At 42.0% G+C, this 144,179-nt stretch overlaps 4 protein-coding genes across 4 annotated transcripts; 1 reads left to right on the top strand and 3 right to left on the bottom strand.

Moving 5' to 3' along the window:
• Positions 1-7,382: 7,382 nt before the first annotated feature.
• Positions 7,383-8,456, bottom strand: tpbgl (trophoblast glycoprotein like; the record flags this gene model as incomplete). The annotated part of the gene is made up of 1 exon (XM_083986120.1): positions 7,383-8,456. The coding sequence occupies one exon, from the start codon at positions 8,454-8,456 to the stop codon at positions 7,383-7,385; it is 1,074 nt and encodes a 357-aa protein (XP_083842246.1).
• A 14,101-nt stretch (positions 8,457-22,557) lies between these two features.
• On the bottom strand, positions 22,558-29,823 carry smyd4 (SET and MYND domain containing 4). The gene is made up of 10 exons (XM_083986115.1): positions 29,626-29,823; positions 29,215-29,359; positions 28,776-28,865; positions 26,188-27,178; positions 24,927-25,184; positions 24,599-24,813; positions 24,349-24,496; positions 24,138-24,254; positions 22,882-23,005; positions 22,558-22,698 (listed from the first exon to the last, which is right to left on the bottom strand). The coding sequence occupies exons 1-10, from the start codon at positions 29,760-29,762 to the stop codon at positions 22,575-22,577; spliced, it is 2,349 nt and encodes a 782-aa protein (XP_083842241.1). The 5' UTR covers positions 29,763-29,823; the 3' UTR covers positions 22,558-22,574.
• Positions 29,824-30,606: 783 nt separating this feature from the next.
• LOC310996672 (replication protein A 70 kDa DNA-binding subunit-like) lies at positions 30,607-67,844 on the top strand. Its single transcript, XM_083986116.1, has 18 exons — positions 30,607-30,729; positions 31,244-31,291; positions 31,842-31,920; positions 32,140-32,248; positions 32,349-32,440; positions 32,530-32,625; positions 40,295-40,604; positions 42,386-42,488; positions 42,613-42,681; positions 45,847-46,039; positions 51,156-51,292; positions 52,534-52,682; positions 54,649-54,778; positions 61,603-61,779; positions 62,038-62,145; positions 62,337-62,423; positions 67,055-67,187; positions 67,507-67,844. Exons 1-17 carry the CDS (start codon positions 30,697-30,699, stop codon positions 67,154-67,156), a joined length of 2,022 nt encoding a protein of 673 aa, XP_083842242.1. The 5' UTR covers positions 30,607-30,696; the 3' UTR covers positions 67,157-67,187; positions 67,507-67,844.
• Positions 67,845-113,345: 45,501 nt separating this feature from the next.
• Positions 113,346-117,674, bottom strand: rtn4rl1a (reticulon 4 receptor-like 1a; the record flags this gene model as incomplete). The annotated part of the gene is made up of 3 exons (XM_083985969.1): positions 113,346-114,248; positions 115,090-115,544; positions 117,662-117,674. 3 exons carry the CDS (start codon positions 117,672-117,674, stop codon positions 113,346-113,348), a joined length of 1,371 nt encoding a protein of 456 aa, XP_083842095.1.
• Between the last annotated feature and the right edge of the window lie 26,505 nt (positions 117,675-144,179).

Consider the following 144,179-nt stretch of genomic DNA (forward strand, 5'->3'; position numbering starts at 1 on the left):
CAAGAGATTCACTCATGCCTTCTTGACTCCTGGGAGTCTTTCTAATGAGCTCAGTTTGTGATTACTTTGTCACTAAAAGCTGGTGACCTTTCCTATGACAAACAAACCTTTTAGTATTCAAATTTGAAAATAATTAATCGCATAAGAACCTATTAAGAGCCTCCACGCTAACTCTAATTTGTGTGGGTGCACATTAAGAATGAGTCATTACTGTATGACTGTTGTTGAAAGATGGTGTTTAATTTAAAGTAAATATGGTAATTGTCAAATGGCTAACCATTTTTGGACTCACCTTGTGCTGTGTGTGTGTGTTTCAGCTGTGGGTCTTCCTCTTGTGAGAATTCCACCTTGTAACACTTGTGTACGTCCAATACTGGACACTAGAGGAGCGTATTAAACCCTGCATGCATCTTGATCTTTCATTATTTAACTGAAGAATGGAAGAGTAGAATACTTTATACAGCTGTGCAGAGGGTATGGTTTGAGAAATACAATATGAGTGGCAGTAGAGAGAGAGAGAGAGGGACAATCTCACAAGGTGAAAATAATACCAGAATTTCTGTTGTGGCCTTTGGGTAGAGAAACATCTGTCAGCACCCACAGAGTATTGCAACATCTATTCCTGACATCTCAGACTGCTTCAAACTGTTCTCAAGGTGATTGAGGGAAAATACATTTAATGTTCAAACGTCTCTTCTCATTAGGCGCCGCTCCTTCACTCTGTAAGTGGTCGCTTGTGTGACATACAGTGCTACAGTATGTACCGCAACACCCAGTGGCGAGGTAAAGGGGAATGTCAAATGGGTCTTTGTGCACTATGAAGTGCCCTCAATTGAGCCCTTCTCGTTCCAATTAACAGCTGCTTTCTCCTTGTCTCCATAACTATTTCTGTTAACAGTTAATCAGAGCTGCTATATATTTCTCATTGTTGTGGCAGTGTGGTAAGGACTTTTTTCCCTCTTGCTGGCTCTGTATATGACATTGGTAGCAAAGACAAATTGCTTCCTTCCACTCAGTTCCTTCTAATAGGTCATTTTTACATTTTATATTGCAGTTGAGCTCACATTTAATGTAAAGTTTTACTGATGAAATTGTGCTCTGAATCATTAAACCGGCCCTCTGTCCTTGAAAATTACAAAGAGTTTAACTCAAGCAACTTCTAAAAAGACAGGTTTGACTTTAAAACTCCTCTCTCTCCTCTCTTATAATGCCAAGCCCTTTGTCTTGCCTTCAGACATCAGCAGAGGCACATCCAGTAATCAATAACCAGTAATCAGCCAGCTACAAACCAGCGTACTTATCTTCATTTGTCAGGTACCTCAGGACACCACTTTCACCTGGGAGGCTGTGAACAGTTCTTCCCAACTTAAGAAATATTAGGATTTCTTTTTTCTTTTTTTTTTTATTGACAGCTAAGAAAAATATGCAATGTAGAGGAAAAATCTATTTTAAACACCCCTGAAATCTTCAGTGTAAATGCATTAACACAATGACAAAATCCAGTGAAAAAGCAGATTGGACTTCCTCAATATGCTGTCTCAAACTTCTCAAATGATTAGCTTTTCTTGCGAAGGGATTGATTTATGCTCCAAAATACCTCCTACAGTAACTCAGAGGTTCCCAACTTTTTTTGGCTCACAAATTTCTGACGACCCCGCGACCATGTGACTGCGGCCGTCAATCAATATGCGCCAGCTCAGACATTTCTATATGCTGCATTTTATTTGAACTCGATTTATATTTGAGAAAGTGAAAGTATAGAATACAGTTGTTTAAAATTGTGTGTGGGGTTTTTAATCACAACAATAATTCGTTTTTAAAAAATGTATCAGTAATTTTCTTTATCATATCAATTACGAGACGTTTCAGGCGACCCCTTTTGAATTCCAGCGACCCCACATGGGGTCCCGACCCCAAGGTTGAAAAACACTGACTTCTTGTTGTCATTCATGCTGACCAAAAGTAATTTGAGGTGATAAATCACTGTGTAACTTACTTGTTGACTTGCTGCTGCTTCCTCTCTAATGTTTCAGAACAATAGGCCATTGAAGTGATTTTCTAATGCACAAGTACTGTACACTTTCCACATGAATCTGTGCATGTTTGTACTGTATGTATGAAAGTGAACAGTCACACTCTGGCATCACACTCTTGTGTAAAGCTACAGTAGCTATAGTGAACAACCCACAAAGAGCGGGGTTATCCTCAACGTGAATGACATCTATTTTTTTAGCTTCATGGTCGAGCACTGCTTTCCTTGCTTGTCCTGGCAGCTCAGCTTCTGCCTGCATCACCTAATGGTCTACATGTAAAGGTTGCCATAGTATTCAGTCAGTGTTTAGTGGGCTGTGAGACACAGGACACGTCATGATGAAAGAGTTCCTTTGTAGGAAAGATGCAGGCCATTTAAAGTTCAGATGCTCTTATATGATTGAACTCTGTGATAGCAGCCACTGTTCAGCGTCACATTTTCACATTCATTCCAGACAAGCCCACTAGTTCAGAGTTGGCATTTGGGTTCCCAGACATTCATATATAGAGCAAGACGATGAGTCATCACTTTGCATAAGGCAAGGACATTTGGCGCCTGGGCTAAAGAACTCTAATGAATCTTTTCTCTACTCCCCTTTTCTTTATCTTTCCTTTCCCGTTCTTCCCTTTTGCTGGGCTCAGCTTAAACCCTGTCCCCACGTCCTTACAAAGTCACTCAGCTGGATAAAGTCATTTACCTGGATGAAGAGGAGTGAGAGAGGGGAATTGACAGAGGGAGGGAGGGAGGGAGGGAGGGAGGGAGTAGGGCAGAGAAGAAGTCTTTGACAAATGCTGTATTTGTAAGGAGAATGTAGCTGAATGGAAGAAGAACAAAGAATTGGAGCAGTGACCAGCGAAGTGCACAGAGAGTACAGGGTTGAAGCCTGGCTGCTTTGAAAGATAAAGTTGGCCTTTTGGACCCACAACAGAATATTGTGTTGTTTCTACTCCATTATTTATATCCCACAATCACAAAAGTAGAAAAGGCTGATGGTTGAAAAGTTTAATACCACCCAGAGGACATGTAGAAGTAGTGAGATGATTCAAAAGACTAAATATTCAACAGTGTTTGTGTGCAGTTGTATCCAGGTCATCATGCGCATGATGCAGGGCTGCATGTATATTTTGAGACTTTTATGTTTCTACAGTACACACCTGTAAACCTGTATAGAAATACAGCACTTTTCCAATACTGCTTAACTTCACTCAGTTCATTGTCAGATGATCTCAACAAGAAGTCACATTTCAGTGTTAGAAGGAAGTTGCACATCAACATTTGAGTGTTTAAATAAAGCCTAAAAAATTAATTTCTGGTCAGAATAGTGGAGATGCTTGTTGCCTATTGGTCCACTACTTTTAGACTGAAATATCCCAGACACTATTGCTTAGATTGCCATGAAACATTCATGCCTTCTAATCACTTTGATCATCCCTCAGATTATACTTTGTTCACTATTGTTGTTTATGACCCACTGCAAAACTCATCTTTACTTGATGTTTAGTGCTGACACATGCTGTGGCGTATTAGCATGCTAACACTTTACAGTTCAACGCACTGCTATTATTCTAAAGCTGTGATCTGGGGAAATATGTGCAATGCATAAATGCATACATACACAAACACTCCTCCAATTGAGCTGTTTCCTTTGTTCCTTGGTTAGTGTCTCTCTCAGCAGCCATCAGGCACCATCCTGGAAGTGTATGGCATTGGCTCCCTGCTGAAAATCTCTCAGTCTGTACATTAAGCGCCTGATGTCACACTGAGTCAAGTCATCACACCCTTATTCTGGGATGCCGCTGTCCATGTGATTGGATTTATCTCCTCTCCCTCCATATACAACATGACAGTTTATGGTACACTGTCATGTCACCTGACAGGAGAAGAGATGCCTTACTTTTTGATGACATCATTATATAAAGGCTGATCCTTCACTGCTGACATAGTGAAATACTCACATCATGACTGTCTATCTATCTACTACTACTATGAGTTCACATAACCCCCCCCCCCCCACACACACACACACACACACACACACACACACACACACACACACACAGACCAGCCGACTCTCCCGTTTTTCCCCTGTGGTGTTCATGTTAGATTTTCCTTCCCAAATCCTTGCGATCATTATATAGAGCCTGAGTTAACCCTGTAAAACCCAAATATAGAAAAACGCAAAAAAAAAAAATTTCAACAATTCAGATGTTGTTGTAGGAGGCCTTTGGGGCTGAAAATGGAGTGTTTTCAAAATGTTTATGTTTTAGTAAGGTTTTACGGAAATGTTGTAATATTGCAACGTTGGGCTTAATGGGGAGCAGAATCTCCTGTATTTCCACTCATTGTCTGAACAGCAATACAGAACTAAGGATTCATTTGCAGGGTTTAGCTTTTCCCAAGCCAGTATATAACATGAATAATAATCTCAGTCATGTTGTTATGAAGAGTCATTTATTCCAACAAGAAGAACTTTGACATTTATTTATATTATTTACAGTGATAGTCCCATAAGCAGTTCTTGTCCTCTGAAAAACAGAGGCAGACATCTAACCCAGTCTCACAGCATCACACTTGCTTTGGGTATTAGTATACCTTTTTGAATGATGTACTCATTCATATTTGTTGCCACAGCTTCAACCATGTCTTCTGACACAAACTTTTGGAAGTAGTTGCAGTGGTGTGAGGAGGGAGTTGACATCATCAGTGAGAGCTGGACCAGAAAAATCAGTATTGGGACTGATAAAATCTTTTTTTTTTGCCTGCGACATCTGTCACGGGGCATGATGTGTTTGTTTGATTGGGGCTCAATGTCCACATTGGCTGGGCAATCAGGTTCTTGGTTTTCTTTGTCCACACAGGCATTGCTATCGGATTCTTCGTCACTTGCATCAGTGTCGTCGAAATCCATGTCCACATGTCCCATGTCCTCTCTCCGTTTTGGACGATGGCAATTACTGTACATCCTGCACGCTGTACCGATGATCTCTCCTTGCTGGTGGCATTCTGAAATGGAAAAAATAAAAATGAAACAAATGTATATACAAATAGCACACATGCTTACTAGATGCTAGATGGCCAACAGGAAAGATGGGGTGGTGGGGAGACTGATTTCATTATGAAGTGTTTACAAATTGCACTGAAGTAGCCTATTCACACATTTCACTGGTCACACAATACTGACCTATTGACCTATTGGAGACTGTGATTATCATCGTAATAGGAAATGCATGTAGCCTCCAGCTTACAACCACACCTTACATCCATGAACATTAACACCTGTTCCAGGACAATGCCACAGATGCACCAGGAGCATCCCTGCTTTGACTATGAATTGCTAGGAACATTTTCTTATCAATAGAGACTAAAACAAAGGGCAGACATGCACAAACTGAATTTCTTTGTAAGAAAGTCCTGCATTCTGTGATAAGGAGAAAATACTGAGTGTTGAAGGTGGTTAGAAATTAAGTAAATTAAAATGTTTAAATATGGCAATATATCTTTGCTCTTTAGTTTCTAATACAATAAAAATGTGTAAACATGTAATCCAATATAAGGCTGAAGGCTAGAATGTGTAAATCATGTGTAGTTTAAAGTTATATTGTGAAAATTTCAATTGAAGTTCCTCTCAAAAACAGGATGTTTTGGCTACCACTCTGACCCAGTGTTGTAATATTGCAACAATTATAAAACAAGCTCTAAATAAAATGTAGGGCATATTTTCCACAAAAACTATATATGTTCATGTTCTAGACATTGTAATAAACACAAAAAAAAATATTCAAAGCATTTTACTTACTTGAATTAGATTAATCCAGTCCAGTGAATCAAAGGGATGTTGCTCGATCAAAAAATTGGAGGTTGTGTGACTTCTTGACCTGAGGGCGGGCACTTATATACAAATGTTGGATCCAATCGCAATGTGAGAACAAACTATAGGACCCAATGATCATGTTAATATGGTTGAACCAAAAAAAAAAATAATAATTAGACGTTTTTTTGGGATAACCAAAATTGTTGTAATTCTGCAACACTGGGTCTTACAGGGTTAACACTGCTCGGGGCCAGGGAGCGGCACTGACTTCCCAGGTCAATCGTCATTCTTCACGGTTTATTAGTCTCAGTCGTGGTGGTGAGATTAACGCTGCCTGCTGCCTCGGGTGCTTCAGAGAGGAGCCGATGAGATAGTCTAAACCTTTTCTGGCGAGCCCATGGTGTGTGACATCTTACTGTAGTTCAGAGTATGAGTCATAGGGAGCAGAAGCATTCACTCACACCTGCTGCTAGCAAATGTACAATTTTATTTTATTTTTTATTTTTTTACAAAATACAACAGGGAAACATTTCCTCTGTTTTATATCTGGCACAGTGCTGCATGAAGTCAACATTTCCTGACAGTGATGGTAAAATGCACTGACGTAAAGAACACTGCTAACTCACTGTTTCTATTTGACCTTTTATTAATGTTTCGGTTGGTCTTCGGTGCCTACAACAATCACATGCATGGTTAGATTTTTGTTTCTTCCTCTGTTGCCCCATCACTGATAGACTGACCGGGTGTGAAACGATACACATGTGTTATTTTTAGAGCTCAAAGACTGTTCTTAAGGACAGGCCTGTAAACCTATCCCATGTGGCAGATGATGAAATGTGATGGTTTACTCCTCCAACGCACATGTCAGTTGTCAGTTTCCTTGCCTCACCTTACCTGAGCCGGCCTCCTACAGTACCATATCATCTTTCTCTCTCAGTAGGTTACAGGCAGAACTATCTCTGTCCTCCCTGCAGGGTTTCCTGAATGCAGAGTAGTAAACAGATTGCAAGGGCTGCAGTTATTGTGGTAATATCAACGATACACCTTTTCATTCAAGCTTTTAAAATCAGAATTTCTGTACAATGTTTGTGTATTTTTCTCTCTTGATTAATAAGATAAATAATACTAAGTCAGACTGTTTAAGTTAACATGATGCATTCAAAGCCTCCCTCTCTTGAAGAGATATTCTATGCTATACAATATTATATATACACATATCATATCTACACAATATATACAATACTGCTCAGAGGTTTAAGTATTCAGTTGTGCAAGGGGAACACTTATAAGTCTTTTAGAGTCATTTCATTGTCTTTGGCTCAGTGCATATCCCAGAGTGAGAGGGATAGCCCACCACTTGTAGTCCATGGCCCAGCTGCTGGAAAAGTGATGAAGCTGCTTTTAAAAACTATTGATTTTGATTGTGTCAGGACACTGCCGGGGGATGCTCCCAGTCTTTTGACAAAGTAGGACTTCTCCAGCCTGCCATCCGCCCTGTGTCCCCTCAGCACACAGCAACCGGCCTGGTGGCTCAGTGGGTTAAACAGCCACATTAGCCAGTCTCGGGTCCGAGTCCTGCTCGTAGCGGTAATGGTACACCTCCATCTGGTCCCGGCACGCTTCTCTGATGTTGTTGAGCCACCGTTTGATGCCTCCCCGGTTGAGGTAGAGCACCATTAGAAACACCACCCCGATCAGAGCCAGCACTAGACCGAGGAACACGTATGAAACCGCCTCAAGGTTCTCGTTCATACAATCCACGTCCTCCCCCCGGAGCTTCTCCACAGGGACCCCCCTCTTGGCCTCCGGCTCGCTGCACACAAGACTCCCCGCATCCGGGCACTGGGACGCGTTCTTCAGCCAGTGGTAAAACGCCTCCAGTTCACAGTTGCACCTAAACGGGTTTAATGACAGGTAGACGCGTAGGCGCCTTTCCTCGTAGAGACTGGACACGTTTTCCCACCCGATGCTCTCTATGGAGTTGTTGACCAGCACTAACGCGTGGAGGTTGTAGATGTCTAACCTCATCAGGGGTATAAACTTGAGTCTGTTTCCCGCCAACTCCAGCCGGTGGAGGTTGTGCAAACTTTGCGTGCTGAGCGCATTAGAGAGCTGCAGTGTGGCCGGAGGCAGCATGGAGTCATTCAGGTAAAGAGAGCGCAGCTCAGGTAATCCGTGGAAAGCCCTGGCTGAGATAGACTCCAGCTGATTGTGGCTCAGGTCCAGCACGTGCAGTCGGGGGAGCCCCAGGAACGCGTACGGTTCAATCACCTGTATCCCGTTGTAGGACAGCGACAGTGTTGTCATTTCCAACTCTGTGCCGTTGGCCATGAACGCACCGCGCTGTAAAGTTGAGATGTTTCTCCCCTTGAGTATCAAGGTGGACGTCCACTCCGGTATGTCCCCCGGTACCTCATCGTCCTCCCCGTCACGGCACGTCACCGTCCCCGAGTCTCTGGCACAGACGCAGGACGGCGGACAAGCATCATCCGTCCTGACCGGCAAGAACAACAAACACAGCACCGCAGCGTAACACAAGCACCACTGGTCCCAAGTAGAGAGGAGACGCTTTGAACTGTTGGCACTGGAAAATATCCACATCTTCTCTCTCATTTTCATCTCATATAAGTACCTGTGTGCCGGTGTGTCTTTCAAAGAAGAAGGTGACCGACTACAATCCTCTGAAGCAGGCAACGGAAAGTCTCAGTCGGGCATCGGTTACTTTGAACCGTCACAACACAAAAAACGCAGCATCCATTATCACCTCGGTGCTGCGTCTGTCTGTTTGAAGAGAGGATGAGTTTTCTTTGGGATATTTACGCATCGGAGCAGGAGCCGAATGGAGGCTGCGTGGAAAGCCGCTGATCCGCGCTCCCTTGGTGGTATTTTTTGACGCCTGTCACACAGAGAGAGAGAGGGAGGGAGGGAGAAAGAGAGAGAGAGAGAAGGAGAGAGAGAGTGTGTATAAGAGAGAGAGAGAGCTACACGCAGCAATGCAAGTACTTTTCATTCATCTTAATTTACAGTTTTGTTGTTTATTATGAGAAATGGAGAAATGTGTATTTTTCAGGGGGAGATGTAATGATATTGTAAAGTGATTCATTCTAAAATGATTGTAATGGTTACCTACAGTGTTCCTGGGGAGATGCTCATGAGTTTATAGTGACATCATTCTGCCTTTGGACAAACTTCAGCATCACAGACTGAGAAAAGATGCTTTTCTCAATAATCAGGTGCATTGTGTTACAGTAAATGTAATTGTGAAATCCGTTTCCACCAGTCTGAACACAAATGATGCCATTCCTCACAACCCGATTGCTGTTGGATAATTTAACTCCATAAGACTTTCCACCATAATGTTTCCATTATACAGCCTTAATTTACAGCTCTGTATGTTTGCTGTAATTACACCAGGCTAGTGGAGCCTATGTAATGGGGCTTTGGTCAGTTCTTCCCCGTTGATCCCTTTTCTAAAGAAAGAAAACTCTCTCTCAGAGCGTTGCTCACGCTCTCCACGTCTACACTATATAGAGCTGGCAAACAGGTCAATAAGCCTGAATACATAAACCGCTTCCAAACCCCGAGATTTGCATCGAGATGTGGAGCTGGACGACCACGTGTGACTGATCTGTCATTTTGTCTCTGTTCATAAGTCAACTGGAAACAAGGAGCTTAAACATTTACATTTTCGTCTGGAAGTAATGAGGGTGAAGTGAATCATGCTTTAATGAGGCAATAAGGTGGCTTGAAGTTTTATATGCAAGCTCCATGCCCTAAAGTTCAATGCATATTTGATCTAAAATGGAAATTGTGACAATATTTCAACTATTTCTGTACCACCAGCCCAGCCCTGTGCTGAACAAAGCTGTTTGTGGAGGACATGGGAATAAGGAAGAACCAATGACAATGTATCAGTTTAATAAAACATTTTTTAGTTGGCAAGAAAGAATGAGAGAGAGCTGGAGAGCACAAAGGTCAGCAGTTCAGTCCAATACTTTGCTTTGCAGCTTTCTTTGTTCTGTGCTCAAAAGAAAGGAAAGAAGAGTGCTACAAATGGAGAGATGAAAGGAAGGCAGGAAGAAAACAGGGAGAGGATGTTGTTCAACTGACAACAAACACAACACGAGTTGAGGAGAAAGAAAGATTTAAAGAAAGGTGCAGGGTGAAAGTCAAGGCCAGAGAGAGATTCAGCACCACGGACAGCTCCACGTGGCAGCGCACTGCAGTTTGTTCTGGGAGCAGAGAGAAGGAGGGAGAAGAAAGGAAAGGAAATACACAAGTGGAATAAGAAAGAAAGTAATTAAGACAAAGACAGGGAGATGTAGGACCATGGATAGCTCAGAGGAGTGAAGCACGGCAGAAAATAGTTGAATGAAAGAATGCCAAATCCAAATCGAACATCCTTACTGACACCTACACACACACATAATGAGCACAACTATGAGAGTAATCCTCTCTCTTTGTCTCTGCCTGTGTGTGACTGGAGCCACGGCAGCACTAGAGAGGCTGGAAACTGATTTTGTGGAACAACCTCTCTCGGTCTCAATTCATCCCGACCCTTCAACACCACACTGGGTGAAAACATTAGCTAGAAGCACCGTGGTGACCAGACTAGAAGTGTATGCCTCCCATAATTGGAGCTTCTCTTGTCACTGTAGTGCATATACACTTTATTAATTCTTCACATCTTACTCAATAACACTTTGATTAAAAAATGCCAATATGAATGTAGTGCCTGTGGGTAGGAGAATGATATCGAAATTCTAATCTAACTTTCAGCAGTAAAGTAAACAAGTATATTTCCCTAAATGACAAACTATCCCTCAAAAGGTCAGCTGTAACCATAGAAGATATTTAGGCCTGGTGTTTTTGCAGCTCCCCATGTGGAACGGACGGACATAAATGGCTGGGGAAGGGATGTAAATATAGACACTGGGGGGAGAGAGAGAGAGAAGGAGAGGCCGAGACAGAGACAACGAGACGGAGAGAGATAGGGAGTGATGGAGAACAACCCCACTGCTGGTGCTCCCGATAAGCACAAAGGGCCATATCAACGTCAGGTTGGTTTCACTATTAAGGCATATGGGATAGTATTTCTTCCTCCAAAACAAACAAGGACATCTGTTCAGTCCTCTCCTCCACTCAGGACCCCCGCTCCTGCTCCACGGGCGTCTGCTCTATCTGCCGGTGCAGGGAGCTGATTTAGTGGCGGCAGCTATTCACAGGCTGCTGCTGGGGTATTGTTATGGTGCCCTCCTCGTGGCCTTCAACTTGACTCTGAACCTCGTAATTGATTTACTCAAGGCTGCCCATCCCTATCTCTCGTCTACAGTATATATATGTGTGTGTGTGTGTGTGTGTGTGTGTGTGTGTGTGTGTGTGTGTGTGTGTGTGTGTGTGTGTGTGTGTGTGTGTGTGTGTGTGTGTGTGTGTGTGTGTGTGTGTGTGTGTGTGTGTGTGTGTGTGTGTGTGAGAGAGACCAGTTGCCAGTAACCTTGGCAGTGGAGTTTACCTCCCATCCTCAGGTGTGTCGTTATTTCTGACAGCTCTGGTGCACATGCTAAACTTTCAGTGGCACACTGTTTTTGTGTGTGTAATGTCCTGTGTGTAGTAAGCAATTGTATGCATGGTCACATTGTGCGTGTTGTGTATATTACGTCCACTGCACACTAGTCCTTGTAGCAACCCAAAACGTAATAACGGCCAATAATGTAATAATTTGGGCCATTTTAAATGTAATAAATAAATTGGCTTTTAAGGCAATTATAACTTTTCACCAATAATGTAATACATTATCAGTAATAACATTTGGCCAATAATGTAATACATTATTAGTAATAACATTTAGCCAATAATGTAATACATTATTGGTAATAACATTTAGATGTCCTTGTTTGTTTTGGAGGAAGAAACTTTTAGCCAATAATGTAATATATTATTGGTAATAACTTTTAGCCAATAATGTAATACATGAATGTACATTATTATATAGTATTAAGTTATTACGTTATTGGCTCATAAGTTTTGTTGCATTATTGGCAAGTTTTTACATTTTTCGCTTTATTACATACTGTATAAAATGGCCAAAATTATTACGTTATTGGCCATTTTTACGTTTTGGGTTGCTACAGTCCTGGATTCAGATTTTGGTGCCATCCTTTGTCCTTGCTCTGTCATTCATCATTCATTAACCTTGTTTGAGCAGCCAACCTGTTCTTTACTTTATCCTCTCATCAGCTAGCGCATGACTGACACATGCTGAATTTAGTCATAATTTAATGATATTCAATTTGACCCAAAGTGCATGAGTGGGTATAGGAAACAGACTGTAGAAACAATATTCAAAGCTTTGGGGGATATCACAATGCACAGAGTAGTCATCATAGGAGATATAAGCTTAGATCTCCTTGCATCCGTCAGAGCAGTGTCTTTGTACATCAGAAACACTAACTCTACCTTGATAATCTCTCCGGCACAAAGTCCCACTGAGATAATACTGTGTGAAGATGCAACACACACACACAAAAAAAAACCTCAGAAATGTACTACTGCTTTTATTTACCTCTTTAGCTGATTTTGTCTGTGCTAATGTGTCATCTTGGTTGTGACAGTGTGAAAGAGATGTTCGACTTCTAAAGTAATATTAATTCATCTCTCCAAATTTCCAAGTCCAACTTCTATTAATGCTTTCAGGGACCCATATGAATACAGAATAACAAGCCAGTCTCTCTAACTATTCTGTGAAAACACGATTTGCCTCCCACAGTTTGCCGTATTATGTCTTCACTGAATTCTGCCCTTCTTACCTTTGACGGATTAGCAATATTCATTTAGGTTTTGCATGAAAAGGAGTTAAAGTTGAGGGCAAACTTTAATAAAAGTGAAAATTTCTTTCCTTCCCTGCACAGACTGCATGTCAGGGGACGTAGTGTTGTACACTGGGGTGCTTATGAGCAGCAGTAAGTCCATCTAAAATCTTACTTAATCTTTCTCCTGGAACTACGTGTGTGTGTGTGTGTGTGTGTGTGTGTGTGTTTGGTAGTGTCCATCACTTAAAAAAGGGGGTGAGAAGTTGAAGGACTCAGCAACTGTGAATGATGTGGTTTATACACACACGCACACACAAGCTCTCAGATTTGCAGTGTCTAGTGCTATCTATCTGACCCAGCATAAACCTCTTCAGAGAGGAGTGTGTGTGTGCTGTGCTGTGCTTGCAGGCAGGTGGAGATCAGGGTTCATTTATCTCTCCTCCAGATAAACTACTGCAAAAGACCAGCAAAGATAGTAACACATCACCCACCTCGCTCTTTTTATTTCGCTCTCTCTCCCAGTCCACACGCAGCCTTGCACCTCTATTTGTCCACCCGTCTCTCAATCTGTCCACCTGTCTATCCGCAGACCTGCTCCTTAAACAGTACTCCGCTGGCGCATGAATAAGAGATGAAGGGATGAGGGAGGAGAGGATGGAGGTGGATGAGAGGTGAAGAAGTGCAGCAGTGTCCAGTCAGAGCCGTGTGGGGATCAGGGTGTAAATGGATCTTGAGGAGCTGGTGTCACCTGTCCCAGGACCATTAATTAGTCATTTAGACTTGTAATGGAGTGAGCCACAGCCAGACGGACACAAGCGGCCAAACAAAGCCAAGTCACTCGGTCAGAGGAGTTAGCTGTGGCTGCTGATCACTCTTTGTGCCCAGAGTGGAAAACTATCACTGTGTCCGCTCTATAGCATAACCTATGATTAAACACAAGCAGGTGCAGGTAAGAGTGTGATATACTCTCTTCTGTGGATTTCAGAGACACATGGAGCAGCATGTGAAGAAGATTTTTGTAAGAAAAAAAAAAGATTGTGTGTGAGTAACATTTTATTGGTCTGTGGTAAAATGAAAATTTCAAAAACAAGATATAGGATACTATTAAAACATCAGTAAATGATAATGTGACAGATTGTAAACAGCAGATAAAAGATTTGATATGAGATCTTAAAAATAGGGCAAAATCAGCACAAGCCAGAAAAAGTTGGCTCAACAAACAACATAAAAGAGAACATTAAAAACAAACTAAAGAGCTTAATAAAGGTTGTATAAGTTCCAAACTTTTCCTAGGTCACTCACACTCTTTATGTTATGTGATATAAAATAATTTATTTAAATCATATAATATTCCATTAACCATCTTCCTCACCCTCCAAATATCCAGCATATAATAAAAACTTAATATTCAATTTCAAGGTTGCGAATGAAGGATGTTTTCAAACCTAACAGTGATGCATAAATTTGTAATTTTTCTCTTTTCATGTGATGAATCACATTCACTGTCATTAGTAATCTGTAGTCCTGCAACTCTCCTTCTTTAGGTTTTAGAGATCTGAATGTAACACAATCTGGAAATCAATAGGTCAGCTGAGTGGTGAAGATCATGTTCACACACTTTCCTCTCTCAATAGATATATGGCTCTTTGGATTCATTGTGTCTGCGGGTGATTCAACTTCACACGCACAAGTCATACATTAATTAAAACCCAAGAGATCTTTGTTTTCTTTCAAAACAGTGTCTCTCCCCCATTGAGTTTTTGTAGAACAGTGATTTTGATTATGTCAATGCTCATGTAACAGTGGTCAGGGGTTGTGGATACTTGACCTGCTGAGAGGATTGAATTACAAAGTACAATAGTGTCACACAAGAATCCGTCAGGGTTATTATGACATTACTTTGGCCAATATTTTATTCACCCTAATATCAACTTAGAGTAACTAACTACCATGTTGTGTGTTTGTGTTGTTAATTTAGTCATAAATATGGCGCTGGGTTTGAGGACTTGAATCCAAACGAATATGATAAAAGATAATGAGTGTGATAATACACATAACATAAACACGTATTCATGATTTCTCTATGGTTTTAAACTCCCAGAAGCCCGTGCAGTCTTACACAGTTAGTATCGACTCCAGCCAGCAGCCAGTTGGATCGGTTTACGTCTCTTCCTGCTCCGTAAAGAACATTAAGTTACTAACGATCACCTAACAAACTAAATGATTGAATTACAAAACGGTTGATATCTGATGTGCAGGTGACCGCTGTTTGTCCTTCTGGCTGTCATTGACTGGCGATACCGAGGCCTCCATGGCAGCTGAGACACTCCTGCTGAGGGGTGAAGTGTATCAGTGACACCTTGGAAAGTGAACCAACCGCCTGAGTCAGGGGAACACACCGGCTCACGCCAGTCCTGTTAGGGGGGGTTAATCAGTCCCAGTGCTGGCCGATCCTGTTTCAATCATCAATACCACTATAAAAAGGTTTTGGTAATGGGATTTACTTTCAGTATAGATGCTGTTTTTATGTCGTCTGTCCTTTTTTTCATTCAACCATTGTTATATTTTACCCAACATTACAGATTAAACAAAAAGTAGCTGTATATTTTTGGTCACACATAAGTTTAATACAGAAGTGTGTTGCTGATACTGATCTTTCAAAGGCCACAGGGTGTCATCACAGTCTGTCTGCTTTAAGAGGATATAACACTGTGACAAGTGTTCCACAGTAATTTGATGTCTATCTTGAGTTGAAGACCAGGGTCAGGGCCTGGATTAGGGTCCGGTTAAAGTCAAGAGTTTGAGTTTCCTGTGTTTGTTGGGGTCATCAGATAATCAAGTGAGGTGGTGTTTAAACTTTGGTTACGCAATTGTTAAATAGCTGCAGTTTATCCAAATATAGTTAGACAAAGCAATACGGAGGGCAAATAAAGGACAGGGGCGTTATTTCAGAGGAGACAGGGGCATGTATGTACATTTACATGCTGATTGTGGCCTTGCCCGCCTGACACCACTTTCTCAACACCTCTCAGTAAACTTTGGCAGAGGCAGGCTGTTCTGAACGGGAAAAGTAAGAGACTTTATTTATGTTTGACAGGGCGAGGACAATCATATCCATCCATCAGCAGCTAGATTGCTCATCACTTCCTCCCCCAGTCAGGGTGAACTTTCCTGGGGCAAGCAGCTACATGGCGATCTGCTCTGCACCCAGGCCAGCAGGATGCTGCGGAGATAGATGACAGGTGACCACAGTCCAGGGCTCTCGCCTCGCATTTATTCAATAATTAATGAATTTGTAGCTGCTGAGAGACGTGAGATGTGAGAACTGCAACCGTGTGTGATGAAAGAGTGAGGTTAGGAAAAGTTAACAGCCATAGTGGTGGAGTACATTCACTCAAGTTCTGTTTGGGCTATTCTGTACTTCATTTCAGAGGAGTTATTTTAGTTTTTACTCCATGACATTAACTTGACAGCTGCAGTTACTACTTACATCACATTGCGGACTCACACATGATAATCCTGGTGGTTCATGTCTCTTGTTAGCAAATCCAGCAAACACACATTTCCCCCTCTTTTATTACATAACTTTGAATCCCAGAGAGGTTAAACTATCCAAGAGCAAGACAAAGACAAGAAAAAGATCCCTGAAATTGATGTAAATTTATGTGGCAGAAGATTCCTCGTTTCCGCTTTTCCTCCCACGCCTCCAACGACCTCTCAGCTTCATCTTGTGACCTACATATAAAGTAGTTAAAACCACCATGAACAGTAGTTAAACTTTCTCACACATTGATACATCAGTGGGAATAATCTTATAATGTCAAATACTGAAAGTCATATCAGTCACAGGAGGCACAACCCCTAATTTTTATTTTGAGACTTGCGCTTCATTTTGCCAATACTAATTTTCGGATTTAAAATGAAGGGCCTGTACTTGTTAGTGGTTATTCATTACACTGGTGCTCATAGAGTACTTGTAGGAATTATTAAAGTTTTTTTTTAATGGACAGGATAGTGGCAAGAGACAGGAAATTCGGCACAGTCAGGAATCAATCTAGCGATCACTGCATTGGGCATCGCCAACATGGGACATGCTCTTAACCACTCTGACTGACTTTTGTAAAACAGCAAACATAAATATGTGTTTGTCTGGTGTTGATGTGAGTTGGTGGGAACACAGCAGTATAGAGACCACTCACCAACAGGAGGAACAACAAGCCATTACCTCAACTTATGTTCTTGGACACAAAACCAGATCCCCCACCTGTTCTCCAGCTGGCCCTGCACTCCTGTTTTGCAGAGAAAGTTAAAAGGAAATTTCCCCACAGAGGGCAATAAAGGATCACGTTACATTACAGGGAGAGATAACTGATGAATGAGTAGCATGAGCAATCATAGGAGTAAATGTCTTCACCATCCATCCACGTTTCAGCACCGTGCTGAAAATACTCGAGCCATTATGGCCGAGAACAGAGGGGGGACATTTGCTGAGAAAAGGAGGTGGGGATAGATGGGCGAGGAGGAGGAGGAGATTATCTTACATTTATTATGGTGGAGCAAATTAAACAGGGGAGGTCATTATTTTTATCTGGAGAGAAGAGAGAGAGGGACCTATTCTTAGCTTTTACCCCCATGGCTGGTCCACAAGATCCACAGTTTTACGCGAGCCTGTTTTAGAACCCCACTCCCCAGCTCTGCCAAAATCACTGCTTCATCAAACACTCACAGAGGAGAAGAAAATATCCACTTCTATTTAGATTATTATGGGATTGTCAGATGAGAGCTCTTTTATGGCAGTTATGAAAAAACACAACAAAAGAGCTGAAGGCCTTTTATTCATCACGCAACATATTTAGTTCCCCACAAGGCGGTGGGGATTGCTGATGCCTCCGAATAGCAACTAAGTAAGTAAATAAATAAATTTCCCCGAGGGCAACTTTCTCCTCAATATTTTTTATTTGCTTTTTTGAGGTTGGAAGTATGTCACCTTTGTTATTGTTCCCTGGAGTGGGATGAATAATGTCAGCAATATTCAGCTTTCATATCTGGGAACATCACAACAAGAGAGCAGACACTAGTCAGGAGATGGGAGAACGCATCCCTCTATAGAGCTCGACAACAACACCTCCTCTCACTGTGGAAGATAATGTGATGACAATGGGACCAAAATTAGATAATTATTAAATAAAAAACTGCACTCGTGCAAATAAGAGCCACTGAAACTGAAAATGAGAAGAAGCAGCTGATTTGAGAAAAGCCTAAATACACTTCCTAAAGAGGAAAATCAGGGGATCACCAGAGAGAGTGGGGTTCATTGTTGAATAGGCACTTACAGTAATGTCATGACAATGCATTCGACAGCAAAGTGGTGGATCAGCCCAGCAGCCCACCAGTTGACGGCCCCGCATCGTCACCCTCGGAGCTAAAAATGGCTAGCCTAAAACTGCAGGAGACTGGACTGCCAGTCTTTCTTGTGTATTTTGAGCTGCTTAGTCATAGGTGTGTGACCGTGTTCCAGCAAGGTGAACCGGCTGTTTTAGGAGAGTGATTGCCAGTGGCTCTGTCGGCCAGCTGACCCTCACCTTGTCCCATAGTGGTGGTACACGCCTCTTACGCACACATGCCAAATTTAGCAAGGCCCTCTCGTCTCAGATGCAATTTGCACCGGGCCCTCAAACACATATATCGTGATTCCCATTCAACCTATGAGCCCTTTTCTCCCTCTTTCTAATAATGATTTGGATGTTTAAATCGTAGTCTACAAGTGCAGGCAAAAAATACTAATGAGTGTTTCTATTTTTGCCCCGCCACAAATTGAGAGCAACTGAGGCTTTCCAAACTGTTTTAAATTCATCACTGTACTTTTAACATTCAGTCGTGCACGACTATGATTTACTGTCAGCCATTTCCATAATAGTTGGTAATAACCTTGCCTGTGTAAGAGAGCGATGGGGATTTTATTTTTACATGAGCACCAGCCACATTACCGTCATTTGCATCATGTATCAGATGTCCTCCGCCGTGAAGAGAGGGGCTGAAAGACAGAAAGAGCATGGGAGGAGGACTAAAGGAACAAACCCACTTCAAGGCAGATGCAGACACCGGAGAGTTTGAGGGGGTCGGGGCTCTCAGGGTGAGGAGAGAGGGGCTCAGGTAATCAGGGGGGCGGGCGGTGCTAAGTGGGTATATTTTGTGTGATAAGAGCCTACAAAGGGGCCTGCAGGGAGGAGGTAGATGGTTGAGTGATGACAGAGCAGTCAGTGGGATGATGGGATCATTACTGTGCGTTATGCAAAGACATGATGAAACAACTACAGTGACAAACTAGAAACTCAAAACTACAAAGGCAGATGTAATAAATGTGACATCAAATGCTCTGCTTGCCTCTTTATGTGTTTAGCTTTTGTGCTTTGGTATCTATTTTTTGTACTGAAAAACACAAATTCCCAAAAGTTAGAAATAATAATGATTGACAGTGTGTCAATCACGATGACCTGGGAAAATTAAAGTCTATGCAGGATTTCATGACATTTTCCACAGTTGCTTTTAAGATATTTAAGACTCCACCGACCAACCAACCAATTAATTGACCTTTCCTTTTAACATTTGCCCAAAATTAATGAAAGAGCAGAACTGAATTGCTGTAACTGATCCAGTTTGTTTTCCACTCATTTGCTGTCTAAGTTTAGTTTTTTTATTTGTTCAATAATTTGGTTCATGCTCTCTGAGTTATCAAAGGTGTGTAGTAGTAACCTGTTAACTGTGCAGATTTATCTTGTTGATTTGTTTGCTTCTTCCCGAGTAGTGACACAAATAACCAAGTACCATTTTAGGTACTTGTACTATAGTTATTTATTTAACAGCTAGTTTATTGTAACCTTTCAGATTTAGATTATAAAAAGATAGTCGGACCCTTAATGACAATGTGTGTTTTTCAACCTTGGGGTCGGGACCTCACGTGGGGTCGTCTGGAATTCAAATGGGGTCATGTGAAATGTCTAGTAATTGATAATAATAAGTAATTGATGAAAATATGTATTTAACTAATTATTATTATTTTTTAAAAACGATGATTAAAAACACCACACACAATATTAAACAACTATATTTGTTACTTTCACTTCCTCGAATATAAATCAAATTCAAATAAAATACAGCATATAAAAATATCTGAGCCTGCGCATCTTGATTGACTTCACTCACATGATTCAGGGTCACCAGACATTTGTGATGTCAAAATGAGGTCATGAGCCAAAAAAGGTGATCAAGCACCCACCTGTGTATAAATTATCCCCATTTTACCAGCTGCATCATTTAACTGTAAACCAGTGATATATATTGTAACTAATGGGTCGCTCTGCATCAGCACTATCTGCCTTTAGCTAGTGACTGAAATGTGTACCAGGTGTGGACTTCACAGTCAGAGTGTCGGTCTTTTCTTTCACTTTACCATTCCAGCCACACCCTCAGACTGAAGGTCAGGGTTCATTGCTGTGGTAACGGCTGTGTATATAATTCATGCAGGGGCGGTCGTCATGTTGATGACCAGCAGCTTATGGGATACAGGCTGAGTCTGTGACACAGATATGGACGCAGACCTTGTTACAGAATACACACACGCGGCAGCTTTTTGTTTGCGGTCTGGCCAGTTTTGATTGCATTATGTATAGCAGGACATCTGATAAGACTGAGATCACGTCCACTGGAAATGGCCTCAAATGGCACCGGCAGTCAAATAAGTAATTTGTGATCTGATACTGGAGCAGCAGACTTATTTGTACTGACTGTGTTCCTCTTTGTCGTCCTCCCTGGCCCTCCCTTCATCAAGGTCTTACTTTACTCGTCTGACTCCTTTTCATTGAGAGCTCAAATTTTCTCTCCGTTCCTGACCGACACACACACATGAATAAGCTCATAAATACAAGACGGAGAAGCAAACACACAAATACATACTGTATAGAGTAAAAGATGTACAGGATTTGAGAGGTGAAAAGTACAACAATGGAGACCTAAGTTGGCCGATGATTACAACTTTGTTTGAAATGTTTCCATTTTAGTTTATATGTCACAGAGGCATATCAGTGGATTTTGACATTCAGATTCTGTATCATTATCATGTGTAGTTAGCTGGACAAGTATGTCATCATTAGCTCTGCATGTGGAGATGTCAAGATGAATTAGTGAACATCTATGTTGTGAGCAGTGGCGCTATCTGTCGTGTCATGTTAACATTATATTAATATACAGTGGCTCATTAGGACAAACTGTAAAAGGGGGTAAATTACTTTGTCAAGTTCATTTGGATTTAAATATTAATTGTTGATGGAGCGGCCACAGACTGTAGGCTACAACAGTGATTCATACCAGGAGAAAGTGACTTGCTATAAAAAAAAAAAAAATTGACTTTACAAAACTTCACTTTTTACACAGCATCACTTCAACTTTATAACACAACGTTCTGAAGTATGTTTTTACAGTTGGTGTAGTTTTGTTTGTCAAAACGACATTAGTGACATGGAGTAGTTTAATGTTAATTCGTTAACAATTTGGACATAACAAAAGGTAGAAAAAGTTAGAAACAATTAATATGTTTATAGACACAAAATAAGGTAAACTAATCTGTGGTCATAGGAAACTGATTTTGAGGGTATACAAGTCTTTGCCAGAGATATTTTTCTTCCATTTTTAATGTCACATTTTTTAAGAAGGTGTTGCCAACTCTGGACAGTTTTCCTTTAAATGAAGACTTAATGAGAGAGCAACATCCCAGTGGAGTATTTGCTGTGATATGTCCCTGTTTGAACCCACAGTTGACCTCCGTTCACTTTTACATGTTTTGGCCCCGAACTTGTGACGACCTCATCACAGTGGCAGTCAGCTGCAACCTGCCCTGTGAAGCCTTTTGGGTTAACTCCTCCTTGGTACCACTCCTCAGCTGATTTCACCAGCTGCCTCCAAGTTTCTTCATCTTGACCTTGACTTTCCGTACGCACGTCTGTCAGACTGGCCGGCCTCCAGATACTGGTGACGTTCAACCGAGCTCCAGCTGTGACTGAGATTTTATTTTGTCCCTGTTGGATATGACCTTCCCCTCCTCTCTGAAAACCAGTGAGCCTCCACAGCAGAACTTTACAGTCATTTAACCCATTATTATCGAACTGTTTGCAGAGTATGTATGCACAGTAGCTTTTATTCCTCATCACCCAGCGACCTTAACAAAATGCTGTAATGTAACCGGCTCATTAAGTCTTTTCAAAATAAAGGTCTAGAGGTCTTGGAGGACACGGGGTGGCTACTGTAAGTTCAAGAGTCACAGCTACATCTTCCTTTCCAGCCATCCAAGCATGAAATTGAATTTGTCAGAGGATAACTGCTGCCACCTAAAGGTCAGAGGGCTCTCCATACTGTATGTACGTAGCTGAGAGGTATTTGCAGATTGTATGGACTGATTAAGTCGCTTGACAGGCTACAAACAAAGAAGCGGATAGCAATCATGAAAACACACACAGACACACCGACTTCAGTTTCATTCAGAGAAATACATTTAGCCTGGAAGCACCTGTGCGGATAAGTTGACTCACACTGAGAGACCACCAGTGGAGCATGAAATTGAAATTATTGATGGATACATTGTGACACCAAGGGGTCAGAGAGCCACAATGAACTGCATGTGTACCAGTGGTCATTTGGTGGCTGTGTGTGCACCTACACACTGCTTCAAACAGTATACCTACACAGTGTAAGCCTACTAATCTACATACACCGTAATAAATGCGTACTCTTGTTAACACATTGAGCAGAAATAAAAAGAACAAGAACAAAGTAAAAGGGCACAATCAGATTATTTCAGTGTTTTATTCAGTTTCCGTGAATACAAAACTAATTATATTGTAAAACTATTCGCTCTTGGGATTATGTAAGACTATCCTCGCAGACAGTCCTCCATGGCTTGCAGCTCCTGTAATTCATGGTTCCGAGGGCCACAGTGAAGGCGGAGGAGTCGTCTGACCTTGGGGATGACGGAGAGGGCCGGGCCTCTGGCACCACTGGGGGGAGACAGGGAAGACATAGAGCTGTTGTTTCTACTGATAGAACAGTCAAAACAATGAGACACCGGCACTTCTGAGATTGTTCTGTTGACTCAGCTATAACTTTTCATCCCATTTAACTTCCTGTCTCCAGTTTAGGGATTTACTGCTGCGTTTTTCCTTCGCATCTGCACAACTTACCCGTTGAAGTGTAGCTGAGCTAATTTGAAGAGTTGTTGACCCAGTTCGATACTGTCCTCTCCGTACTGGGAGCAAATAGCTACGGCACTTCGCTCCAGATGGGAGGCTGCGTTATTCCAGTCACCTAGAAAGAGCAGATACTGCAAAATCAGAATTGCCCTCAGCTCTGGTCGCGACCGAAGCTCGAGGTCATTGGACAGCCCCGGGGAGTCTGACAGTTTCTTGACTTTAACTTCTATATCTGAAAATTTAACATGGCACTATTAAGATTTTTTTTTGCTGATTATCAGAGCACCGTGTGTCCCTGTGCATGTTCAGCAGCTGTCAGGATTACACCTCTATTTAAGTCTCTACCTGGTTTTGGAAAAAAAAAGTGTCAAGGTGGTTATTTCTAACCTAAAAATAAGTCGTCCCCTGCTCCTCTGCTGCCACAGCCAGTAATGTCTCTTTATCTGCTGAAAAGGCACATTAACTTAATGGTGTTGCTTCATACTTTTCACTTCCCATCAGTTCATTTTTAATGATCTTCTCTAGTGTTTTCCAGAGCATATATATATAGATATATCTGGTTAAGAAAATGACATGAACTCCACCTGATTGAACCATCTCTAACACTCAAAGCTTTAAAAACCTTCCTTACATTCAATTACTATTAACATTACAGTGGCGATACCCATTGATGGTACAAGTCCATCTTTATCAGTCATTTGAAACTCTGATTCATGGTGAATGTATTTAAAATTAAAGGTGGATATTCCTTTATACAGTCTGTAATATAATTATATTATATTCCCAATGTTCTTATTCTAAATGGCTAAAACTAAGGGTAATTATAACTATATTTTTTTATTCACTGAACTGCATACTATGAGTAAAGATTGAAATTTCTTGCTCTATTATACATTTTAATCTTTACAATATATCAAGTTTCTGGTTTATGTAATATTTTATATCTTGAGTTGTACATGTTGTCCATAAAAAAAAAGAGGTGAGAGGTTGAAAACAGCCTTTTTGCATTAAAACTGGAGACTTGCCCTTCAGTCCGTTCAGACTGGACATCCCTGTTGTTTGGTAGAGAAGTCCATTTTCAGTTAATGGACAAGTCAAACCTTTTTGTGACCTTTAGAGCATTAACTCAGTCTGCAAGAAAGTACTTGTGCATCTCCTGCAGAGCAAAAACATAACCCCCAGCTCTGGAAGTGCAAGAGGTGAACCACACAGCTCTCAGCCACATACTCAAGCATCAATTTTCTCACCCATTGTAGCATACGCTCTGGCCATTGCATCAGCCAGCTCCCCTCCTACGGGGTGCGTCTCTGCAAAGGTGAGTCCAGACTGACACTGAGCCTTCTTCAACAGACTCAGAGCCTCGTCTGAGGGAAAGAAGAGCAGAAGAACAACATGGAGATGTAACAAAGACCTTCTGAACAAACAATTACACACACAGCATCAGCAGCTGCTTCTCACCTGGCCTGTCTCTCTCCATCAGGTCCACAGCCTTGTCCAGGTCCAGTCTGACCTCCTGCAGCCTGCGGCTCACCTCGGATGGAGATATACGGTGACCGCAGGACGACCGCAGACATCTGAATTCTGTTGCTTTGCCAACACTGCATTTCTGAAAATCATATAAACTCTCAAATGTCAGGTAGGTGAGAGTAAAAAAAGAAAGAAAAAGTAAACGTAAAGAAAACCCACAATAGTACAAATTGACACGCACTTTGACTGATGCTTTGCACTTGCCGCACAGCAGTCCAGACTCACGACCACCTCCAACACCTGACTGCTGCTGTCTGCCCTCTGTGCCTTCCTCCTCCTCCTCCTCCTCCTCCTCCTCCTGGGTCAGGGTGCAGGCCTCACACTGACACAGGAAGTAGTACTGCTCCTGCAGGAGACGCTGGCGTTCTCTGGTCACCATCCTACTGCTGTGAGGACCTGAAGCACAGACAGCAAACATGGTAATGGAAGCACACAGCAAACTGCAAACAGGAGCAATGATTCTGATTCATAAAAATGTTCATTATCATGTTTTTTTTAAATTTATTTACCATAGCAGTGCAGGATGTCTTGTCCTGCAGTGATGTCTGTGGCTGCTCTCACAGTCACAGTGACCCCTCTGTGTTCGGCCGCACTCTCACCGAGGTCCGCTGCAGACACGTGTAATCCGGGTGGATCAACACCGGTTCCTGTGCTGAACACCAAGCTGGTGTTAGGACGGCAGGAGTGATTCAGAAGACTCAGTGTTGGGAACGCTGCTGTGGCGATGCGGATTTCCCTGCTGGACTGCACCGGTGAGTTTGCTGCCCCTGTAACACGCAAACACCAGAGTGTAGAGGTCACAGTGTCAGAGCAGGAGATACTGTACAACAGTGGATTGACCACACAATAAGCGCAGATACAGTTACAGCAGAACTGATCCAATGTATCATTTAGTTGATCACCAGAAAATGAAGCAACAACAATTTAGATAAAGGATTTTAAATGCCCCGATTTCACAGTTTCTAACTTCTCAGGTGTCAAGGTCTGTGGTTTCTTTAGTTTTCTATGAAAAGAGGAAACTGAACTTTTTACTCTGGACTATTACAGTAGGTCAAACATTTACTGTTCTTAAAAGAAATATAGGACAAATGTTATCAGTGATGAATGATTCATAAAAGGTGATAAAAGATACCTGCAGATCTACATTACCAGAAAATTCTAATTATTTATTTTCTTCATTGTCACTAATAAAAAAGAACAGGTATTGTCTACCTACAAACATGTTCAGGGGGTAGATGAGAATATGATTTACAACTTCACACCACCAGCAGCTACGCCCGCCGTCGCCCCTCCCTCTGACCATGATGCCACGAAAGTAATCGTACGCCCTGCAGCTTCTATGTCCTCTGTGCCCATGCTCCTGTCAAAATCGGGAGGTTGATTTAAAAGGGGTCACTGCAATAAGTCCTTGCAGCCTGAATTGCTTGTGCACATATACTACACTGCTAAGCTCTAAATTAGAGGCCCCAGATACCAGGCCATGGTATAGTCTGTACCAGGCAGCAGGGAAGGACAAACCCATTAAAATGTTTTAAAATCTGCAAAATACAACAGTTACTTGATGCTGTTTAAAAGGCTGGTGATCTGTCAACTTGCTGCCAGCAACTGCTTTATATTTATTTGCTTTAACTAAATTGATTCATATAATTCATTTAATTTGAATCGTTAGGACCTTGTAACAGAAGTGGCCACTACCACTACAGTTGTTTGTTGTGACAAAACTAAGTTTGAGGTGAGGTAGATATTAGATAAGACTGTGTGAGGAGTTACCTGTGTCCTGCAGCCTGAGGATTGCCTGAGCGTTACACCTCAGCTGCAGCAGGTGCCTCAGAACTGCACTTCCCAGCAGCCACTGCTCCGTGCTCCACTCTGCATCTGCATCACCTCCTTTCTCGTCCGGTGATTGCCCGTTCGTCCCCGAGGGCCCGCCGAGGGTCCAGGGTGAAGGTGGAGGTCCCGTTGCACTGAGCCTCAAGTAGAGTGTTGCTACGGTAACAGCGCTCAGGAAACGCAGGGAAAGACTATGGTGGTTCAGGTGGTGCAGCAAGTGAAACACGCTCAGGTAGGAGTCACCAGAGTACGGAGCAGAAGGAGCGGGTTGATTTGTGTGACGTGGGTAGGACTCGCTGGAGTCTGTGTGCTCGTCTCTGATTGGTTCCCTGGCCGTCTGGATGTTTTTTAATCCCGCCTTTAGCGTTACCCTCAGAGCGAGCTGTGACATCACGCCCATCACCGTCAGCTCTGCCCCCAGCGGGCATTCCCAGCAGTGATGTTCCTCCCAGGCGCCCCGCTGACAGCTGGCTGAACAGTAGCGGCTGTAGCTGCATCCCTCACACGGCACAGCACACAGAGTCTCAGCCAAACACCTGTGACAGCACCTGTGCTCGACTCCAAACGCTCCTCTCTGTGGGTCCAGCCTCTCACTCTTCCCTCCCACTTCCTCCATCCCCGGTATGAGGACGCAGCTGTACGGCCTGTCGTTAAGGATCACCTCCCCCGCTGCTATTCTCTCTGCGGCCACCAAGTGTCGACCTTTCTCCAGGCTGAAGCCAACAGTAGCTTTGGGACTAATCCCACATGTGGGGTGTTCAAGAGATTGGGCTTTGACCCCATCTGGACCTTTAGGATTGTGATGATCATCTTTTCCCTTCTGACCTCCAGAGAGATGTTTGAGACACTGCGTGCGACGGTCCTCCAGTTTGTGTAAAAGATGAGAGGGGTAACCATACTGCAGGGCTCTGTCAATGTCATCGAGGCATTCCTGAGGGAAACAGAATGACTTTAAAAACTCCTACAAGTCAGTATTTTAGTTAGACTATACATTCTTTAAAGGCTAAGACTGTATTAATCTAACATGATGTCAGTTAGGCCGAGAGAGGAGCAGTAAAGTCTCCTCTGCCTACAGCACAGGGCTGATCAGCCAGAACAAGAAAACTTAAAGGGATAGTTCAATATTTTGGCAAATTAGCCCATTGCCATAATCCCTATAGTTTTAGGATAAGGTTAGTTATCTTTAATTGTCGGTGCAAGCTACTTTTAGAGCGGTAGAGCAGAGCCGCGAGCTGCTCAGAGCTACGCTACGGAGGATAATGGGATTTCTTGGTTTCTCTCATCAAATACACAATCCAACAACTCCAAAGCGGTTTTGCATGAATTTACCTCGAAATTTAATGTGTTAGGTTTGCATAAGACATAAGAAATTAGTTCATATTCCTTCTCAAATTTCACCCGCTTCATAAGAGGTTTTGAGGTTTCACACAAGACGTAGGCTTCTCTGTCATTTATCTTACACATCACTCAGTGATGTTTGGGTAAAAATGAGTAACAGCAGGGGAGGAGGTTTTCTTGGCTTGGCTACAGTCAGAGTAGGTTGAGCTGAGGATGAGCAGCAGTCCAATTCTTGTTGTAAATACTTGGCAGATTGACGTTCTCCCAACAACAGACCCAAACTACAGAGGCTTCCTACGCTTTGGATAACAAAGTTATAACGCTAAACACCCCAGTGTGTTGTAAAACTCAAATGATTAGATGAGTGATCAGTGCGGTGGTGTATCAGGAATCTGAGCTTTATCCTTGGACTATTTATTGGGCCACTGAGTGTGAGTTGCCTTGTAAGAGTTGAAAAAGAAATTATATAATTTGTGAAACAAGGTTGAGTCAAGTATTCAATCGTGAAACTGGTCTCAACATAATGAGGCATTTTAAAAGAAGATGAGCAACTGGTTTCAGAGGCAGTTTGATATTTACAGTGATTTTGAAAAGATATTCCTTTGGAAATGAGCTAAATCACATGAATAACAGTTGTTCTCAGGGTGAAACTGAGCTTGTCTGCAGATCAGGGCTAGAGCTAAATGTTTGTCCTCTAATCGTGCTCTCAGTCAGCAGTTTATGAAGTATGTCTTCCTCAAACTATTGCAGCCCTGCAATGAATCCTCCTCTGAGAAGTTATATAATTCAGCTTTTATTGAAACTGCTGTGTTGTAAGAATATATTTATATATACAGTTCAACAGTGGCACAAACTACAGCCTTTAAATGACCAGAAAGTTGAATCAACACCTCTAAAGTGGTTCCAACACAAACTGAATACAGTTGAGGTCATGATGGTGGAATCTATGACACGACTATGGTCCATGTGTTTTAACCTGTGTGCCTAATAAACTGGTGACCTTGTTGGGTAAACGTCAGTGAAAAAGTAGAAATCCTGACATTATTATAAAATTGTTTATTTCTGTGCTTTTGCAATTACTCTCCCAAAAACAACAAGCTTGTTGTGGTCTACATGGGTATAAATGATAATACAGGTACTATACACTGCTTTGTGCTTTTATAGTGGAAGGTGGTGCTGTCTTGTCTCACCTGGTAGTGCTGCAGATGGTGGAGTGCAGCTGAGCGGTTGGCATAACACAGAGACAGCTGCTCCGAACTTCGGGGAGCAAAACATATACCCTGTCATGACAGGAGACAGAGAAGCTGAGTGTTGACAGGCATTAATTAGGACTGAGAGGCTTGTCAACCTTAATGAATACTAATCCCGCATGTATCTTTAGACTACTACTCTGAAAATACAAACATCTAATAAATCATAGCTATCAAATGATACAGTTCTCTTACTTCTGTATCAAACCATAACTAACCTGCAATGCCACAAATGACATGTAAGATAACAGAGAAACAGAAATGTAAACACTAATGTAATAAGAAAAAAAAAAAATCTGTGCCATGTGAACATAAACAGAAGGTATAAGTGCTGTTTGAAATGCCCCTGACATGTTTGAGGTTGTTTTTTCCGCCTCACCTGTGAGTAGTGCAGGGCAGCTGCAGTGTAGTCTCTGCTCTTGAAGCTGGAGTTGCCCCTCTCCCTGCATTTGGCTGCTTGCTCTGTGTCCTTCTGCACTGAGTGTCCTGCAGAGACTGACTGCAGAAAATCAAGGTCATCTCGGCTGAAAAAAGAGATGCACAGTCTAAAGTTAAATAATACACAGAGGACACACTGTGTGATCAACAGCTGAACCTGTAGCTTGTATAAAACTTTCCCCAGCAGCACTGGAGTTCACTGATAGGCTACATTTGACTGAATGAATGAAATGTATTCATTTTGGACAACGATTGGTCTTTTTTATACAGTCTATGGTCTTGACTAGTGAGTAACAGAAGATAGATGCTTTATCCACTAGTACTTGACCACAGTTGTTAGCTAGCTACTCACGTTGTCAGAGTTAAGGCACATTTAAACACATCATCTATTTCAGCCAGGGATGTGAAATGTTCCTTTAACTCGGGGTCGAGTCCGGTCCACTTCTGTGCAACGTGATCCTGCCACTGGACACACGGGAGATCCATCATGAAGGAGGAGGACGCCTCATGGGCACCGGACGGCAGCTTTGGGTTTATTTTCAGTTCGTTTCATGCCACTTTTACACAGCTATAAGGCTTTGTTAAGTTAGATTTGAGTTGAAAGTAGTTTCCGTTAAATCCTTCAAAATAAAGCCTTTGCTGTCAAAGTCGTGGGGTGATTGTGGAAAATGTAACTCATTCACTACTAAACCTCTTTTATATACAGTCTATGTACTAAACCCATACACATTGGGTTGTCTTTATATTATGTTTTCTGTTAGCCTAAGTCTTTTATGTCATTCCTAAGTACAGATTTAAATACATGCATTGAGTCATGTTGCTCCAGTTTTGACACTTGTAGCCTACCAATAAACCTGCCTACCAGTAGGCTTAAATGTTGCCTGTTGTACACTCTCCCATTAAGCAATATCCTACACTATAAAAGGATCACTACATTTCAAAACATAAATGATCACTGGAAGTTAATTGTATTAGTTAAAACTTTGCTCACCCAATATTGTATGTTAGATTTAAGAAAGCTCGAGGGCCAATCCACAAAGGGTAGTTAGGCCTACAGTAGTCTATCACATTAGTGTAGCCTATAATAATTTAGATTTGATTCTGAGGTTTTAAGATCCTACCCGTATTGCTGCACTGGGTATTTATGTCCCAATTCCTCCCAATAAGATACAACAGCTTGTAATGGGCCTAATGCTATGCCATCAATGTCAGTTTAGACTAGGGCGCTATATGACCAAATAGTAGCTCTTATTTTGAAGGTGGGAATGTGCCATATCCGGTGTAGTTCGCACACGTTGGTTTTTGTTGTCGTTCAAGTCTCGTTTGCCTCGCTCCTCTCGCGATAGTTTCCGGACCTTTACCTGGTCTTTGCATGAAAGTAGCTGCAGTTTTCTGGATTTGAGAGCAACTCTACCCGGGAGAGATGAGTGCAACTCTCACACAGGGGGCGATTCAAGTACGTGTTAATATTATAATAAATTGGTTCCCTTGTTGTTTCTTGACTCGAAGTTGCCAGGCTGATATGTAGGCAGTAGCGCTACTAGCTCGAGCCTGTTAGCACAGTCAGCTAGTCTGCTTTTCTATCTTAAATTGTTTAGACTTGTGTTTGAAAACATGTCAAAAGGTGAGTTTCTCCGCATGTGTGGTGATTAAGTGTTGCTATGTTTCATTTATTTAAACACTGACACGTGACTGTGTTATTATTAAATAGACAGAATAAAATCTTACCCCTTGCCCGTGTTTTCCTTGTAACTTGGCGTCGAGAGAGACAATGAAAGTTCGTTCAGTTTACAAACTTATTTGATGGGAGCAGTATAAATTAATTGCCAGGCATTAGTCTCTTACAATATGAGACTTTGACTTTTGACACTGTCACTGTGGTACTTGAATGATGAGACGAGGGGAGGTGGGCTGAACCTGCAGGAACCTGTCATACCGTATAATATGTAATCAGTGTTTTTGTTGTGTAGGCCCTGCTCGCAGGCTCAGATGTGGACAACCCTGTGCTGCAGCTGCTGGTAAGTTAGTTTGAGGGGTCCACTTGATTAGCCAGGCCAGCTGTATTTAATTTCAATCATCTATGACAGTATGCATAACTCTGTGTAACACGATTAATGGGATATTGTACATTTAAAGTTGAGAAACAAGTTATAGATAAAAAAAAAAAAAAATACGTTAATGGATGTTTCTGTTTTTGAGCCAACCAAAAAATGGCAAATGAGGTACAGTAGTTCATTACATTGATGCAAATATCATATACAAGGTCACTTTACAAGACAGAGTTAAAAAAAACAATATAGCATACAATTTGAAAAAAATAACATTATAATTAGAATACAATTTAATTATATCTAATAACATTAACAATAATAACAAAAAATCAATAAAACAAATATAACATGTTTACAGTGAAGTCAACATCAAATCATTTTTAATCCTTGATGCCAATGTTTTAGGCCATCTAAAGACATTTAAGGGGATAGCTCACTTTGTATGTTATGTATCTGTACTCAAACTGTCAAATAGTTAAAGGCAATGTGATAACAGATTGTTCTTCATGTTTGTCAGAACATACGTGAGATCAAGAATGAGACTGGCCCAACCAGGTTCCGGCTTATGCTGAGTGACGGCCAGTACGCTTGGGGTGGTGAGTATTAAGCAGTAAATTTCATACTGTGGGTTCAGTTTACCAAGGCAATGATAGGTCACTTGACCAGACCGCAAACAAACCTGGGGTTCAACTAAGGCAATTTTATCAATTAGTAGAGCATTAGTACAGCAGTAGTGCCAAGGAAAATGTTCAGCTCAGAGACTGTCTGAGAATGTGTCTTTAATAGATTTGGTTTGTATGTGTTTGTGTATGTAGCCTTCCTGTTGGCCACCCAGTTAAACCATCTGGCTGAAGAGGACCTCCTGTCACCAAACTGTGTGTGTAAGCTGAAGAAGATCATCACTAACAAATTAAAAGATGGCAGGTGTGTGTTCCCACATTTTTTCCCTTCTTCCTCTCCTTTTTTTCCTGCATGTAATCCCTGTTTGCTTTATCTTTACTTTCTCCCACTTACTGTGTTCCAGGGCTGTGACGGTTGTGTTGGACATGGACGTACTGCAGTCTGCTGAGGAAACGGGAGGGAGGATTGGAGATCCCATTAAGCTTACGAAAGATAGTATGTTCCTTTTAAAATGTACATGCATTATGTTAAACACTAATTAAAAAGCATCTGTAGGTCTCATATTCTCTTCATTCAATTTACAGGTCAGATGTCATCTCCACAGAAGCTCCCCCCAAGCCCAGCTTCACCCAGACCTTCATCAGCTGCTGTACCTGGGCCGTCCTATGCAAACAACAGCAGTGAGTGCCATTTCTATTTGATGTCATCCTTCTGATCTTCCCTTCAAGGGATACATTTTGGCAAATTGGCCCATTTCCATAATCCCTATAGTTTTAGGAGTAGGTTTGTTACCTTTAATTGTCGGTGCAAGCTGTTTTTAGAGCTCAGAGCTACGCTACAGAGGCTAATGGGATTTCTTGGTTCCCCTCATCAAACTCATCAAATACACAATCCAACAACTCCAAAACGCTCTTGTTGTGACCTGAGACTGCTTGCCGAAAAACTGCCCCCGACGGGAACACACATCAGCTGTTTTGCATGAATTTATCTCGAAAACAACGCTGTCTGGTAACATTCTGTTATTATCTCATAGCGTGGTGAATGTGCAGGTCACAGCTTGTCCACCAGAGCGTTTTGGAGTTGTTGGATTGTGTATTTGATGAGTTTGATGAGGGAAACCAAGAAATCCCATTAGCCTCCATAGCGTAGCTCTGAGCAGCTCGCGGCTCTGCTCCACCGTTTTAAAAATAGCTTGCACCGACAATTAAAGATAATGAACCTACTCCTAAAACTATAGGGATTATGGCAATGGGCCAATTTGCCAAAATATTGAACTATCCCTTTAAATATGTCTTTATGATAGATTCTTGCATTGCGAAGTACCCTCTCATGTCACTGACTCTTTTGACAGCAGCAGGTATTCCAGTGAAATCTGATCGGTGTTATACGATCATCACTATCTTATTTGGTGAATCCTCAGGAGCAGGACTCCACCTGTTTCAGGAACATTTTCTCCAGCCAACAAATAGGATGAATTTCAATTGTATCCCAAAAGTTATTGATTAGCATGATATTACCAGATATTCTAAGAATATAACTTACAACCTTCTTTTTCCATGCGCGAGTGAGCAACATGAGGCGGCTACAGATTAGATACAATTTATTTTTGTTTCTGTGGTGTTGTTTTTTTTTTTTTTAAACCAGTAGCACACAATAATATGAGCGGTAGTACACAAATATATCTGTGTGTGTGTGTGTGTTTTCCATGCCACTGAATACAAGGCAGAGATTTGTGAATAAATCAATTTTAAACATAACAAAGCAATAACCGCAGAGGCCGTAGAGCTCTCTGTTTGTGGGTATTACATGCCATATAGATTAATACTACTTATTTGCTGAGCAGATTACAGTAATTAAATACCCCGCTAATGTAAACCCGTTGTTTTAAATGGGGTTTTCTCAGCCTCAAGAGAGTTTTGTCACCCAGAAGTCACAGACTTTATTCTTTTTCTGTTGAAATGTGCTTGTAGAGGACCAAAGTATGTTTATGAGTCTGATTATGAAGCAAATAGGGGTCATTTTCAAGTAATAGCTAACTGAACACCATTTTGGATTTAGTAAAATATTAGCCTCTTTGTTGCATGAGGAATTATTGTCTTTTCATTTCAAATAATCCTGCTTATAGTTCATTCTCTGGTGTCAGATCCTCATGAGCACGAGTATTTAGTTGGGTATTAACACCAGCCCATGTTCCATATGGTGAAAACTGAGTAGCACCTTCAGAATGACAGTAAATCTTATGAGCTGGTTAACTTCTTGAGCTTTGGCCCAGTTATTTTAGAGAAAATTTGAATAGTTTGACAGACTCCAACTCCACCAACAGAGGGAGCCATGTACCCTCTGAAGGAAGGCTGCTGATGAATGATTTGCAGATCCCTCACTGGTGTTTCACCTCAGTGCAGTTGTCTGTTTATAATTTGGGACCAACAGAGTCTTTGTCGCTCGGTTTTCAATCTCGTGAACCGTACCACAGTTTGACCGCTCTAACTAAAAAGTTTCTGCTCCTTTAAAATGCATAAAGCTTAAGTGTTCAAAGGCTGCAGTCTGAGAGTGGGTGAGGAGCGAGATAAAACAGGATCATAAGACACAGCATGGTTTTAACCAGTCAAAGGTAGCCACAGGAAATGCAGCTTTTATACATTACAGTCTGCACTTTTATCATATTTATTGCTCAGCCATGAGAGCAGGAAACTACAGTATCATGTTGCCCACCGGCCACAGCTGCTGGTGGAGTCCATAACTCACCCTTCACTGTTTTAATACTAACCAGAATTTTATAACAAAATAGGAGCCCCAAATGATGGTTGGTCGCCTGCCAAAAAGACTGCAGCCATGTATCATGCCTAAAGTAGCCAGTGTTTTATTGGATCTTCTTTTATTAGCTTAGCCTTTGTTTCACTCACTTGTTTTATACCAGCAACCGCTCGCAGCATCGGCATTGATTTTGTTATGTGGCAGAAACATACCCAATAGCCCTCCTCAGTGGAGGATGTGGGCATGTGGGTGGATAATGAGTGCTTGGTATACATTGTGTGTTTGTCCATGTGTAGGTGTGTGTCCGTATGTGTGTGTTGTGACTGAGGGAGCTTGTGTGGGCCGGTGGCTCCTCCAGTTCACGGCTTCATGAATATTGTGTTGTGGACTGAATCCCCATGTAGCGACGGGGGAGAGAGAGAGAGAGAGAGAAAGAGAGAGAGAGAGAAAGTCAACTCATTTGACTCAGCAGAGATGAGGCTCTGCATTAAGTAGTTCATCAGACTCTTTCCTCGTTATATCCTTTGATCCATGTTACTTCAGAGATCCCAGCAGATACAGAAAACCTGCTGCTCTGTTTAATTGTTGGGTTGATGAAATGGTCCTGTGTCCCCCTTTAGAGACAAAAGCAAACCTTATGCGTTAAGTCTCAAAGTGTTTTCTCTAACTCAGTGCGGCTAAGTGGTTGATTACTTTCCAATATTTTTGTAAATTGCATTTGCAGTAAGTCAATAAATTTGCGTGCGTTCAGAAAACTGCCAATTGGCACAAATGAAGTGATTCCAACGGGTTGTGGGCAACGTAATGACTGGGGAAGCTGCGGCTTTATCAGGGCTGGGTTAAAGCCTTTGTAGAGACTTCAATCTTTTAGCAGCACACCGAATCTCTGGGTGTTTTCGCTTGGCTCATGCGGCTCTCTGCTTCCTTCGCTTGCGTCTCTTCTTTGTGTGTTAGTAGCTGCTGCCAGTGGCGATGCTACAGCGAGCTCACATGTGAGGAGGAGGTGCAAAAGCAGAGGAGATGTGTTTACCAATCGGGACTTCCTTCCTCACTCCAGCGTCGTTTTCCAAAACTCATGCTACCCACGATGCACAGCGTCTCAGCTGCCTCATAATGTGTGGAAATAATTTGATACAAATTTCAAAAGAAATCACCTGACGCTTGATGACTGCTGCTCCTGTACCAATTATAGATCTATTGCTGTGTCAGAGCGTGATATAAATAACACCCACAGACAAACACATTAGTTTATTCTCGAAATAAAAGGATGGACAAGAGGGAGTCATAAAATAAAATCAATCATTTTGCCATGAAATGCTACAGGTATATTAACTCCATGTTATAGAGGCTCAGGCTGGATTTTATAGGACAAATACTTCTTTGACTGATCAGAACAAACATTTCCCACAAATAAGCCAAGATACACTAGGACCAAAATAAGAGAAGATGAAGAAAGTATTTGACTGATTAAATAAACACAGTTTTTTGATTCATTCATCCTTGAAAATAAACCCATCTGATCATTTTTACTCCCTAGATACAAGAAAATGTGCTGCACTGCAATCAGACAATAATAATAACATTTCATTATTGCTGTTTCAACAACCAACCATCAGTCTGCTCCCTCTGATTGAAATGTTGTTGCTATGTGGTTAAAATCACAGGATACACCTGTGACTTCTCCCTCTCCTGCCTTCACGCTCCTTGTCCTCTCCAAGGTGTAGTTAAGGTTGGACTCTTGACTTAAATTCAGGTCGAGGGCTGGAGGACGGAGGAGTGAGGACGGACAGAAGGATACTCCCTGAATAGGAAACGCCCCCCGTTTACTCTAGGTGTTCCATCCTGTAGTGACCTCTGACCTCTGTTTACAGTCACAGGATGTGATCAGATGATTTTCTTAGAGGAGTTTGAAGAACAAATTCAAAAATATTTGGATTTTTTGATGTTTCGTCCTGTTTGAAGATGTCGGTCATCAGTGACGTTGAACTCTCTCCATTCAGAGCACATCACGATATTAATATTCTGTAGTAATAGACAAAAAAACAGTCTTTAACAGTGGGTGTGGAGTCAGAGGTCGTGACATAGTAGCCACTGACAGTTTTGTGTTACCATTTTAAATATTCATCAGCAGCCATCACTTAAAATACACTACCTTCAAACTGCTTCGCCGATGATATTTAAATTCCAGTGAGATCTGCGCTCGCCGAAGTGCAGCTAAAAAAAATATTCATTATTCATCAGTAACCATTCTCTGCAGGTTTCCTTTGTCCTCACAACTCCTTCTCTCCTCTACACTCGCAGTCCCTCATAAACACACACACACACACACACACATGCGCTTCACACACTCTTTCAATATTCACCGTCCCTATTTATTGCTTTTTTCTCACCTATACGTTTCTCTCCTCCAACACCAAGCAGACTTTACAAACACTGTTGGCATACACATTAGCAGCATGTTCTGATCTTAATCACAAAAAATGAGGATCCCTGATACAGCTCGGTGCCACTCTCTGCTCTGGTCTTCACCCTCCCTCCCTCCACCCATTCCCACAACCTATCATTTCCCCTTCTCCTCTTACACCACCAGCTCCTTTCCTCTAACTCTCTATACAGATAGCGTGTGTATGAATATTGATGTTAATTACCCCTTGCCTGAAAATAGCTGTTCAACCTGTGATTTCCCCAAGGAATTTGCTCCACACACACACACACACACACACACACACACACACACACACACACACACACACACACACACACACACACACACACACACACACACACACACACACACACACACACACACACACACACACACACACAGAAGTACGCAGAAGGTATCATGGAGGTGAATATTTGTTGTTCTCCAGCATTGGAGCTTAAATCAGTCAAGTGGTCTCTGTGTAATTGCATCTTTTTTTTCCCAGACAATTCTTCCCCCAAATTGCTGTTGCCCAATATGGCAGATCATTCATGCCAAGATGAGGCATTACATGAATACATTCTGACAGCAGCTGTCTATCTGGCCTGCTGATGGGGCTGAAGCACATGGCTGATGCTACGTGCTTTTATATTGTGGGAGGTGGGGATAAGACCCCGTGAGTCTGTGGACTCGTCCAAACTGCTCAAGTTCTCCGGCAAATAAGGAAATAAGAAAAAAAAAAAGGAAATTATGTTTTTGGGTCATCCACCCATCACAAAAACACATTTTTGGTCATAACTCAAGAATTCTTATAATTAAGTTTGACTGGACTGGTTGGCAGATGCAGCCGACCACATTGCAGTTACTCTTAACTTTCTTTAGTTGTGTTGATTTATTTGTTCATGAGGTTTTTTTTAATTAGATCTGAGTTGAATGAATGTGTGCATATTAAGGCCAGACCCAGCTTGATTAATTAGACATCAGGGCCAAGTATTATTCTGTCAGAGCTACTTTGTACAACATGCTGCGCAGAAGTGACGCAACAGCCTTTATAAATAGGTATAATGGCACATGTTTCAGTCTCTGAACACATGTCAGCATTCATAATGCTGCATTCAGGCTTTCATATGAATGGTGCCAAATATACAGTGGTTGTATTGTATAGCAAATGAAAAAGAAAAAGACAGTGTGTGAGAAGTGTGGACCCAGCATGTATTCTGTGGGGAAGGAGTGAGGGCTTTTTCCATCCATTCATCAAGCACTTTGGACAGAGTGTAGTTGCATGTCACAGAGGAACATTCAGGATATGTAGAGCTGCTGTTGAGTACTAAACAATACAATCCATGTTTAGGAATGGATTATTAGAAGCAGCTGTGGGAAGCAGCATATGTCCATAGTCTTCATCATTTGTGCTCTTCTGTCTCATTTTGCTGTTTTAAAAGTGCGACAGCCACTGAACTTTCTGTGTTTCTTGTCTTTCACTCAAACTAAATACAAAATCCTCATTATGCATGAAAGTAGTTAAAGGAGAATTACGGTCATTTTCTAAATAACACTCTGAAGCTTTAGGTCCCTGAGTGCTACCATAGGAAAAGACGTGCAGACCGGACCTAGCTCTCCTCCTGCTAGCTGCGCTACACTGCAGTTAGACACTGAAGTAATGGGAGCAGAACTTTAAAACCGTGACCTGGCCTTTATTATGCTCAAATATCTAAATAAATAAATACATCCACCAGTTCCTAAACTCCATTAGTATGAGAGAGCAGTGTTAACATGTGTGTTTGTGTCACGTAGCTCTGTTCATGCTGGCTTCCTTGGTAGACCTTGCTAGTCGACTGTTGAGCGCATGCCCAGTCTGCATCGGTGCAGAAAGTGGAAGGAGAATATGTCCAGATCCGATGTTGAAGAGATGGAGGAACATTCTGTATTTGATGGTAGTGCGTGTTTATTAGAACCAGAATATACAGATGAGGAGCAGTCTTCATTGATATGGAAACAGTCCCGAGCTCGACAGTCGACTAGTAAAGTCTACCAAGGAAGCCAGCATGAACAGAGCTATGTGACAAAAACACACATGTTAACACACTGCTCTCTCATATTAATGGAGTTTATGCACACTGTTACATAAACTGTTGTGTGGTAAGGAACTGGTGGATGTTGCAAAGCATGTGTAGTGATATTTTGAACATTATATAGAGCCCAAAGTCATGGTTTTAAAGTTCTGCCCCCATTACTTAAGTGTTTAACTGCAGTGTAGCGCAGCTAGCAGGAGGAGAGCTAGGTCCTGGCTGCACATATTTTTCTCAGGTCTTTTCCTATGGTAGCACTTGGGGACCTAGAGCTGTAGAGTGTTATTTAGAAAATGACCGTAATTCTCCTTTAAGACTACTATTTACAGATTTCTATCTGGTGTCTTGGCCACAAGACTGATATTCTGATATGAAATTGTAATACTAATTATTATTATTTTTGCTCTGACTGAAAGGCATAAGTATGGTAATTATGAAATTAATAATTGTTTGGCAGCTTTACCCATGAGGAAAAGCAATTTAAATCATTGGCACAAACTCCAGTCACTCTGTGGAGATCTGCAGGGGGGGCTCAACTTTCTCAGCTATTTTATTATTTTGGCAGCTGCGCTCATCATCAGATAACAGTGGTACCACTAATACTATAACTGTTGAAATGTTTTTGTCAATTTGTTTTAATTAGGTTTTTAAATCTGGTGCGTGCTCCCTATCAGTACCTGTAAATACATTTGTCAACGTGGGATACTGTTATTGATACCTTTGACTTGTACTTTGAGATTATAACCATCTCACAATGTATTGAACGTCTTTACAGTCAATAAGGAAAATAATGAAAAAGCTACCTTTGCCATATTTCTGCATAAACAAGCATAATTGATCCAGGCCATTGATTAGTTGTTCAGTCAGAAAGAAATGAGCTTGCTAGACCTTTGTAGCCCACTGTTCATCTGCCCGCCTTAGTAATTATGCTTTAGGAGAATCCATTGGAGACATTGCAGAATCTAGAGCCAGAATATATTTGATCGGTTTCCTTGATAAATCAGATGATCTTTTTTAATTACTAATCTTGTAACGCTAATAAATTAAAAAAATAATATAAAATGAGTTCTCCTTAAGGTTTTCAACTGTGTTTCTCCGCAGCATATTCTCCTCCCCGAGGTTGTGGAAAGTCGTCCATGATGGCTTCGCCGATGAAAGCTTCACCCATGAAAGCTTCACCCATGATGGCTTCACCCTCAAAATTTTCACCCATGAAGGCTTCGCCCATGAAGGCCCCAACCACCGAGTTTTCACCCATGAAGGCCTCACCATCAAAGTTTTCACCATCAAAGTTTTCACCATCAAAGTTTTCACCCTCAAAGTTTTCACCCAAGAAGGATTCACCCGGCTCTTCTCCAGGTTCTTCAACCAGAGTGATACCGATTTCCTCCCTCAACCCTTACCAAAGCAAGTAAGTTGAAGTGTGTGTCCATGTCACATACATGTATCTTGTTGGAAAGAGAGAGAACCTGACTGGCCTTTACCCAAGAAATGAATACATTCATTTATGATATGATTAATCTTTGAACCCCCCCCCCCCCCCCCCCCCCCCCTATTCTTCTCATTCATAAGCTTAACTATTTCCTCTCATTCTCTACCTCTACATCGCTGTTTGCTAAGTGGCACTTTGGGGCATGTTTGGATGTGTTTTATATAAATGTTTCTGCATGCATGTGTGACCAAACTGACCATTCTTTTTTTTTTTTTTATGTCATTGCACCTGGCTTTGGTGAGATGTGCATGTGCATGTTAGTCAGCCCATTTGCATGGAAATGAAATGAAATGACCAATCTCGCCTCAGAAGCGGACACTTTAATGGCAGGTACTGCCAGGTCTTTATGATCCGCTGCTGAGGTTTTGATTCTGTTATTTAGCCCGGTGGGGATTTGACCAGCCTCGTTTTTTCCCCCCACCCTTCCTTCCCTCTCACAATTTCTTCTCCTCCTCCAGGGCTCCATTTTACAGCTTTTCTCCCCCCTCTCGGTTCTTATCATTTCATTAAGCTTAAATCTCTGTCTCTGACCTTAAAGTTGGCCACAAAAAGACAAGAGGGCAGTATAGTGAGATGTAGTTGTCCGGATTGGACTAAAAGTACCCTGTCAACTCTGCCTCCATGTTTGGGCTCTGATAATGTAGCTCTGTTTGAAATTGCAAGCTGTAAAGATAACTGTGCCTGTAGGAGTTGTAATAAACTGATGACTGTTCTAACTTTGAAGTTGGGGAGTACCTACAGTGAGTTAAACAGATGACTTCAGCAGCTCTGCTTCCTCCACGTATGTTTGCATGAGATGAAAAGTGCAGGTGTGTGTCTGTGTGTGGCATCAAGCGTTTGATACGGTTGATTAAATGTGCATGGTCTTTTATGGTCGTATGTATGGCTTTTTCATCCCATTCTACTGGTTTTAAGTAATAGCATCTAGAGCAGACTATAATTGACTTTTGGCTGCCATAAAACCTCAGTGTAGCAGTCTTATCCATACTGAGCAGGGAACGGGGTTCACTCTGGGCCGGCAGCTGCTCTCATGATAGGGGATTTAATTGCAGGCAAAGTTATGGTATGAATATCCTCCACTGCACAATTATCAGCCCAGTCAAAAAGCTCACTGCTGCATAAACCGCAGAGCTCGGCTGGCTGTTGTTAAAAACAGAATGAGAGGCACATTTTAAATGCATCCAGGAGTTGGCAGATGTACAACACCTAGTTCACTCTTTGAAAAGAAAGTTGTTGGATGCCTGTTTTTTTTTTTTTTTCTTTCCTTTCATGGAACTTTAAAAAAAAAACTGACGAGACACTGGTGGTGTTTCCTTGGGAGTTGTTCTCTTGCTCACTTGTGTTTGACGTTGGTAACTGATGCGAGCTGGGTTGGGATGCTCATTAACAAAAGAAGGAAGTGTCTCTGCAGCATTTTCTCAGAGTGTGCTGACCTTTAGACTGCAGCTTTAGTTAAGTGTGTTGGTCAAAGAAAACTTTTGTAAATCATTTTTTGAGAAGTAGATGCTGGTCAGCACAGTAGGTATCCTGAACACTTGTGCTTAAAGTGTTTCACTTAAAGTATTTTCTGCGCTTCAATTTTAGTCAGTTGGCCTTTGGAGGACCTTTCTCTGTCAGCAATAAGTTCACTCATGTACCACTTTGATATTTTTGATTTACAGTAGTCTTACCACTGCTGCCTTCTCTTTGTTTATCCTTAGATGGACCATCAGAGCCCGAGTGACCAACAAGTGCAGCATCCGCACCTGGAGCAACTCCAAAGGAGAGGGCAAGCTCTTCTCCTTTGAGATAGTGGACGAGAGCGTGAGTAGAGAAGCAGAGAGGACGTGATATCTGTGTGTTGCATGTCAACACACGTCACACATGGCTGTTTTTTGTTTTATCCCCTGGACACGATGTCGCTTAATGGAAATGTTCTGGTCCGCAGGGAGAAATCAAGATCACAGCCTTCAACAAGGAGGTGGACAGGTTTTTCTCTCTAGTGGAGCAAGGCAAGGTGAGCAGGTCCCACTCACCCATATCCATCCACACTAAAGGTGATAAGAGCTTGTTGGAAATTTCACCCAAAAACGATAACTTGTGCGTGTGTTGCACATTGAGAAGGCCCCACGCTGTACAGTAAGTCAGTGTTTGCACCGACATCGTTTCCAACAGAGCTGTCATGTCGTCATAGTAGTCATTAACGCAAGACTCATTTTGAGAACAGCAATATCTACAGGCTATAACGAATGTGCAAGCTACATGCCGACTAAGCCTCAGTGACAGGTATCCATTCTGTATGCACACAGCGCCCCAGACAAGTGTATCATCTGTAAAATAGTGCCTAATAAACCCCTTCTGCAAAATCCTCCCATGCCTGCAGGACTTCTGGCCAATGAATGAGCCAGAGGCAAGTATTAGAGGATTTTGTTGAAGGGATTTATTAAGTCATATTTTACTGAAATATATATGTTTGAGACACAGACACCGAGAAGTTGAGTGGATGTACAAGGTGGGTAATAAGAGACCAGCTCCAATCAAATAAGACATTTAAAATCTAATGTTATTGTTTTATGGTGTTGCTGTTGTTTAAGTGTCGGCTTATAGTCACTGCCTTGCGGGCTGCTCCACGCAGGATTCATGGGTAAAGTTTTTCTTTCAGACTACAGGGCGTCAGTTATGATACAGTGATTATAACTCCTGAGTCAAGTATTCCTGTTAGATATCAAAGTATTGATTTAGAGTTGTATCTGACTTTATACAATACAAACATGTCCATATGTCAGTGTTTTTCAACCTTGGGGTTGGGACCACACGTGGGGTTGCCTGGAATTAATTGATTAAAAGAATTCCTGATAATAATATTTTTTAACTAATTATTATTCTTTTTTAAATTATGATTAAAAACACCACACACATCTCAAACAACTGTATTCTATACTTTCACTTTCTTGAATATAAATCAAGTTCAAATAAGATGCAGCATATAAAAATATCTGAGCTGGCGCATCTTGATTGATGGGGTCGCCAGAAATTTGTGATGTGAAAATGGCGTCACAAGCCAAAAAAGGTTGGGAACCACTGCCATATGTGTTTGACTAATGGTCAGTGTCATCATTGCTCCTCTCTGTACTAGCAGTGAACCAACCTCTGTAGAATGAGACTGCATTGTAAGTCCACATTAGCATCTTATTTCTAGTAGTCCTGTAAGTTGTGTCCTGGTAATGTAACACCCAGGGGTTTATCGTGTAGTCATGGCTCAGTCAGAGCATGTCCACACAGAAAGAGTGTCAGTCTGATGGAGCAGATATGTAAGTGAACATGATCCAAAGCGTGTTTCAGGCTCCAGTTTGATTTCTGTGCTGTATGCATGCAGGCAACTATAGGGATTTAGGCAACGATATGGATTGGCTCTGACCACTTCCACACACGGTTGCTACTGTGCTGCATGGCTGCATGTTCATCTGCAGTAATAATAGTGCAATAGTGTCACGAGACACTGACACTACCCAGAGAAACATGAAGAGTTAACATATTTTAAAGAAGGTGTGTGTGTGTGTGTGAGAGATCAACATCACAGTGAAATAACAGACACACACACAGAGTGGAGTTCCTCCTCACAAATGGTCAAACATTCTGTGGTGGGAAACAACTCACTCAGACTTCTAGAGGCCACTTTGCATTAGTTTCAGTTTCCTGATGTCAGACCACAAGGAGAATGGTTAGTGACCAATAGCTCTCTCCACATTTATGGGCATGTGAATATTGTATTCAGTCTTACTGGAATAATAGGGCTCCTCTCCTTTACTTGAGCTCAAATCCGTCTTGCACTAGCACATCTGAATCTTGTGCCAAACCAGTTGGTCTAAGAGTCTTGGAGGCAGTGCCCGTTAATAGGATCATCTTTCAACCAGGGGGCCCTGGTTCGAGACCTTATGTCAGCCAGCATCTGCTTCACTGTCCGTTAGTAGGAAAAGAAATATGGTGCCCACCAGCTGAAACTCCGGTTACATAACTGACAGTGACACTGACCTCTGACCCTGCTGGAGGGCTGCAAACCAAACACTATCCTATACAAGAAATGGAAAGTGTAGTCGGTCGTATCCTCAAATAACCGTGCTTTTCATTTTTATTCATACAAATGGGAGAGGCTCAGTGTGTGTGGATGTTTATCATTTAAGTCTTCTAATGATAAAATCTCCATTAACAGATAAGTGGTAAAAAGTTCAATGTGAGATGAGGTATCTAGATTGAAGATGACATCCTGGGAGAGATCAACGTTTCATCCTAGAAAGAGAGCTGCTACCAGTTGGCATCAGTCTCTGGGACCAGCTGGAAGAATCAACGTGCTGTTGTTTATACAGGAGAGGAGACGGTGTGTTGCTCAGCCTCCACCCTGATGAACGTGCCCTTTGCATGTTTCCCTATACCTCTGCAGTCCCAGTCAGGTAGAACACATGCCAAAGCTCCCGCTCAACTCGGCCCAGCACACGGAGCTTAATAACTCAATTAACCCCGGCCATCATTTTAGCTAGTCACACTGGCTCAGGTATCAGCCACAGGCAGTGACTCCCAACACAGCCCCAGATCCAATTTGTGCCCTCTGCCCCCCGAAGATAAATAAAGGAATGAATCCGTCTTCCCTCCGTGATCTGAGTATTGACAGAACAGTGAGTGGGTTTGACTGGCTCTGAGCGGCCAGAATGCTTATCACATTAGTCTCATGCTCCTATCTCTGTGTGGGGTAAATCAGAGAGAGAGAGAGAGAGAGAGGGGAAGGGAAGGGAAGGAAAGGAGAGTAAGCCGTGGAACCAAACTCAGGCAGAAAGAGAGTGAGTATTGGATGCAGAGCTGGGGGAGTAAATGAAAGGAGTGTGTCCCGCAGATGGAGTTTAAATTGTACTGTTTAGCGGGCTCACTCTCAGCTGCTTCTCATTTTCTGGTGAATTAGAGAAGCGATGGGGCCGATATGACACCACATCTTAGTCGGACCTTAAGGTTTTGCATTCTTTGTTAGAATTTTTCTGGAACAGGAGCTTTATCACAATAATAATTTCCTCGGCAGGATCAATAAAGTCGAAGCTCAATCCAATCAGTCATAGTTGCCTCAGCTCCGCAGGAAATGACCAGTTTGATTAGGTCTAATTTTCTAATACCAGAACACCTCACCTGTTCTCTGTAGGTGTACTACATCTCCAAGGCTACGCTGAAGGCGGCCAACAAGCAGTACACCACTGTGAAGAACGACTTCGAGATGACCCTCCACGCACACTCATCCATCGTGCCGTGCGATGACACCGAAGGCATCCCCACAATGAGCTGTGACTTTGTGCCCATCGCAGAGCTGGAGAATATAGACAAGGACGCCATCATCGGTAAGAGGAGTTCATCAGTGAGAATTTATTTGCACCTTTCTACCTTTTTAATCAATACAAGAACAAAGGAAGAGCGAGAGAGCAAGGTGAGCCTCAGTGCCAAGGAGAGTCGGGATAAAAGCCGCAGACGTGGCACTTCAACTTTTTCAGTCTCACAAAGACAGGCTACATCACACAGCCTCAATTTATGCAATCAAGGCTCGAAAACATTGATAATCAACCGATCCAGATAGGTATGTGTCAAACCAATCAGCTCTCTGTGGTGAGTGTTGGGATAATGATGTGACTCACTGCCTCTCCAAACTTTGTGATCAACTACTGAAATAAGACGTCAGAGACGGAAAATTAAGTGCGATTCAGCAACTGTGGGGCTTTTCTTTCTTTTCTTGTGCCACAAAGTTCTTCAGATTTTGAGTTGTTTGGATATTTAAGGAGATATTTTTCTACATTCCTGAATGGGTTTTGAACATAATTCCTTTTTTTTCCCCTTAAAATCAGAAGTAAACATCAACAGCCCAGCAAGTGGTGCATTAGTCTAGTGAAAAATGAATGAAGAAAAGATTTCATGGTGAGAACAATCTTTGACGAGGTCTGTGGACTGACGTCAAAGCCAGACATTAGGACGCTTGCAAGAATAAAAAAAAAAACCTTTTATCCGAGACCTTTCTGGGACATTTGTTTACACAAGTTATAGTCATCAAACTCTCTTGACAGGACAAACAAATTGCTCGTTTCAGCGTGAATGTCAGAATGCTGCTCATGAGGAGATGTTCATTCATTAGATTTCATCATTAAATTGCAGTTTAAGTTAAGTACTCATTTAATTTAATCACCAAGTTTCATTAAAAATATCACTTACATGTCACAGATCCTGAAGTCCTGCTATCAGAAGCAAAATATCATCACTGTCAGGACAGTAATGGCAAATCTGAAACAATTACACCACAATAAATAGTGCAGCTGTCTGTGACGTCTCCAGAGCAGCACCGTGCTGTGACAGAAATAAATAGTGACTGCTCTGACATGAAGTTAGTTGCTTAAAGATGTATTTCCAAAGCAAGGCGATCCATGACTAACGTGGGAGACGGTCAGGAAGGGGATGTGACAGTCATGTAGCTATTAGATGAGAGAATATTACAACCCACAGTAGGTGATGTTACACTGTTGGGTGCAACAGAGGAATATATTCGACAGCAACCTGCAAAAAGACCCCGAGGCAACTGTCCGGCTGAGAGAACTCTCCAACAAGCTTGAAGTTTGTCTGCTGGTATACACCAGTAAAATTAACCAAATAAGTAAAAAGTAAAAAAACATAAGAAGCGAAAACATCCGGTAAACACCATTTGATGAATTTGTTTGCCCTTTGTACAAGAAACGTGACATATTCTCTGTCATCACTTGCGTGTGCCACTTCAGAACAAATCAGTTTGCACAACATATTAGTTGGTGCCAGTATTTGAACATGTGTAATCAACCAGACCAGCTCTCTAACCGCTCAGTCAACCCAGGCAATCAAAAGTCCTTGATATAAATGGAAAAAAGAAACCCTGAGCTAATAGGAGGACACGTGCCAGCCGGTTGTGAGCCAGATGTCACAGAAGAATATGTTATGACAGGGTGAGAGGGAAGGTTAATTCAGGCATTCAGTTAAGAGGAGGGCTAAAACAGGATAAGACTGGTTCCTCTGTTTTTATGAAGGTGAGCCGCGGTGCCTGACAGGAATGTCTTATCTCTGCCACAGGTAAATTGGGATGGTCCACATGTAGATTGGGGTTGAAATGAGTGATTCAACAGTGTGTTGTTAGAAGTCTGTTCCATGCTGGGACTGAGCTGATGATGGTGATGATGTGTCTCTAGTTGTGGCAGTGAAGATTTATTTTTTAGAAATTGCATTCAGTGTATTTGCTGAAAAGCAAGAACATGATATTGTATGTGACAGTATCGTCTATTTGTAGGTGATTTTTGACAGTTGTTTTGTCAACTATAAATAGGGATGAGTTTTATAAAAAGGTTTTCATTAAGATAAGATATTCCTTTATTTGTCCCATGATGGGTACATTTCCACTATTGCTGCAACACAGTGGACATAGAAAAATGGAAGAGCAATAAATACAAAGTACAAAAGTAAAAATAAAAAGGCACATTTTGGGTTTGCTATTGTTATCGCACATTAATGCAGTATCAATTCAAAACCTTGTGAACGTTCTGCTATTGATAGAAGAGGACTCACATTTGAGGAATACAAACAAGCTTTTCTGCAAAAAGAAAGCACCCTGAAGATGGCCTGAATGACAAACTGAAACAAGATAAAGGTTAAAACCGCCACAAATAATGAGTTAAATCGGAGACTATGTGATCACAGATCACAGACTACAAATCAGATATCTGATTTGGTACCCGGCAGCTTTTATAGTTGGCGTTCAAACACATTTCAGTCTTTCAGATGTTAACAGGTTTTCAAAGTAAGATGAGCCTCTTTTATGCAAGAGTAATTAGGGAGTAATTAGCTTGTTGGTGGAATTTACAAAACCTTTTTTGGATGAAAATCATTGCTTCACTGCTTTCTGAGGATTTAGCAGTTCACGCCTGTTTTCCACCGCACTCATCAGCACAGGTCTGTGTGGTCAAAAGGCCAGATATGATTTTGCACTGAACAGTAGTGTAATGCTCCGCTGCATAGGATCGAACTAGACAACAACTACTGGAAGGTGGCACAAGCGGGGCCGTTAATTCTTTGAAGTGTCGGACACGCCATAATGGAGAACAACTTAATGGTCGTAAAGTAAACACCATGCTGTAGCCTGCTGAGTGAAAGATTAATGTGGGTTTACATTTAGAGCATCAACATTACATGATTACATTAGTGTAAGCCGTGAGCAATACGTGCCACAGCAACACACTGCTGAGTGATCCGCTGAGCAGTTTACCTGGAGGAGCGCGTGTTTGCGTTGGTCGCTGAGGGGCAGCGTTACATGTCCTGTGCATCATCTGTTGTCTTTCCATTCACTCTCCCTCCGCTCCCTCTCTCTCAGCTTCTTTGTTAAATAGGGGATTATAACATGGTAATGAGAACTGTCAGCCTGTTCCTGCGGTGATAATGGAGTTCAGAGGTGGATGACATCGTCTCAATCATAATGGAATTAAGGAGAGCTGAGAGAGCGCAGACAGAGAGCAAGGGAGGAACAGGGGGTGGGGGGGGGGTTTAGAGAAAGGTTAGCAGAGGTAGCAGACAGGCGGATGAAGTTCACAGAGTGACTGGTTTGAAAAGTCTTTGTAATAATTCTGTGCAGTGATTTTATTTTAACACATGGGCTTCAGTCATGACAGTGTGAGATGACTGACAGAAAATGAGCCACCACAGTTGTGATAGTTGTTAAACCATTTAAAGGTGCCCTGTGGAGTTTTTGAAGGAAGATCTCTTGAAAACCTTCAAATACAAAATACATGATTTAGAGGAATTTGAAAAAAAAATGGCTTTGCAATTATTTCATGGATGAATTTAAAGGTGTGAGCTGCAAGTTTAATTCCTCCCACCCAGTAGGTGTCACATTCACACTCGCCTGCTCTCGCGCCAACCTTCAATTGTACTGGTTGCCAGGCATAGGGAGTGGCTAAGCTAAAGCTAACCGTATTTAACAAACAGCAATTGACAGTGGACTGGAAACACATCTGAATCATTTCACACTAACTCACAGATGAACCCGATAAACCTGCAGCATCATGCACCGGAAACGTTGCAGTACCGGCCGCGATATTTTTTTCCCCAGCATGGCCACGCCAAGACCCGCCTTACTCCGCCTCTGATTGGCTGACCTCTGCAAGGCTAGCCTACCTGCATCTTACCATAACCTTAACCACTCCCTTCTTCATACCTAAACCCAACCGGCAGAGTAGAGGGCATCGTGATAAGCCAATCAGAGGCCTAGTAAGGCGGGTCTTGGCGTGGAATTCTGCGTACCGGCTGTTAGTTAGCATTAGCACGATGCCATTTTCTCCACAGAGCTATCATGATATGGCTCATCAACGTTCTAATGCTGTTGGCGCAGAGATCATTTCATGCTGACGTTGCCAATGTAACCAGATGTAAATATTTATATATTTTGGACCCATCAAAATTTATAAAACAATTTCTATACTATACTTTTTTTTCAGTAAAATTAATACTTTTATTCTGCACCCCTCTAGACGTTTGGTGGATGTATTATTTTTGAAAAATTAATCGTTTTGATGAAAAAGTTGTAGCTATAACCTAGATATAACTATAGCCATCCCTAAGGAAACCTGCAGCCCCCTGTGAATGTGAACATGGCATTGTTTGTAGGAAAACTCCACAAGGCTCCTTACAGTAAGTTATTAATTACAATGACAAACCTCAGTTTGTAGCTCTTAAGAATGGCCGATTGTCCTTTGTTTCACATGAATGAAATGGATTATGGAAAAGAAATTCAGTCATTAGTGCTCGTCACATGATGGTATTTGTCATTGTTTAAAAGTTCAATTCATTTAATTAAAATTGTACTCACAGTCTTTCTAACCCAGTGTCACAGCATTAAAATGCATCCATTCTTTTGTTTTCAGTTTACATCCTCTGTGCTTTTATTATTATTATTATTATTATTATCTATTATCTTTTATTATATATATTGAATTGACTTGTTATGATTTGGTTTTTGATGAGTCATGGTAGGCTGGGGTCTTCACCTTCTTAGAGCTGAGCAGCGACTTCTCCTTAGTGCAGTAATCCTCAATGAAGTGTTTAGGCCTGGAGCATGACAGGAAACATGAATGAGGAATGAGTGTGTTTGTTGTGATTTGGGATGTGGGCCTGGGTGATAGCCAGACTGTCCTGACATTTATGTCAGACTGCTGTGACTTGGCAGTATCAGAGGGGAGTGTCAACTCTCCTCTGGGCTGGATCTTTACTGCTTATCAAGTGATAACACTTCACAGTATGCAGATCATGTCTGCAGGGCATTTTAACACTCACTAGCAAGTTAAGACCTAAGTTCACACGACACACTGTTGTTTTGTGTTTCTCATGTCTGTCTAAACTTTCATACTGTCTGTACCAATGACTATCTATAGATGGAGATAAAACTGTTCTCTCTTCCCGTAGACGTTATTGGAGTGTGTAAGAGTGTGGAGGATGTATCCCGTATCACCACTAAGACCAGCAGAGAAGTCTCCAAGAGGGCCCTCAACCTAATAGACACAACTGGCAAAGTTGTGACAGTCACACTGTGGGGAGAGGAGGTAATAACTATAATCCTTCTCCCTCTCTCCACGCTGTCTCTCTCTCTCTCTCTCTCTCTCTCTCTCTCTCTCTCTCTCTCTCTCTCTCACTCTCACTCTCTCTCTTGCTGTGTCTCAATTCAAATACTTCCATACTTAAACTAAGTATTTTGAGTATGCAGTGCATCTCAATTCTCAAGTGTCAAAATGCAGCGTAGTCTAAGAACCCGGATGGTGCACTCAAAACAGTCCATAAGTTGAGTGTGGAACGATGCACACTTGACACCCTCAATGATCTGTCTGAGCTACGTAGCGGAGTAAATCAACATACCGGCAGGCCACTGTTTTCCGCCAGTAAGAGGGAGCAGGCTAACAAGGCGGCACTGGTGTAATCTCCACCTCGCATTAAACAGGTGATGCACACAAGCAGAAAAAAAGAGAGCAAGAAAAAAAGGACAAGTAAGGCGTTCATAATCGCTAAATGAAACAACTAACTAAACAAGCCGGTAGATGTGTTGATGGGCGATAATAGCGGTCCAAAAAAAAGAAAACATTGGCAACCGTTGCGATCATTAGTTCCGGTGAGTGCAGAACGACAGTGTTTGAGGATTTGAGACAACACTAACCGTCGAAATTTGTGCACTACATAAGTATGGGATAGTATACTACATTACAGTGTACTCATGGAAGTATTTTAATTGAGACACAGCATCTCTCTGTCTCTCTCTGTATCCAGGGATGAATTTACAGTTAAACAGAAAGACACGTTGAGCAGACTGTAATTAATCACATGTTTATGAAGATGTCTGTGTGTGTGTCTGTGTGAGAATAACATAGCTGTGTGTGTTGTGTGTGTGCTCCTGCGTGCAGAGCAGTTTGATGGAGTTCTCAGGGCTGTAAAATACGGATCGGTCAAATCACTCCTGTGACCTTCAGGAGTGTTTTGGACCAGAGTCCCTGATTTGAGACGGAAGGCTAAATAACTCTCCAATGTGCATGAAATGGCACTATTCTTCTCTAAGCTCATTCAATCTGCAAGAGCTAATCCTCCTCTTTGCCAAAATCCAGAAATGACTTTCAAATTAACTTGTAGGTTGTCCAATTATTAAAGCAAACTACACCACATATTACTTTCTGGTCTTTCCAGGCTGCAGACACAGATTGACCATAGAAGGTACAATTAAAAAGTGCATTAGCTGTTTCTTGTTTTCTGTCTCTCTGTCCTCAATTAGTATCTTTGACACACTTCTCTCTGTCTCCAGGCGGAGAAGTTTGACGGCTCCGGGCAGCCCGTGGTCGCCATCAAAGGAGCTCGCTTGTCTGATTTTGGGGGCAGATCTCTCTCTGCTTTGTTCAGCTCCACAGTCATGGTCAACCCAGACATACCGGAGGCCTTCAGATTGAGGGGCTGGTGAGTCACACTGATGTGCAGAGCTCTCACACACACATTCAAAACGCATATAGAAGCCATACAATGTGGTCACGTTGCACTGACTCTTAATGCAAGCGCCACACAAGACGCAGCGTATTTAAACAGACTGATCACTCTACAAATAAAGATCTGAGCCTCTTTTTTCATAAGTACTTATATATGAAGAAATCCTATGATAAATACTAAACAGGGGGCATGCTCACACACACACACACACACACACACTGAATCAGATGAATAAACTTGAATGCAAAGCCCTCCTAATCACGTGTCAAGAGACTGGTGGCATGTGCCGCCTCAGTCCCAGCGGGACTCTAGACAGGATGTAGACAGGATTGGATGGAGGGAATAACAGAAAAGCAGAACAGGGATATTTCTGGATTCCTGCTCTGAACTGCGACTGTACGTGTGCCGAGAGATGGGCGCAGGGCGAGCCGCATCGAACTGGATTCCAGTTCCTGTGGAGGGATTTTGAATTATGACTCATTCACTCATTAAGGCTGTTTCCAAGTCTGGCCACCGCTGAAATATAAACGTGCTCTTATTTTTCCCCCTAGTTTTTTTTAATTCTGTGTATATACATGATGCTGTGGTGTGCATATAATTGTTACACTGAAAGCTATTCTTAGGTATAGAATAGCATCAAACAGCATGATCACAAGCTTCACAGCATGAATACAGTAAATAAAGGAGCATGTTTGTTGGTACCTGTGGGCATTGTTCTGTTCTCTCTTTCAGTCCTTAATGTCTGCTTTATAAATTTAGCTAATTGCTCCGTGAACAATAACGTTGGCCATTTTTGTGTGTGCCTTTTATTAGTTACAGCAGTGACACGTGTGTGTAAGTGTTTGTGTGTCAGAGGGAGAGGAGGGGAAGGCTCCATTGCTCCGGCTTTAATCTTGCTCTTATTAGTCTCTGGTCAATACACCATCTCATCCTGACATTCAAAGGGCTAAATAACTAAAAGGCAGGGACCCTCCTTCCTTTCATACCTTCTTCCATTCTTCTCTAATCCCTGGCTTTTCCCTGATCTCTGCTCTGTTTCGTCTTCTCCCCAGTTTACATGCGGACGGTGGCGAACGAATGGCAATGAAAGTGATTCAAGGAGCAGACAGAGTGTTTTTCACTCCTTTTTAACATTTAGGTCTGCGCTTTACCAAGACAAAGGTTGTCTGTCTGACTGGAGTTCCTGTGGCGTTGTGGTGCTTTGCGGGATCGTTTTGACTAGGCTGGCTTGCATAATTGAAGGAAACTGATGAATTTGGATGATGCCTTGATTAGATTGTTCTGCTCGACTCGAATACAGAGCAGGAGTCACACTGATGCATTAAGATTTTAAAGGGAATATTAAAAAGGTAGATAAATGAATAGATGGAGGGGGCAGACAAGAGCACAGAGTTTTTATTCCTCTTTGTTCCTCAGTGAAGAAACTGTATATGTGAAGATATAAATGTGAATGTATTTGTCCATAATTAACAGCTGTTTGTCAGATAACACAGATGGCAGGACACAGATGCAGTTCAATCAGGGATTATGGATGAAATGGAAGTCATGGCTGAAGATCGTGTCTTTAGATTGAAGCAAATACATTGCAGTGTGCAGTACAGCCTCAGCTTTAATGTACCGTATATGTAAACACACATGCTTGGTTTCACAATCTCCTTTTCATTAAAGGATAGGCTCCATCCTGGGCATGTTTTCATAGGTCTGATATTAATGGTGTATTATCAGTAATATAGTCACCCCAGCATCATGGACCAGTGGACTAGCTCTCAGGTCTCACCTACTCTTTATATTCCCCACTTTAATCAACAAGCCCTCCTACTTTGTTCTCCCTCATGTCCCTACCCTCTAAATAACATGCGTCATATTTCACCTGAAGGACGTTACAGCAATGTTTGCTCCCAACTTTATTCATACATGTGTTCTGTGTTTCGATGTCCAGGTACGACCAGACAGGCCACATGGTCGCCAGCCAATCCATGACGGAGACAAGGTCAATGGGCAGCGGGGGAAAGGCGAACTGGAAAACACTGAGCAATGTTAAGGATGGCCACATGGGACACGGAGAGAAGGTGCAGTACACACACGCTTACATGCATCCACACAGCAGGAAACCCAGCTGCAGGAAAGAGCTCATTATTAAAGGCACTTACAGTCAATGGTGACGCTTTAAAGGGTTGGTTCACCCAAATCTGACAGCCAAGGCAGATGAAACCGACACTACTGTCATGGTTACACACAATTGGAGGTAATAAGGAAATCAGGGTGTTATTTGTAACATGAATTAATCGCCCTTTAAAGAAAAATCCATACCATAAAATAGGTTATTGTAGGGTCCTGGTAATTATTCACCCAGTTAATTAATTAGTCCGACTATAAACTGTCAGGAAATAATTTCCCCAAGCCCAAAGTGTCGCCTTCTGATGTCTGGTTTTGTCTGACCAGCTGCCCAAAAACGGTCACGTCACCATGATATTAGAGCCAAAAAAACCCAACAATATGTCCTCAAAGAGTGGAAAGCAGAGTTTGGAATTTTAACTTGAAAGTATCTTAGTAGTGTAATTTGAGGATAATCAACTAATAGATTTGTCCCAGTGATACTGTAGCAAAATGTGTCCATAAGTCAGACTTCATTTTTATTCATGAGACCCATACTTTATTGATGAAGCGTGAGCGGACCATTTACTGTACTTAGCCTCCAAACCTAAAGACCAATTAACTGGTGGAAATTTCCAGCCATGTCTTCATTTCACTGAATGTGTTGCATCTATAGTATCCCTGTTTCTCTGGCTTTGACTGTAGAATGAATCAGACACTTGGATTATTCAGTCCAGTCCACAACAAAGGGCCAGGATGTAAGAAGCATTATGAGAACTACAAGCAACTGTGGCACTAATCATTTTACTTGTTTTTATTGGGCTGTGTAATTTCAGGTTTGGTTTGTGGGCTTCATATTGATCCATCCTCTTGGATTTGAGTCTCAGAGAAGAGGGGGTATTGAATAGATGAAATAAAATGAAGCCTCCAGGTGTATAACAGCAAAAATGAAATCTTGTTATTCGTGTTGCAGTTTTAGTTGAAGCTCTGAGATGCTTCTTTTTTTTTTCTTCATGAAAAGTTTGGCTGTGAGCAGATTGATGTGCGAGTCAGTAAAGTCTTCTCAGCCAGACAGCTGGCTACTGTTTGAAGAGGAATGAAAGAAACCCCTAAAGATGACGTAACATCAGCATCGCTACAGTACACGCGAGTTAGATCGCAGAAAATCTTCTAATGTTGTTCGACGTGCATGGTAAACACCAGGTTTTGGTGTCACTCCCTCAGAATCAAAGGCTTGGAGCTGCACTGTTTTGCACCAAAGTTTCACAGTCACACCAGGACAGATCCATCATGTTGACGATCTTTGACGTCTGGAGTCCCTTGTACCCCATCGCACTGGCTCGTGTTTCATCTACCTACTGATACAGCGTAAACCACAGCTGCTTTCAGCTCAGTCATCTCTATTGTCAAAATACATTTTCAGAAATTTCACATGTGATATGTTTAAAAAAAAAACATTTCTTGTAAGTACACACAGGAGAAGGTTGATAATGGTGATTTTCCTTTTTATTCACACTGAAAGCCTCTTAACTCTATCAAAGATCATTTCCTGTGAGCAGACATGAGGTAAGTGATGTTTAAAACAGACTGCTTCACAGTCGTGTGGATGTGAGCGCTTAGTCAAACACAAACCCACAGTCAGTCTTCCATTCATTGTAAATAGAGCAGCCGTAGGCCGCACCTTGCTTTGACTTCATGGATTAGAGTCATGGTTCCCTTGTTTTAGCTGTGGGAGGGAGATAGTGGCGTTCACATATTAGCATTAGTCTGCCTTCAGAAGAGCATGTGAGAACTCTCAAATTGAACTGTGCCGTTTCAAGAAGTGTCATTGCACACAATTATCATGCTTTCAGCTAAAAGTAGAGTGCACATAAGTGGGTGTGCGCCTCTCATAAACTTTCTATCTAATTAGGTTTATCTTCAACTAGTCTCCCTCCTTCCTCACGTTTAATTAGAAGCCACTCACGAGCAGCTCCAACATCAGTGTCGTTTCTAATAAAAAATTCTAATTAGTTGGAGGTGGAGGAAGCCTATAGGGCATAACATTACCAGAAGGGAAGCAGCACGGACTCAGAGCATGGGCAGAGTGAGAGGGGCTAGAAAAGCCAGACTGAATCACACCAACTTCTTGTCACTTGTCACAAAGCTGCGTTGAAGGATGGAGGGAAACAAGGCCACAGAAAGAAATGGGGTAAAAAGAAAGGAGTGAAAAGTGGTGACTAAGAGAGAAGTGACGATATTAAGAAAAGGAAACATGTGAATGTTTAACTGGCAGATGTGGAGAAAGAAATTGAAAGGTGAGAATGTGTAAACGATTCAAACTCATACTCTTCCTCTCAATTTTTCTGTATTCTCTACCTTCTCTTTTTTCCTCTTTTACCCTCAAACCCTCTCTGTAATTGAACACCTTTGAGGACGTTGTCTATAATAATGAAATCCCAGTCACTGCTTTACAGTTTGAAGGAATCTAATTTGACATTCTACCTGTTTGCCTGCATGTATGTGTGAGACTGTGAGGAAACAAGTGTACAAGCCATTTCTAATTAGTGTAGCAGTGTGTCTGTCTGTCGGTGTTGGGGTTTTGGGACGAGCATTAAAGTTGGCATGTGCAGACACGTCAATAATGTGAAGTAGATTTTCACTTGGTTGCCCTTCCACATACAAATTTTAATTGCATTTAGGTGCCAGAAGGTGACACAGGGATTTGCTGTGATAAGAATGAAAACTATTTTCAGAATGTGTGTGTGTTTAAATCTTTAGGTAAGTCTGTGCACGCATTCCCGTGTTTGTGTGCCTGAGCGTTTTTGTGTGTCTGTTTTTGTGTGCAGCGTTAGTCATGCTGCTCTTCTAGGTTCTCCACAGTATGCTTAAGGTTAAGACTTTGCCCCAAGGCTTCTGTGTACACACTGGAATACAGAGGCAGAGGAGAGGGAGAGAGAGAGAAAACCAGAAGGAGACGAGGAGACATGATGGCAAATACAGGGGGATTTATTTAGAGTGAGCTTGTTGTGATGGAGGTGCTGTGGTCCAGATCCCGCTGACCTCCCTCTTCAGGTTCTCGGCAGCATCTGCCAACACCACAAGCCCCTCCAACATGCCCCCCTGAAGAAAAAGCATCCTGTTCTTTTCTTCCTGCCATGTCCACCCTCCCACCACCTTCCCCACCCATCGCCTTCCCACCTCTCCAGCCTTCCAGCGCTCTAATCTGCACAAGTCTGCGAAATGTGATGAGGCAGGCACGCGGGCGGATACATGGGGAGTGGGGTGTGTAGATGGAGAGAGGGAGAGGAGGGGGGGGGAGTTGGGTTTGCTTACGGGAGAAATGCCCCCTAATTAATAAACCTTCTTAGTAAGTGTTTTGGAGGGGAGCTTGGGTACTGGGTAGATGGATGGGTGGACAGATTATGAGGCTGTGAGTCAGTGTTCGCTGGCGGGAAGAAAGTGTCAGAGAGAGCTCTGAGTCTGACTGACAGTATCTGTGGAGGTCATGGGGACACAGGACAGCGTCAACCATCTCACAAGGGAGGCAGAGAACACTGTGGCCTTTTCACATTCAGCACTCTCACCGAGCACTTTACACAAAGTGTGGGTTGTAGAACGAAATGCTCAGCGTGCACGCGGGCCTGTGCGTGTGTGATTTTGGCCCGTATCCTAAAGAGAGCCTTTGATAGACTCATTTAGGCCAACATTAGTATTGAGTCTGGCCCAGCTCTAGCTTGTAGTTGTTGTTTAGGATGCATTTTAAAGCATTTCATTTTAATTTCTGGCTGCATTTCCAACATCTTGTTTAAGGCCTGCTCTCCTGGTAGATGGAATACCCTCTGGTGCAGCTAGGAAACAGGATTTCTCTCTGCTTTCTTACACGCGCATGTATATCGTATTTATCGGTTTGTTGCTTGCGTCTGTTTCTACCCCTACAGTATGCGTGTGTTTGTGTGTGTTCGAATGAAGGCGTGCACACGTATGTGCCAGATGAGACACAGTTCATCTGCCGTGTGCATTCTTTGTATTTATATTTATGGAAATCAAACGCTGTGCTTCTCCACAGGATGAGAGAATAGCCCCTTTCCCCCCAGAGTGTGCGTTTCTTTCCTTTTTAGCTGTTGATTTTACCAGTGCGAGTTCTGCAGCCTAGGGTGCTAATATCTGTTTAAATTACCACAACACATCGTCGCATTTTAATTTGATTCTGTTTGACTGTGTACACTTTAATTTAAATTCATAACTGAGAGAAGTTTAGCACTCATTGTATCTGTATTGCAAATGTGTAAGTTGGGCTCTTTGCATATAACCTTGTATGTTAGTCGTGTGTATGTGTGCGCGTACGTGTGCATTAGCACAATTTATGAATTCGAGAGGGAGAGAGAGCTTCGTCTCATCTCGCATCTATTATGCATAGAATTCTCAAACTCCCTCTGCTCTCTTTTCAAACTGTTCCAAGATTGTTTGGAAGTCAAATAGAGATGTGTAAACAGCGTGCATCTACCAGCTGGACCCACTCGTTGGCAACCATCTTACGTATGACTCCAAGTTTGATCTGAGTTTTTTATTTTTTATTTTATGTTTCCCCACTCATTTTCTAAAAAAATTTAAAGGGGTGTCCTTCCTCCACTAGAAGGAGCACTTTGGCTCCTCTCCTACTCTGTTACATGTTTTTTCTTTATTCTCTTCAGTTTGATGGGCTTCAGTTTCTGCTTTATGCTGCAAAGTTATGATTTAAGGTACCAATAATGATAACACAAGAAAATAATACATGTACTGTATCATCTGGGATGAGAACAGAGAATCTATTCAAAAATATTCACCCAGAGGTTTGATGAGTCAGTGTTTGTAATGTTGCTGTGTTTGACTTAAAGGGATAGTTCAGGTTTTTGATGTGGGGTTGTTAGTTAGTGGTAAACAGTCGGTACGTTACCTGCAGTAGATTCTGATCAGCGCTCCCGGTCAGGAGAGACAGCCAGGAGAATGAGCTGCTGAGCATGAGGCCAAGAGAGAAAATATGTTTTGAAACATGTAATATTCATTTAAATATTCTCTTCATGTAGAATATTTTCGGGGGTTTGTTTTTGTTCTTTAGCACACTGTTTTTTTCAACCACCGTATTCCCACACCGACCTGCAGCTCCGGTGTTACACAGCAACACGTATCCCTGCTAGTCTGCTGCTACTCCCAGTTGCACCCCGGCTGGGAGCACACTGATCAGGATCTAATGCAGGTAATGTCCTGCGTCCGACTGAATATGACTCACACCAACAAAAACACTCAACTATCTATGAAAGACTTGTTTAATGGGTCTGTCACAAAGCCATTCATGCACGCCTCCTGAACTGACAACAGCATTACCTTGTTCACGGTAGCATTCACCAGAGACTTCATGGTGGTCATTAATTATTGAACATAGCCTGGAACAGTGGTCACAATAGATGCCAGGAGTCCCCTCATGTGGTTGACAACACACTCTGCTGACCGCTAGTTGTCAAACTGGGATTGATCAGACTCAGACCGTGTTCTTTAAGTTATCAACAGTCTTTCTCTGATGTTTTTATCCCACCTGACTAATGGGTTTTAGGAGAGCAGTCGTACCTCAACAGCCAACAGTTTGAATCATTGTGTTGTGAATGTGATTTTAACTCATTTTGTTCTTATGGTTGGAGCCACCTGGTGTCTTGTTCATCTACCAAGATGCAACCTCCTACATAACAAACACTTTGAAAAGGTGTCTCTCTTTTCGAAGTTCTCATTGTACATCTTTTTAAGATACCTGCTTTTGAAAAGTGTAGCGACAGCATTCGCAATGTTCAGACTTTCTCTCCTGGCACACACAAATGTGCTTTTTTTAATGTCTGTAAAAAATCACACCTCTTATCTCCTGGTAATGTACTGAAGTACAGAGGATCCACTTCTTCAGCAGGGGCGTGATTTCCTTTTGTAACATTTAAACTCAAAATAATGAGATAAAGATGGGAACTCAACCAGGACCAACTGAATCTTTATTTGTTTTTAATGGGAGAACAAGTTTTAAAACTTTGCCACATACACTCAATATGAAACATGTTTTTGTCAGGCACAACTGTCTTCATGAATATTATATTACTAATAAGACGTCCATAATTACCTGTTGGTGTATATATTTGGAGAGAGCCTTGTAGAAGGAGCTTTTTCATGTCTATACAGTGATTGTAAGCTTGGATTTCTGTAGAATTTAATTTTGCCTCGTTGAATGTGTGACTGAAAATGTCTTGCTTACACAGTTTTACTTAAGACTCCAAAAAACAAACGGCTATCAGGCGGTAACAAAGACAGCTGCAATCATCTTGGCGTTTGCAACATCTGCCAGCTCCACATGCAGCCACCAACACATTTGTGTGAGCGAGCCTCCTGTCAAACAAGGAAACTGGATGATCACCAAGTGTCACATAAAATATACAAAATGCAACACAAACATTTTCTGCAATTAAATGATAGTGCTTAAGCTTCATTTGTTTTGGAAGATTTTGCCTGTATGTAACTTGGTTTCCAGGTTTTCTATATAAGGTGACGAGGCATTTTCTGTCCGTGCTCCCCAACTCTGTAATTTGAATTTCGATAAGTGCTATAGAAATAAAGTTATTATTAATATCATTATATTTCTCCTCAGTACAATATTGTGTAGTGGGGCAGCACCTGCAGATTAACTCCAGCCTCTTAGACGTTGAAATTGCGGCAGTTTGATGTGATTAGGTGGTTTTTATTGATCATGCAGCTCCGTCCCCCATAATTAGATTTCTTCCTCTCTTTTTTTCTTCTTCTCTGTGTTCAGGCAGAATATTTCAGCTGTGTGGCGACGGTGGTGTACAGTCGGAGGGAGAATTGTCTGTACCAGGCCTGTCCATCCCCAGACTGCAACAAGAAGGTCATAGACCAACAGAACGGACTGTACCGCTGTGAAAAGTGTGACCGAGAGTTCCCCAACTTCAAATACAGACTTATACTTTCTGTAAGTGCCAAGTGTATGCAGTGCACATTGTTAATGCCTGTTTGACACACACACACACACACACACACACACACACACACACACACACACACACACACACACACACACACACACACACACACACACACACACACATACACACACACTGCTGCTGACTGAAGAGAAATCTTGTATCTCCTACATATGCACACACTCTAACTCACATAAATAATCTCTCGCCCCTTCATCATCATCGTCTCATGTCTGTCTGACTCTCAGGCCAACTTGGCAGACTACGGGGACAACCAATGGGTGACGTGCTTCCAGGAGACAGCTGAGGCCCTGTTGGGTCACAGTGCAGAAAGCCTGGGAGAGCTGAGAGAGACAGTGAGACTCATGCACGCACACAAGCACATGCACTCCTACACAAAATTCTGCTGAAGCTACTTTGTTCACATGTGACAAGAAAAGAGCTTTTACAGTTATTTCCAGGAGGTCTAACGTCAACAGACTGACTGTACCTCCTGATAACCACCAACCACTAACCCCAAACCTCTGTGTGTGTGTTTCTTCTGAAGGACGAGAATGCGTTTAACCAAGTCTTCCAAAGAACCAACTTCTCAACATACATCTTTAAAAACAGAGTCAAGCTGGAGACGTACAACGTAAGTAGCTCTAAAGGGCTGTACAGTTGGACTTAATGCAGTTTAGTCTCCCACGATAAAAAGAGCAAGAATATAATGGCGTAATAAAGTGGTGCTCATCATTGTGAGAATCTTTTCGATGATGTGCGCCTTGCAGGAGCACTCAACCCCGATTGACCGGTTCATATCTGCTGCAAACAGCTGCTTTATTGCAGCTCTGAACAACTGCTGGCGGTAAATGGTCCTATTTAGGCGCAGTTTCATAACCAGCTGCAGTTTGGAGCTCTAAGCTCTGTGCCCCTGTTAAAACTGTTTACTTCATATGACACTTAGCATTCTTCAGATATGAAATTGAACCTGGAAATTGCAGCATTTAATATTCATCAACTACACAGGATCCTGTTTTCGTCAGCACCAAAGAGCACTCACAGGTTTTCTGGTTACAAAGTGAGATGTGTGTTTACAGATTTACTGTTTTGATTAGTATCAAGTGCTTGTAGGACGAACTGGTTGCAGGCAAAATACCACTGTGTAAGAGCGAAAATTCAGTGTTAATGTTAAGCATCCTGTGGTGCTGAAGTGCGTTAGATGCAGTGTGGCGTTAATTAGCTCCGTTCCATCCATCAGCTTGTATCAACCAGACTCATCGTTGGTGATTATCTTCACCTGAACTTCGGCCCCTGAGCCGTAAAGCCACAAAACAAGATGCGTAAAATGCTATATAATCACAACACCCTGTCAGTCACACAACATGAATCCAAAATCATTTCAATTAGCAGCACAGTGACGAGGGAGCTGTTATGTAGCCAGTGCACTTTGGATAACAGAAAACAAATACAGCTGCGGATTCATTTCTCTTAATTAGGCACTAATTAGCATTTAGCTATTGTCTGTCTAAGCCTAATTAACTTAATTATTCAGAGACTAATTTGCTGCAGAGGGCACATACCAAGAGTCTGAGGGGGGAAGATTGAGATGTCGGACGAGCTCTGAACGGTCTGTGTCCTGACCGCGGGAAAACCTACGAGGAATGTTACGCAGAGTTCACGAGACACATCTCCACAGTCCAGAGAATAAACGTTGGACATTTTCAACAAAGAATTCACATTTCCTCTAGCTGCAGTCTAATTTTACATGTGGTGATAAACATTGAAGGGGAGAGGAGCATCCACATTGAAGCTAAATTGACTGTCACCACTACTGACCAGCTAATGAGGAACAGACTGAAGCCCCACTGACAGATGCTGGAGGCTGCATTCTTTAAATACAGAGCAAACGACACACAGATGATTCTTCTTTTATTCTGGTCTTAGCAGCGGCGGAGCTCAACAAACAGTTTGTCGGCAGGGGTTGCATTAGAGGAAGAAGTCATGGTGTCAGAGAAAACAAATATTTGGGAGCGTGTTCTCTGTAAATCGTCCTCCGAGGACCACGGGCGTCCACAGACAGTGTGAGACAGGCAGTCTGATCATCATCATCAGTCCAGAGGCTCCACCTGGCAGAAACGTGAAAATGGAAACGGTAAACATGTCGACAGTGTTACCTCCTGATTACATACGCACATGTCTACTGAGAGTTCAGCTGGTTCAAGCAGACAGGTTGTAGGAGTTTGAGTGATTCCTGAGGACAATCAAAGAGAAAAACAATTCAGGAGATGAAAATATTTGTAATCTTTTCTTTTTCAACAAAGCTTCGCTGCCTTTGTGTCACATTTGCAAATTGACTCTTATTATCTGGAGATGTTTAAAAAAAAAAATCAGGACCATATTTGTGGCTGATGTTAGGCTGAATGGAAAAAATCTGTTTATGATTTTGTTAGAAGACAAACATTGCCGCAGTGGTCAAAACAAAGACTATGTTGTTACTGTTTTGTTGTATTAATAATATCTGAAACATACAGTACATGCCGGTCGGTACTTGAACTGTCGGTCTCAGAAGGGAGTATATAACTCAGACTGTTTAAAAAGTCTGAATGTAAATAAATACTAAGAATTTAAACTGATGACATCAGGCAAGCGTTGGCTTTGCATTAAACACTTCTAATGGAGTATAATAAAGGGCATTTAGGGATGTATATTACACTGGCACACTTCTACAGCTAAAAGGTCAACAATGCAGTCGTATGCAAATGTTGGGGCACCCACGGGCAAATTACATATTTTGTTGATTTTGATTAGATTTGATTTCAAAGAGGTAAATGCATCCCCTGCAGCAAAAAGACATAAAAAGTCAAACACATGTGGCATGTACAACAGTGTGGGCAGCCTCCTGCTTCTGAAACACTCAGAGCTTCATTAACTCATCAGGTGTTATGAGGAAGGTCTAGAGTTGTCGGCAGATGACGTTTCCATAGCTGATTAATTGTCTAACTCTTAGTGGTGACACACGGCTACCACAGGCCCCTCTAAGCAGCCGACTGAGGGTCTGAAAATGAGGCTAATTGATGGCGACAAAGCAGAGGAGGCTATAAAAAGTTATCAAAGCACCAGCAGCTTGAAAACTCCACTGTCTAAAATGTCAAGGAGAAACAGCCGTCAAGGGGAAGGGTGAACCTATGAGACAAGATCTGGATCATCACTTCAGATATCAACAACTCATCAAATATGTACCCAAACTTCTTCATACAAATATCAGTTGCTTAATTCCCTATAAAAGTTTAGTCAATAATAGCTGACTAGACTTTTATTGTGGAAAAAAAACCATCAATCACACATGAAGGAAATCACACCTTTTATGAACAGGCACTGCAGAGATGTCAAACACTTTCTAAGGATGTCAGGTTTCTTGTGCTTTTTAATTAATTTGTGTTCAGAATTAAAACTCTTAACAGGAACGATTTAGTAGAAAGGAAGTAGAGATGATTAGCTGTGAACAGACACATCTTCATTTTCAGTTGTTAGTCAAAGTTTACTGTTTTTATTTCAAAGTTTCTGGATCAGAAAGCTGAGCAGGGAACAGAGAGAGTCTGTGATTCACTGCATCTCTCCACCTCAGCCCGTTCTCTCTCAGAGATTACACAAGTGTGACACAAGACAAAAGCATCTGGCGTCTACCAAAGAGTTGTCATAAAAATAGAACAATGTAATGAAATGTCAGAGCTGTACAAGACTAATCAAGTTACATCATTTGTACATTTTTCATAATGGACACAGAGCAAATGAAAACTGCTCTGTGGATCATGTTACTGTATAAACCTTTGTGGATAAACTCAGATGGACAGAAGACTGATTCAGTCACCAGTGTGACAAGAAAGACAAAGTGTGTTGTTATTAATTCTGTTGAGTGTCATTTATAGCTTCATCGTCCAAATTTCTCTGCAGGAATCTTTTATTTTCTCAAATTTGATTGTGCATCTTTTTTTTTTATTGTGTCATCAGTGTGTGCACATGTTCAGTCAATGTGCCAACACCCAGAGGTTGTGTTGTTAAATTAATCCGTGAGGAACCTCACCTCAGCCAAGTGAGACAGCAGGAGTGAACGTTTGGCCCCGGAGTGATTGTTTTCTCCTGATGTGATGTGGTGTGGATTATTAGTCCATCACATTATAGAGTTAACACTCTCCTTTTGAAAATAATTTGTTTTTAACAACTTGCGACCTTTTGTTAAGTGCAGCCATGAAAACCACACACATAGTCCAGTTTTTCTGCCATCCTCAGGTTGATGCAAATTGAAAATACAAGCAGAGGCGTTAAATCACATATGAGATAATGGGAAAGCAAATGCTCTTTTTACTGGCTAAATTGCTAATTGGTTAATGAATTGTCTGCCACTTTGAGTAAGTGTGGTTGTAATGAAAATTAGTTTTTGGCTGTAACATGTCCAAGGAGCTGTTTGTTTGCTATTGCAACATGAATTCAGCCCCTGTTGTATCAACAAGACAAGAGGTTTTAACACGTCGTCTGAGCAGTGATGCTTCTTTAGGGCAGACCGGATGCTACAGGGAGTCGGTGCTGGAAAGTAGCAAGACAGACTGGATGGGTCAGGGTTAGCTTGTCAGTAATCCAGCCAGGATGGATAGATCTGTTGAATGACGACTTACTACCAGGGGGACATCTTCCTCCATTTGTCAACATTTATTTGATGATAAGTGTCAATGTTGTTTCTTTATTTTAAATTTCTATGGCTCTCCACCAGTGACAGCCATGACTAGACACATTGTGTTGTGGGTCTATGCGTTCATACATCCCATATTAAACATGACGTGATAAAAACAGAAAACATTCAAAGGTCACGGTCATGTGCCATAGAATGGCACCCTGGGACTCCATGACCTTGAAATCTACAAGATAGCACAGCTGTCAGCTTCTTCTAGGAAGTGTGTCTGTATGTGTGTGTTTATACTTCTCACTTTGGGTATTGTTACCAATATAATATTTCTATAGTTGTTACGTTTGTAATTGTAAAGCCTGTGTTGTGTCATCTTTGTGCTCTGGCTTTCTTATCCATTGTACAATTGAAAAACAAAACAAGACATTGCTTCTTTGTGGAGTTTGACTTAAGAGTTTGTTAGGTAGAAAAATATTTGAGAGCACTGATCTCAGAGTTTGGTTATGATGGTTGATTCCTTATAGAAGTAATAATTAGCTTTATCCACTTTGATCAGATGTTGCTGCTGCACTCAATCTAAGACTGTGGTGTCCCTTCCTCCTCAGGACGAAAGTCGAGTTAAGGTAACCGTGATGGAGGTGCAGCCTGTCGACCACAGGGAATACAGCAGGAGACTCCTCAGTCAAATCCGGAAACTGGCCAGATGAACACGATCCCAGTCGTCCAAATGGCTGCGTGGTAATTAAACATGTCTTTCACTGGTCTCTGACCAGTTTGACTTTTTCCGCCAGCGAGATAACAGCGTATCTGTCAAAGGCAGCAGGGGGGCGGCTGGTGAATCATCGGAATGAAGTGGCAGCCAAACAAAAGACTGATATTTAGTTGTTCAGTTCAGTTCAGCAGAACAGCTGTGAAAAGGGTGGATGTGACTTTTTCGTTTAATTTAATGACATTTAAAAAGAGGTTTGTCATTGTACGTTAGTGTGTTTTATGCTGACGTACATTTACCGTATGTCTCCTGTATACATCACCATACTTTACCCCTCTTTTCTTTTAGGTGATCTCCGGTGTGTTCTTGATGCTCTGTTCGCTGAGTGAGATGGAGATGAGTCAGAGCCATTGAATTTTCATTGTTTCATTTTAGAAATGCAAGTGTGGAAAAAGTTTGTGTGTGTTATTTGCATGTGTTTGGGTTTTCTTGTTTTATTTCTTAAACTGTATTTATAGTGTTAATGTTCTTAAAGGTCTTAATTTTGTTCTGCTCGAAAACATCCAAGAAGAAAAGAATGATTAAAAGGATGTTGATACAAAAGCAGTGTGTGTCTTTATCACTGGTGCTTAGAGGGTTTTACAGGGCTTTAACAACCTGAAGATGCATTGATTAAAAAAGCAGAGAAAGCCAAGTCACAATCAAATATAATTTACACATTACACAAAAGTAATTAAAATACTTACTTTACTGTTGTTTTTTATCTGTCGACTCCTGTTCTCTTCCACAGCCTCATGTTGCACCTCTCATTGAACACATGTAGACTCAGACACATTTTACTGCTCGTAGCTTAACAGTTGTTCTACATTGAACCACTTTCAAATTAAATGTCTCTATCAATGTTTCAGAGTGCTGCTGTGAGTGCACATTCAGACACTGGAAAGCAAGGACAGTGCTTCAGTGGTGTGCCTCTACTAAGGTGTGGCTCAAGGGCATGACACTGATTTATGTTGGCAGCGAGCCGCCCGCTCCCCTCACACTGAGCACCATCAGTACCATCTCCTGCCTGCTGTCTGCCATGCTGTGTGCAGAGGTTTGGGAGATTAAACACGCACACACTGATCTTTTCATCCCAGTGTCACCTTTCCCTCAGGTTTTTCCATTATCTCTCTGTTTGGGATGTGTCAAGGCTAGTGTCTATATGTTTCTTTTTTTTAATTTAATGATGATATGATTTAAAGTAGTGATCAAACATTTATTAATGAAGATGCCGTTTTAAACCCAAAGTGAGAGACATAAAAGGACTTAAATCCTTGAGTAAATGTTACTTTTCTTTGACTGATTCACACAAATGGTCCCATACTATTAAAACAGCTGATATTTTCAGCTCCACCTGGTTTCCAGGATCTCTTTCCTGTGTTCTCTTGTAGGGTCAAAGATCAAACAGGACATTTATTATGTGGTACAAGGAGATGAGTGAGTGTAACTGTGTTCGGTTCAGTAAATCTACAAAGGCAGTACAGTGAGATCCGAAAGTCATTTCCAACTTAAATCCTCACTGGTGATTGAGACTTAAGATGGAGACACGTCAATCTGCAGCCCCGGCCAGCCCCAAGGCATTGTGGGACAGAGGAGGACACAGTGAAGAGATTAAGAGAAATACTTTTTTTTTTTTCCCCTGTATTATCCTTCGAGAACTTTATCTGAATGTGATGTGCCGAGCAGTAGTGGACTGAATTGCTGCTAAGGTTGTCATATCTTCTCTCTGTGAATGTGGGACCTTCTGTCTGGTGAATATGCAGTTGGTCTCTATCTCCAGAATGTGTCTGAGGCAACAAGGACAGCAAATGGAAATGAGCTGTGGTTATCGCAGAGGTCGTAGTCCCGATCACAGTCTATCTTTCCACGCTCTTATCTTTAGACGCACTGTAGTTCAGTCAAGCGCTCCTCCTCTGTGTGTGTATGTAGTCCAGGCAAAATAGCGTTTTACGACAGACTAATTGTCACAGAATGTTTTTCACCATACATCATTTCTATGAGGTGTCTAGAACAACATACTAAAAGTCCTAAGAAATCCTAGTTGGGGAAATATGTTTAATTCGCATCATTATTTACTGTATAAAGTCTATGGTGCCGACAACAATACACCCCAATGGGGCTATTTTTTTCCTTTACTCCTATCACAATGAAACTTTACACAATGAAAGTATCCATGAAATGTAACATTTTTTGTATTACAAGTTTCTTTGAAAATGAATTTGAATATGCAAATGAGCCTTACACTAATCAAATATGCCCAAAATACACCCGAATAGGCTTCTTTTTTTCCTTTACTCCGACCACAATGAAACTTTACACAAAAGTATACATGAAAAGTAACATTTCTGTATTTCAAGTTTCTTGGAAAATTAATTTTAAATATGTAAATGAGCTCAACACTAATTGACTTATGGTCAAGAAGTCATAAAGCCACAAGCAGCAACAGGGGCCAAATAACTAACACATTCATGTCCATTCAATAAGTTAACCTATGCCTATGCACTGAGTGCTGTCACTTGCCAAACTTGACTTATGCATACACACATGTCACTTGCCACACTTAAAAGACCTATATTGACCTTAAGAATTAATTGCACAGTCTTGTCTCCAGTTGCTTTCTAAATTCTTTTTTATTATTATTAGCGAACAAGCCTTACCTAATGACTTTCCTCCCAGTTTGCAGAGAACATCAGAAGAAAGTCAGAATTCATCAAAGTCGTTTCAACAACTGTGTGTAAATATGCTGTTATGTTCAACAACATATGAGCGGAACTAAGAACTAAGTTATTTGGCCCCTGTTTTTGCTGCTTGCGGCTTTATGACTTCTTGACCATAAGTCAATTAGTGTTGAGCTCATTTACATATTAAAAATACATTTTCCAAGAAACTTGAAATCCAGAAATGTTACTTTTCATGTATACTTTCATTGTGTAAAGTTTCATTGTGGTAGGAGTAAAGGAAAAAAAGAAGCCTATTCGGGTGTATTTTGGGCATATTTGATTAGTGTAAGGCTCATTTGCATATTCAAATTCATTTTCAAAGAAACTAGTAATACAAAAAATGTTACATTTCATGGATACTTTCATCATGTAAAGTTTCATTGTGATAGAAGTAAAGGAAAAAAATAGCCCAATTGGGGTGTATTGTTGTTGGCACCATAGACTTTATACAGTAAATAATGATGCAAATTAAACATATTTCCCCAACTAGGATTTCTTAGGACTTTTAGTATGTTGTTCTAGACACCTCATAGAAATGATGTATGGTGAAAAACCTTCTGTGACAATTAGTTCTATTTTTGGGTCCAAAATGAGCTAAATTGCCTGGACTAATGTGTGAAGAACTGAACTTGCCAGCAGACCAACATTCAGACATGCAGTGCCTTTCGTGTTACACAGAGACCTGCAATCATCAGTTTATTGTTCTATTGGGAACATGTTGCATTCAAGTGACATTTGTTTTTACAGTGTAAAAACTCCCTGGCCCTCCACACCACACAGGTGTTTTCACTCTGGCTGATTGACACACCCACACAGCTTCCTTAAAAGGATCTAATCAGAGCTGAATTAAGCACATTGTGAGCTTTGTGGGGAGGTAGAGTCCGTGGAACATGTATTAATTTGGTGTCCAGCATATGAAGAAGAGAGGAAGAAAATGGAAGAGTCTGTGAGACAAGAAAAGATACACTTCTCCTTAGAGAGTATCCTCAGTGAGGCATCAAATGTATATGGAAAGGTCTTGTCATTTTTAAAAGAGACAGGTTTGGAACATAGGATTTGAGTGCCCTTTCCTTTTTTTTTTTTTTCTTTATTAATATGTTTTGTTTCCTGACACTCTCCTGCTCACACTCCAGCTCAGAGGGTGGCGGTAATGCGCCGGTAAGCTGGTTGCCAACCGCCGTTAAACAAAAAAGAAGAAGAAGAAGAAGAAGAAGAAGAAGAAGAAGAAGAAGAAGAAGATGAATTAAGCACACCTGTGCAAGTGGCCCACAGAAAGACACCACGTTTACCTCTAGTCTTCTCTCTCTCTTCTGTAACTCCTTGCAGTTGCTCATAACAGTGGCAGTAGCATTTGGACAGCAAAAACAGAATTTGGCATTGAAAAGAAAACCTGAGCTGAATAAGGAAACAATGGCATTGAAAAAGTTATGTTGGGAAAAGTTGTGGTTGGCGCTGACACAAGTATCGGCTCTGAAAAAGGCTTCAAGAGGAGAGAAAGGAGCGCTTGATTTACTTCCACCCAGGCATCTGACAGGACTGCACACCGATGACTACAGGTTCACCTGCAACTCCCAGGCCACAGGTAAGTCTGTTCCTGCTGCTGTGTTTCTTTTTCCTTGGTTGGAACATACTGTACACTATGGACGTAGCCTCCATGATGTTGCCCATAGACTTCCTCTACCAGGTGGCAGTCCTATCATGGCTAACACTCCGTTTCATGCTAGTTTGTAGCAAACACAGGCTAACCTGCCTGTTACTCAAAGCCTCATTCAGTTATGCAGCCTTCATATTAATTAGACATTCACCCATGTGCAGTCGTCATGAAGTAGAAATAAACAAACAAACAAATATTACCAAACTGTAAACATGTTTATTTCTACTGTAAAGTTTGACATTGTAACATGGGAGTCCATGGGGACTGACTCGCTTTTGAAGCCTCAAGTGCAGCTTTGGTACAATTGTGTTAGCTTAAAATTTTAAGCCTTGGAAAAAAAAATACAAAAAATGTCTGAGGCACTTCTGATGTTTGATACACTTTGACTTGACAGGTAAAACATCAAAGTCTGCACTTGTAGACAAAGACATATTTAGTCACTGGGACATGTAGCAGAATAGGAAAAAGAAAACCATGAGGATGGGAAAATGGATAATTAGATGCAAAACAGCAAGTGACTGGTACCGAGCCAAGACCGATGGAGGGAAAGCCACAAGTGAAATGATCTTGACCTGCTCTTAGTGCTTGCTAACAATGTAAACATGGTATTTGAAAAAAACAACACACTCAGAACACACAGACACAGAATGACAGCTGACATTGTCACAGGACAGACACTAAAGACACCACATCCCATTTGACTTCATATCAGTGTAAGGTCTAATTTAGCCATGTGCTCATTGTGTGTGAGAAAAATCCAGTGCTTTACTGTGGTAATTACACGGAACAAAAATATAAACATAAAATGTTTTCTACACAAAAGGTCTATTTCTCTCAATTGATCACAAATTTAACCAAACCCGTGTTAGTGAGCACTTCTCCTTTGCCGAAACAATCCATCCACCTCACAGGTGTGGCATATTAAGATGCTGATTAGACAGCGTGATTATTGATACACACACTGACGACAATTCCCTGTGAATTGAATGTTCATTTCTCTAACATAAGCCGTCTCCAAAGGCCTTTCAGAGAATTTGGCAGTACATCCAACCGGCCTCACAACCGCAGACCACGTGTAACCACACCAGCCCAAGACCTGCACATCCAGCATGTTCACCTCTGAGACCAGCCGCCCAGACAGATGCTACAACAATCGGTTTGCACAACCAAAGAATTTCAGAAAGGAGTCTGGCACTTTGGATCGAGTGGCCCATGGTGGCGGTGGGGTGGGGTTGGTATGGGCAGGCGTATGTTATGGACAACGAACACAGGTGTATTTTATTGATGGCATTTTGAATGAGATACCGTGACTGACGAGATCCTGAGGCCTATTTCTGCCATTCATCCACAACCCTCACCTCATGTTGCAGCATGATAATGCACAGCCCCATGTTACAAGGATTAGTAGGCTACACAATTCCTGGAAGCTGAAAACATCCCAGTTTTGCATGGCCAGCATACTCACCGGACATGTCACCCATTGAACATCCCAAACAACGTGTTTCAGTTCCTGCCAATATCCAGCAACTTCGCACAGCCATTGAAGAGTGGATCACCACTCCACAGGCCACAATCATGATGAACTCGAGTCGCGAATGTGTTGCACTGCGTGAGGCAAATGGTGGTCACCAGATACTGACTGGTTTTCTGACCCCCCTGGACCCCCTAAATACAGTAAAACTGCACATTTTAGAGTGGCCTTTTATTGTGACTAGCCTAGGAACAACTGTGCAATATCATGCTGTCTAATCAGCATCTTGATATCCCACACTTGTGAGGTGGATGGATTTCAGCAAAGGAGAAGTGCTCACTAACACAAGTTTAGCCAGATTTGTGAACAATATCTGAGAGAAATAGACCTTTTGTGTACTTGGAAAAAGTTCTAGATATTTGAGTTCAGCTCATGAAAAATGAGAGCAAAAACAAAAGTGTTGCTTTATATTTTTATTCAGTGTAATTTATTTTACATTGCTGAAAGAGTAAGCCTGCTCAGTCAGCTTGTGGGTAATGAAAGTTTAAAATGTAAAGATTCCCCTCACATGTTTTTATAATCTATTTTGCCTTGACTACCTTGCACATGAATCTAAAGCAATCATTATTACAGAGATGACTGTGGATCCCTTCCCACCCCCATGCCACTGTTACTCTGAGAGAAGCCTGATGAAACCACAGGAGGGTCACTTCTGGATACTTGTCTATAATGTTGGCATCTACAGCAGCTGTGTAAGTAAAATGTAATTTGAATGAACATGTGAACGTTGTTCCCCTGTTTGAGCCACTGAAGATACATTTAGTAATTTTTCACTTGACTATTTGCTAAATTAATGAGCACAACACTGACACACTTTATAACTTATTTACATGCTGAGCAGTTACAGACCACCTCATATGGATTTGTGTTTCTGTCAATCTGGCAAATTGAAGTCCAGTATTTACTATTGAAGCTCATTTTTTGGTCTCCACCAACTGCCATCCTTTGTGTGTGTTGTATCTCTGTTCTTTGTTTTGTTGGCCTGTCCAGACATGGGTCCTTTCTGTGAAAACCACTGACTGATGAGTGTTGTTGTTGTTGTTGTTGTTGTTTTTTTTAGCTTAAGGGCCCCAGACAAAGACATAAATAAAAGTAGACCATACATGGATGGGCTTAAATGGGCCTGGTGACCTGGCAAGACATAAATCAATTACAAAATACATAACATTTTGTATAATCAACTCCGTCAGTATCACTCACGTGGCTTATTCCAGCAAATCAGTCTGAGGTTGAATTTCTTTCTCAGTCTGTCCGCTTTTCTGATCCTCCATATGTGAATAATTGGATGTGTACTTGTTGTTACATGTCTGTTGTTTCATTGGAGACTGGATGAAGTAGGTGTGATAATAGCTGGTCGCTCTGTTACTGATGTTATGATGAAGTATATTTTTGGGGCATTTTTGCCTTTATTTGATAGGATAGTTGAGAGAGACAGGAAATGGGGAGGCAGAGAAAGGGGGAAGGACATGCAGTAAAGGGCCGCCCGATGCGGGATTCGAATCGGGGCTGACTGCAGCGAGGACTGTAGCCTCTACATACAGTATGCTCTACTCTGCGCCACACGATGCCCCCTGATGTTATGGTTTTTTACAGCAAACGTTGTAACTGTAGCTAACTGCTAGATTACTGTGGAGCCTATCACAGCCATATTAGCCTGGGCTAGTGGTCGTATAGCTGAGTTATGTTTTTGCTGCCAGTGTAGTTTTGCACAGCTGTGCCTCTTGTTGTGAGCACAGGAACACCTCACTGACAACATTAAGAGACGGGTGAAGGTTTGTTTTGATCTGAGATGGTCTGGTGAGCCAAGCAGCATCTAGTGGCAGAAACACGCTGTCATAAAAATATTGATTGTAGCCATTTGAAATGAAACATTTACACTCTGAGCAGCATTTACAAAGCACAGCCATCACACAAGATCAGTTTTGGTAAAGTTCAAGTCAATAATCAAGACATTTGAATCCCTACAAGTCTCAAAGCTTGTTCGGGCCGGGGTTTATTACAGAACTCATGGGCTGTCTGAAAGTCCGCCTGAAACAAAAGAAAAACTTTTTCATCATCTCTCATATCTGTAAAGACTATGTGAATAAGTGCTGAGGGTCAGACTCCATAACACCCCATCAACTATCTGCATGTTGTGCTTTGATGTGCAAAACTCAAAGATTCTTGCTTGAATCCACAACATGCATCGACTGGCAGGAAGAAGAAAGTGTTTTCCCTCCACAGTCATTTAGCCAACTCCATCTCTGCTCTTAGTCAACATTAAATTGCTGTTTTTTTTCAAATGCCTGTTCCCACTCAAGAATTTCAGTTATCAAGGTCACATCACTCTCACAAGGTTAGGCTCCATTTACTGTGGTGTGTGTGTTAGTGCGTTAATGTATGTATATTCAGAGTTATCTCAGTTGGGTCCTGCAGAGGCAGCAGCACAGGTATATTGTGCAGCTTTCTGCTCTTTCATGATGCACGTTCTCAGCAGGGAGCTGTAGGTGCAGATTTCTTCCTCTGACTCTCTTAACTTTAGGAGGTCATTCTTTCTTTACTCCTTGCCTCCTACCTCTCTTTACATAAATTACCCAGTCCCCCTTCAACACTCCACTTGCTCCGTTATTCCCTTCATCTGTCTTTCCTGCTGTCTTCATGTCCACCTACTGTATCAGTTTCTTCAGCATCCTTATCATTTCTCTTAGCTCCTCATCGATTTCTTTTTCCACCCCATGCTGCCTCTCATCGTCTTCTGTCTTTGTTTCTCTCCAACCCACCACCAGTTAAATAAACCTTCCCTTTTGCCGACTCTCTCTCCATCATAAACAGATTTGGCCTGAGGGCATTCATGTATGTTTTCTTCTCCCTGCTCCACTTGGAGAGCCAGAGGCCATGCCGAAACCAAGGCCGGCATGCACAGCACACGCTGACTGCCTGCACTTATACATGTTAACTCTTCAGAGATAGAAAGATTTAGAATTGCCAGTGCAGCGAGTTTATAAAGCTGAAGAACATGTATACGTGATGGATCGTTACTTAAATGATGAGTTTATTGGCTGCAGGAACGACATTATGCAATGTTCTACAGTCATTAGTGGTACCATACCGCCTTTCCTGGAAACTACAGTATACCTGGTAGATTCAATTGACATTGGCGTGGTTATATGGGATGCATACCTGATAAGTGATTGATTAAATTATAGAGCGCTCTCAGGAAGGCTATGAGTGGCAACAAGGAGATGGAGCACTGCATTAGATGTAGTGGTGGCAATCTACAGTATTGCTATTAGATGTGTCAAACATTATGTGTTCATAAGATGTTGTACCACACATGTACTACAAAGGATACTCACTAGCGATGATTGTACCAAAAACAGCAGCAGCAAGATTCAAACGGTGATAAACAACACAGAAGCAGAAAAAAAAACAGGATGTGAAGCTAGAGTGGATGGTACAGGAGGCTGATATGAAGTCATGCTTAAAAGATAGAGAAATTATTACATGAATGATGCACACAATCTGAGAGCAAATTAAAGCATCTGCACAGCATGTGAATTCAGTATGGCTACTACTAAACTGAGCCCTTGGTGTTGTGAGAGGAAGAAAATGTCATAGAATTTAAGTCATAAAGATGATAGAAAAGCACTTTGTTTACCCCGTTTCATCATCAGACTGTAGTGCATTTATATCAGTTTACCTTTGTTTGAGCAGTTGATGAAAGAATAGTCCAGTGGCCCTGAGAGCTCAGTGCACTTCAACCTAAAACGCACACAAACACACTGCAGGTTCAGAAAACAATTTAATCAATTTCACAACAGATTAGCTACAAAAAGGACAGCGACACACAAATTGCTGAGCAAGCAGTACATATCTGCATATAGGCCTACATCTGAATCATGTGATACTCACGTTACACACTAACTAGTAATGTAGACATGTTGAACAAAAGGGCACCACATAGTCTGTCACCCCGGAAACACTGTCAAATCGCTGGAGTTGTTAAGAGCATTTGTGTTATTTTATGTTGCAGTGTGTTGAGCTGTGAAGCCGCTGTGCAAAAGTGCATTAAAATAAGTACAGAAGAAACATTACAGACGAGTCATGAAATACAAACGTGCAGGAGACTGGAGTCTGCTGTAGAGGAGCATAGATTCATGTTCTGAGGAGAACGTTCACTCCGTTAGAAAATAGTCTCTCACTGAAGATGAAGAACACAAGGATAAAGAATTATATTACTTCATACTTTTGAGCTAAAAGCAGAATTTGATGATTCCAATCCTGAAGTATTAAAATCATGCTTTCAAACAAAAAAGCTCCACTCTTTATTTGAGTCCTGCAGCCAGACTCCCCGTCACCTCATACAGTATTGTATCGTATACCAGTGGCTCCTAACCCTTCCAGTTAGTAACAGTATGTAACATGTGAAATGTATATGAAACTGTAAATGTGTTTTGACATGATCTTTAAAACAAGTTAGGTTTAAAATCCCATTGCACACATTGTCGACTTGTTTGGTATCTATTTTGGTGTGATTGCAGGGGCAGCTGCTTAGTAACGGGGAGAGTCAGGAGAATGGACAAGTGATTTTTCTCCATCAAACAAGAGAAAATTTGAGTTTTCCCTGCCTCCAGCTTAGTCCTGACTGTTAAGTTGTCATTCTGGATTCAGATGTGGGCTTTTTTCGACAATATGTTTTATATAGCATCAACATTACAGCATGTCCAAAGAATGGAGACAAGTAAAAGACATAAAACAGTGCTCATTTTTTGTTTTGTTTGTTGAAAAAACCCCATCCCTCCCCAACATGTCACTCCCTAACCCTCCAGTTTCTGGGTAGCAAACATAACCCAAAACACTTGACACTAAACACAAAGTGCCATACTGGGCTACCAACACTTTTCACATGGACCATGAGTTGGAAAACGTCTGGAACCACTGGTAAAGACAGTATATCTGAGGTCTCAGGCTCCACACATACAAGCTGCACAACAGATTAATGTAAAACAGCCGTCTAATGTCAGTGTCTGCAGTGCACATACATCATCCTGCAAAGGGAAGCTCAAACATCTAAGTGACAATAAGTAAAACATATTTTTATAAAGTGCTCGTCAGTTTGACCAGTGTCCTCAGTCCAGACAGCTTCTCAAAGCTTCTCAAGACGGGACATGCCAGTGGATGGCAGAGCTTTATGATGCTGTTCTCCCAGAATAAGAGCAAAAAACAACACTGAGTGTGTTTATGTTCAAGTGACATGGTCCTCTGCTGCAAAACAACCCAATAAAGTTTATTTGTACTTTTCCCAGACACCACTCACAAAGTGCTTCACAATCAAAATGAATGAAATTAAATGAAAGAATTTACAGCAAAAGTAAAAACAGATAAAACACACAAGGGGGGGGGGGGAAGGAGACAGAGGTGAAAATGCCATGTTACCTAAAAGCAACAGAGAACAGAGAGTTTTCAAGTGCCAATCACAGGATCTAAAGTACAGGACACCTTGGTCTCAATTTACATGATCACACTTTACTTCCAGGTGGTGAAAGGATTTTCACCTCTTTTATTCATGCTTAATGTTTTTGTACAGTTGTTTATTCTCTCTTTACACTCTTTTTGATTTTCCTAGTTCTTTTGTCTCCTGCCACTTTTATGTAAACGCACCATTGTTGTTTCTTGTGTCTAGGACCTTTTTCACTTATCTTTAGTTCAGCTGCACTATCGATGAGTTCTCTAGCTTAATCTATTTCTGAGTTAACGTAAAGGTTGAATGAATGAAAATAGTTGAGTACTCAAAAGTACTTTGTAACACTCTGTAACTGAAGTAAAACTGGTCTCAGGTCAGAACTCGCATCTGTGGAAATGCGGACCAATCAACCACGTATTTCATCGTTAATTTGGAGGATTTGATTTGACTGTACATAGTATGATTTCTTCTTCTCTTCATCTTATTAGTACATATACAGTATATTCTGCAGTATGTTTATAGGACTGAATTGGGACATGCACTACTTCCTCTTTTGATTAATGATTTATCAGAGCATCTTCCAGCTCCTCTCAATTATAGCATAAGAACTTGTTGAACTTGCTGTGTGTGGTAGAAGGAGGAATCAACCAACAAGCGAGCAGAAGACATAAATTTAAGTGAAAAATGTGTGAATAGCAGGCATTACTCAAAAAAACTGTATTATATTTTTGTCTATTGTGCCTGCTGTCGACCAACAAATTGGTGTCTCTGGGCTCTGTTCTGAGGAGTCAGTGGTGCAGAGTGCAGCACTCACGCTGTGGCAGCCGACTTTTGGATATTTCATAGCTATGGGGATATGTGGCACTATTGAAGTGCAGTTGGAAACAGGGTCTGATTATAAGAAATATATTATGAGCATGTGGTTTATGAGGATGTGGTCGGGGCCTGTGTCAGTCATCATCAATCAAATCAGCTTTTCTTTCTTTCTTTCTTTTAAAGATTCGGTACAATGCCGCTCAGTCTGAGGTGTAGAGGGTATAAAAAGAGTGTGTGTGTGTGTGCTTCTGAAATATATTTCTATTATTAAAAGTACAAATACCAGTACTGTTTTTCCCCGAGTGAAAAACAGCAAACCTAGCAGCATGCTGTGCTTCAGCATACCTGTGGTGGGTGGGAGGCATAAGCATAAATACCTGTAATGCATGGCTTCCAAATTGCACTGGCTCTTATGATTGCTCCTGCCACCAGCCATTCATCCACCTCTCGTCACTCCAGCTGCAGGTTCACTGTAATTTGATGAAAAATCAGTGGGTGGGAAAACAGCCCGTGTCTGGTCAAACTAAATGTTACTTTACTGCCTCAAAGTGCATGCTGCCTTCTATCTGGATGTTTCCTTTTCATAGTTGTGACGCGTTTGTGCAGAAATGTGACACTACAAAGACAACCCTGACAGACTGTATTGTTAAAGAGCTAATCTAAACGGTCAACAAGTTAAGTGACTGTATGGTACTGTATGATGCACAGTAATACGCTTAACTCTTTCGCGACCATTGACGAGTTTACTCGTCACAGCCTGCCGAACGTTCACGACCATCGACGAGTTAACTCGTCAAAACCGTTTTTATACAGATTATGATAATAGACACTCTGAGGTACCCTGTGTGTGAATATGGTAGTCCTCTGATATGTAAAACTGTTTTAAACTAAAATCAAAACATAATGTTTTTTATAAACTGTGTGATCTTGGTTTTGTTTGAGTAATCGTTCTCCTTGAATACCGCTCTGTGGACAGCATGCAGCGCTGTGCGGCTGTCGGCTACAGTGTTGCGACTTTCTTGCTGAATCTGGCGACTTTCCAAACATTCTTGACGACTTTTTTTTGTCAAGCGACTAGGGACAAATCTGGCGACTTTCTCCGGTGCTGTTACAAACGTTTCTGGTTTGGAGATTCGGACCTGAAAGCCCGTTATCTCTGCTGTTTTCACCATGCAGCGGAGCGGGTGCTGTGCAGCGGGTGCTGTGAGCCGCCGCCCCCGCCCCAGAGCACTCATCGCCGGCCAGTCACACAGCAGTGTCACGGAGCTGCTCCGCTGTGGCCAGAGACCCGCACCGCTGCACCGCTGCACTCCACGCTGCCACACCCCCCAGATTTGCCTCTGAAAATATTTATTTAGCCGTAGAAATGATTTGGGAGACATGCCACACTGCAGATTACCGGTAAAATGAGCAGATTGCCACTTGACACAAAAGTGCATTTTTCTCTGAAACTAGAGCGGGAGCTCCGTTTTTGGAGAAACCCAGCTCTCTTCCTCCTTCGTACTCACGAACGAAACGGCGGAAAAACTCGCCGTTTTTTCGAGGAGCACGTTGGAAAGTCACTCTTACACCACATGAAAACCGTTTGTTAGGTGATGTACAGAGTTCGGTTCGACGTGAGAAAAAAGGTAAAAAATAGCCAAAAACATGTGGTCCTGAGCGGATGTGCTGAGGAATTAGTGTGGTCGCGAAAGAACTTAATGAACTTAATACGTCAAATTTATATAAAAAAATAATAATAATGAGCTTCTGTTTTTGGTTGAACTAAAGCAAAGAGGGGAAAAGTACATCATTTTGACAATATTAATTTCTTTCTAGAAATGGTTATTCAAACACAACACACACTGCAGACTGTTTTAATAAGAACTTCACTAGAAATTATTACCTATGAAGAGTGTTCAGAGTGGTCGTATTTTTTCCTGTGTGCATAATGATGATTAAAAAAAAAAAAAAAATTGTAAATCCTATTGTGACCAATATTTAATTTTCAAGGAAAGCTCAGTTATTGTACAGCTGTGCTAGAAGCTGGATGATACTGTTCTTTAACTTAAAGGGATACTTCACCCAAAATCAATAATTAACCAATTTTCTACTCACCGTCATGCCAAGGAAGGGTTTGGAGAACTTTCAGAAGTTATCAAAATGCTTTTGGAGTTCCAGCAACGGATTTACATATAATGGTGGTGGATAGAGTTCACTTTTGAATCGTCCAGAACACACACTATGAAACATCCAATACCTCCACACTGCTCGTCCTACTGACCCAAATGTCCTGAAGCCACGACATGAAAAAGGTGTTCGTAAAAAAAAAAAAAAGATCTCTGTTTTTTATCCTTGTTGTTGTTGTTGTAGTAGCTCCCAGTGGCTCTGTTGATGTTTGAGCATGCGCGAGATTTGCTGTGAGATGTTCATTCGTCGTTGTAAACCATTGGATGTATGATGTAAACACGGAAGAACATCTTGAGCAGCCACTCGGAGCTACTGCTACAACAAGGCGCTGCCATTATATGAAAACCCGTTGCCAGCCGGACCCCCCCTGGAACTCCAAAAGCGTTTTGATAACTCGGAAAGTTTTCCAAACCTTTCCTTGGCATGACAGTGAGTAGAAAATTGGTAAATTATTGATTTTGGGTGAAGTATCCCTTTAATGTTATTGTCATGGTACTAATGATGATTCATGTGGTTCATGTTTATAGGTATAGATGTGTCTGTTGTATTGTTCCAACAGCACCTGAAGAAACAACAGGTCGAAAATGTTAGTGTGCAATAAAAATCACTGTTACTATCAGTGTGCGGACATACCCTCTCTTTTTTTCCATTGTACTAATGTCAATTTCAACATGATATTCAACAAATATAATTTGATAAATACCAATCTATGATACTCTAAGTATAAATGCTAGAAGTTCATCCTCCTCTGTTAAAGATACAGTAATGATAATATGAAAACTTGGTCAAATAAAGCCTCACCATCTTGTTGACCAGAGTAAACAAGGTGTGTGTGTTTTTTTTTTAGGAGTGTACTGTTGACAAATGACTGAGTGACGTGTCATACCTCACCTGTCCACCAGGCTGCCACCTCTGCTCACCTGTCGCTGTTTCCCTCATCAGCTCGGTGACCTGCTGTCTGCTTCACCTCGTTTCACCATTAGTGTCTCTGTGGATCTGTAGCTGACATGTGCTTGCTGGTGTTTGTCAGACTGGCCGGGCTGCCTCGTCTTTTCTTCTCTTTATGTTCCTCTGGCCACCCACCCATCTGTTTTCTGCATGTTTCTGTCTGCTCTGCTAGACTGTGCTCAAGTCCTGGTTCCTGGGTTTAGGTCCTACTTAGAAACAGTCCACAAAGTCCAAAAGTTTTATTCAAACCTCACTTCCCTCAAAACAGAGGGAGTGTGACAACAGTGCAAGATGTTGGTATGAAAGAATTTCTGAAAATATATTTTTAGTGTGTTTATGCTCAACCTTTTTCGGTCAGTCCACGTGATCACCACGTGCACCTGTAGCATCTTCAGCATGAGCCAGAACCGTCTTAAGCCTCTATCTTCATAACCTCTAATCTGATCACAGAGGGAGATGACTGTGATAACTTCCCCTTGTTTGTTTAGCTGATCTGCAGGATTAGATGCACCTACTGGGATGGCTCTACTTATTCTACTTCCTCAATGCCAGGTGGAGAGAGTGAGAGGGGTGTGGACTTGGCACAGACGCCAGTGATTTAGCTAATTATACATTCATGAGTGAAGTGTTTCTACCCTCACATTGTCTCAGTCAGGCCTCAGCTCGTGGCACAACTCACAGTTTCAGCTGCCTCTGTATCTGTATTCTCAATTTCATTTTAACAATTGATCCAATCTCTACAACGTCTGAAATCATTAACTAAACAGGCAGCCCAGTGATGAGTTTAGCACTGTCGCCTCTCACTAGGAAGGTTCTTCGTGTGGTTCCCAAGCCTGCGTCCTTTCTGTGTGAGTTCTCTACAGGTTTTCCAGATGCACAGTAGGTTGATTGGAGACTTTAAACGGCTCCAAAAGAGTGAATGTGTGCATATGTCTCTGTGTTGACCCCATGATGAACTGTTGGACCTGTCCAGGGTGAACCCCACCCTCGCCCTGTGTCAACTGGGATCGTCCCCAGGCCCTCCATGACTCTGCATGTATAAGCAACACAGACAATGGATGGAACCAAGTGAAGACAGCCCCTCACCTGTCTGCAGCTTCATAGAGAACTTAAATGTCCTTTAGCTTGTTTTGGTTTTATAGTTCACAACCTTGATATCTGAATGTTTGCTCTGTTTTCACAGCATCATCTCCAGATGCAGCTGCCTCCAGAGTCCACTGTAAACAACCTGCCCATCACCAAATGACAAGAGTCTCACATTTTTCCTCGAAACATGTCAAGACTGAGGCGAAGGGAGTGTAAGTATCGCTTCATTCCTATTGGACTATCTAAATGCATGCTTCAGTTGCCTGGGATTAGATTTGGGATGTTTTCCACCATCAATTATATACAGTATGTACTACCCAAAGTGGTCATAAAGTCAGCACATTGTAATGCTGTGTTCAAGGTTCACAAGTCAAAACTGTACCACCTCCTACTTGAGGAAATGTGATGACATCCTTCATACAACAGTATCTGCAGAAACTGGTTACATATATACAATTCTCAAAATGAAAACTATCTACTAAGGCCATAACAAGTAAATAACATTTGAAATTACTTTTGTGCATAATATTCAGACTTTAAATTGCTGTAAAATATTATGTGCGACAGCCTGTGTCCTTAGCCATCGTTTATCCTCCTTCATTTCATCTGCGTATACAATTAAGCTCTACTGGCAAATATTCATATGCTGCCTGCCATAAGAAGACTGAGAGATTCTCTCAGTCAGCCATGCGTGGTTCACGTTGGAAATTACCATCCTCTGACGTGAACTGGATGTAGCATAAGTCAAGAAGAAAGGGAACATAGAAACAGAAAACATGCATAACAAAAGCAAGTGAAAGCAGCAAGACTCAAAATAACTTTACTTACTTTAACTTAATCTGTTTGGCACTTCATTTGTGTAAAAGCATTGGTGGATACACAAAAGACGGTAGAATGAGTACGACAAGCAAGTAGCTAATGTAGTAACAGTGTGCAGTGTGGTCAGTGAGGTCAGTGAGGTCATGCTACAGGCTGACTCGGCATTAATGAGCCTGATTGATGTTGGCACAGGGACTGACATGGACACCTTGGTCCTGAATATGAGTGACTTATATCTGCGCGGCCTGAGGGTAGATGCCTGTGGCGGGTGTGTGTGTGTGTGTGTGTGTGTTAGTTATTTGAAATTGATCGCTCTTCTGTCTCTTAGAACCTTTAAGCAGCATCTACAGCAGATGGACTAACTCTAGTCCAGTGATTTTGCTGATGAAGATGTTGTGAAGAGGATTACAGTAAATTCTCTGAGTTGTAACAAGGAGAAGAAAACTGAAGTGGTACTCAAACTGAGTTCACATCTAATGGTCAAGGCTGTGCATGCTTCATGTCTTTATTCACACCACATATCATGGTCTCTCTTCATCAGCATTCAGATTGGTACTGAGAGGCATCTCGGTGTGTGTGATAGCTGCCAATAATTGGATCAACATGATCAAATGACTCAGCTGTGGATATTGTCTAAAAAGAGTCTAAAGTGTGAAAATTGAAATACCAGGACACTGTCAATCTTCACAGACCTGTGGGTGTAGACACACGAGCGTTTGTTCTCTCAAGAGGCCTCTTCAGGAGCGAGGGCTCGACATGAAAGGAAGAAGGGGAGATGATGACTGTACATTAAGCATATGGATCGTTGTCACTGTGCTAGCATGCGTTCTGTAATGATTTGAGCAGGGATTTCATTATCCTGCTATGGAATCGCAGTCAGCAGATGTGGTGATGTTTCTGTCTGCCGCAGTGCTCGCTCCTCTCCACGACTCCGGCTGAGAGCTAAGTGGAGACACGGCTAATTACCCAGTTTACACCACAAACGTAATTACGCCCCTGTGAGAAGCTACACATTGAGTGCGCAGCATGTACTAGAGGTTGTAGAGACTCTTTCTTCTGTCTGCGTGGAATCATCTCAGGTACATCAGTGAAATGTTATTGGGAGGATCTTCTCTGTGTGTACATGAATTAAACTTTCACACAGCCTTTAAATCTTTCAGTTCAAGCAGAATTAATAAGGAAAATTAGAGAAGGCCAACATAATTGAACATGTCTGTTGCGCTTTTGAAACCTGGTATCTGACTTGGAATAAAACAATGTGGTTAAATCTGTCTCCCACAGGGACGTGGCTAATCACAGATGCAGCACATGTCTGAAGCTCAGTCATTTAACCAGATTATCAGTGCAGGAGGTGCAAGCAACAATGCTGCAGACCTCATTCCTAGACACACAACCTCGGGTGGTGGTAGTGATTGCTGCGAATTTTACAACCGTGTATTAAATTACATTTTAAGGGGGGTGGGGGGTATCTTATATTAAATGGGGGATTGGAGAGTAAAGGCTGTCAGAATAGAGTTAATGTGTAAAAATGATCTTTCCTTCCCTCTTCTATTACATCAACTCCGCTCAAAGACTCTGTTTGTCGTGACCGTTATCCTCACCCACATGAAGCATGTGAGCAGACACACCAAATCCATCCACCAATCAATCACACTCGTAACACGCTGCGATGATTTCACCTCATTTACTGTCTTCCTTACCGTCGCAGCCTTGAGCCTCCTTCTCACACAAACACACAGGAAACGATGAAAAACACTGAAATAGACAGTGGAATAACAATAATAACCCCAATCAAAAACATATCACCATTTCTCATAAACTGTAAAATCTAAAATCTGTGTGTGAGGGCGCTGAACTGCAGCGACACCTTGTTTTAAATGTCCCTGTTGGGAAATGAACCTCAGACTCCATGTTGTGTGTTGGTACAGATACGGCTGCAGCTCTCCTGCAACAGACACAACCGACGTGTTATTAGAGACGGTCTCCACTAGATACTGCAGCACCCAGCACAGTACAGAGAAGAAAAAGACAGATGGGACGTGTCTTGTCACGGTACAAATGTCTCCTTCTCTCTGCACTCCCTACTTCTCTTCTTTGTTCTCTGTAAAAATTGATGCGTGCCCCTCCACCCTGACTGTCCCAGTATTGTCAGAAGATGAAAAAAGCAGCTTAGTTGGAGGACACTCTGAGTATCCTTTTTAGGAAGAGGCAACTAAAGGCTAAATTACACTGGACCTTTTCCACCACTAACAGCGCTGTTGACCAGTAGTTTTAGGAACAGTTCCCCAAATTGTTTGTGTCATACGCAAGAACGCACTGTGGCCTAATGTCATAGTGGCATGTTACAGAGATGCATATTCAGCCTTAATGCAGTGTAAAAGGTATCGATGCGTCGGTAAAGGAGCCAGGAAGAGCCATGTGTCAAATATGAGTTTAGAGTTTCACACAAGGCATAAAATCAGTCGGTAAGGAAACACAGATGCATATAAAATGTTTCTGTTGAACATTATGAAAGCTGTTTGTAATGAACTCAACAGAGCACCTTTTAGTTTTTACTACACAAACTTCTGTATGTCCTGGTGGCTTTTTTAAAAATTAAATCACTCAGAAGGACTTCAAAGATTAAGAACAGATAACGTTTGTCCAATGCTTAACTTTTATGGATCAGCATCACAGGCTGTCACACTCTACCAGAAATGGACACGCAAAGCCTGGTCAACATGTCGGTCCATCTTCAGACTTTTTTCAAATTTGTTACAAATGTTCACTCGGACTCATGAACTGTGACAATGAGCTGATCAGATTTTGGTGGATGAGGATCAAAGGTCAAGGTCACTGTGACATTTTATATCCAAATGGTCAGCTTCACTGTGACATCACAATGTCCTGCACAGACTCTTGTGGTCGTTGTCCAGCTGCTCTGTTATCATGGTACATTGTGACCATTTTTCCTCCAGCTTGGCTGGATGGTGGAGGTAAACAACTTTGCTGAGCAAACTCTGATTTTTCTGGCTGATGATTAGATGCTCTGAGCACTGAAACCAACTATAAACTTCAGAATGCCCATTTGGACAGACTCTTGTCCACTGTGATTTTCCTGTGCTACACCCTGGTTTACAATCACTCTTCTCCACCCAGCTCCATTTTAAGATGACTTTTTGAAGCAGCAATAGCCAACAATGTGGTTATTTGCTTGAACACAAAGTACAAATGCTATTTCTGTGATAAATTTCAGGGATGTGGCTTTGAAACATCTATCCATTGTCTATTATTTTCCAGGCTTAATCCTAAATTCCATGAAATGTCTGTAGCCTGTAAAAGTAGATTACACCTACATAATCCTCATTTAGTGCATGTCTAGTGATGGCGTGTTGATTGGACATCATTGTAATGTCCAGACTGAACAATGAAACAATTCACACCATCGTCTGAGTCCTTTTTTTAAAAAGAATCTATAAACTATTTAATAGCTGACAGTCTCAGAAGAGACAAGAATCAAGGACAAAGAGAGAGAGAATGAGAGTTATTGGCAGCAAAAATCTCTTAACCATGAGGACGCCCTAACATATACACTTCTCAACTCCACCACCACGTTACTTCCATTAGACTGTGGCCTCTTTGCTCTTTGTTGATGCTTTATAAAACTGCACTCCTTGGTCATCACTCTTAAAATATGCTGTCAGTTTATATAAAGTGTAGAATAGAAGAAAACAGCAGTGTAATCCTCCCTAGACTCCAGGCTCTTGTAGCTTTTCATTCTTTTGGGTTTAGGCTTCTTGTAAGTAAAAACTGCAACACATGAGACTGAAAGTTGCATCAGTTTTTCCTTGTGTAACTCTTACAAGACATGAGTCACACACAAATGGACATGAATGGGATGTGATGAGTCAGCCGAAAGGCACTATTTTCTGTCAACACAATTGGTTTGAACACAATTTATTTTTGCACTTTGTGTTTATTCTAACATGCTGTAGGACTGTGATCTGCTCTGAGAAAACACTTTTCAGTGATTGTGAGCTTTTCACACGGCATCAAGAATGGAGCCTCGGGCGGTTATGGAGGTCACGCAACACCCACATGCTCTATACATCCTGCCATTATGTATGTCCATGGGCTGGCTCAGCAGGTGGTCAGTATGAACATGCTGGCCTCATTCACTCAAATACAACAGTCAGCTCTGTAGCTGCACTCTAGACTCGACATGAACATTGTGACCGAAATGTTCCTCAATCATTTATCAGACGTTTCACTTTAACTCTTACAAACTCGATTTAGGGCAAATTCTTGTTTATTTTTCTACTGAAAAGAATTCATCCGTAAAAAAAGATTTCAGGGTTTTTATTGGAGGCATTTACCCTTTAATAGTACCACGCTTCTTAATCTCCTAAAGAGAGCATCTTTTCCCCTTCTTTTTAAATGTAGCCCTCTTTGTAAGAACACAACAGAGATCCTCTCTGGTCGTTTTGTCTTCAGTCTAATTAGAGCCGCTCTCTCCTCACTTCTTTGCCTTCCCATTTATCCTGCACCTTCTGCTAATGAGTTGGGCTTAATCAGGCATTCCATTTCACTTAGAAACTAATGAAATGTTGAGATCATTCATGAGAAGTTTTCATTAAAATAAAAAAAGGATTTCTTGCTCAGTCTGTCTTTTTTTTTTTTTTTTTTTGAAAAAATGAAGCTGATCTCTTTTGCGCCCATTCAAGAGTCACAGTAGATTACTTTAACACAAAGAGCCCCCCTTCTCACTGTGTGTTTCTGGAGCGCGGACATAATTGGAAGCAAAGTTATCGTACTGTGGAAGGCAAACTGAAAGAGGTGTTTCACAGAGGAATAATAACATATTTCATTACAGATAGTCTTGTAGTGAGGGTGTTCAGGGGAACACCGACTTATTGGATTGATATTGTGCCTCTCTTCAATCCCTAAGCCCGCAGATCTGAGACATGAGAGCGAGAGAGCTAAAGGAAACACTGTACACACTGTACATGCTGCCTATGTTGTTTGCTAGATTCAGGAGCAGGCTCACACAGTGCAAGGTAATGATTGCTCAGTGTGGCTATTAAATGATAGTCTAATTTATGATTTTGCTATGTTTCCAAGGCACTGACTCAGAAGGCAACATGTTGTGAGTGGGCTGATTCAATCAGTGACACTCCTCCTTCTGCTAAGTGTGTGTTTGTAAGAGAGAGAGAAAGAAAGTGAGAGCTGCAGCAGAAGTGTAATGGCAGTCAGAGTAAGTGTTACAGTGCTGCAGTGAAACTGCTTCACAATTCCATAATTTTGTATTTATACATGAGACATCTGTCAACTGTTAAGTTTTACTGATGTGTAAAAGTTAAAGCGCTCGTCTGTAACTGCCTGCACAGGACTAGAATAATAACTGAAATCTAAGATGAACCAATTCATGATTTTAAAGTGGCAGATATTTTTTTCTTTAACATATCATTCTTTGACTTTGCACTGAGTATGAAATCTCCTGGGAAAATGAAGCCTTGATTTACAGCACAAAGGAAGTGCATCTGCCACTGTGCAACCAAAACAGGAAGAGCACAGTTGTTTTTGTTTTCCCTGGTAGCTATCAGCCCGAGTAACTGTTGAAAGTCAGCAAAAAAAAAAAGTGCACAGCTGTCAAAGGACAGAGAGCGATTAAGGTAAAACAAGAGTGAAACAATATAACCAAGTGTTTCTCTTTGCCTTTATTGTAGCAGTGAGACTTTAAATTGGGAATCTTGTGGTTGTTACTTTGGACAGTGGCTGATGGTGGTAGCTATGGTACTAACACAGTTATGACAAGTTAACTTTACTTCTGTGAAAATGCTTCCTTTTACAAATACAAATTCTAATAATTACATAAAGTTTTCAGTCAGAGGCTACATTTTCATAAAGTATATGCACTAGGTATGGCAGAAAATACATCACTTACAATTGAAAATACTTTACACATCCTTTGTTATATATCTCACCCATTTCTCCCATCTTTTTTTCAAAAACACAAACTTGATGTCTAATTCTCATTGTTTTCTCCATTACATATATCTCATTAACCAGATCCTTCCATTTAGAATTGTTTAAATTATCATCTTTTAACCAATTTCTTGTAATTTGTTGAATAAGTGCTACTCTTATTATTAAAAACAAATATATATCATTCTTCTTGATGTTTTCTGGTAGTTTTCCAAGTAATAAAACTAAAGGGTTATGATTCACAGAGATGCCAAAAATATTTGATAATTCTGTAACAGAATCTAACCAAAAACCATCTAAAACTTTACAGGACCAAAATATATGACTGTGGTGTGCTATTTGCTGCCCACATTTCCTCCAACAACTTGAGTTTACATTAGTTTTATTTACTTTGGATTTGGGGTGTCCTAAAATATCAGTTTATGATCTTCCATGCAAATTCTTTCCAGTAGTTTGAGTTAGTTGTTTCATGTATGTTTTTGCACATTTGTTCCCAATCTACTGGTCAGATATTGCAAGGAATTTCATTTTCCCATTTGTTTTTTACTTTGAGATCCATTTGTTTATCTTGATATTCAGCTTGTATTATTTTAACTAATTTAGTTAGAAGTTTTATTTCAGTACCACAGTCATATATTTTAAGCATACATTTTACGAGAGGATTTATTTCATGAATAGATTTCTTATTCACAACATCAAAAAGATAGCTTCTCACTTGGAAGAATCGAAATAAATGAGATTTCGGTAAACCATATTGCACCGATAGCTGTTCAAAGGATTTCATTTCTTTATCCCCAAACATTTGTCCAAATTTACATAAACCTTTAGATGCCCTACGTGCTTGTCAAATGATCAACCCAGTTCAAGTTCTCCCTTGAGATCGATGTGCTGATGGAATCAATTAAAGGGACAACGAGGAGTTTTGGAAAGCGAGGTGTTTTCACACTACATTTACCATGAGCCTCCGCGCGCATGGTGAAATTCTTGGACCGGCGCAAGATGAACGTCTTGCCAAGAATGTTTTCATTCATCAAGAATTAAAGTCAGAGGTTTGAAGACGATCACCGTCGTAGTTCCGACCATAAACAGCGATTCGGCGGCGTTATTCCCATGACCCCGCCGGGCAGTGTCCGCGAAACCGAAAGTAAAGAAATGCTTGTCGGCTCGCCCAGCATTTCCACCATTAATTAAAGCAGAACTATGCAGGATTTCGGCTGTAATTATTGTGGCTCAGAGACACTGTGATGGTTGATGGGGTCTAGGCCAATGCGCCAACCCCCCCCACTGGCTGAAAACCGCACTTGCAAGATCAGTCCTCCGTCTCAGTTTTACAAATCTCGTCAATGGATACTCTATCGCGAGAAACTGCCTTACGGCAGTACGAGATAAGAACGCAGATGACGTCATGCATGTCACGAATCGTGATTGGTTTGAGTTGGGAAAGTCGGAGGAAACCATGGAAACACGGAATGTTTGTAGTAGTGATGCGCGGGCTGACCCGTAGCCCGCAGGTCCCGCGGGTCAGCCCGGGTCAAGAAATCTTTACTTTATTTGCGGTGCCGGTCGGGGCGGGTCATTAAAAAAACTGACGATGAAGTCCAGAGTGTGTTATCAGGGCCGCGCTGATGTTGACGGGAAAGCCGGTGGAGGTGTGAGAGAACCGGATGAGACGGCGGCTGGGCGCATCAGCAGAGCGGGGTTGGTTTCACTGAGAGCAGGGACTGGGGAGGACGAGAGGGGGAGCATACGTCAGTCCGACTGCCCACAAGTCCGACGGCTCATTTCTCCGACTAGCCATTCTACAGTGTTGAGGTTAGGTTTAGGGTAAGGTTAAGGGTTAGGGCTACTTAAGTCGGAGAAGTGGGAGGTCGGACTGATGACGCAAAAATAAAGAAATGTATGGTCGGAGTCGGAGAAATGGGTGGTCGGAGAAATGGGTAGTCGGACAGACGTCATGCGCCCGGACGAGAGGCGGCGGCCACCGCGGCTGCTACACGCTGCACTGTGACTCTCCCGCTCCTCATGAGCTCCACAGTCCACACTGACTAGCTACCGGCAACACAGCACCTCTGTCTGCCCTTTCAAAGTAAAAAAAGGCCGCTGTCTGACGTTTAATAGCAGCGGGGCGGGGCGGGGCGGGTTGTGAAAATAGATGCGGTGGTGCGGGGCGGGCTGGGGCGGGTCAAAATACTTCATAGATGCGGGACCCGCGGGTTGGAAAACAACCCGGCCCGCGCATCACTAGTTTGTAGCCTACTGTACTAAGTTCGACTTGTGGCTACACGGAGCTAATGCTAACACAGACACACACACACCATGGATCTTTTATAAGATAATGTAATGCATCATGACACACACACACACCTCCGCGTTTTGGAACCTTTATTCATGTGTGTGTATGTCTGTGTCTTTGTGTCTGTGTGTGGCTGTGTTAGCGTTAGCTCCGTGTTAGCATAGCTCTGTGTTAGCGTTAGCTCCGTGTTAGCATTAGCTCCATGTTAGCAGGGCTTAGCAAACACCGCTCTCTACCTTCAGCAGTAAATACAAGCATGTGTAGGGGGTGGAGGGGGTGGAGGAGGTGGTGGTGGCGAGTTTTTTTTTATTTTATTTTTTTATGACAGTGACATGTGCCTCCCAGAACTGTGGGGGAGCTCCGGAGAGGGAAAAAAAAGAGAAACCAGCGAAGGAGCGAGCTATTTCCGGCCGACTTGCATATAGTATAGTATAGTATAGTTCTGCTTTAAAATAACAAAATAACGATAGAGACAAAACAATATATTTATCGAAAATTGAGCCATTAACAAGTGTGGGTAGCGTAGATCCATCCACATTAACGTGAGACTTTTTTTATAACCAAATAGAAACTCCTCATTGTCCCTTTAAGGTTTACACAGTTTTCTATCATCATACCTGATTGTTCCTTTGGTTTAAGTTCACGTTCAGATCCAGGAGGATCTACAGAGACTTAACTTGGCACTACAGTATGTCTCGCATGTCAAAGTGGGAACTTGGTCGTGAGAGCGCAGTGTGATGTCTGTCCCATTGTCCAGAGGTCAATGTCCTTGTCAAGCCCGGCAGCAAGCAACTGGCTGATGGTAGAGAGGCTTGTCAGTTCATCTGGTTCACCCACTGCCACGCGCTCCTACAGCTGACATCAACTCTGCATCATCGTCCTGTCCTCGTGCTCCTTCAACACCTCCACAACACATAACTCACACATCCACGTTTTCATAGCTGGTCTCTCACCGTGTTGTTTGTTCTGTGAAAACCTAGACTGAAATAAATGTAATTCATACAGAGTAAACCCTTCGTTATCCAAAAGGAAATTCATTTGAGCTACTCGAAACAGAATAAACGGATAAAAACAAAAGCTTTACTGTTCACCGTCACCTTTTCATATGAGACAAAAAAGTCATTTAGGTAAATATAAAATAAATGCAGGGTGATTTAAAGAGACATAAAAATATGATTAAATCAAATTAAAAAAAATCAAAATAATCTACATCAGGATAAAACAGATTGAACAGTAGAATAAAAATTAGACTGCAGTTACAGTACATGAAAGAATAGTCCCATCTTCATGTTAATAAAGTGTCGTGGCAAATGAAAAGTTTTAAATCTCAATGTGAAGGGACTACGAGTTGGAGAACTCTTCCAAGTTTTCTTGGAGTTTGTTCTAAATCTGTTGGTCATAGATACTGAACACTGTTTCTCCACATTTATCTTTTGTCCCTGGGGACAGAAAGCAAACCTGACGTCCTGAGAGGGCCGGAAAGTCCGAGTTCATAATGTAGCAGCAGATCAAAATGAATTTTAAAATCGGCTCTTTTATTTGGAGAGCTGGTGTTGGTGATGACTCCCACTGTGCCCGTCCAGATCTGCTGTCTTATTGACCTTTGTCTGTTATAGTCGTCAAAGATAAAAGCATGGACAGCTTTTTGAAAATACTGCTGAGACATACTGCCGAATTAAAGGGAAAGCTCTGAATAAATGAGTGGAGAAATATAATGAATGCAGAGGCTTCCTCACAGCTGAATGTCACACTTAAAGGCCTCATGAAATTGAAAAATGATTTTTCCCAGCTTTAATCCTATATCCCCATGTTAATTGTCCATCTATCTCTTGGTATTTGCCAAATTACAAATCTATGTATTCTCTCTTCCTGTAAAATGATTTCAAACATTTGATTACTCATCCTGCATTTGAGGGCGTTCCAAGTTTTGCACCAATGGAAACTGTTTCTCGAAATTACGCTCCCCCACTGTCTCAACCTCAATGCTGTGACAAGCTTGTTTGTGAGAATGTGCTGATGGTGTGTCTGTGATTGTTCTGATGTGTCTCTTCCCCTATAGCTAGAATAACTGCTAACTCCATCTCTAAGCTCAAATGTAGCCTGTACAAGCGAGCCTGTACGTTGTCATACATTCAGTTCTATTGGCCACTGTAGATGGCAAACAACGTCTGACAAGTCCATCCTAGGAAACTCGACTGTGACATCTGCATTTAGATCTATGGTAAAGACATCAGTGGTACACATGACTGTGATGCTCGTGTGATGCAAGTGCAACATGTGAGGAAAAACAGAGAGTAACTCTTCCTCAGGTGACCGGGAGTGTCGGTGCAGGATGTGATCACACTGTCAAGAGGAGCAGTCCACTGACAGCTACATAGATAGGGACACTGAAGTCGGGTTGCAGTGCTTTAACCCTTCATTACAAAGGCGAAAAACACGTTTTAGAGTTCAGCTGTGTGAAAACTTGTTTAGACACATTTCTTCAGAGACCTGGGAAAGGACTATTATTATTATTATGGTCAGATGAGCCGTCTTTCACCAAGTTCTTGGCCAGTGGGTTAGTGCATGTATGACGTACATCAAGAAAATGGCACATGCCTGAATACTTGACCCCTACAGCGAGGGGATCTGGTGGCTCTGTTATACTGTGAAGGAGGAGGGTGGAGGGTCGGCATTTATGTTGCTGGCATGGTTTGAGTCCACTTGTCCTGTTGGAAGGAAGAGTCACCACAAATCAACACAAGTTGATCTATGTGATCACTTTTAATCTGTGATGAAACATCTCTATCCTCTATGTGCAGTCCAGCAAAGCCACAGTTCAGGTGCTTTTTGTCTCTCAACTAACTAGTTTTAGTATTTTTGGCATGATCCTTTACGTATAATAAAGTATTGCAACACACAGGCTTCCTTTGGGTGAGACGTGAGGGGAAAACTAGCTTATAGGGGACTCATCTCATTAGTCTCTCTCTCTCTCCCTCTCTTTGTAATATGGAAAGGTTATGCAGCGCACTGGGCAGAACTAGGACACACATTCAATGTAGGTTAGCATTTATGAGGTAGCAGAACTATCTGTCTGGGACAATTCACCAGAGATGATGTGTGTGCCCATGTATGTGTGTATAACCTAAAGAGTAATACCTGGGAGGCATGCTTATATGTATATGTGTGTGTCTGTGTGTTGGTGTGTGCTACCCAGAGGTCCAAAGGGAAAACATGAGCTAAAGTTCCCCGGCCTGTGGAGTAAGTTAGCTGTCATCAGTAAATAGCTGCCTGTGTGGTGCTGGGCCACTGGGCAGCCAGAAATAATGAGGACTGTGGACGGAGCCAGATGGAGCCTCACTTCACGCAGCATGCTTCATCTGGACTTTCTAATGGACAGTGTTTTGTTATGTGAGAGAAAAACTGAGGGCTTGGGTCAGTTTGCTGTCAGTTGTCCCTTATGCCATAGAGGAATCTTTATTAGTGTTGAAAATGCTGATCTGGAAAAACACTGGAGGCCTGATGGACAGATAGACGGATAGAGGATGATAGAAAACATGCGTCTGGTTCAGCAGTGACCATATGGGAACAGTCTGGACACTCATCAGATCAACATTATTTGAATATCAGTGTAGATCTTGTAGTTGGTAATTAGATGCAAATAATGTGGTAAAATCATAAAACAGTAAAAGGGGCTAAATGGGACGATGTTGTTCATTTAAACCCAGAACATATTTTCTGAAAATTGTTTTAATTCTACTGAATGGCATTGCATAAGTCGTCATGACTCAAGGATTTTTTTTACACAATTCGGAGCCTAGAGATCATCTTCACATGCATGTGAGCATTTGTGGGTGTCTTTGTGTTTTGTTGAGCACTATTGTGTGTTTGCAGAATGGTTTAGTGGAGTGTACAAGCATAGCCAGCTGTATTTGTCTGCTGTAAGACCCCCCCCCATCTGGTATCACCAGAGCACATTGTCTGAGTCACCCAAGTGTGTATTTGTATACGTGTGTGTGCGCGTGTGTCTGTGTGTGTGACTTAAGCTTGAACTCGGTGTGAATTGTGGGAAATTATATGAAAAGAAAATGTTTCTGTGAGCTCTCTTTTAAAATTTGAAACAGCCACGCAGTCACATAGCATGAAGTGACTGGAGTGAAGTTGGATGTGGTTATTGGATGCTGTAATATGTTGCCTGCAGTGAGGCCAGATATTTCATCAGGCTGAGAGGCTTAAACAACAATGACGTTTACTGAGAACAACTATTTTTACACTGAAAAGAAACATTTCTCAGACAATCCTCAGCAGAGAAAGGAGGAAATGTCTTTTAAAAGCCATTTATCTGGACATAATGGTGTAGAATTCTGACCTTCTACTTCTACAGTGTCTTCACCAGTGTGGAAATGACAGAAATAGACTGATTTCACCCAATGTAGACAAGTTAACATTATTCCATCAAAACGAAGAATAATTGAAACCACTTAAACAGCACAATGATATTCATATATCATGAAATTGCAATAAAGGCCTATAAAATGTTTTTTTTTATTTTTAAGCCCAAATCCAATTTCTTCCCCTGTATAGCCTCCTGTCCTGTAGCACCACCCCTCCACTTTGTGCATCCACATCAGTATATCCTGATTCTCATTTTGGTGAGGTGATAGGGCTGATGTGGAGCGTCAAACACTTAAGACTATACTAATGAAGGGGTACGACAAATTTCCCAGAAAACACTGGCTTCCCCAGCAAGATGGCTGCAACCAAAGACACACATGAACGAGAGCATTACAGTCATTAGCCTAATGAGGTTCTGACTACCATTTTGTTACAACCCCGTTCTTCATAGAAAAGTTCTCAAAAAATTGCTCGTCTGTTGTTTGTTCGTCCGCTAACATTACATCATAGTTACTGATTTGCACCACATTCAAGTATTGTTACATATTTTCATGATTTCCGCAGCAGCCAGGAATTAGTTCAGCTTTTTACTGCTTGTCTGATATAAATGCATTATGATTCAGACAGTGATGTATGACAGTTCACTAATGGTGTCTCATTTCATTAGGGAATATTTCTACACCTCCTTACTGCTCTGTTGCAAGGGGCAAGAAGGCAGGTGCAGGTGAAACGGTGTGCACATATAAGTGCACAAATATGCAGCCCAGCAGTACACTCAACATCTGTTCAAGTGTCCCTGCAGAGGTAATGAATCAGTGGAGTTTTTAAGCTTCACAAGACAGGTTGGAGCACAAAAACAAATCACAAATCATACAGGACGGCTTCATCCTGTCCTTTCCTGTTGAGTCTCCAGTCTGTGTTTATGTTGAGTTATGGATTTTGTCCAAAAAACCAAACAACATGAAGGAAGATGAGACCATGCTGGAAGATTACAGCAGAGCATGCAACTGCATCACTCCTGCTGAAAATCCTTCATGTTATTACATAGCTCTATGCTGGCGGAAGGAGCTCAGCTGCCACAGAGACATGTACAACCTATAGGAACTATTTAGGAACAACAGTGGATCGACCTTGTCACAGCAGAATAGAGGAAAAAGTCTCAGAGAGCACCAGAGAAGGGAGGAGGTGATTGACAAGGATGGAGGAAGAGATGGATCTCAGAAAAGCTGCTGCAGAAGAAAAGATGGGAGGAATCGGCACAGAGGGATGAAGGGGGAGTGAAAGAGTGACATGGATGGGTGTTGCACCCTCCTCCGTCTCTATTGGTCTTACAATGATGAAAGTGTCAGCAGCGAAGACAGTTATCTAAAGAGGCACTGGAGGAGGGAAGAAATGGTGGGAGGAGGAGGAGAAGGGAATGGAGTGGGGTTGACGGGGGAGGGTGGGGGCTAAAAGAGAAGAAACGTACGGATGAGGTAAGAGTACGATGGTGGGAGGAAACGAGGAACAGCAGGAGGTATAAACACTTAAGATGTGAATCATAGGCATCTGGCAGGATGGGGGGAGTGGGGTGGGGAGGGAGGATGTGTGTGCGCGCGTGTCTATTGGGGAGGGGTGCTGAGATGTGAGACATAAGGAGAAGCGACAGAGTTAGAGAGTGGGTGAGTGAGACAAAACTAGACAGTATGATGGAGAAAATGAGAGGTAGAGAGGGTTTGATAGAGGCGAGGAAAAGCTTCACATAAGGCCGGGATAATGAGCAGAGAAAGAGGCAAATCGAGTGTAATACATGTAAATCAGCATGTTTATCCTTACGTCCTTCTTTGTGCCTTCCTTATTTATTTGGTGGGAGCTCGTGAGGGTGAAGCGCTCTCCCTGTGTGTGAGCGTGTGCGCGTTTGTGTGAGAGCAGGAGGGGAGGGAGGGTGAGATTGAAAACTGACAAATCTTGTCAACTCTCTGTCCTCCCACATAATCTGCTGACAGCTTTTCTGTCCAGTAAAAAAAAGAGAGAAAAAAAAATTCAATTCCATCACTTTTCTTCAGATATTCATGGCCTGGACGGGGAGCTCAGAAAAGCTTTAGAGAGAAACAGTGAGTGACAATGAATGTCGAATCACTTTTTTTCAGCGGGGTTTGTAGCAGAGTAGGCCTATAAGCAATTCATAGCTTCCCTGTGTGTTTCATGGAGCAGCAACGTATGGGTAGTTTCCCTCCGTTTCTGCAGAATTCATTCTCAAGAATTCAGACGGTTCTTTGCAAACAATGTGTTGCTCACGTGGATAAAAGGGACTTCCAGATGTGCATAAGTTAAAATAATTCCTTCTCTTCAAATGTCTGCCTGCTGAATGACATGTACGTACTCCTGCACCTCATTTACATGCACCCAACACAAAACACTGCTACATATAACTCTCAAAACACACTCATACTGTATAACGTTCCAACACACGTACTCTAGCAGGCTACAGATGTTCTACTACTGATTTCCCCTTTAACAAGGTCAAGCACTGTTACACAAGGTGCACTTCACTTTCACCTGCAAACTCTGATATACATCACTTTCGAATTACTCACAATTCACTACTCGTACATTAAAGGGATACATCACCCAAAATCGATAATTCACAAATCATCTACTCACCGTCATGCCAAGGAAGTGTTTGGAGAACTTTCGTAGTCATCAAAAAGCTTTTGGAATTCCAGGCTGGCAACGGATTTTCATATAATGACGGTGGATAGAGTTCACTTTTGAATCGTCCAAAACACACACTATGAAACATCCAAATACCTCCATACTGCTTGTCCTACTGACCCAAGTGTTGTAGTAGCTCCCAGTGGCTCTGTTGATGTTTGTGCGCATGCACGTGATTTGCTGCAAGATGTTCGTTCGTCATTGTAAACCCTTGGACACAGAAGAACATCTCGCAGCAAATCTCGCGCATCTCTACAACAAGGACAAAAACAGAGATCAAATAATTTTTTTCCGAACAACTTTTTCATGTGGCAGCTTCAGGACACTTGGGTCAGTACAGACAAGCAGTATGGATGTATCTGGATGTTTCATAGTGTGTGTTTAGGGCGATTCAAAAGTGAGCTCTATCCGCTGCCATTATATGTAAATCTGTTGCCAGCCGGACCCCCACTGGAACTCCAAAAGCGTTTTGATGACTCTGAAAGTTCTCCAAACCCTTCCTTGGCATGACGGTGAGAAGAAAATTGGTGAATTATTGATTTTGGGTGAAGTACTGTATCCCTTTAATTACACATCGTGGTACTTGAACACATCTTTACATTGCTTATTCTCACCTGGATACAGAAACACATCAGCATAATGTGTCTATGCATGACAGGTTGTGTGGGTCTGCTGAATGACATGGGAGACCTTCTGTGTCTCACACAACAGGCTCACTAGGCTGCCCAAAGTGCCTGTGAGATGTTAGACAGGCACCTTAAGCTAACCTATACTGAAATATTATGGGTGCTTTTGCACAATGAAGATGTCAAGTGAACCTGGAGATCGTAACCAAGCCAACTATAAAAAAGAAAGAAAACAAAACAATGAAAAATAATATAGGGTGGTGTCTACTGTTCATCAACATGTTATTACTATAGGTCCCATATGCAGAAAGTATAGGTGTGTTATGACAGCAGCAGCGGCATGAGGCACACTCAGACTCACATAAACAGCACAGTCTGTATTTTAGGAGCAGGAACACAGAGAGCTTAAACTACAAGGGGTCTCCTGCAGCGCCTGCTGCCTGTTTGAACTCAGGTTGAATTCAAGTTCAGCTTCATTATAAAAACTCGAATGATTTGCCAAATAAAAAGTCAGATTTACTATGAACTATTATCCCGGAGTGACTTTTTCTAAACCAACAAGACCCATGAAGAATCACTCAGTCAAAATGGATCTAATTTGTGACAATGATTCACTTCTCCCAGCACCCAGGGGCAGGAAACCTCTCTGACAACATGCCGTACTACTCACTGTTAGTGTTAGTTCTCACATTACTGCTGCATTACTTACCCAAACTGAGAGTCCCGTATGAAGTGACTGTGTCTGTTGAAAGACACGCACTGACCATAAAGAGACACAAACTGACCATACTGGCACTCAAAACGACAAATTGACCACAGAGACAAGTCACCAACATAAAGAGACTCACAATCTTGGGGTTATATACATGAGCAGTGAGGGGCTTTTAATGCATCTGTACCACCTGCCCACCAACTGCCCCTGGACTTTCTCACTAGTCCCTCCATTGGTTTCTGAGCCTTTGCAGTTCAGGAAAAACCTCCCACTGAACATCAACTCAGCTCACTTTGTTGTCGTCTTTAAGTACCTCTATAAAATGTGGTTTTTTTTTAACAACTATCTGTGCTGCTTCTTTCATTTGTGCTTCACGTGAACATACATGTGTTTGTGTATGTGCATGTATGTTCTGCGTGGGCATGCACTTTCTGTTTCTATGTTGTTTGTATACATTTGCACCTGATGCTTTTATTGTTAGACTAATTTCTTGGAAAGCACCTTTATTAGTATTTTCCACTACTAACCAGAATCGTCAGTGCAGCCTCTTGCCTTTGTGTGTCAGTTGCTATACCATGTATGTGATCCTGCTACTTGGTGCCATGTGGTGACTGAAGTTGTACAGTATGTTTCCACTTTTTATGCTGCATAGTCAAACACAAGACTTTTTTTTCAGTCTCTGAAATATAATATTTGCTTAATTCTATGCACATTCTTCTTTAGGTTTATAATGACATTTAAGAGCTTAAATTTGCTTCTCCTGGGCCTGAAATAATCCAAGCTGATCACTGATCATCTGATTTCAACTCAGTTTTTTAAGAACTAACTTCACCTGACACCTGAGTCAAAGCTCACGTGTTAAATACTTGTATGTGCACCTGAAATAGATCCAGTATTCTCTGTTCTCTCTGATCTATTCTAACACTGTTTTATGCCCCCCTCCCCTTAGTAAGATCTCCCCCCCCAGCAGGATTTCATCTCAGTGGAAGTTGAATAAAGGGATAAAAGAAGAGAAATGGCTTTGATGAATGCAGGTGTTGCATAATCAGGAAACATTGTGTGTCTCTGGAAAGACACACATACATACAGCATGTGTGTATTGGAGCCATGAGTGGTTTTAATGATGCCTCTGATGATTTTGTTGTGCTTGCTTACAGCGACCAGCTCCTAAATTATAAGCTGCCCACCGACAAAAATCTTATCTGTAATGATGATAAATACCGTGGCAACCATCCCTGCACAGGATTTATCAATAACACTGTCATGGTAACATATTGTCAGTCATATTCCTGCCTTGAGGATTTTCATGAATGCTGCATCAGCCCTGGTCTCTAAGGCCCTGCTGAGTAGTCTTATGACTTGGAATGACAATAACCAAATAAACACAGATACACATACATGCACGCTCACACACACACACACACACACACACACACACACACACACACACACACACACACACACACACACACACACACACACACACACACACACACACACACACACACACACACACAACTTTAACGTGTCTGGGACACACAAGGCTTAGGCAGCCTCATAAAAACAGATTAAACCATGATGGATCAGGGAATCTGCAAAAGAAGTCAGATAAACAGGGTGAGGTTATGAAGAGAGGAGGATCAGGACAAGAATGACAAGAAGCTCTTTTGTTTCTCCTTTATTTCCTGAGTCCAGCTCTCTCTCTTTCTCCCCCCTCCTCTCTCTCTCACACATACACACACATACACTAAGCTGACGAAGCAAGCCAGGTGCACTTAAGCCATTGTTCCCTCTCTCTCCCTTTTACGTAGTTTTAATTTTCCAAATGCTTGGGATTTAATTAAGAGGGGAAACGGTGAGAGCATTCCTGAGAATATCAGCCACTACTCCTGAGGACTGCTCCATTTTCTCCTCAACACAATGCACACACAAACACAAACTTCTCATGCACATTTTGCACCAGATATGTACAGTATATTACTGTCTGACATCAAATATCATAAAATATGCACATTTGTCCATATAATTTACAAATACTAAAATTATGCGTTTGTCTTTGTAGAATTAATTGGCTCAAAATCACTACTGCTCTGACACTGTCCATGTATCAGACAACAGCACAACGATATTGTTTGTAACATCTGTAGAGTTTATCACAGAAATGATCACGGTGCTCTGGTGCAGTACTGAACCTCTCGGTATAAAGACTAAAACTGAACATCGCCATGTGTCTGCTGATCACAGATTCATAATCATTCATAACCTGAAGACGGGTAGAGTTATGTATTGTTGTCGGCCATATGGTGCATTTGCCTTTTGCAGCCAAATGATTATTACCCCCTGCCTGCTGTTCACAGTGTGATGAAGATGTTGTAAATACGCTTTAGTCCTACTTTTAGTTTAGGTACTGAACAGTCTACAGAAAGAACAAATCCGATCACATTATTTTCAATTAACTTGTGAGCTGCATAGTCAGCTAATACATACAAGATCACTACTAGTAGGATTGTATCAGTAGTTTTTTCACTTTGGATGTCAGCCAGCATCAAAATAACTTCCCCTGGTTTTCTGTTGGAGAAAACTGGATGTATCTTTATACTACTATGAGACTACATTTGATGTAGTTTATTTTAACTCAATATGTTAAGGTTTAAGCTTTTTCCCTGGAAAGAATATGATAAAATTATTAAATGTGTCACAATGTTACAGAATGAGCTACAAGAGAGTGAACATTTCACTTGTACAGTACAGACAGATGACTTGACTGCGTTTGTTAATAAGCTTGTGTTAAACAACGTGAAACATTACATAACATCAATTCATTTAACATTTATCAGCTCCTGGCATATTCCCATCCTTAATAGGCCATAACCAATTAATTTAAAGAAATTAAAATAGACTGAATGGATGGATGGATTACACACTTTAAGGTGAGGATTTTACAGCCAGGCCAACTAACAAACAAAAACATGTTATACCTAATGTCACTACCTCCAGTGGGCTAGAAGGAACATGTTGTAGTGGAGACATTTTGACCAAACACATCTGCTATATTTTTGTTGTTGAAATAACAGTCCCCTCACACAGGATCAGGACCAGGAGCCCCATGGCCTCTTTGGGCTTTTACCTGTTTTGGGGCCTTTCAGTAATTCATCCATGCCTCTTACTGCTGTTGTTAGATTTTCTAAAGAGGGTCACCTTCCAACAGTCTGATCGTGTTGTTCCAGGATGCTGCTGTGGAGAGAAATATCCTGAGTGGGACCACCCTCTGCTGCTGTGACCCTCCTTGTTGGACACTGGTCTTATCCGCTATCAGCATCAAGATGGCTCAGGTGCCTGTCCTGTCTCTGGCTTCAACAGTTTGCTCTCTGCTGAGATACTGCGGGGTCACTGCATCACTTTACAATGGTAAGTCGTACCCAGCGTACTTATATGCATGTCATGACTTGGTGTCAGGGGATCAGCTCAGTCTGTGCTTGTGAGCTTGGTGATGTGGCTGCCAGTACGGCTGGCTGTTTTGTTTTTGTCCGAAAGCTGTAACATGTAGACTCGGACTGATGTTATCCAGCAATTTCAACTAATTACACATAACTGTGACTCCACACCTAGAGCATGTCATCTGCTAATGGAAAGGTTGGCAGTTTGATCCTGGCCTTTACATGTTGATGTTTCTCCAAGCAAGTGGTTTGTTTGTGTGACTAAACAAATGCAGTCTATCCATTTGTTTATTTGGCAATTGTATGTGTTGGCAAGTAACATGAAATTACATTCCAGAAATATGAAAGATGACTTTGAGGTAAATTGTGTGACCATTAGTTTGTCCAACAGAGCACTGACGAGTTTGTCCCTGTAAAATATCGTTATGTTTGTCTTCCTATCACAAAAATGTTTACTTATGCTCATATTATCTGCTTGTTTGGGTAATATCTGCTTATTTGTTGTCAGTGTGTGCTATTTGCATGGGTTGTCAATATGAATAACCTTGTTGATGTGGCTGCTCTTACTCCTTGTTTCATGTGGTTTATGTTTGCTTTGCTTTTTTTAAGTATATTTTTTGGGGCTTTTTCGCCTTTAATTGACAGGACAGTTTAGAGAGAGACAGGAAACGGGAGGCAGAGAGGGGGGAATGACCACATAGAATAAATTCCCCACCAAGAATAGCTTCCTTAACAGGGTGGGGCTGGGGGCGGGGGGGTTGTGATAGTTGCAGCACCTTGCCTAGCAAAGGGGAAACCAATCCTGGAGCCAGACCAGGGAGAGGAGCTCAGGGTCTGGGTCCTGGTCCCTGTATGTGATGTGGTATTGTCCTGTTTTTCATGTCAGAATGCATCTTACCTGCCCCTCTTCTACGGTTGATGCTGTTGCTATGGCTGCACTTATTGTGTCTGTTAAGCTGGTTTCCCTCTGCTGATGATCAACTACTGCTTATCAAAGTCTGAGGCAGGCCATGAATGTTTGATTTTCTAATATGCTTATGGTAGGTGAATAATTACTGTCTGTACAGGGACTGTGTTTTAGCCTGCTGCTGCATATCAGCTGAATTTCTGGATTCAGATCTCTCCATATCAGTGCGCTGAATATTATCTTGCCTGCACTGGTTGGAGGTGCTCTTTTGGGGATTAGCCACATGGCTTCAGCATAATATCTGTTGTCGGGCTCCGTATCTACTGTTATGTGGTTTCGGAGGAAGTTTAGAATAACTGTGGCTTCTCTGCTGAGCTGAGCTTTGTGTTAGATTGTAGAAAGTGAGGGGATGAGAGTGAAGATGTCAAATGTCGGTTCTGTCGGTGTGAGCTAAAAATGTTAAGTGTGCAAAATGTTTGACACCCATATGTGTTCATGTTTGCTCTAATTAATAATTTACCTACAGTATTGTTCAGAGTTGTACAACCTCATGGATGCCTTTCTTAATATCATTTCATTCAACTTGGAACTTTTTGAACATATGTGTGATCAGTCAGCTCTTTTCAAAACCAAGGTCTTCCATCTAAAATTAGATAAATAGGCCATAGCCACCATAGCTAAAAAATTCATCTAGCTATCATACCAGTCCAGTAGGACTGTGATTGTGGAAATTGATAAGATTAGTCCAATTTACAGGTTCATGGATAGATTATAGTGGTGGGTGCTGCTTTGTGATCCTGGTGACCTGTCGTTGTGGAGCCAGTCTCTCTGATACTGTAAGAGACATCTCTCCTCTCAGTCTGACTGAGTAGTGAAGCTAGCAGCCGACCTTACCCAACCTAAACTCATTCTACATTCATTACACAGGACATGTACAATAATTTGATGGGAGTGTGAGTTCACAAGTTGGGATCTTGTTGATTATTATTATTATTATTATTATTATTATTATTATTATTATTATTATTATTATTATTATTATTATTATTGTTGTTTGTTTATTTTTTATCAGCGAAGTGGGAGAACTTTAACATCTCAAAGGATAAAAAGAGAAAGCAACAAATAATTAATAATATAGAAAGACTTATAGTGTATGAAATAAGTTGGGACAGCAGGTAAATGACAGGTGAAGGACTAAAAGTGAGACACTGTCTCCTCCTGGAATGGTTTCAGCACAGCAGAGCACTCAGAAATAATAGATAGGAGCCCATTAGTGTGCGAGCTCTGGATGATGTTCCTAACTTATTTTTTTTTCTTCCAAAGGAAAAAGTAGGGGGAAAAATCCAGAAAGTATTTTTTCATACTTCTCAGTGGAGGCGTTTTAATGGGAGGGGCTTAGAGTACATGGTGTCACGTTGCACTGATTGATCGCGTGTTCTTCCATCAGTTTGTCGGACTGTCAACCACTCTGGTCCAGACTCAAGGATCTGTTCGCTGAGTTTTCCCGTGTGCCAACATGAGGTTCTGAGTGAAAAGCCTGACAGTTGTTTTGTTTTTGTTTTTTTTAGATGGTGAAGACATTTATGAATAGGGATTCATAAATGACCCATCAACCTGTGCATTTACTGCTGAGTGCTAATTACAATAATTACCATGCAAACACACTAAAGTGAGAGTTGATATATTAAATAATACTGACTAGACAGCAGCATTGTGCTGTAGTTTTGTCAGTGTGGGCATTAACCTGTCATTTACTCACCAGTGTAGACAGTTCAGGATCAAACTTTACTCACTTACCGTCTCCAGTGGAGGAAAGAGATTCCCACATTAGCTCTTGTTTCCTTCAGTTTCCATCACTTCTTTTCTTTGTTGGTGAATGTGGTTTCTTGCCCTGTGGGCAGCACTACTTCTTCATCCTGTCATATATGACAGTGGATGTCTCGTACCAAACACGGCTGCTTGGCTTTGAACTACACAATCGTATCTCTGATTTGTAGTCAGTTTTAAAACAGTTTTTTTTTTTTTTTTTTTTTTAAGATTTTACTGATCACCTTTAAAGCATTTCATGCTTCAGCTCCCAGCTGCTGGATTGTTGCTCCCTGTGAGCCAGAGCACAGCCGCAGGTCCCCAGGCAGAGCTCTGCTACAGACTCCAGACTAAAGGTGACTGGGCATTTACAGTCGTGACCTCTCAGCCATGGAGCTGCCTGCCTGATCTGAGGCTGGAAGAATCACTGACTCCTTTTCATTAATCCTTGCACACAAGGATAAAACAGAAAACTGTTATTTCTTCTTGCGACAAGTACAAAAAGCCATATTTCTTCATATTCTGTTGATAATTTCAGATAATTTCATCATATTTCATACATAAATACTTACAGTATGTTTAAACACAGTTTCACAGTCACTGGTGTGACTATACTCTAAACATATTTGGTCCAAAATACATTGCTTTCTTTGTTTCACTTTAATAAGACTTATTATATCACACTCACAAATACAAATCCACCCACAAATAAACAAGCACCACCCCTGCTCAGTCATGGTTTGTCAGTGTTAATCAGCTCTCAGAGGGGAACCAGCACAGTGACAGTAATGCCTGACAACTGTCACTGTTAGATGTGTTTGAATTAATCTAGACATCTGTTTCGAGATTGTTTGGTTGAGGGCACAGGGCATTAAATATGTAGTTAGAAACACAAATATTGTTATTGTTGAGACAACACAGGCCCGTGTGTTACAGCGCAGATACAGAGAGTTCACCTATTTAATCCAGGATGATGACGCAACACTCTAACGCTGATGAAAACACACGCTTGATTCACCGTGCACACACAACAGATGATGAAGACATCAGCTGCATTCAAATGTGTCATTTCTCAGAAGACTCTGCTGCTAGAAGATTGAAAATATATCTGTGGCCAAAGAGTGCACAATATGTTGAGCTTAGGCTTGGACGGAGTAAAAACAGCAGGAAAGGTGAATGTTCTCAGACTTGAAACAGGCAGACAAGCCCGATGGAGCAGGGCTGGTAGCTTCATGTCCTCACTGGCTCCATTACAGTTCCACACTTTGACCTTTTTCCTAATTAGAATCAGATATCTGCCTATAATGAGTGTAATGTAGCCTGATGGAGTTATGGCAGCAGAGAGGCGGCTGGTGTTAAACAGTGCTTACAGGGAGCTACTGTAAGACATGTGAACTGGTGCGAGAGAGATGCCACGCGCTTGGATGGTGATGGGAACGAAAATCAAATCACGCAGAGGGAATATTCTGCCTGCATTCTGCAAGACAAATGGTGTATGCATCAATTTGGTGGAAACATCATGCATTTGCATTCCACTGAAGGTTTCTCCCATTTCTTAGTTTTCCGCTCGTTTCACAAAATCTCTGACTGTTCATTCTGGTGCTGCTTTATTTCTTTCTTTTTCACTCTCCCCTGCTCTTCTCTGTCTTTTGCTGAGTTTCAACTCTACAGGGATTCACACAGAGAAATCAATTTTGCCTGGCCTCTTTGCCTTTGGAAGGAACATAGCATATATAAATATTCACATGCGGCCATTTCAGATCCTCAGCTTAGGGACTGAACTAGTGGATGAGCTGTGCTTCTGTTTGATCATAAAGCCTGCATACATGTGTCTCTATGGATGATTTCTCTCTTTCACTGTGCCTCTCTCTCTCTCTCTCTCTCTCTCTCTCTACAGTACAACTCTTCCACACTACTTTACTTTTTCCCTCAGTTCCTTTTGGCTTCTTTAACTTATTGCTTCACTGTGATTGACCTTAATGCCATCTTTATACAGTCTCTCTTTTGCTTTCATTTCCTTCTTGATTTTATCCTTTACCTAAACTCTCTCCCTTTTCTTGGATTGCACTAATCCCTCTTCCTTTCTATCATTTATTGTTCCTTTCCTTCTTACCGTCCTTCTTTTCTTTTCCCTTTTTTGTGCTGTCCCTTCTCAATACTTTCTTATTCTCTTTGTCCTTAATGTTTCCCTTGTATCTGTCACATTTCTGACATTCTTTCTTTCTTTGCTCTGACCTTTCTCCCTTTGCTATTTACTACCTCTCTGCTCTCTTTCATCCTCCATTCCCCTGTTTTTCCTTAATGAGATCCTCCTTGGCTTCATCCTTCTCTTTTTTGGTGGCATCTTTAATCTTCTTTTCTTTATCTTCCTTCTTTCTTCGTAACTTTGCTCCTTTGTTTGCCTCTATCCTCCTCCTCCCTCAGTCTCTCTGGTCTTTCTTTATGGATACATACCTTTATTTTAAGTCCCTTCATAATTAATGTGTCTTCACTGATGTGACTTCTGTTTTAGGAGCAGATTCATGTTTCATAAATCTCAGTGAACTTGTCGATACAGAAGCTCTGTGCTCTCATTTAAATTCTGATCTTGGTGCCCATAGATGGATGAACACATTTAAAGTGCAGCCCAGGCTTCTTTCAGGACACATGTGATTGACTGAACTGGTAGCAGATGCTGCAGTCACCCATAGTGTACTGTCTGCTGGTCTGCTTGGTACTGATAACTCCTTCATGGATATCTTTCGCAGATACCTCCGCCCCTCGGCCTTTAAATCCTTCTGCTGCTCATTCCCCTTTCTCCCCCTCGCTCTCCCAATTGTCAGCTTTGTTTTACAAACAGAGCAGTGATACTGTCTCTCAGAGGCACACCTCTCCCCGTTGCCCTAGCGGGCTGTCAGGCAGGATCTGCCGTGACAGTGGGCGTACTTTGTACACCGGTGGACACGCACGTATAGTACACAAAGGCCTGGAACAATTCAGTGCCACGGACAAAACACATATGAACTCTGTGCAAACAATCAAAGTAGACGTGGCACATCCTCGCTCTCTGTTTGACCTCACCTTGACCTGACATGAGACACCTCCCTCATGCCATCATGGTTAATACAGCTCGACAGGTGTGTATTTGTGTTGTGTGTGTGTGTGTGTGCTTGCGTGCTTACAGTCATTCTGATGCATATTTTATATGATGCTGCTGAGTGTATGAGTGAAACTAGGACATGAAGGAGGCCAAAATATATCCTGGGTAAATGTGGGCATGTTTCTCTCTACAGTAGATGAGTGCAGGCACTTATTCCATTACCTGTTTTACTTTTGGACAGTTTCTCCTTTCTTTCATTACCTTATCAGTCGGCCTCAGGGCTCGTTGTGGAGGTCTATCTATTAGCCACGTACACATACAACACATATACAGATGTGCCTATGCACTAACTAAAGAGAAGCAAACAAACACAGGCCACTTCAGCCATTTGAGGACACTTTCCATTTAATGTTATTTATAAACAGCTTTTGAGTCTGGCATTGCTTGATAACCACATACAAAACATTTTGTCTTGCACAAAGGAAGAGAGAAGAGGAAAAGAATAAGGAGATAGGAGAGGGGGAACAACGGGGGAGGAGGGGGGGGACAGAGAGTGAGGAGGAGAATAAGCAGACAAACCGGGAGGGAGGGAAATACAGAGGAATGAATACGAGGATGGAAAAGAAAGGAGGAGCAGGAGACAGGCAGTGCAGTGTACCCTTTATCTTCAATGAGTCAACAAAACAAAAAAGATAGAATGGAAAAAATAATGATAATAATCATTTTAAATAAAAAATAAACTTCCAGCCTCTAGCTCCCTTTTTATTTACTTAGGGAACTACTGAGACACAACAGAGAGTCAGTTTGTTTTTGTTTTTTTTGTTTTTTGATTTTTTCTTTTTACAAAAAAAGTCATTCTCACAAGAATAAACGGACACAATTTACATCACCTCTGGGTTCACAGCAGCACAAACAAGTTCACCAGTAGGGGTCTCTAATCCTACATGTCAGGAGAATCACGCCGGTTCAGGCTTCTGTTCGTCCCCAGGAGAAGGTGGGCCTCAGCAGGAAACGCACACAAGCCTCCTGGATTCCCATCCACATCAGGTTTTTTTTTTTTTTTTTAGGTTGCCAGCAAACCAAACAAATACGTCTTTGTGCTTTTTTTTTGTCAGCATGTCATGATTTAAACTTTTTAGCACGGTCTTCTTTTGCATACTTGGGTAGCTCCTTGTAAAATAGAATGTATAACTTTGTAATTTGAGAGGAAATAAAGAGACTTTTAGCATTACTGGCTGGTTGAGGTACCCGGACGGCCCGTACTGTATGTATCTGTACATGTAATCAAACAGTTGAAACTTTGGGTGAGGGACTTCAGGTCTGGACGGCGTCCCAGGTGCTCTGGGGTCTGAAAGCCCTGGACTGGCAGGGTGAGAAGTTTTCAGTGGGACAGCAAGGCTGTGAAGGTGATCAGACTTTGTTAGGGGTGCGTGTGCTTGAACCTCTCCAGTTCATGGATCCAGGCGCCATTTCCCACAGTCCTCTTTGTCTTTGTCTTTTATTTTTTCTAAAGTAGGATCCAGAGACGCACAAAGCACTCCAGGATCCGCTGTCCTCAGACGTAGCAGCATTAAAATCCATCTCTCCAATCAGGGCTTACAGATTGTCAAGTCCATCTGTTTTGGAGCGCACTAATAAACACACAGGGGAGGACAAAGACAGAAGTTCTGTAGCAGTTTTTCAGTCCCTTCGCCCTGTGATGATGATCATCACAGATTCTGAACTGCATCTGTTTTCCAGTTTCAGCAATTGATTAGACTGTTGCAGGAGAAATATTGCAGTGTTGTGGTGGTTATCAGTACTCTTCCCTGATTGTAGGGCCTTTTTTTCCAGCATGTGAAACCCTCCTGTCACTATTTGGATTGAGTCATCTCTTTTTGAAGGGTAATATTTTTTTTCCATTAACCTCCACAAGCATCAGAGAGGAAAGTGCATAACAATATCTGGGAATCAGAAGTTTGGTGAGCCAGCCTCAGCTCGTCCACGGCCTGCAGAAGTTGACCTGTCAGGCTCGTTGGGGCCTCTGTTTTGTAGCCAATGAGGTCGAAGAGTGAACCAGACTGTCTCTCACCGCCACAGTTTGTCCTCATTGGCCACTGGCTCTCATTAGGCACTCTATCTAGCTCCACTCTACCCGCATGGCTTTAGTGGTTTCTTTAGTGGACGCACTCACACAGAGAGTAACACAGAAGTCTTCACTTGTTCACCCACTCGTTCATTCACACCGACTGTGACAAGTTGGCTCATATGATTGGTTAGTTCTGAATGGCTTTTAAGTTGATGGGATGTAAGGGCAAGGACGAGGGACACCTTTTTTTACTATGAATAATTTGAAGACGTTTTATATAGGTGTCTCACAACTCCAGAGAATACATGTTGCATTAAGTGGGTTAACCCTGCCGTGAAACATGAAGTAAAACCACTCTACAAGTAGACGTACAGTATAGTAATAATCGTTTTCACTGCTGGAACTCTTCACAACGACACATTGAACTGCCACACTGGCCTGCAGTATTTTGTTTCTGAATCTTAAGGTGCTGCTGAGTGTGAAGTGCGACAGTTGTGAATGAGTGTGTCTTTGTCTCAGTGTGAGTGAGAGACGGAGGGTTCACAGAGAGAGTACTATTGTGTCACAAGGGCTAAGCACAGAGACTGATCCTCGAACTGTTTAATCCTTGTTGTGTGATGTTCTCGTTATTAACTGAGAGATTCATTGGCTTGTTATTTTGTGTGGCTGTACAGTTTTTTATTAGGTACATAAATTTGTTGAAGCAATCAGTGCCACGGAGACAAACGCAAAGTTTTCCTGTTGTTTCCCTTCGTGACATCATCAAAGCAACGGGCTAAATCGTTTTTCCCTGACTTCCATGGTTTGATTATGAGTCGTAAGGATCCCTGCCTTAATACCTCAGGGATACTTTGACAGTAGATATTTGATAATGTTCTTTATACACAGTCATGTACACACACAGTTATGCACACATGCCTTATTTAAAGAGCCAGGGCAGGGTGTTTCAGGAGAATGAATCAGAGAGTTGCATCACCGGCACAAAAGTGTCCAGTTCCACTCTCAGCGTAGGATCACAGAGATGAGTGACAGCAGCAGGGCTGATGAGAAACACAACGTAGAATCTGCAAGGTGTGATCGTGCTCTATTGTTAGCTCTCTGGACCCCGCTGGGAGGGCCGACAGAAGTTCTGGGCGTGCACTTGTTCTTCCTCCTTCCAGTTGCAGACAGGTCATATTTACCATCATCTGGAGCATAGTCTTTCTCAGCCCCCTCCCTCAGTATCTGCACCTCATTGAGTCCCCCTTTTGCCTTGCGGCCCCGGCGGGTACAGTTTCTGCGGCCTCCCTTAGGCGGCCGTGGCAGCGGTGAGGGCGAAGGCAAGCTGTATTGGTCCCCGTGGGGCAAGTATGGCCGCTGGTGGTGGTTGTGATGGTTTCTATGACGGTTTAGGTGGTTCAAAGACTCTCCATGATCCAGATCCCCGCCCGGGGCGCCATGTGCATGACCCCCTTCCCCTGACAAGCAGCTGGGCAGTTCCTCCTTCTTCACTGTTTTCAGATCCTTTCCTGACAGTTCTGGTGGCGAAACACACATCAGAGTGGAGGTGGAGCCTCTGAACCTCCGCAGCCAATCCCAGAGCGACAGGGCTTTACAGTCGCACTCCCAGGGGTTGTCATTAAGACGCAGGTACTCCAGGGCCGGCAGCAGAGTCAGACTGGAACCAGACAGCTCAGTCAGCGAGTTATTGAACAGGTACAGGGTGGTGAGGCGCCGCAGGTCATGGAACGCCTGGCGGTCAACCCACTGGATTCGGTTCTGGTGGAGAAGCAGACGGTCCAAGACCCCCAGACCACGGAACGTGTTCTGGCGAAGGCTCCACAGACGGTTACCGTGCAGGAAGAGATGACTGAGGTTCAGCAGGTCGATGAACAGGTCATCCTCCAGGAACTCCAACTGGTTGTCCTGCCAGGATGTAGGGGAGGGAGGAAGAATAGTGATGATTAACTGGTTGTATTGTGATGTATTGATTTTCTGAAGAAACACTGTTCACACATTGATGTTGGCAACATTATGCTTTTGTTTGACTTTTAGCTCATTTCTGGCATCACAAAAGTAACCGATGAAATAACAACGTTATACATTATACAACACAAAGAATAGTTTTGCCTTAGTACACAGAATACATTTACGAAGCATGTCAAGGACAAGAAATAGCTGGAATTCAAAGCTGAGATTATTTTTTGATGAAGACAGTGCAAAAGCCTGAGGATGTGGTGAGCAGAGCCAAACAGGCTCACCACCTCAGGGCCAGGGCCAGCTCTATACTAGATATACATACTGTATGGCATAGTGTTGGAACAATGGGGCCAATAATTTTCAGTCCTCTAGTGACACGTTGTTGTAAATAACATAAGATCACTGCAGCTGCAACCTTTAACCCATTCACTCAAGTGTTATTACTGATCCATTTTTCCATCAATAATATGCATGAGAGATCCATATAGGAAAATCCTTTCTCCTCATAAACCCCCTGTGTGATTGAAATCATATAGTCAATCCTGTGTCTTAGTTTGTGTTGTTTTCCTACAGTGATTGACCACAGAGGCTCCACTGTGGGCTCCTCACTGTGTGGGAGGCTTTGTGGTATTTTCCCTGCACTCAGGATAACAGCTAGCATTTGATCAGTGTTCAGTTCATAGATAGTAAGTGCTGAGCCAAGCTGATGGACAGATTACACCATAATGCGATTGTGGCCGCAGATGTGCTATACAATAGAGATAAAAGGCAGCTGTTATCCATGTACCTGTAGGTAGAGATACTGCAGATTATTGAGGCCCGCAAAGATCCCCGGAGGCAGGCTGATCAGGCCACAGTGGTACAGGTGCAGGGCGTGGAGCCGGCCCAGGCCCAGGAAGGTGTCTGAGGCTATGGCCTTCAAGTGGCGGTTGTCCCCAAGGTCCAGCTCCTCCAGGCGGTCGAAGCCGTGGAAGGTGGACGGCTGTATGTAGGAGATGTTGTTGGAGTAAAGCCACAACATGGTGGTGGTGGGCGAGAAGTGGCCGCGGAGCAGCCGCTGGATCTTGTTGTTCTGCAGAAAGACGCGCTCGCTCTGGGCCGGGATGCCCTCGGGCACGGCATGGAAGTTGTGGGCCTGGCAGGAGACGGTGCTCGGTGAAGTGTAGCAGATGCAGTGGCGGGGGCAAGGCAGAGAGAGATCTAGGCCACACAGCACCAGCAGTAACTCCACCCCGCCATAACCTGAGACAGGAGAGCAGACACAGACATGGAGGGAAAGGCACAGAGAGGAAGAGAGAGAGAGAGAGAGGAGCAGGATTAATTGAATTCATACAGCAAAGCTTCTGTTATCAAAACCATCTTGAATGAAACACTCATTGCTCTCAGTTTACAAGGACAACAATAGGCATGGTTCAGTGCAGGCAAATTATAACGCTGAGACGATTCTCTCACAAACACACACGTACGTACACAAACATTCACACATTGTTTCATGAGCCTACATATTTTTCAATCATCCCTAAACCGTTTGGCCTTAACCTTCACTTCCACTGTTATCTTCCTCTTAAGTGGTACCAACACCTGAAATCTAAACTCAGGGGATCATTTTTACACGTTTTGCAAAAACCTTGAAAACCCTAAAACCTGGAGGTTCCCATCACCGTAGCAGACGCACAAAAGAACAACAAGAAAACAACACTACTCAGGTACACAAACAGTTGTTGGAGCAGAGCGTGTGCGGTCTCATGTGTTTTTTTTTTCATTGTGGAAAGTATGATTGTCACAGAGGTACGCACATTGTTATTCATGTGTTCCTTGAACCAATCTGAACGATACAGCGCACACACGCACACACACACAACATCGTATCACGCACCGCGCAGTGTTATATCCTCCGCTTATCCTCTAAAGGCGACAGAAAATCGATGTTTCTCCTGCTTACAAGTGAACACGCACCACACCTGTGATACATTCCCACAATAAGGGAAACGCAGAGAGAGGGATGGAGGGAGAGAGAGAAGGTGGAGGATGAAGAGGGAATCATCTGCTGCATGCCTGTGAAGTGGATATTACTTTTTGTTTTCAGATCCTGCTCATCTCACTCTTGGTTATTAGATTTTTTTTTTCCTTGCCTTGGATCATTCTGGTGTTTGATGTATTATGGGGTTGGGGGAGAAAAGTGGGGGTAAAGGAAGAACCGATGAGAGTGGAGAGACATGCTGATCCAAGGAGTAATTTCAGAACAGAGGGAGAGTCAGAGAGAGAGAGAGAGAGAGAGAGGTATAACAGTATGAACATCATGTGTCCAACCCTGTGTGTGTGCGCGTCATAAACATGGACAGATGTGATGGACAGATGTCAGGTTGACCATGACACCGCTGCTCTGTAAAGAACAACATGTTCTGGGATGTCGGTAGAGGACACAGAGGTATTATCCTGTGTGACACACGTGGCCCTATAGCTCTGAACCCTTGTGTAACCACGTATGCACAGGTATCTTACTGCGTGTGTTTGTGTGTACGAGTCAGGATTGTGAGTCTCTGTGTGTGCCATTTTATCTCAGACATATTGTAAGAGCAGTGTCTGTTATATTTGACACGGCTGGCCTTTCAATACAAAAAAACAAAACAAAAACAAAAAACGTACAGCTGCTGCCAACATGGCCGTCCATCTGCTGTCCTGTGGTGCAACAACAAATCCACTCTCTACAATCCTTTTAAAGGTTTTTCACTGTGATTTCATAATTTTGTAACATTTTCAAATTTCAATGTGAATGAAATTTTTTTAGGTTCAATGGTTTAATTGTGAATCATATGAAAAAGTATCATGAGTGTATCATTTGAAACAAAAACATTTTTTATACTGTAAACATGATGTGAAACGGTCTGCCAGGAGCCTCTGTTAGATTCAAGTTTAACCAACAACCACCACAGACTCTCACATGAGATTTTGGTTTAGTACAGATATTTAAATTTGGCACAGATATTCAAGTTGCCTACAGCATTAGTACTTATTGATGCCCTGAATTTACATTATAGCAACACCATCAGGCCAATACTCTTTCTCTAGTATCTTGATTAAAAACCAAACAAGTGCTAAATAAATGACTTTTCAACTGTTTACACCAGCACACAAACATTCGTTTTGCACTAAAATGCAGAACTAAGATGATGAGCATGGTAAACATTGTTGCTGCTAAACATCTGATGACTTTTAGTTTTACTTGATTAGTTCTTCTTTAGACAATTAAAAATTATAATACTCTTTTTTTAATCATAATTTGATCAAAATGATACCTCAAATCTTAATGTGTATTGTGCTGTTTTCTGAATTTTCAACACTGCAAATATATTGTTTACCTGCCACTGCCATCGGTCTTTGCAGCTGTATTTGGTGAACTATCTAAACTGTCACATCAAATGGAAATGATTCATTTTCTCCATATTTCTCTTGAGCTTGAAGGTATCTGAGTTTAAACCGTTTGTCCATGCGACACGTGTTAGTACCGATGGTCTTGTGTTGGATTGGACGAGGGTTGAATAATTCATATTAAACAGCGATCAAGTCACATTTATTATTGATGCATACGGTGAAGATGCCATCACCTTGGTAACCCCTTTCTCTTTCTTCACCCCTCCTCTTCATTTAACTTTTATCTGTGTCTTTGTGTGTTTTTTTCCCTTCAGGCCTCCTATAGGCTTGATTGCACAACCGTTGTTGCTAAGCTGTAACATGCAGTGTGCATTCAGTCCCCTGGGTTATCAGAAATGATTTTATCTCCGTGTATCTATTCATTCCTCCTCTGCGTTATCCGTCTATCTGTGTTGCCCTCTGCTTCATGCTTCCTTTTCTACACAACGTTTACATTTTCCTGCCTCCACAGCTTTATCCTCTCTGCCCCGCCTGCTGTGGCTGTTAATTAGCTGTAACGCTGCTATTATTGCTGCTAAAGCTGCTGTTATTTAAATTTGTACTGTATGTGTGTCTATCTGCGTCTCCATGAGAATCACTTAATTGCTCATCTTAACCTTTTTAAGTTTAACTTTATGCTTTTAAACTTGTAGATTTGATTGTAAAAGTTGTCTTGACAGCAACACTCAGCTCTTTTGTATCCTCCAGTCTTTGTGTGTGGGTAAAGTAAACTCTAAATAAAGAGGCTTTGTCACAGTTTTATTTGTTCAAACCTTAGATGAATCACAGATCACAGATGTGTGTGTTCTCGGTTAGTGTGAGTTAACAGTGCTAAACTCAACAGTGGTGTGTTCCCACTGGTCCCATTAATTTATTTTACCTTCAAACACTCTTCAGTACAAGTCTGCTTGACACGTACTTGTGATATTGCTTCTAGTGTTAGTTTGCATTTCCAATTGCTTCTGTTTCCTCGTTGCCTTCTGTTTACCCCTGCAGTCTTTCTTTCTTTTTTTATTTTATTTCTTTCCGTATTTTCCTCATCATCACTTTATGACATCCTTCTTCATCCCCTTTGCACCTTTTATTATTTCCAATTATGTCCTCTATACTGTACCTCTGCTGTTCATTGTACAACATAAGTACATGTGTATGAAAACCAGAATGTCTGTGGGTGTGTGGGTGTTTGAGTCCATCTAAGAATTGTGCAGCTCTACCTGCAGACAAACTGTGGGTGGTTAAAGTTTTCAGACTGAGATGGAAGTCATGATAGTGGATGGAAAAGCTGCTGACCATACGGCTCTGGCACTGGGGGCAGTAAATCTCCCACCAGTATTCACTTGTTCGACGTTTCACTTGTTTATCATTTGCCACGTAGAATCTGGAATTATCTCTGTTCAGATAGTTTTGATCCGTTTTTGATAGTGAGGCTGCAAAATAGTCTACGCATTTAGATTTTATATGAGTTTTTTTTTTTTTAAGTATATTTTTTGGCTTTTTTGCCTTTATTTGATAGCATAGTGAGATAGACAGGAAAGGGGGAGGCAGAGAGGGGGAATGACATGCAGGAAAGGTCTGCCGCAGGACTCGAACCGGGGACGCCTGCGTTGAGGACCGTAGCCTCTACATGGAGCGGCCGCTTTAACCACTGCGCCACGCACCGCCCCTTATATGAGGTTTTTTGTATTGTTTCCGCAGCAGCAAGGGGAAAAACCTCCAACCCAAGATCCACCGAAAAAGAAAAAAAAAAGACCTTGATACCTTGTTTTCAAATGTTAAAAAGATGTTTTCAAACATCTTCACTCAGTCAGCACATCCTTTTGAATTTACTCCTGCAGATTTTTGACCGCCTTCAGCTCCACAGCTCTAGCGAAGCCTGGAATACATAAATAGATAACTAATTGCAAATCAGCAATTAGCAGAAGCATCAAGCTGGCATTAAGCCAAACCTCAAACTTGTAACAACTCCCCGTTAGAAGTGTCAAGGTACATAAAAATCTGTTTTGCTGATGATTCTTCATGACGAGTTTCCCCGTGTACTGCCGTTTAAAAGGAAAATGAATCAGGGTTTGTTTCCGTTCTGGTGATTTGTGCCTTGCGTGCTCCTCTGGTGTAATGTTTTTAGCTCATTTGATAACGAACACATTACGATTATGAGCTTTTTAGAGATTTTTTTACCATCCAGGTGCAGCTGGACTGCTGCTTCATCTTCATCTTGTATTTGCTTGTGCTAACTCATTTGTAAATATGATTACCATGAGAAAAAGCCAAAAAGGAGAGAATCACTTTCTGTACTGCCCACCTAATATGAATTGAAGACCTAAACAATGATGCTAAATATGAAACGCCCCAAATAATCCACAGCCTCCACTCCTCTGGGAAAACTTCTAACAAGACTTTGGACCCTGACTTTGGACTTATAATATGGTTACAGTTTCAATGGCGAGGGGTCAGAGGTCACAGGTCAGGTCTCTGTGCAGAACAGTCACTCCACTACAAACTGGGAAAACCATTTCTTTCCATGTTGAAACCACGAAGAACTTCACCTAACTGTTGCTTTCTTTTTTGTTAAGAAACCCATACAGTAGTACTATATCCTCCTTACATATCGGTTTTATTTGTGTTTCTGCCATGATATCACCCCTACATTTAGTGTTCTCAACTAATGATGATGGTGATTTAATCTGACTGGTTGAATATCTGAAGGCAGTGCTACAAATAGTTCATCGTGTCACTAGACAACAGAGGCAGTGAACCAGCTGTGGGGCTGTGTCTGTTTGTTCTTGTGTTTTGCTCTCAGTCACCTGTGAACACTGTATGTTAGTGACTCTGCATGACCACTGGACTAACATGTGGCGTTACAGAGTGAACCCACAGTAGGCTACCACTGTGAGTTTTCAGTCTGGCTGTGTGGCTGTATATCTGAACCGGACGTGTGAAAGAGAGACTGCTAATACTCGCTGCACCCTCTCCTCTCTCTAATGCAGGACACACAACAGTGAGAGTGTGAGAGCTGCCGATGACTCAGCAGGTGTTGCTATAACCTGAACCAAAAGTCAAGTCTAGTGGGAATCGGTGCTAATGTTAAAAAAAAAGCTCAGCTAACGCGCTTCTCTGACTGACTTTCTGAGTGAAGCACAGCTTTGATGGCACAAATCCTTTACCTTGTAAAGGTGACGATGTCATTAATTACTAATTACAGCTAATCAATGATGTACAGGGCATGTCTGTCTGATGATACAGCAAATGTGCTGGAAACAGTTGTATCCTACTGTGAAAAATGGTGTCATATCATCATCGGTCTTGTCTTTGGAACAAGGAGACGGAGCACTGTCATAGTTTTGCTATTTACATTTCAGCTTGATTGGATCATAATTACACGGGTGATGATGTCCTTTTGTCCTCTGAGCTGGTATACATGCAAGGATTTCTCTTTTTCATCTAATTGTCTTTTTCAGCAACTGATGCCTTTTTAATCAAAACTCTCTCTCTCTCTCTCTCTCTCTCTCTCTCTCTCTCTCTCTCTCTCTCTCTCTCTCTCTCTCTCTCTCTCTCTCTCTTCCTCTCACTGTGTCTGCGTCCGATTCCCGCTGGTTGTTTGTCTAAATTCTCATCTTAGCTTTGCGGGTTAGTTATTTGCTGAAAGCTTCATCACGCACAGCCAGGGTTCAATTACAAGCGCCGTCTCCCTCCTCTGTCTCTCCGCCATTCCTCCACACATCCCTCACGACGACACACAGAGTAAAAGACAAAAACACACACAGACGGGCACATACACATGCTGCTTGTCAGGCCACAGTCACAACTGCTCCTCAACTACAACCTGGCGTTTGGTGGAGACACCCGCCACTCACTCTGGGGAAAAAAACACATGGAGAAAGTAACAGACGATGTAAGTGAAGGAGGGAGAAGGAGGAGGTGAGCCAGAGAGGGGAGGAATGGGCAAAATCATACTCAAAGAGAATGAGGAGCTCTTAAAACATGAAAGTAGAGGCAAGGGGAGAGAGGCGCAGCATGGTGGTGTGGGAGGGAGAGGGAGCAGAGCGAGTGAGGCTGTAGCTAAAAAAAGGATGACAGGGATCTACTGTGAAGCGTGGACCAATATATAGGTGTGTGTTTAAATGTCTGTCTGCTCCGCACAAAACACAGCTACGACTTCCGCTGAATTGCCACCTCATTCTGTGACCTGTGAGGTGAGTCAGATAAACACTTGCAAATTGATTACACATAACGCACTGGCATACTCACTTGCAGAGAGAAGACATTTAGTCACACTGAGACGCTTGTATTCTCGTGCGCGTGCAGGTGCGCACACGTACACATGAGCGTGCGGGTCGCACACGCGCGCCCACACCCACACACAGACACACAGACACACACAATTAACCCTAATTAAGCAGTGGTGTCAGAATTTAACCAGGAAAGAAATCAAAAGCCAGAGCCAAGCAGAGGGTGGAAGGAGAGAGAAATACGAGCGGCGAGGATGAGACACGGGTGCAAGAGGGACGACCGGAAAGCTCACACACTCGATATAGATGCTGCTCCTCTCTTGTTGGTGGTTGATTTAGCTTAGCATAATCCCAAAGATCATTTAGCTGTTGCTCATTCAAATGGTGATAAATCTCTGGCAGAGTTAATGAGAGATTTAAATGGCGTCATTGCCTCAAAGACACAGCTGAAATATCTCTGCACTATATAATCCTCCCCACTCATGTAATATAGTACATAACCATTACATCCATCTTCATATTGGAGACAAATCAGGTCAATACAGCTGGCTCTGCACCACTGATTCACCGTGACCTAGGAATTACTATTTTGAAGTCTTGAAACTTTCTTTCATTTAAAGTCTCACTTCTGTGACCCCAAACAAAAGAATTCAAACAAAGCTCAGCAGTAAATGTGATAGTAGCTTTATCCTGTCTTGATCCTTGGTCCTGTCTGCCTGTTTGCAGAGCAGTTTGGTTGTAATGCCTCTGGGATTTGGCTTTAAAACAAAAAATAGTGCAAACCAGAGTTTACACTAACCCCTGAGAGTTTCTACAATTTTTCTGTGTCTTCCTTGTGCAATCTAGGACAAGTCCTACAGGTGTCTGTTTCCTCATTTACTTAAGCAATATCACACAAGAGGGAGTGCTGTTGTACTGTATATCAGCACGGCTGTGATTCGGTCGTAGGCACGAGGCCGCAGGCCGAGTGCCGCAGATAATCACACCGTGCTGATATACAGTACAACAGCACGACCTCGAGTGTGATATTGCTTTTATACAACAGTGCTACGAGCGCATTTTTAGAACAGTAATAAACTACAAGAGATTATGATTTGTTTGTTTATTCAATCATTTATTTGGCTCCGCCAACAGAAATAGTTCCGCAACTGGAAGGGAGACAAGGCTGTTGCCAGGCAACACATAAACATTTCATACTAGCTTGCTACGAGCTACAAGCTTTTCCACCGAGCTGCTTCCAGTGCTGGTTCTGGTTCGGAGCCCGTGTCTGATCAGCACCGCAGCAACAGGACCAGCGTGAAGACACAGAGACGTTATCGATACCGTATTACATTTGTTTATCATCTATGTAATCAATATAAACACAGTTGAAGCTAAGTAGCTGAGCTACGTGGCTAACAACAGCTAATGCTAATATCAAAACACATCACCGTCAAAACGTAGTTGCCCCCGCGGCGATTTTTTTTCCAGCCGGGTTTAGTAGAGATTTATCGCCAATTAGACGGACCAGGTCAGGTCCAGGTTTTAATGTTCAGGTCCGTTTATAACTGTAGCAGCAGCAGCAGCAGCAGCAGCAGCAGCAGAGAGATGGGGCAGCTCCTGTATGGGGAGCCTGGCTCTGACTTAGCTCCTGTCCAGCTGAACAGCGGAGTGATTATGTCTGTGAAAAGTCCCAGTGCTGTTATACTGTATATCAGCACTATGGAATGTCTCGTTGTCCAATCAAATTGCTCGGTTGGGGCCGGTCGGAACTAACTGTTGTATAATATATTTTATAATGTTTGTATCAATCAACTGATACAACTTATTAATTACTTTAATTATTTTTGATTATGAGTTAAGATTTCAGTGAGATTGATTTTGTCTAATTTGTACTTAAAAAAAATGTCATGTGGTGTTTCTTCTTTTCTTTTTATTTCGCTGCTGTTTCAAATGAATGGCAGAGTTGTAACTTTGTTGGACGAATGAATGTATCACAGAAGACTGCACTTTATGGTCTCCTGTCAGAGAGGAGCCTAAAAACTTGCCGTGGTAGCAAATGGCCATTATTAATGTGCAGGAACATGCAAATCCACCTGTTTTAGTCCTTTTCATTTTGTATTATAACAAGAGACTGCAGACTCTTTAACCTCAGGATCTCCAGCACAGCGGTGTTGTCTACCTTTGCCCAGCAGGGAAGCAAAGTGCTTAAAGTTGAAAGAAAAATCAATGTTCATTATCATGAGGCACTTTAAGTGGTACCTCGGCTGTTTTACAAATCCAAGACGGCCTGCTTGAAAGCTATTTTTCAGGGTATCTAGGTATCTTATAATTAGCGCCAGTCCTGTGTGGTCTATTTTCCACTGCCTGACACTCTCAGTAGTCTCATTCTCTGCTGCGGCCCCCTCAGTCCCTGGGTTGGCGTAGTGACATCTGTTCTGCACACAGCATACTGGCCTATTAAAATATACACACACTCTGCTCTCTGATAACAGTGACCACATACATGTCTGAGTGCGAGTGTGTATGTGTGTGTGTGTGTGTGCATGGGACAGAGATGGAAAGGCAGAGACACTGAGGGAGTAGACGCAAAAAATAACCTCTACCCTCTTTGCATGCAGTAATTGGGTCATTTGAAAGGCTAAGCTTATCTCAACACTAATCAAGCTCTAATTATACTCAGAAAAAACTTTGCCCATCCCTCCCTCCCATAATACACACTCTCCACATGCATAATCAGATGATGCAGGTCACAGCTTTTCCCTATTTAACTCCTGCCCATTAGCGGAGCAGAGATGTGGGCTGGCGTGCCGTGCCGCTGCTCCCGCTCTCCGTCTCGCCCCGTCTCACTGAGACCACAGAGATAACACAGGCCGACATGTGTCAATGAGAAACGAGGGCCATGTTGAGACTTCCACGAGGAGGCACCTCCTCCTCAGGGACCACGGGACTAATACGCTGAGGCAGGCGAGGACACAGGAAGCCGAGACCCATGCACTCTGTGACACTGAAGCACAATGTTTGGTCTAGCTGCTCAGGGAGAATTACTTTGACAGTAAAATAGTGCCAAACAAAAGTCGATGCATGCCCCGGAAAAAATGTTGGATTAAAGATTACCGTTCACAAAAGCAGCTCAAAGTATGAAGAGGTGCTGTGGTGAGCAATCATGCTCTCATTTGCATTCTTGCCATTTCTCTTCTCAATCTCTGTAGAAGTATTTATCTGTGTCTGACTGCTAGTACTGAAAGGAAACCCACTGATCAGCAAACACACAAAAACACAACAAAACAAGACGCCAAATCTGATCGAGAAGTCTGTACGCATTTTGTAGAAATGAAACAGTGGTGATAGAAATGAGCGTGCCGATGGCGGTGAAGTACACTACTTTAAATGATAACGCACAAGCATGCAGGTATAAGTGTAGATGCAAAGTGACATCCAGTGGAACAAATACACACCAATGACAGGACTTTCACAGCTGGCTGACCCTGATCTGGCAGAAGACATCTGTGTCTGCTGAGATCGTGTGTATACTGTATGAGCGTGTGTGCAGTTTTTACATCTGTGTGTGTGTGTGTGTGTGTATGGACACACTCCAGAGCAGTTGTGGCTGAGGTGTTGGTTGCCCTCCTGTGTTTTGCCATCACTGGATCTGGAACGCTCTTTGGCAGATATCCTCAGTAGAGAGCGGCGGGAAACGAAGCTGTCCAACAAACCAATGAGAAGAGGAAGAGAAAGTGCAGTATAGAGGCGAGATGGTTCTTCTCTTAATAACTGTTTGTCCAATTCCCCCGGCACAAGGAAAATCTCTCTTCCTCTTCTTGTGACTAAATCATTCCCTGCTCTCTACACTGCAGGTATGAATCACCCTTTGTCACCCTCCTCCGCTCTCCTCCCTGTTGTTGCTTTAGTTTCCCATCTGTCTCTATTACAAAGACTGTTAAAAGTACATCAGGACTTATTATTTCATAAATCTTTCATACCAATGACTGTCTGTGCTCTTGCACATTGTTTCCACAGTATTTGTTTTTGAGGCTCTCAGAGCGAAAAATTTCCGTCATGCTCTGGGATTACACTTGTAAATCAGACACACACAGATTCGAGAAGAGAGGAGAAAAGAGGATGGAGGCAGAAGGCGCACGAGATGAAGGGTTGCAAATCCAAATATCCAGAATGACAAGTGACGAAGTGACAAAGTGAGCGATTTTTTTTTTTCCTCCCCACGGAGAACGGTCTTAAACACTATAGAACTGTCAGCGCTTGACGTGATCAGTTTCATTCCCGAAAGAGTTATCCAGCGGCTGACAAATGTGAGACCTACAGCAACAAAGTGATTAATGACTTGAGAGAACAACGACATACAGTAAACTGCAGTGGAAGGAAATTGCAGGATCAGCCCCCTCCATCTACAGCCACACTGTCAGAGTGAACTGTCTCTAATAGCTTTCAACTGACAGCAGTTCAGCCGTGCACACAACACCATTAGCATGATATTAGCGTAGCAAAGTGCTACACTTCCTCCCCTTCGGCCCACTCTTTCTCATTGACATTTTTCACACCATGCCACTGGAAGAAAATACATTCAGGTGGAATGACAGAGAAATAGTGAGGAGGAGACATCAATCAGGAAACAGGAGAAGGGCAGTGGAAGGGAGAGGAAGGATGTATGAGGAGAGAACAGGAGGAGGTGTCACAGCTGTCCTCCATCAACTAAAGCGAGATGGATGGAGCGCAAAGCGGATGTCGCTTAAACTCCCTCAATCAGTCATGGGATCTAACTAATCTGAAGGTTGCCGGTTAAACTCCGCCATCAGTCATCATGTTTGGCTTCTGTGAAGGTTAGACTCATCTGAAAATGTCTCATCCGGCTCCTCTGCAGCTTTCTGTTTGGTTACACTCGGCTTCCTGTACGTTTCTGCTCTCTTTATTTTCATTCTGATCAGTCTGTTTTCCCTCCCACTTAGAAGGTCCCATTACATATTAAATGAGTCACTCATTGTAACATGTATCTTAGGTAGAAAATACTACAGTTTTGTCAGCGCCTTCAAGATGGAAAAGAATAACTGTGAGAAGTTAGTGGCTTGCTCCTCCTCAGAGGATGGCAGCCGTACAGCTTGGATTCACTGCAGCTACAACGGATCCCAGTGATGACTCAGGAGCAGCATAAACTCCAAACATACCCAAACATTCACAGAAACCTTTCAAACCGCTGCTGGAGTACAATCAGCCTCCCTGCTGCTGAGCTAGATGCTCACTATGTTCCAGACAATCCTCACTTTGGCACTGAATCACTAAACACACTACTTAACTTCACAGCTACGAGGTGCCACTAAAGAGGCAGGACTCTGAGCTTTATGTTGTTCCTGCATCTGACACTTTTTAACTTTCACAAAACAACAAATTCACAGGAGCAAACCCATTTCATGCAGTAATTAACCGTGCGTGTAGATTGTTTTTCCTGTCGGGATGTTTTTTTCATTTTCTCTCTCTGTGATGCAACTCCTTTTTCCTTTCTTTTGGCTCACCTGTGAGTGTGACCACTGGGTGTAAAACCAGCAAGTTGTTTGCAGTGTTTTGTATTATGTCATTCTCGGTTGATCATAGCTGTGAAATTTGCACCTAGTCAAGGACAGATAAAAATAGCCTTCAACAGACTGGCAACAATGTGTTTGGAAATCTGATAGATCTAAAAATAACTCACAATTCTCTCTGTAAATGACTCTTCTGCAGTCAGAGCGATTTATTTATTTATTTGTTTTTTGGTGTAAGAATAGATTCACAGAAACAGCAGTGAGAGTTTTAAAGTGGATTTTGTACTTTGATCTGCAAAAGCAGTTTTAATCATCATTTAAATGATTATTTTTCTAATTGTTGAGCAAAATGTTGGCACAGGTTCTCCTCCACAGATAAGAGTCCTCTCGGCACCTTTTTGATTTGTTTAGGTGATTGAAACGATCGCGACACAGTGGAGCTGAAAGCTTAGCGTCGCACTGATGGAGCGTCTGAATGGGTGCACAGCAGAAATGATCTGGCATGGCATCAGATCGCACAATTCAGGCTGCGCGTTACATTTCCTGACAATTAATATCCTTGCACTCAGCCACCATCATTTAGTCTCCCCTCAAATTTCAACATACTGTTTTAGTGACGTCCTCTTGCTCTTAAAGGGTCATCTTATTGGTGGGCCATAAGCAGAAAGGAAAAAAAAAAAAATTATCATGTTTAGGATGCGCATAGTCTGAAGCTGAATTGCATTTGAGTGTGTAGTGTTTTTGTTAGCTTCATATCTGGGGCGATCTGTTGTGAGTATGACTGGGATCTTGGTCATGTCCCTCTTATAAAAGACATTTCTATTTCCTCCATGTCAATGGGATTTCCTGAAAGCAGGATTAATCATTTGTGTGTTTTCACTCTCGGGGTCTTGCCCTCCCTGGCCTTGAATCCACCTTTCGGTGCTCCCTTTCTGTCTTTCTCTTTTTATTTCTCATCTGTTGTTGTTGGGTTCATGGCCACTGTTTGTTTTGATAGGAAGTCGTTTGAAAGAACAGAGTTCACAGGGAGGTCTGTGGATTATTCAGGGTCACTGGAATAGTGTTTCTGGAAAGACTTGTCACTCTTGTCATTTTTCAGCGCTTTAAACATCACAAAAGGAAATTTGATTTGACTTCCATTGTGCTTGTGTAGCGCCAGAGGTTTCAGAGAGGAATATATCAAAGCCCTGGCAAATAAAACTAAAAGTCAAAGTCTTTTAAATGAAAGTTGGAGTTGGGTCAGAGCTGGGTGGGTCTACAAACTCTCATTTGTCCACATATTGACAGGAAGTTCTACCTTAACTCAGGGTAACTTTTTTCCTTTTTCTTTTTTCTTTTCTTTAATCCACAAATAATTGCATCTCTTTTTACAAACACGCGCAAGGACACACAAGGGCAGGGCTTCTTCAACAAAAGACATCTTCGTGATTTGGGATTTTGAATTAATGTGAAACATTTTGTAGGAGACAGCGTGACTCTGCTCTCTCCCTCACCTCAGGCGAGATAACTAAGAAAGAAGTTTACCCACAGTGCCGTGCGTCCCTGATCTTTTTTCAGCACGGGGCAGCGCTGCTCATTACAAACTCCAGAAACGTTTTGATTTTCTTCTTCAAGGCCACACACTTCGTACACAAACACACCTCCAAGTGAGCAGTTTCCCAAAAAACAACCCCAAAACCCACAGAAACACAAACATACACAGACAGTGAGTGCACACAAGCTATCCACAGGTATACTGTATGTGAAGAAGACACTTATAATTGCATCCACAGACTTCTCGCACTAATGCACGCCATCCCAAGCAAACACGTTACACATCACTCCACAAACTCACACGCACACACCAGATGGAAATGAATTATGAATACATATCTCCGGCTCCATCCTTCCCAACTCAATACATGCGTCCACTCAATCCGCCTTCACCTTGACTACATAATCCTCTCAATTTTTCACCCATTTTGTACCACCTTCCCCTGACCCCTCTCCTCACTCTGTTTCCTCTTTCCCTTCTCCTTCTCCCCCCTCCTCACTTCTATTCCTCCCACTCTGCTCCCCCACACGAGTCTGAATTCGGGTTGACCCATGTGTGAGGGTGTGACTCTGAATACTGATGCTGCATGTGTGAAATGCTGCATTTAGGGCTGTGTGTGTGTGTGTGTGTGTGTGTGTTTGGCACCTGTTTTCAGTTGGCAAACAGCACAACACTGCATCACAGCTTCAGTTGGCTGAACCACCTCTGCTCCCTCCTGCTCTCCTCCATCACCTATAGTGTTTTAATCCACCTTAATTCACATCCTAGAGTTGCCCTCTGCCTATTAACTAGCAGATATCAATCAAATCTCGGTTTTATGATTGCAAATGACTGACAACAGCTGTGGTGTGTAATCTACTGTATTGACATATGAAAGGAGTGATGACAGAGAAGGTCAGAGGGTGACAGGAAGTTGGCTTTGTAACTGTCCCACCACACAGGCGCCTGACCAGACACCAGCATTGAATTTTAAAGCCCAAACTGAGCTCAGTGTGTGCAGAGAGTTGACAAATCAATTAGTTGGATGACGGAAAATTAATTGCTAACTGTTTTGACAATCAATAGAGTTATTTCAGTTATTTTCCAAGCAAACAGGACAATATTTGGTTTCTCCGATCTGAGACATTATCCCTTTTTTCTTTGTGATGTGTGATTGCAAACCAAAAACTTCTGGGTTTTATACAGCTGGTTGGACAAACAAGTAATTTGTCTATGTTGCCTTAGGCTGTAGGAAATTAAAATTGATATTTTTCACTATTTTCTGACAGTTCTTAGAAAGAAAAAAAAACTATTCATTGAGAAAATGTATAGTTACATATATCGATAATGAAAATGATAATCGGTTTCAACAGAGAAACAATGAGATTTTATATTAGCTGCACTGCTGCTTTGTGTTAATACAAAAGGGAACATTTTTTGAGGATCTCGGTTTATTGAGTTCAGTAAAAAAAAAAAAAAAAATTCTTATGTTTCTCAAAGTGGGTTGTGAAAAAATAGCTCAGTTTTTATACTGAAACTCAGGTATCATATTGGAAAATTTCAAAACAATCTCTAGTCCTGCAGAAAAGAATGAAAACTACAGATACAGAGAAGCAGAAGCCATGAGTGTATTAGAGAGACGGAGACGGAGAGAGAGAAAGCTGCTTGACATTTTCCCTCCAACTAGCAGAGAGCTGGTGGGCAATGCCAGTAGCATGAGTCTCAGTGTGTTTATGTGTGTGCTTATGCATTTTACAAATGCCACTTTCTACTGCCAGCTTATGACAGCCCTGAAGACACACACACACACACACACACACACACATGGAGAGAGAGAGAGACAGACAGAGAGAGAGAGCTGTTACAATTATTCTCTGCTGCAGGGTTTTGCATAATGGTAAAGTGTCTCACTGCACTGAGGTAAACTGTACACCAGCACCTCCCCCACCACTTACACACACACACACACACTCAACATTTCTCTCTCTCTCTCTCTCCCTTTATCTGTTTATCTGTCTTTCTTCAATTAGAGCCCATATGGAAGAAGGCCCCCAGCTCTCCATGTGCCCCTTTGAAGTGAAGTAGATTAAAAAAACAAACGTTTGGAAAACCATAAATGAGCACTTGCAGAGCTGAGAACAGGAGAGCGTGCACACACATGCGCTCCCAGAAATATGTTTGCCAACATGCACAGATTTAGACGTAGACGACTATCACATACTGAAACACACCGATCTCAGAGCAGACATGGATAAATTCTTCACCGTAGCATCGAAATACATAAACACACACACACAAGCTCCAAGTCGTGGCATTAATATTTGATTCTCCGCTCTCTCTGACCTCTGACTGTTCCATAAATGTACAATATGACGCACGTGTTGAGAGGCAGGAAATGGAAAAAACTAGTGAAAGTGAGGGCCAGTCCAATGTCCTCTCAAAGAAAATCTAAGTTATGCTGCATTCAGGAAAACGCATTCCCTGCTGAATGTAGAGCAGGTTTGGGAAATTGGATTTTGAAACCATTTTGTCCACTTCTTTAACGCCATAGATTTCTGAGCTCAATGTATTCACTGCACAGGGATTTCTTACCTGTAGTGCACTGCATTATCAGTCTCTCTCTGGTTGGCCTTTACAAAACATACACAGCCATTACATTCTGGCTTTGCCAAATGTGCATAACACTACAGACACACACACAAATGCACACAGTCTGCCTCACAAATGGTCACGCACAAACTTCCTGCTGTGTTCAGCTGGTATTTACATCCCATCCCATAAGGCCTCGGGATCGCCCTCACAACATTGAACAACTAAGTAATTAACAACAATGCTACTCAGCTGGGAGGGGGGAGACAAACAAGCACACACACACACACACACACACACACACACACACACACACACACACACACACACACACACACACACACACACACACACACACACACACACACACACACACACACACACACACACAAACACACACACACACACACACCAACTCAAATATGCACATGAAGATTAGGCCAGGCAAATAAAATGTAGATGAACATGATGCATAAACTGAAAACACACAGTCAGTGTCTGCTCATTTTACAGGATAATTCCGGTTTATTAAAACTTTTTGCTGTTTTAGCCGTAGGTCCCATTAGCCTCGTGTAATTATGGCTGTCAAGCAGTCTGCACATACACAGTTTATTATAATGTTGGACATTTACAACCCCAAATCTGCAGTAACTTCAACAAAGTGTCTTAGTTTCTACACAGAAATAAATGAAACAAGCTTCTTTTAAAGCTGTTTTAATCTTTTCAGCTGAACCAGGCTTTTGTGAAAGTGCTCTTTAATACGTACAAATAACATGATATAATGTTTGAGGACTGAAGTTAAAGCTACTGTTTATAATTTATTAAGGTAGAGCTTGATAGACTTAGTATATAAAAGAAAATGTTATTTTTTCTAACCCTGTCATGGTTTGAAAGCTTACAGCTGAGCTTCAGTGTTCATGGTGCTTAAATGTTACATGAGGGTTAGGGTTAGAGATGATGAGGGATAACATACAACACTATTGTAAGTTTGGATGGATTTGCTCCAGTGTGAACATCCCTGCACCAAATAAAGAGCAGGCCGTGTTATTCTAAGGGCCGCGCTGTGGTCTGTCAGAACTAGTTTGTGTGACGAATCATGAGTGTTGAACAGCCACACTGAAAGGCGGAGTGAAAAGTTGGCCATCATCGAGGGGGTAACGGAGGTGATATTGTGTAAAAACAAAGTAATGAAACACATTTTCTCCAAGTTTTTCTCCGGGAAGACATGGTGTTGAGTTTGGCTCTGCACATTAAAAGTGACACATCCAGTTGTGGAACAAACAAAAGAAAGGGAGAAGTTGAACCTGTGTACAACATGGCCTGTCTTCTGTGCTGTATGATATATAATGGGTACAGCAGCAACTTGGCTCCCACTCACTGGATGCTCCAGACTAGAACAGGTATTTTCTCTGTATCACATTATGTATCACATTATAATATACTGCAGATAGCTAATGACATTCACCTTGCCTGTAGAGATGAAGCCTGTGAAATGCTGCAGGAGGTAAACAAAGATCAGTTGCTAAGACTTTAAAATGTGGCCCCCACAAAGTTTGTCTGACAGAGCCTCAGGTTTGTTAAACTAAACAACCAGCAGTACGAACACTATCTGAACACCCATCACACTTTATTTCTATATCAACTTTGACCCACTGTTCTAACTGTACACTGTGGGTTATTATGGACATTTCTGTTGTGCACATGTGTTGGTGTATATAAGACCATAATAACCAACAGAAAGGCAGAGAAATAAAAAGAGAGAGTCAGACTCGCTCCTAATAAACAGGAGTCCTTCAAGCTCCAGCAGGAAACAAAAACGATGACAAAGAACAGACCTGAAACCGTCGGACTGAACTGCCAAAAAGCAGAAACCTTTTGCTTTTGTGAAAAGCGACCAGAAGACACCCCCACAGCTTCAAATTCAAGAGCAGCTTTTCTGTAACAACTCCTGTGATGAGACGGAGTCTGACATGAGTTCAGCAGCAGAGAGGGGAGAGTGTTTTCTCTTGTTTCTCCCTCAGTCTCCTGAGGTTAAACTATTTGTTTGTTGGGCTTTAGTGGCATCTGGTCAGGCGGCCGTTATGGAGCAACCTGAGCAGTGACAAGAAGGGAGGGGGCTTTGGGGAGCGCTCGGTGCAAAGTCCGTCTGTCTGCACGCATGTGTCATGTCTATGAGTATGCAAACACTCCTGTATAAGTGTGTGTCGATGATCCTTGAATCCAGTTGTCTTCTCTGGCCTTCCATGTAATTAACTGCAGTCACCTGTCGGCTCAGGTGGAAATCAGACCCTCATTAGACGACTTGAAGGAAAAGCAGTTGACAGAATAGAAATCCAGAATGAGAGGATTTGGGGAACTCTGGTGCATATATTAAAAGTGACACCACAGAGCAGCGAATCCCACTCGTCTGTTGACAGGACTGAATTCTGCTCCCCAACTACATTTACATACACAAGAAAAAACTGGTTATTTGTGAGAAATCCGTCACTAGCAAGAAATCACGTGTTTACATAAACTCAGTCAGCAGTTTACATGTAGTAATCTGCTCAGTAATCAGATTACTTCTCTATCAACCTGCTGCTAAAGCAGTACTTTGTGTTGGAAATCAGGTTGAATGATTTCTAATCATTAACTTAAGTTGCTGAATAATCAGGTTTATTTCATAAAGTTTTTTTGACTGTACAACTTACAGTACATACATATTTTAGATGCATTACATGACATTCACTCCCCCTACTTTATAATGTACTGTAGAGAGAAAGATTGAACACCTACATGTATATCTCGTTAAATGAACTTGTGAGTGTATAGAGTTTAGTTCTTGCAGTAACATTTGTAATTGTAATAATATTAATAATGCTGCGATTTTTGATAATGTGTAATATTGTGATGTTATGTTGAAAACGTTCACCTTTTACAAGATGTGTATCTTTTGAGAAAATATTAATAGACAGAATGGTTGAATTTTTTCAATGGTGGCTGGTCATGTGACCTGTGTGTGTTTTTATTATAAAATCATTTTAACTCTTCCAAGCAAAGTCGTAACACGTTGCCTACTCTCAATACAAGTCATAGTGAAGAAGACATCACAATGTGCGGTGGTCACGTTTGATTTTCAGTTGTTCCTGCACCTGACTGGCTGTGCATGGAGAGTTTTGTTCTTTAATGTTCCAAATGTTAGTTTTTGTTATTCTACGACGTGATGCCTTGACCAGCTGAGCTTTTCTGTACAGCTGGAGATGTTTACTGTGTTCATTGTGTTAAGTTTTTAATACTGCACGTCTTCCAATGCATTATCATAGAAAGTCAAAGAGGTGAGGCCACTGACTGCAGTGTTAATTCACAGCTAAGAATAATGTCTTCCATTAAACCCACATTGCAGGTCTACCTGTTCGCTGTAATTAAATCTCATAGGTCCTCACATGACATTACAGTGATGTGGGAAATCTCTGTACCTGATCATCAAGGTCTCCAACACTTGGTGAATGGGCTCTATGCACAGCTCCACCACCACTTCCTGAATTTAAGGCAGGTCCTTCATTTCCTGTTTTACAAACTGATGAATCCAGGTGTGTCTGACCATTGTGACTACTCAGACACACCTGGATGAATCAGTTGGTCCAATAATGTAAGACAGGAAATGAAGGACCTGCCTTAAATTAAGGAAGTGGTGGAGCTGTGCATAGAACCCATTCATTTCTTAGTCAAATTGATGCACTTTCTCTATAGATGTTGTAACTCTTCAACTTGTTAAGCTGAATACGACATCGGTTACCATCTATAAATCTCTGTGTTTTAGCAGAAGAGACAAGAGACAGATGACAAATCATAACATGAGCTGAATAAACTTATTGAACTTAAAGATGACAAGCACTTAGCTCTGTCTCAACAGCTATTCAAGTAACTAAAGCAAGGTTAGCACCGTCTTTGTCGCCCTTTGAAGCAGTCGCAACAACATCCAGGGTTGCCAGGGATGATGCATACATTAAGTCAGGCTGCAGCTTCTCTATAAAAGAGTGTCAATGTGTGGAATATCACAGCCATAATGTGGTATAATACCATGATGTTGTGGAACCAGATATTTACTGACAATGAGAGTTCAAGGGGATCAAGTAGGAGTAGGAAATTGCAGTACTTGTTTTATAGTCTTGTATCAAGAAGTTTCATGGTTAAGGAGTCATCGCAGCTAAATCACCTGCTCCTCAGGATCCTTTAATACTGCACAGTGTTTTTTTGTGCCCCCCTGGGGGTGGGGAGGGTGCTTGCCTGAGTGAGTTATTATGGGTAATCTATAATGAATGACAAGTTGACCAAGTTCTTTCTCTCGCTGTCTTTCTCTTTCTCCGTCTCGTTCTGTCTGTCTTGTACTCCCTCCCTGTGCTTTTTTCACGTCCTCCTCCTTTGCTCCGTGCTGCTCTCTCACTGTGACACCATGTCACTGCTTTGAGGCACATGTTCTGGAAGAAGACGGCGACTGCCATCCTCCCCTGAGCCTCTTAGCTGCCTTTGGAAGAGAGCCGCTTTACTTTACAGGCTGCTCAAATCTCCTGGAAGACGTTCTCCTCTCTCTACTTCACAAAAAAAGTCCGATTAGAGGACAAGGGATGTAAAATAGAGAGAAAACGGAGGGCGGAGGCAAAAAGACAGGAGTAATGAAGAAAACACAGATAGATTTTCACCAGGATGTACAACAGGAACGGTGTAAATAGGAAGAGACACTCTGGGGTGCAACATTTGGCACCTGTTTATGCTCTTGTGCACTTTGTTCTGCAAACAGTGGAGCACCGTGTCATTACCCGCCCAAACAATAGGTGAATCAATGCATTTGAAACACAGTGAATCATTCAGCGAGTGAGAGCTTTAACACAATGGTAAAAAAAAAAAAAAAAAAAAAAAATCATTTATTATTGCCTCCACTCTTTGCAGCAGTAAAACACTCCATATAAATGCAGGGACAGGCTCTAAGACAGAATGTGTCAGGTTTCAAATCAAGTCGTGCATTTTTCTCCAGTTTGTTTATTTCTTTATTCTTTCATTGTCATAAGCATTTGCACCTGTTATGAGAAAGCAGCGCTGCATGATTTGCTTGGCAGTGAGCAGAATGTAGACCGGTGCAGGCCCATGTTGTTTTGTCTGCAACAGCTGTGTTGGCTATCCATAAGCTCCTAAGCTGCCTTCCCTACCGCGCCAGTCCCAGTGTTGCACAGACCTCCTGTGGTGTTCCTCTGGTAAGTTCATTGTACACATCAAAACGAAGTGCTGAGCATATTTCGACATGGAGAGAGTGGGTTATAATAGCTGGGCAAACATCTACAGACTCTCTCTGCTTTGTGTTGTGCTGTTTGAGGCTGAATGTGCCTTGTTGTGGAGGCAGAGACAGGAAAGAGGCAGGCAGAGGTGGAAAGGGCTCTTTCTTCATTGATCACATTTGAGCTTGTTACTGGATTTGAATCCCAGGGGGGAATAAACATGCACATGTGTTATTGTGGGAGGAGCCAGCGAGAGAAAAACATGCGGAGAGAGGAAAAGATAAGACGAAGATGATGAGAGGACAAACACATTTTGTCTGAAAGGAGATCCAAAGAAACAACAGCCGCAAATGTGTTTTTCCACATCAAGCTCGTCGCTGTGAGTGTAACTGTTGTGCCGGAGTCAGCTGGGAGCCAAATTGCACGACACTGTGGGACACGCTCAGTTTTTCCATCACTCCGTCTCAGTCCAAAACATTGCTCAGACTTTCACTTTCAATGAAGAGAACACTCAGTAATTTTACAGTGAGGGAAGAGATTAGGAACTGTTATTGCCTTATTGTTACGGCCATTTTAGTTTAGTTTGATCTATCCTCATCTGCCTTTCAGCCACATCACCAGCTTCTCTCTCTTTCTCTCTCTCTCTCTCTGCCCTCTCAAGTACAGCAAACGCCTGCGAGGACATCAGCTGAAATATTAAACAGTGCTCTCCCTGAGTCCACACTCAGCACGGGCGGGACTATGTTAGCAGCATTAACCGCACTCCAAACAGTGTTGATGTTATCTCGGCGGCGCCGCGCTCACTACCCGTGACTAATTGGCATCCTTCGGTTTACGAGGTCAAAACTTGATTTTAAATGAATTTGACTTTGTTCTCCAATTACTGCATCCTGACTGGATTGGCTGAGAACAGGACGACGCAACAACGTATGAAAACCCACATTTGACGAACAAGGCACATTCAAGCCGAATACACCCCGTTAAAAGCACATGCGTTCTTTGGAGAAACGTAAACAGGAAAAAAAAAGGAGACACTTGTCACAGCTGGGGAGTAAAATAATTGGTTATCGGCTTGATTTGCACTCGTATACGGTGACATCTGATTTCTTTTCCAATGCCAAACAATATAGAAATGTCATTTTCAACAACTGAATATTTTGCACGATATTGTTTGTGTTGAGTGACAGGGTATTTTTGCAATCTGTTTAGAAATGGGACTGTAGGGTTTCTGTTATCATTGTGTATTTCTCCATTTGCTGCTGCCATACCCCAAAGATGTCTCTCTGTGTAAAATCCTGAACACCATTAAGTTAATACCACATCCCTGGCCTACAGATATTTTGTTTCATACTGTATAGTACGCCCACTGCCATCCCTGCACGGCTTTGTAGGAAAATTCCTCACAAATATCAGCTCGACTCCCTAATTAGCTCAGTATTTTTCTGATATCTGAAGGTTTCCTCAAGCGACGCAAACACGTGCGGAGCGGGAATCTAAAAAGATGACCTCTGGTGACCCAAACAATCGTACACATGAGTCAGCACAGTCGAAACTGCCCCACAGAGACATTAGCATTGTTAAAAAAAAAAAAAAGAAGATATCAAACGGATACATGCGCATACACAAACACGAGCGTGAACATCAATACTAACGTATACATTACACACCAGATAATTCTCTTTTTGGTTCCACTCATTCGTCTGGATTAGTTGGCACCAGAGAAACAACACGCAGCAGGATGTTTGGAAGCTGCAGAGTCACTGTATTCCTACATGAAGTATAAGATCCAAGTATACAATTTAAGTCCCACTGACTTCACAAGTGTGTGCGCTTGTGTGTGTGCGTGTGTGCACATACTGCTGCTTGACTGACAGCTGAGGTAATTATAGTTCCACAGTGGCAGTAACCCTTGCGCAACCTCTCAGGGTGAGTCCTCGCACCCCAGCACTGATGAACCCCGGCACAGAAGCTAATGTCAAAACGTCGGCTGAAAATATAACTCCTAAATGACCGAGGGAGTTGAGAGAGATAGAGAGAGAGAGAGATGGAGTAAGTGAGCAAGGGAGCGAGGAGGAAAAGAGGATATTGAACTGACCAACCAGGATGAAAAAAAAGTGATGAAAAGAGTAGATGAAGATTGGCTGGGTGAAAAAAAAATCAGACCAGTGTACCAGTCTTCTTCTTAGCAGTACAGCAGAGAGACTGCCGTGTGCTGCTGAGCTAGGAGGCACATGAGCAAAAATAAACCTGCAAGACTGAGCAGGGGTGAGAAGAGGCAACCATTTTTAATAGAGAGTGAGGAGGAAAGGAGAGAGCAGGGCTGAGGGGAAGGAGAAAATAGTAAGTGATTGAATGAGCAGGGGAAGTCAGTGGGGTAGAAAACAACAAATGAAGAAGATATAAAAGAGACAAAGCAGAAGGAGCTTGACTGGCCTGCACCAGCTATTTGTAGATATGTTTTTAAGTTTGTGTGTAAAGCTCCTCCTAAGTTCTTCGAACATACTGGCTAGTTTTATACTAGTGTATTACTAAATCACGTTACCATTAAAACCCTCAGCTACTCTAAAATCAGCATTTGTATATTAATAATGGATGAAATGTGTAATGTGAGAGGGGTTGTTTGTAGTGTCCGACTCTGCTCTTCCCCTCAGATGAACTGCTCAGCTTGTTTCCAGCCGCAGCAGGCAGCTGTTTTCAGAGAAAAAAGCTCAGATAAATCAACTGTTCACTACCTGCTGCCCAGCACCAAACAGCACAAAGACACAGTTAGTGTAGCAGCAACAAGCTGGTGAACATAGTGGAGCCTCAGCAGCTAATGAGTCAGATGTTTCCCTCAGGAGTTGATGGAGACTAAAAACAGAGTGAAAGGAGAATAACTGAAAACACAATTTCAAATAAATTATATTGTTGTTTCATAACTGTGTAAAAATAAACCACTGTTTTCTAACATTATACAGTGACGTCAATGTTTTTACAGCTTGCTGCTCCACTGCCAATTGGCTAGAAAGCTGATTACTGCTGGTTTAAGACCTTCAGTATTGTGTAAATTAGTAGCCAGAAGACTGTCCAATAAAGAGCGTGAGCAGAAAGTCCATCAAGCTTAACATACTTTTAAAATTAAAGTTTTTGGAGGCAAAAGTGGCCAACTGGCTCCATATGCAATTGTAGTTTCTATTTTACATACATTAAATACACGTAACGCAGAGTTGAAAGTATTCAGGCAGTAAGAGGGTTATTTCTTTAACGTTATTTACCTCAGGCATACTGTATCTCCTGCTGTTTGAGGGGCCACTTAACTCCCCTATAGCTCATATAAGAGCATGGATGTACTGTATGTGTGTTTATGAAGTAAACACACACACACACACAGAAAACATTCTATGACAGAAAGAAAATGACAAACACTTTACATTGTTGTTGTTTGAGGACTTGATTTGTGTTTGTCATAACCATCTTAAATTAGTTTTACTGTTAGTCTCTTATCAGTAGATGCACTATGTTTAAGTCTGAACTTATGAACAGCTGGCGTAACTGTCTCTTTTTCCTCTATTTTTGTTCCCCGGCCCTCCCCACCTCACCTCTCTTGCTCTGTTCCAGGTCTTCAAGAGTTTGATGAAATATTCATCTTTTCCTGACGTAGCCTTGCTCTCTTTCCCTCCCTTCTCTGCCTCGTCTGCTATAAAAATCCAAATCAGTCTTTTTTTCCCTCTTCATCATGAGCCCATATGTGCATCCCCTCCTCTTCCATCACCCTTTCAATCGCTCCCTTCATCTCCCATGACTCTTGTCGCTCTCCTGTCATCTTTTTATCCAACTATGCTAAAATAATCTGGAATCTGTGGGTTTAGTCTGTGCAGCCGTCTGTACTGGAAGTGTTTAATGTGAAGGATCACAGAACAGGGGATTATATAAGTTAATGTGATGTACAGAAACAGAGCAGCTCACAGGAGCACTGTTAGTTGGCTATCTGATATACAGCAGAGTGAAACATGCTCTGCTAAGCCTCACAGGACTCTGGTGATAGATGATAAGTAGAAAAAATTCAATAGAGCAACTTATCTGGAGGTATAAATAATTCATCATTTTACATTCCATATATTTCTCTCTCCAAGTTGCTGCTCTACTGTATATGTATATCGTCCTTTAAACCTAAAATGAATGAGTCACGATTCCCCTGAAATGAGCCACATGCATCTCATCATTGCATCTGACATATCAAGGTCAAATTTTGATTATGTTTGGGGACGTGAGCGTATGGTCCTACACAGCTGAATTCTGTTTGGGTCTTGTTCACTTTCCAGTTATTTCCTGCTGTGTCTGTAACTTTTGCTCAGCATTCATAGACCAGTGCCAAGCGTTTTTCAAACTTGAAAGCACTCAGAGACTTCATGCCACTGCCAAGGCTGTACAGTCCTCAAAGTGTTTTAAAAATAGTCATTTAGTTTATGAGAAAACAATGAAGATTTTCAGAAATGCTCCGTGGCATCTTCTTAAGTCATGGTAGCTATTTGGTTTAGATGTGGAACCAGCAATGATTACAAAACCCCCCAAAAAACCCTCAGTGGTGTCGTTGTGATAATTTGAGCACATTGTGTTATTGTTTTACAAAATGTTTTTCACCTTAATTAATCCAGACGAATGGTGACATGTGGCACGTTTAATCAGTGTCTTGCAAAGAGTAAGATGATGATCCTTCCTGATTTATGTGCATTAAAGCAGAAGTAAGCGGAATGTTTGCGTCTTAAATAGTTCTATCTTCCGACAGCAATCACTTATATAGAGTGTTTGGTCTGAAACACGGGTCTGTCAGTCACTCTGCTCTGCTGTAAGCCGAGGAGAAAACTTTCCTTGTATCCTACAACCTTTATCCAATGAGGAGAGAGAACGGCGTAAAGGGGCGGTCCTCTCTGTGTGTGCAGCCAATGCACGTGAATGTGGTGACGTAGGGACGAGGGCGGGGACTGCTAACTCCATCGGCTGACAGGAAGTTAGCCAAAACCACCGGATCGCTTACTTCTGCTTTAAATATGAAAGCTCCCTTAGTTTAGCTTAGCATTGTTAGCTTAGCGACTGGAAATGGGGACACAGGTAACATGGCTCTGTTCACCACCTCTGAATCTTAATAAGGAACACATGATTATACCTTGTTTGTTTAACAGGTGCAAAAACAATGGTAAACGTCAAAAACGGGACCGGAAACATCACCTTCTTTCTAATGATATTCTACACTTCTCATCACCAGATATTCTCAGTGACCAATTAATTCTTCCAGAGGAGGAAATCATAACCAGATATGTTCCCTGTTAGGTGTCATCATACAAAGCTGTGCCGTAGTGATATCTTCCCGTCTATGCTGAACACGACTGCAGACACTGTTAATAATGAACAATAATACTGGAGGAGAATTAGAGATTGACTGAGCTCCAACAGGGATTTTTTAGGGTGGGGGAAATACAGATCATCAGATCATTTCTTCAAAGAGAAATTTCATACCTCCATGTGCTTTTAGTCTCCTTTGCTATTTTTCTAGCAATTCCAACTCCACCAAAAGAATCACAACATGATTGTGAAATGATCTGAGCAACTAAACAATGCCTTGACTGGGATATTTGCTGTGCTTAGGGGTAGCAGTGAATGTAAAATTGTATTGCTTGAAAGAAATGAAATGAGACGAACAAGATGACAAACTTGACGACATGATGGACCTGATGCACACAGTCTCCGCTTCAGCTTCACATAATTAGTTTGGGGAATAGAGTGCAGGTATGACTCCATTTCAGTAATTTAGATTCAATATCATAACATTGGAGTGTTTGGGTGGAAACAGGAGAAAATTAGCCTGTGTGTGTGCATGTGTGTGTGAGAGAGGGAGGGAGAGAGTGTCTGCATGCTACCAGTTCGTGTTTCAAAATGCACAAATGTGTGTGCACCTTTGTGCATCTTGTCTGAAATAGACACCCTCGTCTCAGTATATGACACAGAAACTGCATGACAATGCACTCTGAGCCTCTGAGCCAATGAAAATCTCTGGTAGGGAAGCTCGTCCAATCACAGAAGAGAGAGAATATGCGGTGGAGGGGAAAAAAAGAGAACTTGGGAGATGCAATGAGAGGAAACAAGAAACGGAGACGGAGAGAGAGATGTTGGAAAGACACAGGGCTTAAAGCTTCCACATCCTGTTTTTAAGTTTTCCTCTATTATTGAAGCACTGAAAGTATTTTAATGCACCCGCATTTTATTCCTGATAACTGAGGACCGTAATTATAATTTTCAGTTGCTATTAGTCCTTCCATGTCTCTGCCTATGTCTTGTAATTGCCTGTTTCTGTGTTGATTGCATTGTTTGTATGGGACTGTCATAGCGCTGTTGTTTTCCCTTCTCTGCATGTTGCAGGGGGTTTTTGATGTATGAATGTGGAGTATAAAAACCTTCAGGACCATAGAGAACTGCAAAGTTTTCTAATTCACATTCACAGCTGAGAACATAAGACTTTCCATGCTCTACTGATAAATAAATGTATTTATATTTTCCAGCCCCACAGCAGAGCACACAGTGTTCAGACGTCACATGCAGGGAGCTGATCGTGTTGTTTCTCTGGAGCTGACTAACTGGTCTCATCTACAGCATACATGTGACTTTGAATAACACAACACGCAGGTCTTTCTCAGTGTCACACACACATTGAAACGCACACTGAGGCAGAAATGCTGACAACAGTCTCTGGATTATCTCTGAGCTTCTCCATCCTTCTTTACCATTCACACAACCATCCGTCTTTCTCTGTTTCCCCATTCTCTTTGTCTCCCCTGCTTACTTCACATTCGGCCTCCCACAATCACACCATTCACTTCATTTTGTGTACGCTGTATGTGTGTATAGTATAGAAGAGTATGTGTGATATAAGATGGCCTTACTGGCTTTCCCCCAGTATCTACTTCTGAAAGGGTCAGCACACCTTCTGATTTTTAACACCCTGTAGATGCAGTAACACAAACAGAAAGTCATATATGTGACTTTATTTATGTATGTTTGAGAATAAAAAAAAAAGAATAAAGATGCAAAACAAGCAAGCAGTCACGTATTTCATGACTTGAGTTGAGTGAGTGTGAGGGTGATGGGAATATCGTCACCCTTGCAGTGGCAGCAGGGCTGAAATATGTGTGTCATTGCCATGACTGTCAGGTGCATTAGTCATACTGTTGACTAGGGGCTGGGGCTGCACTGGAAAAAGCCAAACCACTGCAACCAGTGGTTAATGAGGTGTGTTGAGCACACTGGCAACTCTAACCATTATCTAGCATGCAGGGGAACAAAGCCGCAGAATGCTATTGATTATCTATTTGACGTGCCGTTGAGCCCAAGAGGCAGGGAAAAGAGGG

This window comes from Trachurus trachurus (assembly GCF_905171665.1).
Source record: "Trachurus trachurus genome assembly, chromosome: 14".
Taxonomy (NCBI): Eukaryota; Metazoa; Chordata; class Actinopteri; order Carangiformes; family Carangidae; genus Trachurus; species Trachurus trachurus.

Bases quoted from the DNA above. Each gene is read 5' to 3' on its own strand.
- smyd4 (XM_083986115.1), bottom strand. From the start codon at position 29,762: ATGATGGATCTCCCGTGTGTCCAGTGGCAGGATCACGTTGCACAGAAG. The intron at 29,360-29,625 runs GTGAGTAGCTAG...CTCTTTTTTCAG, and splicing joins TGTGCCTTAACTCTGACAAC to CCGAGATGACCTTGATTTTC. The intron at 24,814-24,926 runs GTAAATAAATTT...TCTGTGCTTCAG, and splicing joins AGACATCCTGCACTGCTATG to GTCCTCACAGCAGTAGGATG.
- LOC310996672 (XM_083986116.1), top strand. From the start codon at position 30,697: ATGAGTGCAACTCTCACACAGGGGGCGATTCAA. The intron at 51,293-52,533 runs GTAATAACTATA...CTCTGTCTCCAG, and splicing joins TCACACTGTGGGGAGAGGAG to GCGGAGAAGTTTGACGGCTC. The intron at 54,779-61,602 runs GTGCAGTACACA...CTCTGTGTTCAG, and splicing joins ACATGGGACACGGAGAGAAG to GCAGAATATTTCAGCTGTGT.